The sequence below is a fragment of the Aplidium turbinatum genome, chromosome 3, assembly GCF_918807975.1.
Source record: "Aplidium turbinatum chromosome 3, kaAplTurb1.1, whole genome shotgun sequence".
Taxonomy (NCBI): domain Eukaryota; kingdom Metazoa; phylum Chordata; class Ascidiacea; order Aplousobranchia; family Polyclinidae; genus Aplidium; species Aplidium turbinatum.
This window is the reverse complement of record NC_137474.1, coordinates 6,568,403-6,682,071: the sequence shown is the minus strand read 5'-3', so window position 1 is coordinate 6,682,071 and position 113,669 is coordinate 6,568,403. Positions and strand designations below refer to the sequence as shown.

Here is a 113,669-nt window from a genome sequence, read left to right as displayed (position 1 = left end):
AGTTGTGATGGTCAGAAATAATAACAAACTGAACTAAACTGAGGTGCAAACCATAACGATCTGTACACACAGGCCTTGCCAACATGTGAACTGGGGGTCAATGTAATTTTGCATTCTAAGCTGAATTTACTTTATATTCCTTTGAAATGGTAATTCTGAGAATCCAAATTGATGATCAAAAATAAAAATAAACTGAATTGAAAATCACTGCAAAGAGCAAAACTCCTAATTTTAACTTCGAAGTTAAAAAATGACCAATCTTTCTCAGTGTTGCCAGATGCTTTTTTGGTTTACAGCACAAGTGCCAAAATAGATGGCAATAGCATAAAACTAGCTCAAAATTCTATTCAATTCAATTCAATTCAATTTATTTTTCTTTGTCGGAAAACAACAGCAATGATGAAGTTACAAATAATGAACGGGAACAAAACCAAGAAAAGGAAAATCATACAAAACATACACAAAGGACTATATTTATTAACCATTTGGCCTACTCAAACTATCAAATTATATTAGAAATTTCAGATGCTGACAGATCGGCCTCCAGCCTTTTGTTTTTCTTTTTTTGCTTATCTAAATTGTTAAATAAAAAAATCACTAGCCCTTTTTATTCACTCTCTTTTCTTCTAAACTTTTTTAAATTCTATTAAGGTGTTGCGGTCGTGCCATATTTTAAACTGATTGTTCTGCTTTAGTATCATGCAAGTTACAACGTCCGCGTTTTTTCGCTTCTACCTTTTTCTAGACCTCTGCTATGTTTGGCATATAGGCTATTGTTTTTTTTTCGTTGTGATGGTCAGAAATAAAAACAAAACTGAACTGAAGCTGACTCCAGTAAAATTTTAAGCTGCACATTGGCATAACCTGTGTATAAAGGCGCCATGGTTTGTTCATAATATTTATTTGTATCATATAAATGCTATTGAACAAAAAACTGCAATTTATTACAAAAAAAAAATCAGGACAAGGCTCATTCAAACTGAACAGTTAAATGCCAAAACAACAACGCAATAAATGTAAACAATCAGGATCTTCAAAATCTTTTCGATATTTCCAAAATATGAAATCCATTTTTTAACAAATTCCTACATATCTTGGCATGGTCCATGCCAATGGACGGAGTTGAACAATAAACACCGAGAAGTGAGTGGACCATTCAGCCAAATTAGTGTTGCAAAACGCTGTCGGATAAATTTGGGCCGTCAAGAAAATTACCTTGGTACAACTTTGCATCTACCTTACTTCTTCGTCTCCCAAACGTTTTTTTACCAATTTCTGGCTTTTTGAACTGAACGAGATTTTAGAAAAAACAAAAAAACAAAATAAAAAAGTGGTTCGGTTGTTTTAATTCCACGTGATCCCTTTAAAAATGATCCTTTAAAAATGATCCTGATCCCTTTCGAATTCAAAAAAATCCTCTGATTGCACATCCGCATTAATATTGGAGCTGACAAATTTAATCCACAACACTTTTCGTTAGGCTGTTTTTTATCACTAGGCTGCATATGCGCTTCTTTTTGGTTTAGTTTTACTTTTTGTTGTTTCTTTGTGTATTGTTTTTTTTTGTGGTCGTGCTAACTACAGACATAGCCTATAGGTAGAGCCGGATTTAGCTGATGGGGGCCCGGGCACTTTTAGATCGGTGCCCCACTGTTCCAGACAATTGTTCACCTAATCAAACGTTATATAAAAACCGTTCAGGTCTACTGAATCTTAGCGTATTACGTCATGGAATTTTTCCTAAAAATGAGCGAAAATTGCACCATCGTTCGTAAGACTTGTGTCAAACCTGTTTAAACCTGAAACATTGGATCACCACCTTTGAACACCTGTTAGAATTGTGTAACAATGTCTTTCATTATTGCGTCACAGTTACTGTTTACGTGAGTTTGAGATATCGCAAATTATTCTAGTCATTTTAAAATTGTTGCTTGAAGAGGTTGGTCGCATGTTTAACTGTTTTGCTTAGTGCTTGTCAGCTGGACGAAAATTTCCGTCTTTTATCCAAGTAATCTGTTCTGTAGTGACAAGTTTTTAGTGGTGTATCACGTTGCACCCCATTTTCGACAGCTTTGAGGCTATTTTTACAGAAATACAATTCTCGAATAGACGTTTCCTGAAGAGTGTTTCTTTTCGGTCATTAGCCTACATACAGACGAACAGATCTGGGAATCTTATGTTACAATTTTCCCACGAAGAGATTATGGTTTACCGCTGTGACCACCCCGTTAAAAAACAAATTACCGCGCGAAAAACCACCTCTACGTCTCATAAACCACCTCTACTAAATTGTCAATTTTACGTCTACAGTAGCATTAATCTAGCACTGCACTGCACAGTATTTTGCAGAAACTTCAAAGGCTGAAAGAAAAAAAAAACACAAAATCACATTTTGCCCACGTAGGGGGGCCCTTCAATAGTCGGGGGGCCCGGGGCACCTGCACCCTCTGCCCCCCCCCCCCCTAAATCCGGATTTGCCTATAGGCTATATACGTAGCGTAGGCTAGTACTATTCAGGCACGTTTCAAATCTTTCAAGGTTTTACCACCTTTTCTCAGGCCGTTCATTGACGTGCTGGTAGGCTATGTTTTTAGCTATATCTACTATTGTAGTTAGTAGCTTACCGGTATGTATCTTTTTCGTCCCAGACACTTTAATAACGAATAATAAAATGATATGATGTGCTTTTTTGTAAACCTTAAATTTCCTAATTTCAAATTTTCTAAATTTTCTTTTTATCTTGCCGAGTCTTCTTCTGTGACATCACAATTTATTTTTAAAAATGCTTTGAAGACTCCTAAAGAAAAAAGTTCAGGAAGCTTGTTATTTTTTTAACCTCTTTTCAATTTCATATTTCATTGCTGGCGCAAACATATAGTGGATGGCAAAGTAGCAAAAGTGAAACTGAAAAAACAACTAAAACGTAATTTGCCCTTGACATTTGTCGCATTAAGAAGAGGGAAGCAGCTGACTCGATTACCGTACTGATATAGTCTTTCGCTGCTTCCTGTCTATTGTGGTACGGTATCTAGATTGCTATGGTGCTATTTTATTCATACTATATATAATTGTACCGTGCTATTCTCGCAACAGACGAAATAAAAGTTTTCACTCTTCACTCACTCCTAAAATTTGATTTTGCGGTTGATTATAGGGATCTTTATCCTCGGACAGAGAAAGTTTCTTTGAAAAGATCAATTGCGGCAGAGTTTCGCATACTTGTAGAAGCTTTAAAACACTGATGACGCAGACCCGGTTACAGTAGCGTAGCCAGGAATTTTGAAAGGGGGGGGGGGGGTTTTGACCACCCAACGGCGGGGGGTCTGGGGAGCCTCCCCCAGAAAATTTTGAAAAATTACTTTGAATTTGGTGCATTCTGAGAACATTTTCAACAAAAATGTGGGTACGAATATTCCTGTAAAATGGTGCTGTCCGGTAGCATAGCAAAAGGATAAGATCATGTTTTCTTCGGCATTTTTCGGAAAAAAAAGCTAAGTCTCTGTGTTTTGTTGTTGCTAATTCCTGGCTGAGATGTTTGAATGTTTGGTATTGGCAAAACTCGCTGTTTTAATGCAATTTTGTTTAAAATTAGGCAATTTTTTTTTAGACTGAAAGCATCATTCTCAATATCGTGACGTCACACGCTTGCCTAAGGGGGGGTTGTAACCCCCAACCCCCCCCCCCCCCCCCCCTTGGCTACGCCACTGCCCGGTTATATAAATTGACAGAGTGAAGTTTCCGATAATTGTTGAAGTGTTGTTGCCTGGGATTTATTCCATCCACTAGGTGCCGCTCAGGGGTGTAGCTGAATAAAAAGCAGTCCTGAAATAAAACGCATCTTTATCGACGGATCCAAGCTTGCATCTAACTATCTACTGATTATTATTGGCTATTATGTTCGTTCAGAGAATCGCTTGACTTTTCGTAAGATTATTGTTTAGGTTGGTTTGGAAAAGATGCTTGAAACAACTCAGACACTACATCCTTCATCACTCAGCACTACCAAAGAGGTTCCACCTCTCATTAGCGATACCAAAACACTCTATCCCTCACTGACACTACCAATACCAAAGATGCTTCACCTCTCGTTGGCGATATGCTCCATGTTGCTTCATCTCTCGTAGGCTCCATTTTATCTTGATAAAGAGCTGCCATATTGTGTATTTATTCTCCAATCTATAGGCTACGGTACTTAATATTATTGCTGCGAATACCTTATTTCTGCATGAAATCTGTAAATAGTTCTTGTTTTGATAGTCGGTTTTGATAGTAGCCTAATATATGTGTGTGTGTTAGTTTGTTTTTGTGATGTTGTTAGATTCTGTCGTTTTCTTATTGCTTCAACAATTGGCGTTCTAGTTGTTTCAGGAACGAGGAGACGATTGATTCTTAACTAATTCACCTACTTGTTTAAAGTAGCCTATCAGGTTTGGTGGCCGTGCTTAACTATATTTATTGATGCATATACCGTAGAATTAAACAATAAATGCTATTAATACTACAAAAAGTGCTCATTGCCAATAAAAAAGCCAAGCAGAACGAATTAAATTAAATGTAGATACTATTCTTTACACATCTACAGACTGTTTCACCCTAAAAGGGTGGTCATCAGAGGTCCTTATTCAAATAGAATTAGACTCACCGTAGAATTAGATCTTTTCATGCACGTCTTAGACCATGTGCACGTCTTAAACCAATAAGGTTTTGCCACCTTTTCCTTTTGTAGTTTTGTGACTGTATTTCTTTTTCACAAAATCAGTTCTTTTGCATTCTGACAAAGAAAAATAAATTGAATCAAACCCCCTTCCGAATTTTTTCCATTAAATCATTGGTGTGGAACAATTATGATTTTTCTGTTAGTTACGCGAGTCGCCAAAATTGTTGCGACTTTGGTCACGTGATATAAACATTTGATGCTTGATTGCATGTTGATAAACATTGCTAAGGCTAACTTAGTTTTAAAACGCGAGTTTGGTTGGTGGACAAGCCAAGAAATGTTATTTTTTGTCACATTTGTTAAGTTCAGTGTGATATGATAGTGTCTTGAAAGGTTAATGGGTATCTGCATTTGTTAGGGTGACCTAGCCTGTGACTGGAAGCACAGGGTATGGATGTATTTGTAAAAGATGCAAATTGAAACCTATGCTTAGGTTTATTTGTGCATGCGGTTTTTTTTAATTATCAACCTCGTTGACTTTTCAAAATTCCATCGAATGATTGCTGATTTGTCAAAAAATTCAAGACAATGATATCTGACTGGTTCTCAATCTCTTTGTAAAACCTTGATTAATAATTTGTTTATACTACGGTACTTTAGATAAATTATGATTAGTGGGAAAAATTGTTCAAAATAAAATTTTAAGCAAAAACTTAAAGCTTGGACAAAATAAAGTTATCTTGTGATAAAAAAATATAGCTTATAAAGCTAAATTAATGTTAATTAAAATGTTTTGAAAACTGCACTGTTTTTATCATCAGTGCTATTGAATGAGGTACGTACCCAGTGCTGCTAAGCTTTAAATTCAATTGCAGCTGATATCACAAGCACTACTTAGTAGTGTCATATGTCACTTGTATATAAGTAGCTCGTTGTTTTTAAGCCTGTTTTTAAAAGTGTTTTCGTATCAATTGATGAACTTTTTATAAGTGGTAACCACCAGGTAGTGCAATAGATGGGCAGTCCAAAATCAAATGATTCAATTCAATTTTATTTTTCTTTGTCAGAATGCAAAAAAAATGATATTGCAAAAAGAAATACAGTAACAAAACCAACAAAAGGAAAAGGTGGCAAAACTATAATGGTTTAAGACGTGCAAGTCGTGCATGAAAGGATCTAATATTGCGGTATATGCATTGATAAATATAGTTAAGCACAGCCACCAAACCTGATACTTTAAAACAAGTACCGTAGATGAATTAGTTAAGAATCAGTCGCCTCCTCGTTCCTGAAACAACTGGAGCGCCAATTCTTAAAGCAATGAAAACACGACTGAACCCAACAACAGCACAAAAACAAACTAATACACACACACATATTGTAATTACGTAACGGACTATCAAAACCAGGACTATTTACAGATTTTATACAGAAATAAAGTGTTCGCAGCAACGATATTAAGTAGCCTATAGATTGAAGAATAAATACACTATATATATGGCAGCTCTTTATCAAGATAAAATATTTAAAAAAGCTTTGTGTTTTAAATTAATTTCCTGCACATGTAAGAGCATAAGAAACATGATGATATAGCAGCGTGTTTTTGGTATTGCCAATAAGAGTTGAATCATCTTTTATAGCATCAGTGAGGGATGGAGTGTTTTTGGTATCGCTAATGAGAGGTGGAGACTCTTTGGTAGTGCCAATGAAGGATGTAGTGTCTGAGTTGTTTCAAGCATCTTTTCCAAACCAATCTAAACAATAATCTTACGAAAAGTCAAGCGATCCTCTGAACAAACATAATAGCTTATAATAATCAGGCAGTGATTAGATGACAAGCTTGTAGTAACTTAGTGATGTACGGTATTCTTATCTGGCAAATATTAAATTATGCAATATAGTATAGTAGCTTATTTATGGAAGAGTAAAGATAGTAATCACCATCCTTATCCATTTGGGGTCCACGTCTTTTAGGCGCAGACAGGTAGGCGCCGGTCAGATATGCGCGCACACTGTGGCGTCTGGATATTTAGGTGCGGAGCACTGTGGCGCCCGTTCATTTAGGTGCTATTACTAGTAAAGTCTACAGATTGTATCAGCTTGGCAGGTAGGGCAATGCTTTTCACACAAAATCTTACATTGAACAGAAAGATAAAATGCTGTTTTGTAAATGCGCGTGTGGAAATGAGGTGCGAGACAACGCTCTACTACTCTTGATATTAGCACATCTTCACAGAACATTTGCTATGCATCCTGAACACCTGTTGCAGCCAGATGGAACTTTACTTAATCTGTTATCTTTCGCAATTACTTCTACTCGGGATGGATTGGTCGTGTGGCGAGTTCGTATGAGACAACGCTCTACTACATGAATACATTTCTATAGGGCATATGAACCCTGGCTACAAGCTGCAAGCATAATAGTTCCACTTTGCTCGTTATAAAACCTAGTCGGGGTTTTGACGGAAAACTAAGTTACTCTTCACTCAAGCCTACCACCTGCTTGAATATAGGCTATGGTATATTTTTTATTGATGTTTAGTGTAGTTATTATTTGACTCACTAAAAGTGAACTCAATCATGTTCGGAAACATGAATATTTATTGATAACGCTATCGTCGACGCAAACCTGGACTAACAACAAATCAATGCCAAACACGCGCATTAAAATACAATATATCTTTCTGTTCAATGTAACATTTTGTGTGAAAAGCATTGCCGGTTTAAGCAGCTGCACGCACGGAAGCCATGACATATTTTTCTGTTCAATATAACATTTTGTGTGAAAAGCATTGCCCTACCTGCCAAGCTGATACAATCTGCGGACTTAACTAGGAATAGCACCTAAATGAATGTGCGCCACAATGCTCCGCACCTAAATATCCAGGGTTGTCGGTATTTTACCCGTCCCAAAAAAACCCACTTAAAAAAACCCAAAGCATCATATTTGTCCAGTTTTCATTAGAAAATCGAAAAAATGAGCAAAAACTCTACAAGGCACTTAAAACAAACTTCAAATTAGAACTTGAGGATGTGATAGTGAAGTAAATTTCCAAGGATGAAGTGAAAACGCAGTGGATATTTCTGTATCATACAGTACACAAAAATCAAGTAATGCCACTTTACAGTACACTAAACTCATTTATGCAAGAAGGCCTCATAACTAAACAGCCCGAGTGCATTATTTTATTGAGTTATGCCAGCATACATACTGTGAGTGAGCACTTCATTGGTAAAAAGCAGTTTTGAGGTGAAATAAGCATGAATCTACCTTTTTGCATGTTTTTTTAAAAAAAAACAATAAAACCCAAAAAAACCGAGTTTTAAAAAACCCCGGGCGGGTTGGGCTTTTTTTAAAAAAACCCGTGTTTTTTCTCAACCCTGTAAATATCTAGACACCACAGTGTGCGTACCTATTTGACCAGCGCCTAACTGTCTGCGCCTAAAAGACTTGCTCCCTCCATTTGGGTGTAATATATGATAAACAGTTTGCCTGCTTATTTTACAATTTAGACAAGTTGGTGTATCTTATTTGACCCCATTGACAAAGAGTGGTAGTGGTTTAGATGATGAGATAAAATTGCATTGTAACTGATCCATTTTTTTCTGCTACATGTCAAAAAACATGAGAGAGGTGGCGTTGGATCATTGATAATGTCTCCACTCTCCACCATATGATTAATTCTTTGTCCAATATTCTTTCCATGCAGTTTTTCAACTTAGAATTTAGCATTGTTTATGAAAATTGCACTGAACAGAATGCAGTTTATTAAAAAGATTTCATTTAGGAAATTTTGTTCAGTTCAGTTTTTCATTTAGAAATTAAATTTTCAAGAAAACAAAATCAACCATCTGCAGACGATTTTCTTTTTATCACTCTTAGCCTGCCAGACGGGCTTAAATTCAGAGAAAATTAACATTTCTATTGTAATTTTGTTTCTATATTGTTCTTCTGTTCGGTGGTTGTCCGAGTGCACAACATAATTGCACTGGTGCCAATATTAAAATAAAGAACTGCTAAAAGTTGTCGGTATATAAACGGCTGCCACCTTTTGTTAATAGTCAAAATACATACAGAATACACAATACAATTGCTCCTACAGAATACACATATATATATACGTCATCCGTCCACAAGTGTTTAAGATCAACAAATTTTGCTCCAAAGCAAACTTTTGTTTCAGTAAATGTTTTGTTTCATATTCACTTTATTCAGTCCCTGGTCAATAGTATGGAGTTTTAAAAGAAACATGTAAATATCTTGTAATGCCCAAAATATTTTGGATTTTATCTTTTTACAATTTTCTAATTATGGAAATGTGGAGAAGTAATTAAGGTGTCGATAGAACAAAAATAAAAGACGTTGTTCTCGAGTTTCACCCTTATTTGGGATCATCGATGGTGCATAATGTTGTCTTGGCAGGAATCGAATTTCCAACTTATTTGAAATTGTGGACATCCTTGACTAGTGGGAATTGAACCTCTGTCGAGATTATACTACGGTTTCTAGCATGCTGTGTTTAACCACTCAGCCATGTGTTAAGACAATATAGCTAATTGTTTATTGTATGAACTTTATCTTTATTGCGTTCAATGCATGGCAGCATAGCAGGATTTCCTTTATATGTTCTCTTTTATCTGCTTGAATCAATTGGGTTTTAAATTATTAAAGCATACAGATTACAGTATATAAGTTCAATTTGTTTTTGTTTCTCATCACATTGAAAACAATACATTCCAAGCATAGCAAAAGTGTAGATGACAGCTGACAAATGACAACTGTATAATTACCTGTGTAATTATATGTTATATGGGATGTATTATATTTGCAGAGTTTGTATGTATCATTTACATAACTGCTGATGAGGAGAATGGCTAAAAGACCCTCTGTGGCTTTTGGTAGTGGGGTTACCTCTAAAACTGACATAAACATTTGGAGATTGAAAGATGATTGTGACAGTCACAAGAAATCTTGCATCAGTGACATTGGTATAAAAGATTCATCCTCCTCATTGAATCCCACATTGTCGGGTAGCAACTTGGGAGATTTTATTTCACCACGTGCTATTGCTGGGTTGAGTAGAGCAGCCAAAAAGACTGTTCTTGATCAACAGCGTGTGTTAATGCAGGACGACCCTCGTTATCAACGCCTCATCAAATCCCAAAATATGAACCGAAGGCTGCACAAAAGACAACACGCAGCAGCTCTTACCCTCAGACCCGAAGTAGTTTCTGCTCCTCCTGATCTTGGTTTTCGAAAAAATGATGCATTTGTCATGTACAAAGATCCTCCCAAGATCGTGGTGATCAGTGCAAGCCAACACAGTGAAACTGCCGAGCCTTTGGACATAAAATCCCCTCACAACCAACAAGCGTTGACAGTAGAAGAACTGCAGGCTGGCGATACACCAAGAAGTACCATGTCATATGGATCGTATGCAAACACTGACTCATTTACTTCTGACTATAAATCTCCGGATTCTTTTTACAAGCACCCAAGTGAAACTCCACGTATGATAAACAACTTGGTATTTCTACATATCTATTATATTACAGGCCTCCAAATTCGTTTTTGTTGATGACGGACTAACGTGTCCGGTCTGACCAGCTATCTCGGTGGACACACCAGTTTTAACGTCGAATCGTCGATCGTCATACTTACTCATTTTATCTTGATAATTCTTCACCATTTGAGAACTATAGCTATGGTTTAGAAGGCTTTTTAAAAATTCAGCGAAGTCACTCTGAAAGGCTTTCATCACAGCAACAACGTGCGCTTGAAGAGTTAAAGCGCCATGTAGCTGCTTGACACGCCGCATAACTGATTAACTTCCACCGAAACAGGTCATGTGGCTTCTTGCGTCACAATGCTCTGGGCATGAGTCGAAAAACCTCTACACTAACGCAAATGTACTATTTTCTGCTGTGCAATGTTTCACTAGGCTTTTTTCTTTTGTTTATTTTTGCGTGTCAAGTGAGCGAAAGTAATGAAGATCAGGTGTTCGCCCCGCTAACTCAGTGGTTACGCGCCCGGCCCAAGATCACATGGCGCTGCTTCTATTCTCGGGGTGTGCGCTTGAGCAACGCATTTTAGGACTGCTCTCCAATCTCCATTCAGCGGCATCAGCGAGTACAATAATTCCCCGGCAACAACACTTTTAACAATCGGCAAACTTCACTCTGCCAATCTCGGTAAGCGGCCCTGCGTCAAGAGCCTCTACAAGTATGCGAAACTACCAAGAATAACCAATCAAGGCTTTGTCAGTCCGAGGATAAAGATTCAATACCAACCAACCATATTCAAACTCGGAATGGCCCGATTCGGTGAGTCCGATTCGGTGAGAGTCCTATTCGGTGAGAGCCTTTTTCGGTGAGAGCCCTATTCGGTGAGTTTTTTTTTTAAATTATTGCGCGCCGTAGCCTAATTATCCTTGCCTATTATGGGGATAGGGGTTTGGGGGTTTTTGGGAGTTTTGGGGTTTTTTAGGGGTTTGGGTTTTTGGGTTTGGAGTTAGGGGTTAGGGGTTTTAATTAGGCTACGGTACCCGATAATTTTCAAAAAAAAATCACCGAATAGGGCTCTCACCGAAAAAGGCTCTCACCGAATCGGACTCATCGAATAGTAGCAGACCCATTCAAACTAGTATTTAATGTACATTAAATTTAACTTTTTCAACTTTAACTGTAACAAAAATGCCTCAATAATATCGTGATATATATGTAATGTATATATAAACAATAAAACAACTATTTTTACAGGATCGACTACGGCATTCACTGATTGGGCATGGGTGCGTGAGCGACTTGCAAGTCGTGAATCCACAATGGCAAGGCCAGAGTCTGCATTGACGTTTGATGACTTCTTGAATGGTTTAGACCCAGATTCTGATGAATATGACACAGATTTAGAAGATAATTTTGTAAAATTCAATCTAGAAGCTGAAGATCGAACTGGAGTTTGTCGATACAGAAAAATATGTGAAAGTAAAGGTGAAATATTGTTATATTGTAAATTTATATTTTTGGTGTGCAAAGATCGCAAAGAAGTCTTTCACCATTATGCTACCATTGAAAGCTTAAGTTGAAGAACTACAGTAGTTATATAAGTCTTAAAGGGAGTTGGGAAAAATTATGATGTGGTCGTTAAGTAAAAGGACATTAAAGTTTCTCAAAGCTAAAGCAAACTACCTATATATACGGTAGGCCTATTGAACTATATATACTGTATCCATTAGTGTAGCGGTTTTCAACTGGGGGTCTGTGAAAGTTCTTGAATTTTCAGCATTATTGATAAACTACCACATATTAAAACTGTTTACGTTTTATCTGTGCATTACATTTATTCTCAGTCTGTGCGACGCGACGCCCTCGTAGTCGTACGTTGTTTGAAGTTTCAAAGGGCGTCTCACAAAGGTTCAAAATTCATTTAAAAAACTTAATTTTTTTTTATAAGGCTATCTAATAATGTAAGTCCAACTTAATTTTTTTGAGACAGCAGATTGTTGATTAAAGCTTAATTTAGAAATTTTGCAAACGTTAGTCAGCATTCTATTAGCACTCACGTCTCACAGTTTTGCTACGACTGATTGCAATGAAACATTGAATGAAATATTGACTTGATTGCAATGAAATACAAATGAAAAAGAGGGAGAAATTCTTTGTAAAGATCGCAAAAATTCATTAACTTTCAATAGAATTTAAAGAAAAACCTCAAATCAGCAAATTCTATTATGTGCGTCACTTGGAAACTTATGAAACATTAGTTTTCTGTAGGAAACACGTTATTGGCTACTAAAATTTTAGATAATTTTTTTTGGGGGGGGGTCTGCAACCGCTTTGAGGGCACTAAAAGGGGTATGCCAAGACAAAAAGTTTGAGCACCACTGCATTAGTGTGACCATGAATCAATCCTTTTGCAAAAGAAACTTTTTCACAAGAAGATACTTTGACCATTAAAGCACAAAACTTAAGCATTATATAATTATATACCTCGAAATTTCAAAGGTGTAACTTAATGGTTCTGATGCTCAGGTCTTTTGTCGTTGATATTACGTTTTTTCCTGAATACTAGTGTAAATTTGGAGTATTTTCAAAGAGAAGAATTTCAAACCTCTTTGTCTTGTTACTTCAGAAGAATTCCAATTCAATTCATACACTTTTAAAAATTGTGCTAGTTGCTATTTAATGGTAAACGCCTCTGCATCAATATAAGTTATTTTGAACATTTTATGTAGAACTTTGACGCATTCTTTTTCGTTTACCACGAACATAAACTGAGTTTGCAATTTATTAAAATTCGTATTAATTTATCTGTATTATAATTCTGTATTTAATGAATCAGTTTTTGCTGTGCATTTCAGGTATTGCTCCAGCTAAACAAGTCATAAAGAAGTTGTCCAAGGAATGCCCCAACTTCACCCTCAAACACAGGTATGTCATCTTTTTTGACTCATTTTAATGATATTTATCCAATGCTGCAAACGTCAGATTGAAACTCAACATTCTTTCAAAAGCGCAAGATTTCCTGGCAAAACTTTAACTTTGTGTGTTTTTATTGTGTTTAAACGTTTCAATTGTAATAATTTAACTTAATGGAGTCTGAAAGATTCAAAATGTCTTTCAGAAACTTGAACAGCAAGGACACATTTGCATTGGCTGGTGCATTGGTTGAAAATACATTAGTCGAAAAGTTAAACTTGTCCGCAAATTCGATTGATGACCAAGGAGCAGAGAGCATACTGAGCATGCTGAAGTGAGTATACCGGTACTTAATTATATACTTAGGCTATTTGATCTCACATTATTTTCACAAAAAAAGTATTTCTCGCAATGTATTGTACACACTAACTAGTGATGTCACGTGCAGGAAAATTCTGTCCGCTGCCCTCACCGTACTGCGAATATCTGCTCGCACACGCTCCGCGAAAAAATCTGAAAACAATGCAGAGAACTTGCACAAGCGCATGGCAAGTTTGAATGAAATAATATTGAATACCGGTACCAACTGAAACCTTTCACACAACACTTGCAAACTTTGCATCATGACAGAAATAGCGGCGTTTCCAGGCAAAAAATAAAAATTGAAAAAATGATACTGCTAGAAATAATTTTGTTTTACTGTTTTTATCACATCCTTAGATTTTTTCTGCGCGGTTTCAACAATCAAAATTTCGCGCGGTATCGGCGCGGTTGACATCACTAGTACACACGTCCAAAAAGGTCTAACAAAACTACTCAGTGTGGCAAACAAATTGCTTTTACAAGGCTAAATGTGTATTTGGTGATTTAGGTGTTTTGGCACTGAATATAAAGCTGATTTTAGATTTGTCTACACCGTAAGATTTTAGAAATATTTTGCCGTGTCTTTTCATATAAGGTATCCTACAGTAGCAATAAAATTATTTCCATCCAACCGAGATTGCATTTATTTTTGCTGCTAAGCGACTTATGGTTGCACGAATGCACGTGCTTTTGCACTCTGTTGCAATGATATCGAATCCGCTTCTAATTTTTTTTCTCTAGCACATTACGTCACTAACATGTTCTAGAATTTAGAAATTGTCTTTTCTTATACATGCGTACACTAAATTTTTCTTGACCGCCATCACAAAACAAATATTCTTGTGGTGTAAAAGGCCCAAGGTTTACAACCAAAATATTCCCAATATCGTAAAAATCAAGTGTAGGTTATACCAGGAAAAGAAACAAATGCCGTCAATTTGCTGATGATAATGCAGATAACAGTGGTTCATTCATAAATAATATAATTTATTTGAACTAACAAGCACCATACACATTTACCATCAAGCGACTCAGGTTTTAAATCACCAGTTGTGGAATACTGGTGACCACTTTTTCTCCACCGTCGCTTTTCTACTGCGTTTCATCATTTTATTCTTTACCATATCGTAAAAAAAAATCAAGTCAAAACTGAAAGGGTCACAGGAGACTCAGTAAACTGTATATAGTTGTACTTTTTCGGTCTCCAGACGTTGTAACGATGTACAAAGAATCGTTTGTATTTGCTGGGAAGGGATTAATAACTGCGTGCATTTTAGTGATTGCTTAGTGCAAGCAACCTTTCATGTGGCAATCGTTGACCCACGCAGAGAGCTGATACCAAAACTTGTCATAGAAACGAATTATAGAAATCGCATTAATTACAATGATTTGCTTTGTTACACAAGAACATCTATAAATCAGTCCCGGTACACAAATACATAATGTAATGGATTTTTGTAATAAATCTGCCACCTCAAGGCATTGTTTGTTGAAATCACGCTTAATTGTCTATGGAAAACAGCATCCTTTGTCCAAACAATGACAACTATCCCACCTAATTTGTGGTTACCTATCCAGGATTTCACCTTTCCTTGATACCATGGCAAGCGCAGACAATGCCTTTTATTTACTTTGTTCACAATCATCAACACAATATGCTTATGAAAACAATTGCTCCGCTATTTGGTCTCATAAACGTCGAAGAACGTGTCACAGACGCTTCGGCTTTGTTTTCCATGGGCCGCTTTTCTTTTCGGTTTTCTTTCCATTTAAAAACTATTATTTCAAGCTCGATTAATTGAATCAGTGGCCAATGGTGCAAAATGGATACGTGAATTAATTTCTTCCTAATTAAGGTGGGATTATTGTAGTCAAGGTGTTTTAAAACAAGAGGCGAAATATTAATCCGATTAAAGGTGTGAACGCCTTTGTTTTGAATAGCCTTGGTAGGAAATATGTGCGATTGAATGATTGTGCACATTTAGGTCACTAGATTCAATTAAAATTACAGTATATTTTATACATCAAGCAAAAAAATCAGCCAAGTTCGATAACTTATCTAATGCAGCGGTTTTCAAACTTTTTTGATGTACGAACACCAAAGAATTTCGGGCTCTACCGAGACACATCGCCTTTCAACGTCTTTGTTTTTGGAAGAATATTGTTTTTCATCAACGTTTAGGTCGAAGCTGCTGCGTTGAACAAACTATACCTGATACAAGCTACTGCAGCTGTATTTTAATCAATGCATGCCAGTAAAATCACTTACTTTCACTGCAGTGGGAGCAGTGATGACAAGGTGGAAACTCCTGTCCACGTGAATTGACGTTTGTCGCCATACTGTCGACGCACTGGTTTAAACTTTTTTGAGGCACCTATTTTTTTACAAACATCCGCTGGTCCAGCGATTTACGCAGTTAATTGTCAGCAATTTGTAGTAGCCTACAGTAACATGAAGCCAAATGCTCTCTTCTAAACAAACTAATACGGCTGCAGCATTCAAATGCTTATCAAATGCCTTCTCAAATGCCAAATGCTTCTCGCGGCACACTTACAACTGTCTTGTGGCACACAGTTTGAGAAGCTCTAATCTAATGTAATTGACAAAGCTCTCTCCACCGTAAAGGTGGTTTCTTCAGCATTTATTCAAATACTTATTTTCTGGTTGATCAAGATACTTTAGATGCCACTTTTACGGTGGCAAAAGCCTCATCAATAAATTATTCAAGTTATCGAACCTTTTTGATTTCATTTGTCTACTTGGTATGTTAAATTGTCCGCTTTCATCCTACTTAGCGCATTCTTGTATGACTTATACTTCTTTGTAACGTCAAAAAAGAAACGGGAACAGAGGTTGAGAGACACCAGTGTCTACAGCGCTTTATTGCTCAAAATTATATGTTTGTCATTCCATGAAGTAAAGTTATTAAGAAAGTATCACTAAGTGGTTGTGTCCAGTATTTAAAGTCTTCGTCACACGCATTTGTTAATGCGTTATTCAATTAATGTTTCTGGCTTTAGATTTCTTTTGACTAAAATCGACTATCACTGATTTGCACATTTCACTTCCAGGAAAAACAACACAATACGAATGCTAGACTTAAGCAACAACTGCTTGAAAGGTGCTGCAGGAAGCAACGTAGCTGATATGCTGAGAGAAAATTCCTCCCTGACTCACATGTCTATCAGCCAGAACAGGCTTGGTGACCAGGTATGTACCTCCGGTCAGCATAAGTAGGCACAATTTGTTGGTTTTCCATTTTTTTAATTTTCTATTTCGTTTTTTTTTCTTATCTTCCATTTCTCACAGGAAGCTCTACTCTTGTCAGAAGTCCTTCGTTGCCACAAAACCTTGCGCACTTTAAATGTCAGCCAGAATAAATTCTCTGACATGGCGGGTGAGTAACTATTTAGTTAGGAAACAATTAAACGTTCCATCGATAGACATCCAGCATAAGCACTAAGCAGTCTTTTTACATTGTTACATCATCGACATTTAGACGACGGTAAAAAGGAACTTTTACTGGCTAGTAAGAGAGAAGTACAAAACCTTTTTTGAATTTTTCAATGTCGAAAGTGAAAACTTTTCAGTTTTCATGCGAAATAACATGAAAATCTTTTTTAAATGAAGAATTTAATTGAATGATAAATTTAATTAAAATTTTTTTAAAAGTGAAGTCCAGGCTTCTTTGAAACAAAATGGAAAGATAGCGCAACTCTACATAACGAAAGGCCCTGTCACGTGAACCCCTATTAAGATTTTCTGTTCTTTCACTATTTCCAGGCCAGTCATTTGGTGCGGCTTTGATGGACAACGACGCGCTGACTAGCTTGAATCTTTCTTGGAACTCTCTGGGAAAGTTATCCGCTAGCGCGCTCGGGAAAGCGATGAAGGTGATACACTTTAGTGATTGTGCTTGTCCCAATGACCAGTTTGATTTAGCTCTGCCACTCTATTCACTGTCTTTAACGCTAGAGGTTAGGCTTGGTTTTGAATCTTTATCCTCGGACAAAGCCTTGATAGGTTATTCCTGGTGGGCTAGTTTCGCATACTTGTGGAGGCTCTTGACGCAGGGCCGGTTACCCAGATTGGCAGAGTGAAGTTTGCCGATTGTTGAAGTGTTGTTGCCGGGTAATTATTCTATTCACTAGATGCCGCAGAATGGAGAGCAATCCTGAAATGCGTTGCTCAAGCGCACACCCCGAGAGTCGAACCAGCGCCGCGTGATCTTGAGCAGGCATTCACATTACATCAAATTCAAGCACTGTCACTTGTCGCTGAATGAAAGTATTTTGTTAATATTTTTATTGTTGCTGTTGATATGATTCTGTCTTATGTTTGTGGCAATATTTATCCTCTGACTGAGAAAGTTTCGTTTCAGAGCTTAATCTGAGCAGTTTCCCATACTTGTGGATGATTTGAACCACTGACGCAGGCCCGGTCACGGAGTTTGACAGAATGAGTTTCCGATTGTTGAAGTGTTGTTGTCTGTGAATTATTCCATCCATTAGGTGCCGCTGAATGGAGAGCATTCCCTGAAATGCGTTGCTCAAGCGCACATCCCGAGAGTCGAACCAGCGCCGAGTGATCTTGCGGTTTCTTCGTTCCTACATTCAGGCGTTTAACCAACTGAGCTATGAAGCAGCCAAAAGGTTGAAACGCATTGTTTATCACCATCCTTGCTACATTATTCGATCGACTGCCGAACACATCCGTAAAACTGGTGACACACACGAGCTTAAAACGGCTTCTTGCAGGTCAACACTACATTAAGCAGCCTGGACTTGTCGTACAATGGCGTGGGGGACGAAGGTGCTGCTTTGTTTGGCAAACCACTACGTCATAACACAACCCTGAAACAACTTTCTTTGGCTGTCAATCATATCGGACCGTTTGGAGTTGAGCGCTTGGCCTCAGGCATATGCGGAAGTCGTAGTAAGAAAGGGAAGAAATCGAATTGTTGTCTCAGGTCGCTTATTTTGGACAGAAATCCCTTGGGAAGAAAAGGGGTTATTGTAAGTTATTTGACCTTCACATACTTTTGTGGAGGTTTGTCGCTAACTGTTTTCTTATAATTTGCTCGAGCTGTGCTCGCAATATTCTGCTCTGCCACGCAACTTGGTCTTACGTGGTTTAAAGTTCCAAAAGTGTTAAAAAGAAAATCTGTAAACAGTTGACGTACGGGTCCAAATGAATTTCAAACAAGATTCTGTCTTTGTGTAACTAATGAGATCTCAAACCAAACCTTAGAGTTGAAAGTCTGTTGCATGTTAAAAGTTTTGCAAGTGCAAGGAAAGCAGCAGCCAACTGCACTTAACCTTTGTGGAAGCTTCTCACAAAATCTCTTTAAAAATAACCTTTCAAAACTGTCGTAATCTTTTCTTTATGGCCAAGTGATTGATGCTGCTTAGACCAAAAAGCATCACATCTTTATATTGTCTCAGGCGTTCATAAAGCACATGGAGGGGACGGATAAATTAATTGACTTGAGCATCAAGGAAGTGGTGCTTGCGGCTGATGTGGCGAGCATGATCCGGCAACTGACATCTTTCCGTTCTGTCTCCGTCTTCTTTGAAGGTCAAAGAGAAGATGAACTAAATGTGAGTCTGTTGAATTGCTCGGTTTTAATTTCCACAAAACCTACAAATTTCCAATAATGCAATTGCATTGTAAGCAGGTGTTGCAATCGTGCAGAATTCCCTTTAGGGAACGTTCAAATATTACGTAACGCCTTCGAGGGGGAGGGGGGGGGTTTATGCAAAGCGTTACGTTAGCGTCACATCGGGGGGGGAGGGGGTTCAAGCAAAACGTTACGTAACGCTTTCGAGTACGGAATGGTAGTTTTTTGTGCTGAATTTGTAGTGAAAAAGCGTTACATGGGGGAGGGGGGGGATTGAAAAAAGCGTTACGTTGGCGTTACATGGGGGAGGGGGGGGTCAAAAATTCGGGAAAAAAGCGTTACGTAATATTTGAACGTTCCCTAATCTTATTTCGATCTTGAGCATGCTTTTTGTCATGTCATTTTTTGTCAAATCTCCTTTTTCTTAGGCCGCTGTACGGCACACCATTATGGCAAGTGTTGGTTTGGAATAGTGGTTAGGAACAAAAATAAACTGAATCCATGTCAGAAAATCTTTTTTCAGTATATACGTTTTTTTTTAACTGAGCTTGCATTTTTTTCATTGATCCACGAGATAATAACGTTGAATGTTTGCAGTCAGATATGAAGGTTTCTTTGTCAGTGATTTTAATTTCAAAACTTGCAGGAAAGTGCAATACAATATGGTACCGTGTTTCTGCGTCAAATCTTGGAAAAAAATCGAATGAAATTAAGCGATTTCTTTCAATCTCTCGATCCGAAAAAGGAAGGCTTGAAGATAAACCAGCTTAAACGTGCCCTGCAGAGACTAAAACATCCGCCAAGTTGGGTAAGCTTGTTTTGTTACCAAACGAAAATTCTTTTTTTTAATGGAAAATCTGATCAACACAGCCACTTGCGTTGGTCAGTACACTTTGAGAGGTGTCGAAGTGGACTGTTTCATAATGCAGCCCATAACAGGACTTAGGTTCTTATTTACTTAAGCGGCAGCCACTTCGGACTGAAGGATGCACGTATTGAGTGAACGTGTGCAAAATATCATTCAAAAATTACTTTGGCAGGCTACTTATTTCCTCTTTGACAAGTAAGCAGTGCAACTGGCAGTAGCTTGTCAGATCAGCAGTTTCCAACTGCCGGCTCGCGAGACACTGGATAGCGGTCAAGACACACTGCAGCGCAAATTGTTTAAACTACCGTTGTATATACAATACATAATATACATTCAAGTGCTTTAAACTTATTTTTGTCCTGTCGCCTTGGGAAGAGACTGGTCTAGATTACAGACGTCAGCACGATGTCGTGCTGTGTTATCGCAAATTTGACTGCTATGAATAATACAACTTAAACAATTCCATGCTAGATCGGACGTGGCTATTAATAAAAACGCCTGCGGTCTGGCGAACAACAAAAGAGCCCACCAGGTTCGAAAAATAAACGAGACACCAACCAGCTCAATCAATTAGATAACATTATCCAAATCCTATCACTCAATGTTAAAGGTATATCTATCAATCTAATTATCTATGGCAAATGTGAATACCTATCAAAAATTCTGCGAAAACATGAAGTGGATATTGTCCTCTTGCAAGAAACTCACTTGACTGAAAACTCACCCCTATGAAGAAGTCGCCTAAGTTACCTGGATGCAGTACAATTTCCCAATCCAATCACGATGAACAGTAATTTACACGTATCCAGCCTCAAGTAATGAAGTCGGCAATCACCTCAAAAAACGTGCACGAAACATTACGTAACATAAAAGATTTTTTACGTTTATCTTAAATTACAAAAATCCGCCATTGTTTTTGCTTTCGACTGTGGAATAAAAACAATAAATTTGCATCTTGTTGATCAGTTTTAAATACAAATGCACTGTCTACTGTGCGTAATAATATATGAAATAGAACAACGTTACTCAACGTTGTTATAACATTTTAGCTGGAACTTGAAAGGCTGCTTCAAAATCTCAACATCAAACGAAACAATTCGATTCGATACAAAGATATTTGTCATTACAAGACGGATGAGGTCACACTCAAGGTGGCGAAAGAGAGCAAGCCAAAAAGACGGATCGCATTCCGTTTCTGAACAACTTTGTCCACACTTTTACAACTTGACTTGCTACTGCTGGTGTCACTAAAAAGCTTTGCTGATTTCCATTTCGTAATCCACCGACTTGAAAGTTTTAAAATTTATACCCACGCGTGTTCGTTTTCCACAGGTTTAAGATATTTATTTTCTTGGAGATTGTTACGTAATACTGAGACATTAACGGCAAAGTTCACTTTACAGCCCACACCTCATACATAAACAAAGATGAGGCATTATATGACGATAAACGTCGCTTTCTTGTTACAAGCTCAACCGTTATTGAAATTATTTTGGTAAGGGACAGCGTTTGTCTTTAATACTTAACAAATCTCAAGGTGTTTTATGTACGCTTTACGTCAGATTTTTTTTGCCAATTTTTTATGTTATGAAATGTATCTCCACTGTGCCAACGGAGCTTTTGCACTGGCATTATTATCTATGACCGCATTACACAATTCAATGTTTAAAATGTTCTTGCCAAACTATTTGTTGCATATCTTATAGTGCCAACAATTGTTTCCCTGTGTTTTCATCGATTGTCAGTATGATATTGAAACTAGTCGATTAATAAAAAATACTGTGCTACTTATTCTTTGCATTGAGGCTCGTGAATCTGGCCAGTGCTTCAACCATAGCTGGAGCTAAGTCATCGAATGCTAGCACAATCCACAGCTACAAAAATCCGTTCTTTTACGTTGAGTCAATGAAGACGGATTTTGCTAGATTGGAGGATGAACAATGAACATGAATGTCTGCCGACAGGCATTATTCTCAGACACAAATTATCGTCATTCTTGATAAACGTTTATGTACATATCATTGGAAAAATGTCATATTTGCAAGTACATGATCAAAATGCAACACAATATAATTTTAAAATTCCGTACTATCAATAAGAATTATCCGCATATAAACGTACATGAATGCTGGATGATTAAAACAGTTCAAAATACATTCATTCAAAAGCACAAAGTTGTCATTGGGAGATGATGTACAGTACATTGATGGCAGATCGCAAAATCGCGTTTAAAATTGAAGGAAAACAAATGCCAATACATTCATGATACAGCTTTCGCCGAGCTTGCACGAGAGAACTGGCGCACGTACATGGAAGGATTACGACATCACAATACGTGACGTAAGAACTCCGAAGAGAGTTTCAACATCGTTTCATAATTAAAGACAATACTGTAGGCGTACTGCTGTACAGTAGGAGATTTCATTAAAATGTATCTACAACTAAAAGTTTAGTAAATTTTAAGTAAGTTTCAAAGAAAATTTTCAAAATATAATAAATGGGGAAAACACAGAATTATTAGACGTTTCCGCAAATAAGTCTATTCTTACAGCCAACTCTCGGGTACAAGATACGCCTTACGTTAAATACAACTTCAGAATAAGTGATCTCGCCGCAGTACTTGCAGCACCTGGACAAAATACTACACTTTGTTGGGCAGTAAGATTTCTTGGGTTATGAAACGATTTATTTCGGCCGCAAATTAAAATTTGAATGGCGTTGCACTTCTTGTCTACTCGCTCCACTCGTCCTCATCAAAATCTTGATCAGAGTCAGTTTCAGAATCTAAAAAAAGAAAAAACGGAATGATTTGTACGTTGCTGCAATATCCAAAAGCTGCATTACCATAAGATAAACCGGTAGTTGCCGTGCAACATCGGCAACCTCCATCTTCAGTAACGATGCTTAGTCAGTTTTAGTGGCTTTGAAAGGTAACTTTCATCATTCGTTAGCGATTTAGAACAAGTTTAGACATTTAGGAAGCCTTTCTTTGTAAATTACATAAAAAAGTGCAATTTCTAGAATGTTAATGAACAGCTGTAATGGTTCTGAACATTCACTTTTCCAATTGTCCATCAACCGTTACTTGTCAGGTCTCCACGAAAACAGACCAAGTAACTACACTCTACTAACCATACCTGTGTGGATAGCATTCTCTCTCTTCTGCAGAGCCAAGGCAAGCGCATCGGCCAATGAGCCGCCACCTTCTGCAGTTGGTGTTGTAGCCGGTTTTTCTGCGCTTTCGTTTGCTGAAACCTGTGCAGAATCAATCAGTAACATGGAAAAACATTCTAGTGGAGTCGTTCATCATCAAGGTTAAACCAGGGGCTACCAGGCTTGTTTAACGCTCACCCATGAAAAAATGACAGACCCTCGCATGCTCGTTACTTCCAAAGGCATCCTAACCTTAATATTTGGCTTCACGCAACGATACTGGTGACAATCTTACGTCATGAACAAACTCACCGGTTTAAGACCTTTCCCTTTTCGAATGGCTTCCAATAGGGCGTCTCTCCCAGAGGGGGCTGCTGAGGCGGCTGCTGGCCGATCGGAAGCCGCTTTCAAGTCGTGCTGGAAGAAATAAACCTACGTTGAAACCATTGTTGGACAAAAAACAAGTACAGTCGTGCAGGTTTCTTAAAAGCACACTTTTGAAGAGTTGATTTGTGGCATAGAACTTGAATATAGCGAGAAGGTTTGTCATTGCTCGAAGCTGCAATCCTTTTCGTCTTGACTGTCTTCAGGAGCTTGACTTAAAGAGAGACACGAAAAGTACTTCAGCTTCGAGCACTCCTCGCTATACTTAAACACTTTTTATCTTTCTTGACTTCAATAATACATTAGGGTGTCCCACTTTTAGGCGACTTTTCAGGAAAATTAGGTTCGGGTCAAATTCGGAATGGATTTTCGTCACTGATTTCAAAAATGACGTTATTTTTTCATTATGACGTCATCTTGATGTGCCAGCTAGCGGATTTTTGCTATTTTGGCCTTATCACGAATATGGTAAGAGCTAGAGACTTGGAACTTGCACCAAAATGACCGAAAGGGACGATTTCCTATTTGTTGTCAATACAATATGAAACGCTAACTGCAACAGAAAAAGAGTTATTTTGAAAAAACATGTTTTTGCTCATTTTTGGACAAAAATATGAGAAACACGGCAATTTTGCTACAGTGACGCTTTTATTTCGCTTGTTAAGTTGCTGTGTTGCGCCACATTGTTTAACAATTAAGTACAGTGGTAGTAGTCTAGCATATTGTATTTACAATTGATTATATACCTCAGCATTAATTTTTACATGCATATTACAGTTACTAATACTAGCTAACTTTAAACCCTGATCATTTCGTTCAAAGATCTATCAAACAAAACCACCATTTAACAACACAACACAGTTCAATGGGATTATCACACCATACTGTGCAAAGAAGTACAAATGCGCAAGTCTGTTTTGGCCAAATCATCTTGGTCATCTCGAATCAAGCCGTTCACAACGCGTTTCAGTCTGCCAATGAAGCGCTCTGTTTCTCGATTGTTGTCGTTGATCATACGCAAAAACACTGATAGAGATGAAAAACATGCAATGCGTGACGCCATCTTACTTTCATCGGAGAAAAAATCACGCTTCAAAGCGTCTGCTCGATATCAACGTTTCTTGGAAAACTTTTCTGTCTTGCCGCATCAGCAGCAAAAGGCGGAGCTTCAGCGTGGAGAACTTAAAGCAACATTTTTAGTGCTCAACCATTGGGATGCATGCTTAACGAAATGTTTCAGAACAGCGTTGAATACTGGTTCATCCACAGATTTATATGCAAGTAATAAATCTCTTGTAAGCAGTACCAATTGAGGGACCTTCAGCAGCGGAAGATTTAAGATGGATGACTAAAAATGCTGGCAAATAAACACAAACAATAACAGAAACCATACGTTGAAGTTTAGGGATATCCTGAGGCCCAACACAATACCCAAAAATCAGCAATCTTAAGTAACCACTCGCTGTTATTCAACGCGCATGGGACACGCTTTCTTGACGATAAAAAAAGTAGGGGTTTCAAATTTCCTGGAACATCCATCACTAAATGAACTGCCATAGCAAGAAGACACATATGGTCGCTCCGAAAAGATGAATCTTAGCTTCTTTCTTGTACTCAGAAAACCATAAGATCTTGGCTTTTGAATAATTAGCGGCTATAGCTGTGATGAAACTTTACAATATTGTCGGATTTTCAGATGTTGGGGCTTAAGTTTTGGTATTTTCTTGATTATGTTCATCAAACTACCATCTTCGTATGCATTAGGGCAGGGGCGTCCAACCCGTGGCCCGCGGGCCACATGTGACCCGCGTGGTATTTTTCGAAATGACATATATTATATAATAATCAACTCAATCGCCAACGTAATTTATGGCGAACTTGCATTCCGATAAATTGGCATTTATTGTTTTCTTTCTTTCTCTATTACTCTATAATCCCTAGTGCATGGGGTGCGCAACTGCTCAAGTTAATTTTATAGTAACACAATGCACATTGTTACGCATCACATTTTCGACATTGTTACGTCCACCCTTTTCAACACAATAGTACTGGTGCTTCAAGAGTCAGTCAATCAGCAATGTTTCTTGCTTTTAGCGAGAGAAGTTCAAAACTTTCTATTGCTAGAATTTTACAAAAAAAATTGTTATTGTGCGAGCAAGTTTTTCGTAGATGAACCTAGGGACAACCGGAGTAGGCTACAATACATTACGGGACCCGCAACTCCGCTGTTCCGGCAACATCAGAAGGGTCAATTGCCAATTTGACATTTTTTACGCTTTGTTGCTGGCTTGCTTTCAACTAAAAACCTTAAACCACTTTAAAACCAACTTCACTCTTCTTGTATAACCCATAAAATGTACAAACACATTTCTAAGATTAGAATTTGGGTGTGAGGGTTTTAATTAGAGATTATCAGACAGTCAACTTTGTCATGAACATTGAATTTCCACCCAACATTTTCTATTTCTGATTGAACTACATGTACTTTAAAAGGTCGTCAATATTACTGCATTCAATTGTTTTCACTAAATTAGATGCTTTTGTATCTGCTTTACGCGGATCCTCTATTGACTTTACGTTAATCAGGGTTTAAAGTGTCAAAATTCTCTTTTTTTCAGTCATTTTTAAGATTACAAATTAGCAGTAAATACTCAAGTGGCCCGCGCAACCATTCGTAAACTACATGTGGCCCTTTGGCCAAAAAGGTTGGTCACCCCTGCATTAGGGCATTTCACTTTGCCTTCCAAAAAGCTTTTTGCGTGTGTAAAATAAATCTGATTTACATGGAAGAGACATTCAAGAGTGTGTACCACTACTACTACCACTGTACTTAATTGCTAAACAAGGTGGAGCAACTTAACAATCGAAATAAAAGCATCACTGTAGCAAAACTAAAGCAAAATTGCCGTGTTTCTTATTTTTTTGTCCAAAATTGAGCAAAAACATGTTTTTTTAAAATAACTCCTTTTCTGTTGCAGTTAGCGTTTCATTATTGTATTGACAACAAATAGGAAATCGTCCATTCCGGTCATTTTGGCGCAAGTTCCAACTCTCTAGCTCTTACCATATTCGTGATGAGGCCAAAATAGCAACAATCCGCTAGCTGGCACATCAAGATGACGTCATAATGAAAAAATAACGTCATTTTTGAAATCAGTGACGACTGACGAAAATCCATTCAGAATTTGACCCGAACCTAATTTTCCTGAAAAGTCGCCTAAAAGTAGGACACCCTATAATACATACTAAAACAAGAACCACTTACTCCTTGCTGTATCTGCGACATAAGAGACCCGCGTCCGGTTGGAGCTTGAGGGGGAGGAGGCGGTGCTCCTATATTTGATACAGGAGGAGGTGGTGGTGGTGGAGGCGGAGCACCACCAGAAGATGCGGAGTGCATTGGAGGAGGTGGAGGCACTCCTCCGCCTGGACTATGCCGGCTGCTTGGAGGTGGAGGAGGGGGTCCGCTTTTTCCTCCTCGAGATTGTTGTTGTCGTTGCGGAGGAGGAGGAGCTCTTGAGTTGGAAGCACGTTGAGGGGGTGGAGGCGGTCCACCACGGTTCGGAGGAGTTGGGGGAGGACCTCCTCTGTTGGGTGGAGGTGGAGGAGCTCTCTGTTGCTTTGTTGCTCTAAATGAAACACACATGGCGTCAGAAAAGTTATCTTACGACGTCACACCTTACTTAGATATGGATTATGTGTGGATCTTAAAGCGAATTTACATTTGTATCTACATTTACAGTATCAATGTAAACTTTTTGCATGGACTGTAAACTAAATTGCGTTTTTCCTTGTATTCGTCTTGTTGAGCTGTTATTTATATCCATTTATTTGTTGAATTATGTACCAGTATATTAATAATAATGTTTGTTTTTTGATAGCGCTGTATCCATCGCAGAACGCGTTGCTCCTCAACGCTTTACAAAGCAGACAGTGTCAATAACATATTGCTGGAAATCGTGGCAGAACACCAGTTTAAGATTTAGGCTTGCAGGTTTTGATTTTAATTTCATGTAACCATCTATATAAAATAGAATTTGTATGCGTGTTGATAACATCGGAGTTTGCTTTATTTGTTCGTTTTACGTATTTTTCAAGTTTTCTTTTTTTACATGTGCTAGCTGAAGATGCCATTACTATAACGAAATGGATTCTTAATAAATTACACTAAGAGGTTAGATTGTTGTGCAAATGCCAGCATTTGATGAATGCAAAATAGCAATACATTTACAGTATGAAGTCAGCAACGATCATGCTGCTAAAAGCGAAACTCAACCTATTAAATCAAATTAAAAATAGTAAAACACGAAAAGTACTTGAATCATTTTAAATCTTACTCTTTCACGGCCTCTATGCCCCCTTTCTTCTCTATAAAATCGTAAATGAACTGAGCCTTTTCTTTGTCTTGCATATCACTTTCTGTGATGCCAGCAGATTGAAAGAGCTCTTTCACATCTGGGTCCATGTTGTTCATCTGAAACACAGAATTTCAATTTTTATTCCATCAAAAAAGGCTAAAAGAAAGCGAAACGAACAGCTCAATAAACAAATATCTTACAGTGAGGAAATTCCACACGGGAGCTTCCACAAATGACGACACTGCGATCAAATACATTTCCAGACCTTCATCCATTTTCAAAACTACTCTTCAAACCTTTCAAGATTTCAATTTGCACTGAACCAGTGGCACTGTATTTTACAGTGGTTGCGAAAGACGAGCTTTGCAATGTGGCCATTGGGGATTAGCAAAGGCAATACGAAGACAAAAGAAGATTAAAAATATTAAATTGTTGAATAGCATTCGCGAAGGTATTTGACATTGATAAAATAAGCACAGCACTCGACCTCTGTTCCCATTTTACATTCAGTTGCACACCGATGCCGCGTTTAGTTAAACAAAAACCAACAAAATTCCCAGATTGCAGATCTGCCTTTTTTTTTAGATTGATTGAACTTCCACGACGTTGATCAATAAAAAATATGGATTTTAACAGATGGTTCACAGAGCCGCATTAGTAGTTATTATGTTTTCAAAAGCAACATAAAAAAATATACAAATTGCTCTGAATTTTGCTGCTATGTTTCCAGGATTGACAGAGTTTTGAAATTCAACTGGATTTTACAAATAGAGAAAAAAAATTGAAAAAATAGTTTAGAAATACGGTACTCACATCAAAACCTTTATTGGGGTCCCACCCGACATGTCCGACGTGCCTGTGAGAAAATAATAACAAGCTTTTAAGTTAAGCCAACAAATAAGACTGAATACGTGAAAAGGTGCGTGCAGATAGAAGTGCTGTAATAGAACACTTATTTGCGGCAATTAAAAACAAGCTCTTTCCAGATATCTCACTTGCCATGTAGTAGCAAAAGTAATATAATGATGCGAAAAACCAAGTCTTTGTCCATGACTAAAATCAATTGATGTTGCTATCACGGATAAATAGCAGACAAAATAGCTTAACAAAACGTGTTTTCGAAATAATTATTACAACATTTAAGTTTGGTGTTGCTACTTAACACTACATGCTCGCGTGCAATCTAAATAGACTTACGTCCAAAAAAGCTAAATGTATTTTGATTTTTGAGTACGATCCAGTTTTTCGAGAGGAAATAAGCTACGCAATGTTTTTAGCCAAGTCACAAAAGCAGTAGTTGTTACATTGATCTAACGTACGGACGTTGATTCAATGCAGAAGGACCGCTTGTGCCAGCTGGCCAGTAGCTTAAACGGGCATCAAAACTGTCAGACAACCGGAGGGGCGTGGCAATAGAACGACCATGATTTTAATTCATGATATCAATGAATACATTTACATGCACTTCGTGATGCAATTCATCATATCACAAATAAATATGGCAACGATCAAGGGTGGTGTGATCGAGAGCCTGTCCAGTTGCATTGCAGTAGCTTTTAGCTAGGAGATGCTCGCACAGGTATAAGATTTTACAAAATTAAGTGAGTGTTCGGCAGAATTGCACCGGGATTATATTATGAACATTTTGTTTTTGTGAAACCGTGAAATGTGAGTCGTTGAAATTAAGCAATTAAAGAAAATAGTTCACAACGTGAAAAGACACGGTTTGAAAGCGTGCCCACTGCATAGGTGATAAAGAAAACATTAAATGGCAAAACGTAAACATAAACCAAACATTTAATTCTTTCGTTTTTGTTTCCATCGTTTTCTCAGAGTATATATTTTTTTGATGATGTATGTTCATCCGACACCTATGTCAAAACCTTGGCAGCATGCTTCCACATGGCACGTCAGTTAAGTTCACAAAGACGTGATGAGGTCATGAAGGTATAACGATATTCCACACCGGTATCAAGAAAACTCTGGTGAACTTAAATTGACAGGAACCAGCGGCAATGATGTATGACCATCTCGTGCATGTGTAAGCGTTGACCCATCTTGTAAAAGTTCTTCATTTAGAACCCAAGCTAACAAAACCCGCCCTTTTGACGTTGATTCAACGTGTACATACGTTAGATCAAGCTACAAATGACGGATTTTTCTGATTAAAACGTTGATACTGTTGCAATCCTGTCTAACTACACTTTTTTTTGCATTGATTCAATGGTATGGGAATGTGCACAAAGACATTTTCTCCTAAAGACATTGATTTTGAGGGTGGGTGGAAAGAGAAAACGAGAACGTTAAAAAACATGGAAGGAACAGGTAAAGCACGACAAGGTAAAAGGAGGAAGATGTCCTGGACAGAATAAGATGAAGAAAAGTGTAGAATCATGGCAAGGAATGAATCGACCACCTCCTTGATGGGGAAAAATCGAATCTGGATGATGAAGAATCGACAAACAAAAGACGAATTTTGCTAGCTCAGGTTGGCAACAAACAGAGTAAACCAAATGCCTGCTGGCGTTAAATCCATGTAAAAAAGCGGATTTTGCTAACTGTGAATCTGAATAGAACCTACTTGAAGCCAGATGGCATACTGATGTCTTGCTTGGTCAGCTTTCCCTTCTTTCCTTTTTTCCCCTTTTTCGATTTCTTTGGATCAACCTAACCAACATAAAACAAAACGCTTGAATAATTATATCAATTTGCACAAATTTTAATCCGCTGAAAACAGGAAACATTTTTCTTTTTTCAAGTCTTTTTCATCGCCAAGGAACCATACAAGAGCACTTACACCCCGCTAAGACAAAGTAAAAACGATTGTTTTAAGAAATAATTAAATACGATGTTGCAAAAGCTTCCGATTGCTTGCATCGTTTCAACATTGCAAGACATAGATGCGATATAAAAACGGTAACTTTTGCAAGGTGGCATGAAAGTGTCAGTTCTATCCTTACTTGCGGTGTTGCAGTGATCGTAGGCTTGACGTCATACGTGGTTGACGAGTTTGACACATGTTGAGGCACGTTGGGGTGGGGCTGCTGTGGGAGATGAGAAGCTGCAGAACAAAAGAAAGTGTTCAGAAAAATAGAAGCAGCGTCACACAAATTTTAAATTTAACGTCTGACAAAGTCAGAACTAATCGTTTCGCAAATGAAATTAACCTCTTTCAGCATAACTCTGCACAGTCATGGCCTTAAATTCTGCATCTAGTAAATTGCATATGTAGCGACATGTTATGATCAATGCTCACAGCAGCAACACGTCAACAAAATAGAATCAATTGTGTTAAGATGTCAAGGCAAATTCTGTGAAAAAATTTCGTGTGACATTCCCAATGCATTTGCAGTAACGGAACGTTACACTTTATTGAAAAACTAGTTTTTCCGCAAATGAAGTGAAAACTTTTTTATGTACATGCATTTGTGTAAACAGTGTTGTTAGTCGATCTTGAACTTCGTAGCGACAACGTAAAAGCAGAATCAAGAGTCTCCGGTTAGCAAAGCAATATCATTTTACATTGATTCAACGTCTGTAGATTTGTTAAAAAAGAACCGCTTTGCTGACTGGAGCATGCCACACCTACTGATTCAAGTTTAAAAAAGAATTGAATGCAACTGGTTATGTCTTATTTACGTCACTACAACATCTTTTCGAAGTTGAACAAACATAATTTGATGCAAAACATGTTTCAGTTTGCAACGAAGCAGGCGCCCAGGTAACAAATCCATCCTTTTCACAAAAATTCAACGTCTGCAGACGTCAAATTAATGTAAAAAAGGTTGTAACTTATAGCTGCCTGGAGATCCTTGAAAACTCACGACGTGCCGGTAAGGGTGCCGGCGGGAGGGGCGAGGTAGGGCTTCGAATCGTGGGCGTTCGTGTTACCTTTGCTTCTACGAAGCAACATGAACGTTATTGAGTTAACTGTTGAGGTTTGGCAACACTTTTTTCGGAAGTTGTGTTGAACTTGGTAGGCACTTTAACATTACCCATTCGTCGAAAAGCGTACTCGCCATTCAGCTGATTTCAGTCATGTGACTCGACACGTGATATTCTGATCGAAAAATTTTGATACAAAGAAATTTAACTGAATGCTTCGCTACAACCAGCGTTGCCTAATGGTTAGGGCAGAGGAGTAGTAATTTCGATTTCGTGGGTTCGATTCCCACCCTCTGCTAATACTATTTTTTCTTCTGCAACTGAACTGAGTGCAAGAAGGATCTTAATGACTGCAATCAATGGAGTTTATAAGGAAAATTGTGACTAAAACACAAAGTAATTTCACATTGAAAAGCAGGCACTCTTCGACGAGTGGGTGATGTTAAAGTGCCTACCGTTGAACTTAAGCAAAAACAAAAAATGAAAACAGACTATCGCGAAAGTTACAGGAGAATTAGTCAACGTTTAAAAATAATGTTTTTGTTCAATTTTCGATCATCGACTACTTTATTCTATAGAACACACTATCGCGGATCAATGTAATCTCACAGAAAAATCGACTTAAAAACAGCCATCAAAGGTGAGAACGTTTTGTGGAAGGATGTGCCATTCAAACAAGGCAATTTGTCAGCCACAAAACAGTTTCAATGATCCGCAAACGCCGTGTGACGTTATTTTGTGGTGTTAAACCGGTGAAGAGCGAACCGATACGTCATGAGAAGATGATCGTCAATTTTGAAATTACCTGCTTTGGTTAATGTTTTGTTTAGCTTGAGCACTTTGGTAACGCTTGAAAACAGTCGTCCGTGAAGCGCACGCTTATCTGGAAGGGTGCTGGCCTTCTTTTCAAACATTTCGCAAATTTTCCCGACACTCTGGATTGAGTCGGCATTGATGAATGAAGACATCTGATTTAAACTTTGCTCTTGTTGGATGAACCTGTTACTTAGGGTGAGGTTGTAAGCGGCATTTGGATCAACCATGTAGTCCGTGAGAGGGACGGAGATGTGTTTCTTTTTGCTCTTTCGATCTCGCTTGGAGTTATCAAAGGTGAAGTCGCTGTAGCTAAATCCAGAAATGTGGTTCACGTGAGCGGAAGACGAGGTCAGGTCACGTGATCGATTTGACTTTAAACTGCCGAGAGTGTTTGAGGATAACTTGGATAAACTTAACGACGAAGAGAACGCGCTATTGTTGGTATTCACATTGCCAGGAATGTGACTCGTTTTTTCTGACAAGATTAGGTTGCTATGAAAAGCACTTTCATCCAAAGCATTATTTGACTTCAATGATTTTCTCTTGTGAAATGGTGATTTTCCTTTTGCGAGGTGAGTAAAAAAGCCATCTTTGTCCGAGGTAAGCGGTGATGTGCTATTTGGTGAACCCTCGTTCTCCTTGCAGTCAGACGATGCTAATACATGACCAACGACTTCGGGTGCAGAATTAAGTGCTCGCGGCTTCAGAAGCGGTTTTCCTTTATAATAAGTGTCGTAGCTCACATAATCGTCGTCCGAATCGTCTTCATCCATTGGTGAGGGGCTAGGTGAGGAATCGGTGGTCCAATGACCATTTGCAATGGCCATTGCGCATGCTAAAGACGATCGCGCATCTGACGCGGGAGTTTCTTGTCTGTTACCAGGTGCTGGCGTAATAACGATCCGCGGGGTCCCAGATTTGCAGCATTTGGCTTGACTGATAAATGTTTGTTCATTTGAAAAGATTGACTTTCGTATCCCGACTTCTCGATTCATGTTAGGCGTGGACAAAGGGCTGTATGAGTTGTTGTATAGCCAGGAGCCGACTCCAGCGTCATTTGACATCATATCTTCTGAAGTGGAGGACTGAGTTGAAAACTGTTTTCCATCAAGGTCGTTCCTAATGCAACCACGATGATTCGCTTTTATTCCAAACAATTCTTCACCATTCTCAGTACATACTTGGAGATGTTTCGCTTTGTCATCTGACGGTATCGGTGCCGATCCGATTGAGAATGAAAGCGGGTTGTTGTCAACATTTTGCGAACAACGATGGGAAAGACTTGTTAAAGCACAATCACCCTCAGAATCTGTTTGTAAGACTCTTGTATTGGAAGCATCTTCTGATCTCGACGTAACAGTGGCCAAAACTTCTTTGCTACTGGCACTGGAATTGCACCTTGAGGTACGCCCTGGTGTGATAGGTGTAAGAGGAGACGCTTGGTAATTCTTCGCTTGTCGTCGTAAAAACTTCGACAAACGTCCGGGACTACCAATCGTGTGATATTGTCCGTAAGGAGATACACGGGGCGTTTGAACAGCATCGATTGCTTTGTGTTGATTATACCAGGTCAGAATCGAGTTAGATAACGACATGTTTCGCTTACGTATGATTTGATTATGGTCTCTTAAATTGGTGTCGGTCACATCAGGATTGGAACTAGTTGATTTACAAAGAGGAGAAGTGGCCGGAGGTTCGTACTGAGTCATACCTTGGTAAGGAGTTTTGTTGATGCCCTTCTTTTCTAACGCAGCAAGGCGCATTTTGAAGCTCGATTTTGGCGACTGCTTTGTTTCAGTCTTTGCCTTAAGATATTTTTCATATCCGGACCAAACTATTTTTTCAGGAATTTTACCAGTTTCGGCATTTGCTTGATCTTGCGCAGGTTCTTCTGAAGAAGCCTTCTGTTCAAAGGTAGATGTATTAATATCTGTTACACAAGCGTTCAATTCAGAATCCTCCTTCGCTTTAAAGGATTCATTTGCATCAGGAAATCCAACCATAGCGTCGATGTCCGTTATTGCATCAGGGTCGATACTTTTGCGGTACATACTGTGCCGCTTCACTGATTGACGGACAGATGCCCAGCCATCGTTACGCTGAGAGCTTTCGCGTAATAACGAACGGTAATCGAGGGTCAATTTGTCTTCCTCACAGCAAATTTTCCCTTTTTTAGTGGGAGATGACATGAAAGGGCGACGGCACCACGAAGGAGAATCAATGCAATTTTGGGTTGAAACATCTTGTTGGTTTTCAGCTTGTTGGTTTGTTTCTAAAGCTTCTTTCTCTTCCATCTCTGGAGTAGCCATATTCAATTTAACATCCCAAAAATCAAAAATACTTTCTCGTTCAAAAAAACTGTGCTGGCCTCGCAAGGGTAAAGAGTTTGTGCAACATCCGCGTTCTGTCTTACCAGATGCGTTCGCAGCGCGTCTTTCAGCCGACATTCTGTAAGCCTCCATAGCTCGTTTGTAGTGCTTCCATTTCTTCACTGCAGAGACCGAACTTCTTGTAGAATCATTATCTTCTTCTTCTATGGTACTCCTTAAGCTACGAGCACTGAGGAGTGATGAAGTTCGTGAGCGGCCATGAGAGAAAGGAGATCCTGTAACGCCACTGTACGTTTTGCTACGAAGCCTTGAGGTTTCCATAGTTTCAGACTTGGCAGTGGGACTTTCGTCATCACGTTTTTTCGCATGCGTGGAATTCGGTTCAGCAAGATCGCTGAGAGGCGTCTCATACTTGGAAGTGGGACTTTGATCAACGCCCTCTTTCACATGCAAGGAGTTTGATTCAGCTTTATCACTAAGAGACGTCTCTTTGACGACTAGGCTTTCGGAGCTAAGTGGCTTTGTAGAATCACCATCGAGGTCCACAGAGCAAAAATTTTCATCCGCTAAAGATGTTTCTGTCATCACTAGACTATCATCAATCTCAGATTTGTTTTCTTGGTTTTCAAACAAATGGGCTATTTGCAGGACCCCATGCTTTGCGGTTTCTTTCTTTACAGTCAATCGTGTCGGCCGTCGTCGTACCCATAGACCGGAACTTGGTCTTCTGCTCCGACGGGACAATGCACTAGTGCTTGATGATGGGACTTGATCCTGGTATTGTCTATCTTTATTTCCTTCAAGAGTGATACAATCCTGTTCAAATTGGCTGCATTCTCGCTGTACCAAATCACACAAAGAAAAGGAACTATGCTTACTGACTTTAACTGGCAATTCCAGAGCGGGTGGCCAATCTGAGAGTTTAGCCGCAACGTTTGGTCTCGGAGTGGGAGCTCTACTCTCAAGCGCATCTTCAATGTCAGATAAACTGTAATCCGATTCTATTCTATCTTCATCTGTACCGACAGAGTCTACGTCATCTTCATGAGGCTGGGTGACAATTTGCAGAGATCTTGAATTGAAGGAGTTGAAATTCGACATAAATGAAGTCGCCATAGTATTAAAAATTAACTAAATACTTTAAAAGCTGTTCATCTAAAAAGTTATGAAAATTTAAATTAGAAAAATGTTAAAAGATCGCAACGTAAATTGGAAGAAATAACATTTGAATCCGCTCGTCTTTGGATCCCAAAGCGATTGTCTATGTCAATATGTTCTCTTTTACAATCACCATTGAAAAATAGAAAAGGCACAGACCAGTTTTGAATGTTCACAGCTTTGACGATCTAATAAGAATGGTGCCAAAGCTCGATGAAGCAGCCATTTATATTCTCGCAATTGTCGCTTCCCACGGCTTAACATTTACTGAAGTGTTTACTTGGTGCATCGGAAATGTAACTTTTAAATCACGTACTGCGAAGGGTCAGCAGAAGGTTTGAGAAACCAGTAGTGGTTCTTATTGAAGCTACTGGTCAGCTTGACTATTTGCAAATGTTAGTATTTCATCTTGTGCAATTAGAAACGGAACTTTGAAAGCGTGACCTGCTACATTTACGTAAGAGCAAGATAGCGCGCCAAGGTTTTCAGTAAAACACGACCGGAAATAGTTGATTATTTACTTCAGCGAAGTCATCAATCTCAGGTGTCCACACTGTCATATATGTCGTCAAAGAAACTAACTATAACAGTTAAATCAAGACTTAAAACGAGGGTCACAAGGATAAAATCGTTCTTACGGAAACGAAACGACATTTAAATCTTAATCTTACGTAAAGAAAAATTTTAACCATCAGTTTACCCACGAATCGAAACCTAGATTGCTTGTCATTTGGCGCGTGCGCAGATAACCATAATTACGTGAGCGATTCTTGTCCAAGATTACCCATCCAGAGCATCAAAAATGCATTCTCTGGCTGTGGGTTAGTACGAAAACGCTCCAATGTGACTCTGTACAGTTTTTTGAGGACCGACTACGAGAAAATTAAAAATCGTTCCATTTTTCACATGACTATTGAAGTCGCGCTTAAAACAACGTAAGTCTAGATTCCGACAAGGCACATGTTCAAATCCTTTTCACTCCACGATCCTCGTTCTAAGCTGAGTATGAACTGATCATACGTAATCCAAAAAGTTACACAAGAATTTCAATCGTGCTATAGTTCTTTAATTTCTGCTTTCAATTACCAATAAGGCCATTCAAGGCAAAGCTTTGGACAAAATAATATGAAATTCTTTATGAACTAACTCGGAAATGAAACAAAGCCAAGACAAAAAAAGATCGTTCTATCTGGATTGTGAAATGAGACAAACTAATTTGTGTAGAGTCGAGAAGAAACATACGGTATCGAAAATTCAAATTATTCTTACACTTACAATCTTACATAATCCGTAAGTCCAACCAATTGCCAACTTGCGTTGTTTCGAACGCACCAAGAAACGACATTGCTTTTTTTTTGAAATGAAACGAAAGCCCAAGATAAAGAATTTTGCGTCAAAGCGCAATATTTTTACTCCGAGCAGCCCTATTTCATTGGGTATTTTTAGAAACCTAGTAATACTCAAATTTAGATTTTCTAAATCAATATTTATAGAACTTGCAAAAAAACTCGACGCCTAACATTCGCCACACCCATTCAACGCGCCCAAAATTGGTCAGTTCTTCAAACAGCAGCAAACAAATTTCAAAAATGCAATTGACTTTTATTATTTATCGCAAATTAAGGAATATTGACAACAAGCCTTTTAATAAGTGGTCTTCAAATCACTTAAACAAGGGACTACAACTAACCCATTAAAAACAAAGAAAAGCATATCGTTTTAATTTGGTAATAATTGACTCTTTCAAATGTCTTAAATTTTAACGGACACGTTTTTCACGCAACAAGCGCAAGTTGGCTGATGCATATTATCTTGGCTACAAAGTTTGGCAAGATTTCAACTGGAGCACTGTTCTAATCTAAAAAAAGCCATCAGATATATTCAACGAATCCTGTGGAAGTGTTCACGATAAATATCGCAAGCGTTGAGTTCCAAGGCGGTAATTCGGTTGCGATAACTCACCAATCAAAATCGATCTTGTAACACGGATTCACAATGTTGCATCAATGTGAAAAAGGGCATTTTGCTGACCAGGAAGTCATTAACAACGAAGAACGTCACAGCATTTTCATCATCTTAGAAAATGGAAGTCGGAGATTTTTATCTCGAAATCGCAAGAAAAATGCCTTTTCCAGACAATTTTTTTCGGGATATACGATCTTGCAGTACATTGATCTTAGAAACTGGCTTCAGTCACATTGCCTAAAACATTGTTCTCATCAACGCCAAGAAAATATAATATTCTAGATCAGTGGTTCCCACCCTTTTTGTCTTGGTGACCCCCTTTAAAAAATTTTGTAGATACCGCGACCCCCACTTATATTCTTTCCTAAAGTATACACTTGCATCCCCGAGAACAATGACGTAGGAAAGCGGTAGGCTACGGCTTCTGATTCGTCAGTTTTCGAGATAGGCACAAAATAGAGAACCTTTTGTAAATATGCGACCGGTACCTCATCCTACTTACATTCACTTTTGTTTTTGCATGAGCAACGGCTTCGCGACCCCCTATAAAATGCTCTGCGACCCCCAGGTAGGGAACCACTGTTCTAGATAAATACAATCGCAAACATGTTTAATATGCCATTGTCAACCTCCATTTCTAAACCCTCTTGCTCTTGCCAATACTAGAAAACAAATTAGAGATGTAAAGAAACCTTGAGACATATTCATATAAGTATCACTATCTACAGTTCCGACTTTAAAAACAACAAAGAAAGGATTCATCATCTTCATCATCTATTCGGGTAAACTCGGGCACCATCAACAATTCAACATAGTTTCTCCAAACATCCCTGTTCCTAATCAAATTTAAAAGTTTGTTTTAAACAAGTTAAATTAACTTGGAATCTATTTCCACCTTTTAGTGCACAAGATCTCTTGAAATATCATTAGCTATCAGCTATGACGAAGCCTCAAGGCTGTCAATGCAGTCACTCGAAACCACCTCACGATACGATACTAAAATTGTTGCCCAACGATGACCATAAAAATAAATTAAACAAGTTTCCGGAAAAGAATGGCGTCAAGTGAAGAACAGATGAACTAACAGATGAAGATATCACTGAAAAGTGGGAAAAAAATATATTGATAACTACGACCTATGATGCATGAACCAACAACAAAATAGATATACGTGTTTGAAAAATATTTTTCAAACGTTTACAAATTCAACCGTTTTTAAGAGCTGTTTAGCAATGTTGAACATGAACTGTATTCACTGACTTGTCCAAGTGTAGTTCAAAAGCTAGAATACGTTTTCTGTCATAGTTTGATATAGTCAAAAGTGCGCTAACAGTATGTAGAAATAAATTAGCATCGTTAAGAATGGCTGTCTGTGCCAAGGTAAATCACATCTAGGTCAGTTTGTAAAAAACATATCAAAAAAGTTTTACGTTTTATGACATGTCCTTTCTGCTCTCAGTCGCTTTAATCCTAATTCCTCAACAAACTATTGACCGCACAAGCGCTCATCGTGTAAAGCAGCCATCAAAAAACTTTTGCGCTGACATGCAGTATTTAGATACAGACTTTCTACCTTAGGTTCGGGAGTACCACCTTGAAGCTGAACATAAAGCGATTAAACAAATGCCTCGTTCACAACACGTTTCCTATCTCAACTGTCAGGTCAAAAGCAAGTTCCAGCATAATGCAATATAACATTCCTATTTATAATCTTGCACTGCGTTCGGAAGGCCGCAACATAATGCAGTGCTGCTGCCAAACGCATATTTGATATTAATTTTATATTTAGTGAAGTTGAATGAGTGGAAATATCATAAACAAATCAATCATCTTAAAAACCTTCAAGACGTCACATTAATATCAGCGCTTCTCTCGGATGACAAGCATTAATTGAGACAAACTATAATAAAATGGCTTCATATCATTATAAAAGGGGAAAATGATCAAGTTCAAAAATAAATGCCATTACAACCGCACAATTAAAGATTTTTGCGATTTTCGGAAGTGGAGTTAATAACAACGACTTAATTTGTTAAAAATTCCCTACAGATACAGAATGAAACTACAGAATATACTTTAAAACGTCATCGTTGGCAAAAAGTTAATGACAAAAAATCCATCATGGTACCACTGTACTGTAAGTGCAGAAAATTGTAAGTACTAAGCAATTTTTACTGCAGCATATCCACATGGTAAGTTTAAATTTGATGACATCTTGAACGATTGAACTACCTTCGCTAGATATCATTCTGCATTCTAATCTAAGACATGCGACTGAACTACAAACTGCAGAAATACCGTGACATGCTACCGAGTGGAACGTCGCAAATGCACATTTCAATCACCAATGCAAAATAGTGGGAGTCCTTTCGCAGAAAGTATTTTTATTTGAATCCTAGCAACCTAATGCATTGAACTCGACGTAAATTTGAGCTATCAGGTGAAACGGCAATTCGACTTGACACAAGACCTCACCGAAGCTGCTATGTCTGAAACCTCTCTTGCCAGCATATTGGTATTTATTTACACTAACTCAGCATCTGCAAACGTTGGATCCATGCAAGAAAAAATGATTTGATGACTGGGTTGGAGTTTCTGGTTGAGGCCGGACAACTTTTCAAACAAACAATATTTTTAAAGGCAGTGCACTGCTCTGGTAGGTTCCATAAATAGAAAAAACAACCAATTGATTACGAATACGACTCAGAAAAACAATTCCAACCTGACTCTCAAGCTCCACTGTCCGGTGGCCACGTTGTTTCGATGTACAGCAACATTCAATCAATGCAACGGTAAAGAAAAAGGAAACAAATTGGAACAATTTTGAGACCGGAAATATTTTGCTCGTGAGGCTGGTGCAAACAACAGAAGCGATGATTCAAAGGCAAAAAAGCAAAACTAGAGTGGAAAATGTACCACTCCCAGCGTTAGAACAACGGTAGGAACAGGGAACACATAAACCACGGTTCGTTGACCGCTTCACAATTGATGCAATAGCTCTAGTGTTGTGACATTGGTCAATAAGTGAGTATGCAATAACATAGAAAATTGATTGACACCTGACAAGTGACAACAAATGAAAAGTATGTAGAATCCAAGACGTCTGCAGACGTTGAATCTATGTAAATAGCGATTTAGTTACTGTCTGGGAAGTGATCAACAGAACAAGGAATTAATTTCCTTGTGGAAGTTAATTTCAACAAGGAGTTAATTTCATTGGGAAGAATACACTGGGAAGTTAATTTCATTGGGAAGAACAAGGAGTTAATTTCCTTGGGAAGAATACACTCGGTTGACATCACCAGTTCACCACTATCCTGTTGTATAAAATCCAACGCATTACATCAACGTAAAACAGCACGACTTCATATTTGGATTTTTTGAGAATTTGCTAGAGACAACTCAGATCTAGATATTTTCATTGTTGCTCGAAACGCAGCAGACATCACGGCAAAAATCTGGCAACGTTTAGTTGATGCAAAAATAGCAACTTTTGCTGGATGAGAACTTGTTTCTTTGTTTACTGCAAGAGCCCCAGACAGCATGAATCGATGTAAAAGCGATTGATTTGGTGTCTGGGGCAGAACTGTGGCAAAAAAAGAAATACAAAGCAAAAAAAACAAATTGACAAACGTTTCCACAATGTCACGAACATTGGGTGGACATTAATTTTAAAACGGCACGATGAAGCAATGTAAGCCGTTTGTACATCATGGTGCTAGCAGCCATGAAATCCTCCTCGATTTGTTGGAAAGTTCTGCATGCATTACGTGATCCACTAAACGGGATTCTCATTACAAACTGACTTTAAGTAGTGTCCGAAACTTTAATTACGACATTTTCCATTAAGACATCAGTGTAATTAGTACACCACTACTAAATCGTGCACAACTCAATGGGTCAGTAAACAATACATTGTTATTGCGTGAAAATCAAATGATTGGAACAAGAATATTAAAAAACGCAAGCGAGTGATAAAGGACATTGAAGGTTATCAACAGTTTAATATTTCTGGTTTGAAAAAAGATGTTAAAGGTTGCAAAACGGATGTAAAACAAAGTTTCAAGCTCACGTAGCAAGGAGTGCGTAGTGTATTTCTACATTACGTAATGTATTACTGTAAAACGTTTTTGAATTGCTTCGCTGACATCAGAAACAACGTAGCAACAAAAAGCTTAACTCTTGACTGTCATCTAGCGATGAAAAACATGAACTTATTCTAGTCGCAAGAAGTATTTTTAAAACATAGATATAAAAAAGTTTGTGAGCACGTTTACAGTATCATTCGCTTCTACTTCTCGGTTTTAGATGTGAATCAAAAATTTTTATACTAGAGGTCATTTAAATTACTTATTTATTTATACCTTCTTCCGTTCATTGCAGTGGTGAAACCTCGCTGGCATGTGACAATAGTTTCTACTGCAAAGGTGTGTGACTTAAGTTTAATCAGTTAGATGAAGCAGTGTTTCTACGTCATTTGCGTGAAATAAGTTCTATGCGTTGACATCATTTTTGCCAACAGATCGATACTAGCGATCATCCTGCCAATATTTTCAAGTATTAAAACAGACAATTTTTATATTGCCAGTCTCATTTCCGGTATAGCAAATTTTGTGATCGCAAACCAATCGCAACTTGCGCGGTATCAGCTGGTGCTATGGTGACTAATACGCATTCTCAAGCAAACTGAACAATGAATTACAGTTTTGTTACAGAATTATAACAGTTTTGAACACTCCTGTTCATTTTTGTCAGTTTGTTGATCGTCAAGCTACCCAGCAAGCAAGAAGTTGCTATTTTTAGATTTTTTTTAATGTTGTTAAATAGTCACAGCTGGGACCTTGAGGTAATTTTAAGTAGAATGTTCCAAGCATGAATAGACAAACATGAAGCGGGACAAATGAACATTTCTATTGCCAAAACATAGTTGAGTGAAGAACCCAATAAACCCTACTAAATTATGTATACATATATATTATAGCTACAAATTCTCTTACCGAGCAGGAAAAAAGGCAAACAAAAACATTTGCAATGTAGCCTACACACTTGTTGTAAGCCAACAAAACAAGTCTTCAGTGAAAATACATTACACCACTCTGCGAAATAATCCTTTTTTACATAGCTTCAGAATCTACGGGTCTGTTACTATTCGGTGAGTCCGATTCGGTGAGTTCCTAACCTCTAACCCCTAACCCTAAAACGGCAATGATAATTAGGCTACGGTACCCAATAATTTAAAAAAAAAATGAAAAAAATCACCGAATAGGGATCGGACTCACCGAATCAGACTCACCGAAACGGGCCATTCCAAGAATCTACAATGCAAGAAAAGGTTAACTTGCTTGATTGGATTGCAAGATGTTTAACAGTGTCTTGACGGCCAATTTTATTTCCAACTGACAAGTGAAACCACATGCTAGTCGCCGTAATCGGACTGGCCAAACTTTACTTACGCACAAAACAATCTGATAGTAGTATGTACTTTTTGAAAGCATTACAGAAAAACATAATTAATGAAGTAAAACCGGAGAATCACTCAACGCTCAATCAAACATTAGAAACTTTCTTGTTCATCTTTTTCACATTAACGTCTGTAGACGGCAAATCAATGGAAAAGAGATTTTGTTAGCAGACTGGTGATAACAGGCATTCAACATAAACAAGTAGTATATATACTGTTTTTCTTTTAGAGAAGGATTTGGATGCTAAATCCAATAAAGTTAGAGTTGGAACTTGCAAAAGAAAAAAAAAGGAAATTGTTCCAGTGTTCAAGCGTTGACTGGTTGTAGCCAGCATACCGGTCGAGTTTCATTTGACAAGTCAAAAAAGATCAGTTTACATAAATACACATAGTGGAGATCGTGTTTCGATGAAAGACATAGTTTAAAGGACAATCAAAGAGAGTTTAACTTGTCAAGCTCCTGTACTCGCTTTACAGAATCAGTATAAACATGTCACGTGACAACAAGTAAACAAGCCACGATGCAAAAGTAAAGAATGTTATCTAATATACAAGTCTAAAAACATGAACTCATGTTAAAGCAGGCTCCATCACCGTTGCGATGTCATAGGGCGCTTTTCAAACGAAGTACAGAAATAACTGGTTTTGCTTTTACAAAGCGGTTGACCCTTATGTAAGTATTCTAAGCAACCCGTCTATGACGTAGCCACATCCGCAAGACTGTCCATCTGAAAAGGAGAATGGCACGAACTGGATGCAGTCGCTAAGATGTGACGCGCAACACGAAATCTTGGGAGTTGTATGAGGAAACAAAACGCTGCGTCAATGTAAAAACGACGGATATTGCTAGCTGGAACTGTGCAGTGAAACCACAGAGTAGAAATTAAAAAAAACAAATGCACCATTGTTCCGGCTTTTGTTGGAGCAATGCGTGATATGAATAAATTCATACACGTAAGCAGGCAACTTGGGGTCTGCTACTATTCGGTGAGTCCGATTCGGTGAGTTCCTAACCTCTAACCCCTAACCCTAAAACGGCAATGATAATTAGGCTACGGTACCCGATAATTTAAAAAAAAAATTGAAAAAATCCCCCGTTAAGGGATCGGACTCACCGAATCGAACTCACCGAAACGGGCCATTCCGGGCAACTTGTGCCACAGCCTCCATTCCAAACTACCAAACTATATGCCGCACTTTGTACTGGGCATGCACTTGCGTAGTAGTATGGAAAACGTAGCACAAACCACACATAAGCTTGCACAGCAAACATGATTCACAATTCATGTGCTTGTGGTATCTTAGCCAGTAAGGGTTGCCCTTTTTTACAGAAATGTTGCCGGACATGAAACCAATGTAAAAACGGCAACTTTGGCTGGTAGGAATGGAATTTTAAAACGTTCTTTTTTTGGGTTTTACAAAGCACTGCAACAAACTTGTAGCTGGTATATGATGTGTGGTAGTTTGATTGATTTGGAAAATTCACTGCAAAGTTAAAAAGTGTCTTCAACGTGAACGATTCATCTTGCATCACTCCGATCAGAGCCTTGTGAAAAGTTAGAGCTGTCCAAGCATTACATTTTTCTACAATTCTCCTTGCTTTATTAACTACTTAGTTGATCAAGAAAACTACACATTTATCAAATATGAACAGTTTCAGAACGTTGCAAAAACAGAAAATAAAAAATGAAACAAACTTTGCACACACTCTTCACTGTTTTATGCAAATTCAACGTCAAGAAACGTTAAATTACGCAGAACGGTGCCCGACTACCTTTAAGTTGACAAACTAGTGACACAAAGTGGTGAGGAAAAAAGCAAACAAAGTTTTTTAATCAACAGCAGTTTCTACAACCTTGTTTCCAGTAGATCGTGGGATCCAAGCTGTCATCTGAAATTCACTCCTCTTCTTACTTAGCAATGACTCTCACAAAATAGACTGCTGCCAAGAAAACCTTGAGTGCGTAACTGCACATTCCGCATTTCAACTCGTCCCTGATATTTTGAAGCCGGTGTGCATTTCATTACTCGCAAGTAGTTCTATGATTTATCGTCTGGATAGTCTTATAGGTCGAATCACATGAGTTTTTGATAATAACATTGTGTTTTTGTCTGGAGCATTTTTGAGCAGAGCATACTACTACTAGAGCACACCATGTAAAGTAATTGCAACAAAAAAATAGCTTAAAGCTAAGCAAGGCCACAGAAACAACACAAAACGTCAGAAAGGATATATAATATAAGTTTAATATTAATATAAAACTATATAAAATTATTAATATAAAACTATATAAAAATATATTAATATAAAACTGTTTTAATATATCATTTAATAAGCAAAAGAAAAGGAAAGCAAAAGAGATTTTATATCCATTCACAAGTCTTGCAAGCTAAGTGCAAGCTAGTGAGAGACGATAACAAAGCTTCAAATCAAAAGGAAGAAGATGTAAAATCTAACCTTGTCTTTTGTCCTGCTTGTGCCGGATCTTGTCTTCAATGACGTTTTTGAAGTTATTTGCTTCTTTTTCATTCGCAAAGTTAAGTCCAGCCCGGCATTGCTTAAAGTGTACGATATATTAAAGAGTGTATATTAGGGTGATGACTAAAAAAAATTTTTTTTGCCTGCTATGGGAATCGATGAACTTTTTTATGTGTACCAAGAATGTGAATTTTTTTTTTTGAAAATTTTTCAAAAACCTCCCCCACCAATTGATATTTCTGACGTCACCTAAGTACATTTTTCTCCTTTTTTACTCCTCATACATTGTTTAAACTTGTTACAGACTCCTTACCATACTAAAAAGGCGGCCCACAGTATGGTGCAGATTTTCAAAAAAAATTTGTCGAAAAAAGTCAAGGGGGTTCTGAGATTTTACCCTTTTTGTCATTATTTTTCGCAACAGCGCCTCTAGCGGAAAATTTTTAATTAGTGCAACTTCAAGAATTCTAAAGCGATTTCGGTAAATTTTTTTGTCAATAAGCTCATTTTGAATGTTGAGGAGGTTTATTGTTACTTTATTTTGATATATTTTTGTCACTAGAGGGCACTAGTGCTTTATATCTGAACTGATAGCTTATAAAGCTAGACCAGACAAGAGTTTTTAATAGCATTGGAAGTTGCTAATAATTTAAAAGAATAATTGAAATCATTTGATCTATTAATTATTAGCAGCTTGTTGTACTGTACATAAAATCTTGAAAGTGTAGCCTAGTCTATTTAATGGGCCTATATCATGCAATTGAATTCAAGTTAGCCTAGTTATCGGGTTAGTTTTTTAGTTACCGCTATTGGGTTTTGGAGTTAGGGGTGCTTAACTTGTTGTTTTGGATTGCATATCATGAGTCCAGCAAAGATGGCGATTCTGAAAGTGACAGGGCCTCCAGTTATTCTGAGAGCACAATATCAGAAGAAGAAGATGGGTTTGAAAAGAAGATGAGATCGTCAACATTGTCAGCAACAAAAATGGTGGTTCGCCATTCTTTGTCCACGTACAAAGCATCGGGTGTGTGCTCCACTCTGAATGAAGAAGGGGTTACTCTCCCTACTCCATCACAGTCTGGCATGTGGCGTAGTGTTATAAGAGCTGGAAACAACGAAAAGGATACAATAAAGTTGCTGTTGAAAGAAGGAAAATATTACTGTCTCCATTTTGATGGAAAAAGGTTGTCTGGGGAGGAGTTTCAGGTGGTTTGCCTCCAAAGAGAAACAAATGAGGTTAAACTTGGAATACTAAAGTGCAAAAGTGGATCTGCTCAAGATATTCATAATGAATTGGAACGAATTTTGAATGAATATGAAGCCTGGTCCAGTATCAAAATGATTATTTGTGACACAACCGCTGTGAATACTGGTCGACTAAATGGTATAGTGGTGAAATTACAAACAAAAATGGTTGAGATGGGACTGGATCGACCAAAATATATTGGTTGTCAACACCATATACTGGACAGAATTCTGAAGCATGTCTTGGATTTCTTTGTCAGCAAACATTCCACCAAACCAACTCTGAGTTACAAGTTTATTGATGATATCTCCGAAAGATATGAAGAATTGCAGAGATATTACAGTGGAGAAGTTTGTGTCAACATCAGTGAAAATCCTGGTTGGAGAGATGACTTCAAATTCTTATATGAGCTGTGTCGTTCTTTTCAATTTTATAAGGTGAGCTAAAATTTGAACATGCTGTGCTGTAAGGTTACTAAAGGTACATCTTTTAATAAATCAATTTAAAATTCATAATTTTACAGTTGCATCATGTTTTTCTTCAAATAAAATGGAGAAAACTACCTTCTTTGCACAATGCTAGATGGAATTCACGAGCAATTTATACTTTAATCGCATACTTTTTAATCCCGCAATGGAAAGGAAAATTAGAAATCCCATGTCACTTTATTGCTAATGGATGGCAAGAGCAATGGTTTTCTGACCAAAGATACTCAGAGGAAGCATACCCAAAATTGTTATTGGCTGTTGAAGGAATCAAAGTAAGTAAAACTAGTGTTTAACCATAGTGAACCGTGATATTTTGAAGTAACTTTATGGTACCGGTGCTATTTATATCATAAAAGCATCATCCTCATCAAATTTGTACTCTTGAATAGCCAAAACAATGTTTATGAAATAGTTCAAGGTTATATCGGACTACCAATACCAACAGTAAATTAGGCTTTAACAAATATGTTTTATGTTAAGTGTGACGGTGCACTGAAATGCTTGAAACACATTGGAACCAGGATTGCTCTGTTCTCGACATTCCTCGCTCGAATATGATTGCTGAAAGAGCTGTTAAGCTGATGGAAGAACTCCATAAGAAGTGCACCAAAGAAAAATATTTGAGTGTGAAATTTGTTGCATGCAACAAATTGTGAAGCTGTCAAGGACAAAGTATTGTGTGTATTAATACTTTGTGCACCTGTACTGCATCTAAATGATTTTGTCACAATAATACAATTTGCCATTCATATTACTAAGTAACTGATTGTGAGTCATGTGTAGTGCATTAGGAAAATAACTAGAGTAATTTTTACTGATTATATTGAAACATTGCAAAAAAACATGGAAATATACGATAAATTTGGGAATCATGCAGTCGATTTGAGGATTTTGCAAGTTTTACACTAAAAAAAACAAATTACTGCCATCTAGTGGTAAAAATGTAACAACTAACAAACTACCAAGTCACCCAGTATCAAAAATAAACCATCTGACAAAAAAATTGGTCGAAATCGCTTAAGAATTCTTGAAGTTACACTAATTAAAAATTTTCCGCTAGAGGCGCTGTTGCAAAAAATAATGACAAAAAGGGTAAAATCTCAGAACCCTCTTGACTTCTTTCGACAAATTTTTTTTGAAAATCTGCACCATACTGTGGGCCACCTTTTTAGTATGGTAAGGAGTCTGTAACAAGTTTAAACAATGTATGAGGAGTAAAAAAGGAGAAAAATGTACTTAGGTGACGTCAGAAATATCAATTGGTGGGGGAGGTTTTTGAAAAATTTTCAAAAAAAAATTTCACATTCTTGGTGCACATAAAAAAGTTCATCGTTTCCCATAGCAGGCGTTTTCGATTTCCTCAAAAAAAAATTTAGTCATCACCCTAGTGTATATACTGATTTGGAACAAACATGGTTGGATTGAAAAGAAAACCAGCGGTGTTGGAGTGGTAGTCCAAAGATAAGTAGTATACTGCGAGTAAATAAATGACAACACAGTGCAACGGCTTTAAGGCCAAAACTAAAATTTCTTTGTTCAATTCCACTTTGGACTAATTGTTTGAATGAAATCATTTCATTATGATGTCAAGTCGTCTTCCATAAAAATGAATAAATAATTTACTTTCAACCCCAAGAAAATTCCTTTCGAACACACCTAAGACACACACCGTGTTTTAGGTATGTGTCTTATGTTATTTTTACACAGTTACACACACCGTGTCTTTGTTATTTTCAACTGGCAGATCAAAATGAAATTAAAGAATCGAAGTAACTGAAAGAGCTTCTAGTTTTAACATAGTAACATGGTAAGCAGGATAAGATTCAATTCCAAGTAAAAGTGAGCAGTGAGCACTATGTCATGAGAATTACTGGTCACTACAACAGTTACCAATACTTACATCTGCATCAAACGTATGAAAATAAGGACGAGGCGTGTTATACTTGAATTGATTGTAAAATTCTTGCTCCCAGATTTGTTCCCCAGTCTGCAAAAAAAACATATTGTCTTATCTGGGACCACTTGTACAATGTATTGTATTGTACCCTCTTTTCATATATACTCATATTGTAGATTTAAGAAAATTGTGATGATAATGTAGTGTACCATTATTAGGCAAAAAAAAACAATTACGAAGCTTTGACAACCAACAAAAATACTGCATCAGTCTTTCAGAAGTTTAAGATCTGACTAAATAATTTTTTTAGAACAATGGATTTCTTAAAATGTCCTATTTTGATGCATTTTTCAATTCATTTTAAATCATATGATACACAAAAGTTGTGTGGCAATTGATATGATCGACATGACAAAAATCAACTTGTTTGTCTTTTGCTTTCACCAGATGAACGTTGCAACTGGTGCTCGAAACGATATAATTAATCCGACGAACACCCAAAATTATCAGTATTTAACTATTTTATTATTGAATATTTTTTAAAATCAACAGCATGTCACATCTCTTTGTCCAGAGTAATGAATAATCTGCCCGAATTATCTATTACGATGACAAGTTGATAAAAAATCCGGTACATTTCAAACATTAGTACAAGAAAAAATAAGATCATTAATCTTCTTTGTCAAACTTTAAAACAAAAAGTGGTTTCTTACTTTTAAGTTATAAACTCTTATAAAATAGGAACGCTTTGGATTATCCTTCACGAAGCAGCATACCCCACAGCATCGCTTCTGCCAAGATGTAGAATTTTGTGCCAGATATACTTGAACGACGCCTGTCGCAAGAGTCTGAAAATAACAGTGAGATCAGTAGGCTAATAACCTTACCCTCTGTAATCTTGATTATTTTGTAATCACTGTCTTTTGTAGCAAACAAATTACCTTATGACAGCAAAAAAATATCAGTTTTTATTGATACAAATATATATAAAGAAAAATAATTATTTCATCAGTAAAATCATCTAATATAATATTTGATGTTATTAAAAAAGGATAGGCCTAGTAATGACAGTGACAATGTAATCACAGCACCACATATATTTCATTAGACAATTAGACATGTTAATCGACAATCGTGTCATCCTCATTTTCGTATTTATTCATCACTAGACATTGAAACTTGATATTACGTTCGAACATGTTTAATCTCATTTTGCTTATGTGATATGTTTTAATGATTCAAATAATAACATGCAGTTTTATTGAAACCTTTTGCCACAGTAACTTCACAGTAAATATGAGGTGAACAAAATGAAAGATAATGAATTAGTTAACTTTCATTCAAGACAGATCATCTCAGTCAAGGTTGCAATTCTGTGAAAAATATTGCTCACTGGTAGTAATATAAAGGTAAAGGTGAGTCCCATACTTGATCGAAGCATCGGGGGATGAGAAGATAAGGTTCTCATTATACTAAGCCTTCGGCACTAATGAGAGTAGGGTGGCCAGTTCCTTTCCCTCGGCCGCCTTTACTTCAGCAACTACACCCAACCAATTTATTACACCCTGGGTAAAAGTGAGCTGTGTTTTTCAACAACCAGCTTAAGCCGGGAGTCGAACTAGGATTGCATGATTGGAAAGCGAGCGCCTTATCCGCTGCGCCATCTGTAGTAGTAGTAGTAGTAATATAAGGTATCGTAGTACTAATATACTGTGATATGAGTAATAGTCAATGGGAATGAATAAGGTGTTGATAACAAACATTCAATCGTAAATTGCATCAAGTAAATGCCCAATTTTTCAAAATTTTAGCATTACTACTCATGATTTAAAAGATTACTAATCATGATTTAAAAATTAAATTCCAATGATTTAAAAAAGCAACCACATAACTGAAAACACACTGCGTCAGCGCTTGGAGCTCACAGCAGAAATACGAGAGGCACACAAGCCAGTCAAAGAATCGATGCACATATGGGAAGGTGACATAACATAATGCAAGAAAGACTACAAGCACAAAAAGCAACGAGTGTTGCTTGATTACATTGTGTTGTGTAATATAAAGCAGAGAAGCTTGCCAACGTTTCAAATTTTCCAATAACAAAGAGTGTTGCTTGATTACAAAGAAGGAAGGCAAAGTGAAGAATGTACTGTATATAACTCAAAGAAGCATCAACCATCAATGGCCAAGCATGAATCAGTAATGCAAATCCAGGGGTGCAATTCCTTTTAAATATTTTTACAAGTATGATATATATATAATATATATAAAAAGTTGCAAGATTGAATCCAGGAAGCTTGGCTTTCTACATTTATGGACAAATTCTTGTACAATCAAGATTAAAACTGTCTTGTCTAGTGTGCAACTAATTATGTCTCACTGACCACTAAGTACAACAGCCTCATTTTTACGCTAATAACTCACCACACATTTTCTTCCTAATAAACCAAACAACGCATTATTCTCATGATCTGCTAGAAGCAATGAGGACACATTTTGTTGAGGAGGCCTTCTTCTTGGTGGAGGTGGACCATTCATTATAGCCCAGTAATATAGAAATTTACTTTATGAAATAAATAACCTAAATCTGCAAACAACAAAAAATAGGATATTTTTGAAAGCAAAAGTTTTTTATTGGAACTGATTTCATGAGAGCAAGAATTTTCCCAATCATTGTGGAAAAGATTTATTGAAAAAGCCAATTTTTAGACTACATGATCATAATACAATACGTTTTGACACATGTGCCAGTCTGCCACAGTTGTCATGCAACATTTTGCACTCCATTGATTTACTGCAGCTACCAACTGTAGGTAATGTTGAACTAATGCTCTGGAAAATGCATAACTCGATTGAGGGAATCCTTATCCTTGGGCTGAGAAAGCTTTATTTTCGCCACGTTAGCTCAGTGCGATCTGCTATTATTCAGAGAATCCATTTCGAGAACTTGATTCCGAGGAATTTAAGTTTGGAGAAAGTATTTTTTCGAAAAATTTTACACTTCCACAGCAGCATCTGTTTAATCAAAGAAATTAGCTTATAATAAAGGTTAACCAACCAACCAAGAATTTGGCCGCCGGGAAGCAGCTCAAATAAGCCATGCTTGGTCTCTGGAAAAATAAACAAGCTTCTAAGAGGAATGTTAGAGTAACCTAGATAAGCCTATATCGAATCCGATTTGATATATTTCCGCCATAGAAAGTAAAGCAAACGAGAAATAAAGTCATCGTTTTGTTTGCAACAACAGATTACAGCCTACCCATTAAAGCATACATTTTTTTTGCAGTTTTACAGAGTACATATTACACTGTTTAATATTTATTTTGCTTTGTCAGAAGCAATATTGTAGAAATAAAATACCATGACATAACCAACAAAAGAAAATGAAGGCAAAGCTGTACATATATAATGGTTTAAGACATGCACATAGGCGCCAACTTTTATTTTTGCACGGGGTGGCGGATAGCACAATATGGCAACCTAAAAACTTTCAAACTGCATGTTTTTGTTTGATTTTTACTAAGCGTGTTTCGTAGATGCAATTGTCTTTTCACACCTGATTTGTAGCTCGATAATTTACAACGCAACTTTAAAACAAAGCACAGGAAGTATGTCGTGAATTTTATTGCTACGTTGCTGCTCTGACACTTATTATTTGGCAAAAGTATTTTTGCGAACAGCAGCTCTGTCAATCCAACTGTTAATCACCTGGTCAAGTTGTAACAGTGAAGCTTCAGCTTGATAAACATATAAAATTAGGACGTGGTTCAATCGCTGTTGCGTCATGGTAGATCGCAAGTAGGTTTTTATGAGCATGAGTGCACTAAACGATTGCTCCGCCTCGCAGGTGGTGGAAGGCAACGATAAGTATATTTTCACAATGCAGACCACGTTTGGAAGCATTAATGAAATTGTTTGATTGCTTGCAAATAGATCAAGCAGTTGCGACATAGCTGCAAATGGGACAGAATGCTCTATCTTTGCATCTAACGTATTCTAGCCACGGGAATTCGCTCTCCCCCGATTTTTGATAGCTTCTCCCTTCAACAGCGATATCCTGCTTGTGCTAACGCCTTTTGGCAGTGGCACACTTTCGTTTCGTTCAGGCGTTTGGTCACTTTCATGCTGGCTGAAATCCTGACTAGACACAACAAAAAATGACTCAATGGAGGGCTGCAATTTTGAACGCTTTTTCAGTGGCATCTTTAAGCTGAATAAAACTGGAATGCCGGCGAAAACTTTTACTGGACGACTTTTCGTATTTTTTTCTATGATGTATCAAGCAACTCCTATGTCAAACCAATAGATTCCTGCCTCACAGTTTGTCACGCAATATTACTCCATGAAGTAGATAACAAAGTAGAAATTAAAGCATGAAGTAGATAACACTGACAGTACACTCCAATTGAAACAGGAAAATAATTCAAAATGCAAAATTTTAAGTAATTGAATAAGGTTGCTTTTATTATTGGGAATTGGCAGGGGGTGTAGCTTTCCTCTAATAGAATCATGTAAACAAGTAAATTTGCAGAACGTTAAAACTGCTACTTTACTAAGTGCACTTTTTAAATAAAACTCAAAAAGTTTCGAAAATTGCATTTTTTTAATGACATTTGAAAATAGATATTCATTTAAGGGGTGGAGCTTTCAATCATCGAGGTAATTTTATTTCCAAGTATTTTATAGCTGGCATAATTTATAGCGATACTATGAGCAGTTAAAAAATTTTCAAAAAAGATTTTTGAGGGAGGCAATGGAAAGATCGTATTTTATTGATTAATAAATCCCATTGTAAACCTAACAAAAGTAACAATGACTTATGACAAGTAACAAATAAAACGATCATAACAACAAGGAAAAACTTGTAGCCACGGCTGCCACGTGTTGCGTAATCTTCACGTAGGTTGCTTGATGTTACGCGAGTATCATGCTTGTGACAAAAACAATCATTTTCTTCACAATACTGTATTGGTTCACCTCTTGCTTTACGTTGACTTGAAGCGAAAACCAATGATCAAAAAAAGATTTAAACGTCCGTTCAAATTACATTGGCGTGGCCACCCCGTAAGTCGGCACCAGTGGACATGCATGCAAGCATCCAATTCTAAATTGCCCAGCCATACTTGTTACGTACATGAATCATTACCAAGGTTGACATATCAGTGGCAAATCAGGCAATGGCTTTCTTAAAACATAATGAATTAACTTTATTAGCCCAAGCAAGCTTGTGGACAGCTTTACAGAATCAGAAGGTAAATGTGTATATACTCTCCACATAAAACGCAAAATTTGTTTCGATGTTCAATCAACCTCATCTTGAGCTATCTTGATCTAGCACTCATACTTGTTACAGTCGTTCTTGCCAGCTATGCTAATAATAAAAATACAGCAACTAGAAAGCTACCTTGGCTTAATTACCTTATACAGTTTAAGGTTATATATACAGTTTCGAAAAAGGCTGTCGCTAAAATGGGATTTCTCCGAATCGGCTTTTCTGAACCGGATTCTTCGAATTGGATTCGCCCAAACGAGTAATTCCGAGCTTAGTGGTTATGGGCTCGACTCAAGATCAAATGGAGCTGGTTTGGCTCTTGGGGTGTGAGCTTAAGCAATGCATTCAAGAATTGCTCTCTGTTCAATGGCACCTGGTGGATGAAGAAATTTTCCAGCAACAACAATCAAAAACTCCATTCTGTGAATCTTGGTGACTGAGCTTGTGCTGGAAGTTCAAAGCCTCTACAACTTACAAACTTTGTATGCAAATCGGCCAGGATTATGCTTTCAAAGAATTTTTTTCAGTCTCAGGATAAAGATTCAATCAATCCTGGTAGTTTTGTACAATTGTAGAGGCTTTGAACCACTAATACAGGCCGGTGGTGAAAATGTGAGTGAAATTTGAGAGTGAAAAGTGAAATGACATTTGAGAGTGAAACTTTTGATTGCTGAAGGGTTGTTATCTGTGAATTATTCCATTCATTAGCGGCTGCTGAATGAAAAGCAGTCCTTCAAAGGTGTTGCTCAAGCACACGGGAGAGGTAAAAAAGCAACGCTTGTCTTGCAGTTTCTTTGTTTATAAAGTTAGGCACCCGACCAACCAAGCTATCTCGGAGAACAGTAGCAAAAACTCTTGCATACTTACTACTGTTGTTCATAATTAAATTTGTCAGTCTGAGTCAATAAAACAAGAACATTACTACAAATCAAACAAGTAGATTGAAAAAAGTGCACTGTGGCTTTTGCTACTTGTGTCACTATTGTTGGCAGGTTTCGTTTCACGCGCTCCTAATAAATAGCTTACAATATCACAATTTGTCTTTGAATGTCATCAACTTTTTTACAGGAAAACTTCATCTAAGGTTGAGGTGAGATGAAAAATTTTGGGTGCAACCTATTTTGTCCCCTAAACACTTCGTCCCACGATTTCGTCCCCTGAAAAGTTCGAGAATAAAATACAACAGAGCTGAAGTCGCTGATCGGAGTTGCCGCAAACATTTCAAAACTTTTCCTTTGAAAAGATTGAGAGAAAAAACACAGAAGCACCAAAGTCGCTGATTGAAATTATCGAAACAGATTACCACGCTAAGTATCCTGAAATAATAGTTGATAAATGAATTTCGGGTTAGGGTTACTTTGATAAACCGAACCTCACTTTCGGGTTAGGGAACTATCATACTAAGATTGTAGCCCCTCCATTACAAATGATCACGAGCTGTCATATTCACTGAAATGATGTATTCACTTTTAAGTAACATTTCTAGACAAAATTACAAAGAAAAAGTCACACTTATTTGTGGTGGCCCATAAAAATTCAATAATTATTTTTAAGATGAAACTTTTAAACTGTTTGCGGGAACTCTGATCAGCGACTTTGGCTTTGTTCTATTTTCTCTCTCGAACTTTTCAGGGGCCGAAATCGGGAGACGAAGTGTTCAGAGTACAAAATAGGTTGTATCCAAAAATGTTCATGTGATCTCGTTGTCTATTTGAAATGGTAAAGTCATTGAAATGGTTGTGTATGAGTAGATTGCAAATACGTTTTCAACCTACACACCATAGAAAAAGATCTCTCTGCATGTTAACGAGCACAAAGAAAGATTTTTATTTAGGAAGTGGCTACACTTACGGCGCCGTAAATACAGCCGTTCCATGCCTTTTTTTAATCTTTACGTCGCTATTACTGCGCACGCGCGCTATGTCTGCGCGCTTGCTGCGTATTTTTTTTTTCACCTTCTCTTTCTAAGCGAAACGCAAAACAACAAATAAAAAAGGGCATATATAACTTCTAAATCAGTGGTTCTCAAAGTGGGTGCCAGTGCCCCCCTGGGGGCATTTGCGACAATGAAGGGGGCGCTGGCTAAAAAATGAGCGATTGTGGGGCTCTGAGAGTAAATCGAAGCAGTTACAAGAAGAGGATTGCAAAGCATTTTTTTCTCATGTTTTGCTTCAAGGAAATACAAAAGAAGACGGTGACTATAAGAACTCTGTGGCAGATATTGTCGCAACTATGTTGGCAACGGGTCTGCTACTATTCGGTGAGTCCGATACGGTGAGTCCGATTCGGTGAGTCTGATTCGGTGAGTTTCTAACCTCTAACCCTAACCCCAAACCCCTAACCCTAAAACGGCAATGATAATTAGGCTACGGTACCCGATAATTTAAAAAAAAAATTGAAAAAATCCCCCGTTAAGGGATCGAACTCACCGAATCGGACTCACCGAAACGGGCCATTCCGGTTGGCAACGCTACTTCGCAGTGCCTTACAAGTTAGTTGAGGTCGTAACGTAACGCATGACAATTTGAAGCACTGCGATTACGCAAATCCGATCTTATAATCTGAGAACATTTTGAAGTAGCGTTCGTCTTAATTTATCTTTGAAGATTGTCATCAAAGCAGTGAATAAAATTAAAGCGCACGCTCTGAATACACGCTTATTCAAACGATTGTGCAATAAGAATGATGAAGCTTTTGAGCGCTTACTACTCCACACCGAGGTACGATCGCCTTCCAAGAGAAATTGCCTTGCACGATTTTATTCCCTGTTTGAAACTATTGTGGAATTCCTACAAAGTTGTGACCCTGGCCTTGCGAATGACGTCCTGGTTGTGAGAAATGATATCGCCTATACTTGTAAGACATATTTTCCAAATATAATAAATTGAAATTATCCCATCAGGGTAACGAAATAAGCTCGTGTTGTATCAGTGAAATTTATCTATTTGATAAATTTTCCAATTCTCAAGCTTACCATTAACTTGATAGGCTACCAGTGACAGAGGCATATCTGATGTTGATGTAGATACGTACAGCAATCATCTTGAAGAAGTGCACAAAGGCGTGGGAGTTTGATTCCAGGATTAACTCCAGTTAGAAATCCATGACTGGATAATCGACCCATTCTGTGATATTACCGAACATGGAATTCTTGGGGAGAAACTGATAACATTGCAAAGCGATTTTGCACTCAAACCGAAGTTCAATATCTCGTATCAATCGTTCTGGCTACAGAACCAAATCAAAGAGAAATAAAAATCGGGTCAAAGTTTTTATCATTGCCTTTCCCAGCTCATACTTGGTGGAGCGTGCTTTCAGTGCCGTGACAACGCTTCTGGATAACAAAAGAAACCGTCTTGACATAGTTAGACGGAGAGACTTAAGATTATTCCTATCCAAACTGAAACCCGATATCAAAAGGCTAATGGCATTGCACCAACCTCATCCGTCTCATTAGAGTTGGACTTTAATTTGTGATGAATGGAAAATAACTTTGGTTTTACTTTTTTTGTCGAAGGGGGCGTTGGATACTACGTTCGTTGTCCAGGGGGGCACTATTAAAAAAAGTTTGGGAAACACTGTTCTAAATTCAACTGTATTTGCCAAGTGAATCTGTGGCGCATGTGATCTTTGTCTGGCTCGCACTCACAAGGATGTGAGTTCGATACCACCAGTGGTGATTTCTTTTATAAACTAAATTCTAACCCGAAGTGACTCAATCGTTAGGCTACGCATTTTTGTGGCCGTATTTAGTTCTGACCATCACAACGAAAAACAGTATATATATGACAAACATAGCAGAAGTCTAGAAAAAGGTAGAAGCGACAAAATGCGGAGGTTATAACGTGCATGATACCAAAGCAGGACAATCAGTTTGAAATATGGCACGGTCGTAACCGTGGCGTCGTCGTAACACCTTAAACAATTTTTTTTATCAATTTAAAACAAAGACAAAAAAATGCTAGTGAGTTTTTTTTTCTTTAACAATTAAAACGAGTAAAAAAATTTTAAATTTATAAAATTTTGAGGTGTTACGATTGTGCCATATTTTAAACTTGATTGTCCTGCTTTGCTATCACACACGCTATAACCTCCACGTTTTGTCGCTTCTACCTTTTTTCTATACCTCTACTATGTTTGTCATATACTACTGTTTTTCGTTGTGACGGTTAGAACTAAAAACAGACTAAACTGAACAGCCACAAAAATGCATAGCCTAACGATTCAGTCACTTCGGGTTAGAGAATTGAGTTTTTAAAAAAATCACCTTTTGGTGGAATCGAACTCATATCCCTGAAAGTACGAGCCAGACAAAGATCGCACGCGCTACTGATTCACTTGGCAAAAACAGTTCAATTTACAAGTTATACACGCACTTTTTTTCCAGCAACAGCACGCATGCGCAGTAAAAGCGACGTAAAGATTAAAAAAAAAGGCATGGAACGGCTGTATTTACGGCGACGTAAATGAAGCCACTTCCTTTTATTTAGGAATAGGATACAAATTACAGTAGCCCAAGCCAAGACAACTTATTTGTCTGAATTATCTGATATATATATATAACATTTGATTGATTAAATCTTTATCCTCGGACTGGGAAAGCTTCTTGCAGGCCTTAAGCCTGGAAGTTTCACATACTTGTAGACTAGGCTTTGAATCACTGACGCAAGCCCGGTCACCAAGATTCACAGAGTGAAGTTTCCGATTGTTTTAGTCTTGTTGACAGGGAATAATTCCATCCATTAGATGCCGCTGAATGGAGAGCAGTCCTTAATGTGTGTTGCTCAAGCGCACACCCTGAGAGTAGAACCAGCACCTCTTGATCTTGAAACATCATCACTAGCTTAATGCTCCTTAAAATGCTTAACAGAAAGTTTTCAGATTTGGATAATAGTTGTGCTGAGTGGGCTGCTAAAAGTTTAATTTCTATCAATCTTTCTGGACAGCGATAGCCGATAGCCTGTCTAGTGTCTATTACAAAAGCCAATTAGCCAAAGCCAAGACAACAAATTCTGATATGATGGTCAGAATCAGAAATGAAAAAACAACTGAACTGATCTGGGATACAACAATGTTGCCAGACAATATAAACTGAATACGAATATTCGCGAAATATACGAATATACGAATATTCTCCACGAATATTCGCGTTTCTTTGAAAAGATACGGTATAGTGTTTGAGGGTTTAGTTGCGATAATATCTGCAACCTTTTGAACGGATTTGGGGTTTTTCCACGTACAACATCGCTGAGCAAAGTAAGTTCCGTTTGTAGGCGATCTTTTCTGATGGCATCGGGTAAGCTGATCTCAGTATCAGATTTTTCCTTATCGTTTGCACAGCTCAGAAGGGCCTTCTTTCTGTTGGCTGCTGTAAGCAGATCCGTCTGGTCGAATCTTCGATCAAGCTCACCTTGAACCAAATCAAGGGCTTTGATGCAGGCTTTATTGCCGTTTCCACGCTCCTTCTCCCGCAGACAACAAAGCATCCGATTCTTCTGTGTTTCGAAATCGAGTTTTGCTCACTCGGGGATCCTTTGGCGCCTTTAGGATGATTGATTGATTGAATCTTTATCCTCAGACTGGGAGCTTCTTGCAGAGCTTAATCCAGGCAGTTTCGCATACTTGTAGAGGGTTTGGATCACTGATGCAGGCCCGGTCACCGAGATTGAAAGAGTGAAGTTTCTGATAGTTGAAGTGTTGCTGCCGCGGATTTATTCCATCCATTAGATATGCCGCTGAATAGAGAGCAATCCTTAACGTGCGTTGCTCAAGCGCACACCCCGAGAGTCGAACCAGCGCCGCTTGATCTTGAAGTTTCCTCGTTCCAGAAGTCACGCGCTAACCAACTGAGATTGACAGGCGCAAAGATGTTCGCTACTTTCATAAGCTTAGAAACGGATTCATCTTTTCTGAGATTTTTGATCCGTTTGCGGAGAATGGTGATTGATTCCAAAGCTGAAGTAACAGAGATCTTCTTGTTTTGGAACTGCCTTGCGACGGCTTCTGCACTCTGCAGGCTAAAAAACTTCGCCGCTGCAGGTAATCGCAGAATAAAGCCGCATCGTGCGTGCTTGTTTTACCAAGCCAAATATGTTTGCAAGTGCGTCTTCTTCCATTGCACTATCTTCTGTCATGTCGGTCAGATATGACAAAGCAATATCATGTGTTATTGTAATGTTCAGCAGTAGGCTACGCGTGAAATGAAAATATTGCAGAATGATGTCCAATAAACGATGGACCGTCGTGTTAGTAGGGGAGGGTCGCTACGCTACTACCGCAACCGCGAGGTGCTCCCTGTGATTTTCCAGGTTTTGTGGCTGTGCAAATTAAAGATAGTGACATCCCAACACTGTTTTTGCATATTTTAAACCTTTTGGTTTTGCCATCTTTCCCTTTTGTTGGTGCTAAATTTGTGAGTTTACTTTGCCGTTTTCTTCATGTTCGCGCCAGCAATGAAAAATAAATTGAATTGAATTGAAATTGAATTGATTGACCACTCTTTCTCGCGAATGATAAGCGCGACTGCACGTAACAGGAACTCGATTCCTCGTAGCAATTATTGTTCGAAATTTTTTCTAAAACTATGTTATGTACCTTAAATCGTAAGAATTTTCTAAGGGGGTTGAAGCAAATATTGAAAATTCCAAGGGGGGCTGAATTTGCTCTAGGGGGGGGCTGAAGCCCCTTGAGCACCCCTACTTTCCGCGCCCCTGCATTCATACACACTGGTGTGCACTGTGCAGTGTACACGCTAGTGTGCATATTTTAGAAGAGGTTTTGTATTGCAGATATTTTATTGATGTTTTTTGCCAATTTTATGATTATCTCCAAAAATTAAAAAAAGTTTTATTTTTTAAACTCTGGATATAGGAAGTTTTCGAGCTCGGCTTGCTTCTTCGTTGCTTTTTGCGATGTTATTGTCTTAATTTAATAAGTTCCCAAAATCATACATTTTTTTGGCAACACTAATTAAAAATAGAAATGGGAACTCTGATCCCAAAAAACGGAAAAAAAAAAGCCCGAAGTAGCAGACGATTATGGACAATGGACTTGATTTAGATTTAAATCCTGCCAGATTTGAAGTCATCGATCGGATGTGGATCGGATTTCGTGTTGAGCTATTCTAACAACTGGATTTAGATTAGAACTTCTTTGAATTTAGATATTACTTTGATGTCTTCCTTTAGATATTAAGAAGAAGAAGTAGGCTAATTATTTTATTTTGCATCATCAGCACATGTGAAAAAAACAAAAAACAATACAAGATTACAATGTGAGTGAGGTTGTTTGCTAATGATGATGGGAGTGGCAGAAGGACCGAACTGGTCATCAAGTCTGCCACACCCGTGTGGACTCAGTGGTGCATTCCTAATTTTTTTTGGGGGGGGGGGGCTCTATCACTTAGCTGTGTCGTTATAGACAAAGTATGTAGCCTATAAGTAATCGGTGTAGGTTAGCCAACAATGTTTACCTTTTTTAAAAGAAAACACTGTTCAGTATGTTTTTACTTCTGAACATCATGTTGAAAAACAACCCACGCTAAAACATAGCTTGAAGTACAGAAAAAGGTAGAAGCAACAAAACGTGAAAACGTGGTTGAATCCGATATAAAATTATAAGTTTGAAATTTGGCTTGGTTGCTACACTGCAATCTCCTTTGCTTTTTTTTACTGCGTAGGCCTACACTTGAAACTCGCAGCTACTGTAATTCCAACCTCTTAACTCAATTGTAAACTTATTTGTATGAGCCAATCCTAAGCACACTTGCAAAAACATTGACTGCAATAGGAAAGTAAGGAAATGCAATTCTTGAAATGAGCGCCTGTGGTTGCAGATTTGTTATATGAGAACCAATAAGCTGCCAGTGTGACAGTTACACTAAAATCTCATTTAGTTATTAACGAACAGTTTAAAAAAAACTCCAACTACAGCAAAAGCATATTCCAAGTTGGTGCAAACGAGATTACACAAAACAAATAGCCTGTCTGCCAGGTCTTTGGTTTTATGGGCTAAGTTATAAGCACCACGACAGTCTTTGATTTTAGCCAGCAAACAGTTTTTGCAGAGATCTGAGTTCAATCAATGTGGGCAGCTTAGAATGCTTAACTTGAATATCCACAGCCGATCGATGAGTCTGCAACCACTTCTGAGTTGCCGCAGTGCCATTCCATAAATGAGGAGGTGGTCCATTGATGCTGATGAACAACAATGCTGAAACAAGTGATATGGTCAGCCGTGATCGTAGCGGTGTGACTGATGAGATGACCAAGTTCATTTGTGAAAATCCACGTTCGGCTTCAGCAGAACTTATAGCAATCATGTTTAGTACTACGTTCTTGAGCAACTTTTTCGTATCTGGTAGCCTATATGACAAGGATTGTCAACATACAATCGAAAATCGGAAATATGAGTGATGACATGAAATCTCTCCTCTATTTTTCGTAATCTGTGCTCCCCTTCTCGCCATGGAACTTCGACTGCAGCAGGCCATAATTCTGGTACAATAATTTCCAAGCTCTTCACAGAATTTTCATTGTTGGTGTCCACCATCCTGCTTCCAATGTTGTCAACCAAAGCTTGAATAAACCGATTACGATCAAAAGAAGGGTATAGTCTCTTATACGTCGAGCTTTGAACTGGTCCAATGTTGTGCCTTTAAAGGAGTAGTTTTTTCTGAGTTTTTTGTACTTCCGGGACTCAAGTTAACAACTTCATCAAACGAATACTTTCCTCCTTGAATAGCTTTTTTTGTTTGAAGTAGAGAATTAACAGTCCATTTGACATGACGATTAGCTACTACGAAGTTGATATTCCCTGTCTGGAGAGTTTCTGACAAAAGTGATAATTAGCGATTGCTATCAACTTATGTTCGTGTTTTTTTGCAGTTCTGTTGTGAGAAAGCTGTTAAAGTGTTACTTGTTCAGTCGAGAAGTTGTTGTTTAGCCAGAAAAACTGAAATATGGAAGCTTAAACGAGCCCCCCCTGAGCCCCCCCTACATCAAGCCTTTTCGTATTTCGAGGGGTTGAGTCCCCCGAGCTCCCCCCCCCCCCCCCCCCAGGAATGCAACCCTGCGGTGTGGTGTCATAGCTTATTTGACATGGAACGGTGTCGGAGTTGAACGCAAATATATATTATACACAACATAAAAAACAATAGCTTTTACATACGAAATTAACAGTACGGTAGGCTACAGTATGAAAAATTACTTGTATTACTTTAATGTCTTTCGTCTCGAGATGTCTTCTTGAAAACTATCAAAACATGATTGTTCTTGATTATATTTGCAATGATTGTTTTCAGTACTGTTTATTTGTTGTTTTTTTGGCGAAGACAGTAACACAAATATTTTACACAACAAGGAGGCAACGAAAGATGACCTATATGACCGACAAACTGCATCTGGCTACTGTTAGTTTCTTATAAACTTGTCCGCCCCGTTAGCTCAGTAGTTACGCGCCCGGCTCAGGATCACGCGGCGCAAGTTCGACTCTCGAGGGTGTGTGCTTGTGCAACGCATTTCAGGACAGCTCTCCCTTCAGCAGCACCGAGTGGATGGAAAATTTCCCCGGCAACAACACTTCAACAATCGGAAACCTTCACTCTGCCAATCTCGGTAACTGGCCCTGCGTTAAGAGCTTATTCTACAAGAATGCGAAAGTAGGCTACCAGGAATAACCAATCAAGGCTTGGTCAGTCCGTGGATAGGCTAAAGATTCAAAACCAACCAACCTTGTAGGCTAATAGTTCATTACCGGATTTCGATTTTACGACGCTTATACCCAGAAGGTCAAAACAGAAGTTATTGTTTTTTTATGAATTGAACAAGTTTGAGACGTAGTCTAGGTCTACTTATAATTTCAGACAAGTCAAGTTAGCTCATGGCACAGTCAAGATGATATGAAAATAACCTAACGATCATCTAGTCACTCATTACCGTTTAACAATAAATCTCATCAACATTCATACACACAGATGTAGGCCTACAGAGACAGGCACAATAGGCTACTCCAATAAAACAAAAAGGAATAGCCAATGATAAACCGTCATATGGTTTTGGAAGAACCATAGAATTCTCCGACGAAAACTTTAAAATGTTAAAATCAATTTCTTTCACTCCTGTAGTTTTGCTTCATGTATCCTTCCATCGTCTGTAGCCTACTGAAGGTCGCTCAAGTTACCCCAATCTTCAAAAGTGGTTCCAGAAAAATTTGTTCCAACTACAGGCCCATATCACTATTGTCCCCTTTCACCAAAATATTCGAAAAATGCCTGTACGAACAAATGTACAATTATTATCTAACAAGAAAAGACCTGATCACACCACATCAGTATGGATTTAGACCACAATATTCCACTTCGTTAGCTGTGTCAAACGTTTGTGATAACATTTTAACTAACCTAGATAATAAAAATACAACTTGCTCTGTATATCTTGATTTAGCCAAAGCCTTCGACACAGTTGATCACACTATTCTCATACAGAAACTGCAAACATATGGTTTTCGGGTCTTTCCATTACAATTGTTAAAAAGCTATATCAGCAATCGTCTACAGCACACGGTCGTCAATGGAATCTCTTCAAACTCAAGACAGGTTACCTGCGGTGTGCCCCAAGGATCGACATTGGGACCCCTTCTTTTCTTACTTTATATAAATGACTTACTAAATTCAACAAAGATGAATGTTAAACTATTTGCAGACGACACCAATCTTACGATGAGCGACAAATGTGAAATAAATTTGCAGAACAATGTGAATGCCGAAATCCAAAAAGTTTACAACTGGTTGAAGGTCAGCTATGTCCTCCTTCAACGTCGCTGTCAACTCAAGTGCATTGCCTCCGAAGTACCACATGTCAAGCGTCTAAAACTGCACTGCTGTGCCTCTTCCAACTGGGTTGTTCCACAATTTAACCTTTGCGATAAATGCAGCTACTGCTACTTTGGTGTCGATCACAGTTACATTCTTGCTTTGAATTAAAAGATTGTCTTTGTTCAATTCACCAAAGATATCAGCCAGGTCGCACAGCTGGGAAATCCACTGTTGGTTAGGGACGTATTCAGCCAAATCGGACTTCTTTTCTATCAGAAAAACATGGACAGCCTCACGAAGTTCGACCAGGCGGGTAATCACCTTGCCACGAGACAGCCATCGTACTTGTGTGCAGTGATGTACGCGCATACAAAAAATATTGACGCCGTCAGCGTAAACGCAAACGTTCGAAAAACCATACACCGTATGCGTCAACGTAACTTGTAAAAAAAGTTGGCGGCGTCAACGTCAGCGCATACACTAGCGTAAACTGATTTTGTTTGCTAGGTGCTAAACATTCACACTGTATAAACCACTCGAAACAAACAAGTTTTATTTTGAATTTCCACGAAGAAACACAAGCATCTGAAAGTGTTCATCTTACATTTTGCTGTGTTTTGGTTCCAATATGTTTTTGCCCCTTGAAAACATTCTTTCAACTGCAGCGCTGGAAGGTATTGGCGTGTTGTAGCAAAAAAAAAAAAAAGACATTAAAAAGTATGCGTTGACGCCATGCGCTAAAAAAACGCGAAAACTTTACGGCGTAGCCTCAAGCGACAACTATCCAAAAAAATGTGGCGTAAGCGTTAGCGCAAACAAAAAGTCTACCGCAAGTCTGCAGCGTAGAATTTGTGGCGTATGCGTACATCTCTGCTTGTGTGTGGTACAATAATGCTTCGTATCTTTCTCCTATCTTCCTGCACAGTTCCTTGAAAAGACGGCTGTTCAATTCCTTCGCTTTTATAAAGTTCACAACCTTCACTAAATCGGGTCTCGTTACCCCCCCAAAATAGGCAAATTACCCCCCGGGGGTATTTTACCCTCAGGTTGGGAACCTCTGAGCTAAATGGAAAGCTTTAGCATACATTTAGAACTTATGAGCCTACCTTTGACCTTACTTATAATATCCTTAATCTTCCATTCAAGTAGATTAATATTATCAATTTGTGTTGTGATCGAGTAGCCTACCTCAAATTTTGTGTGAGATTCTAAATGTCTGAATTACCGAGGTTTGTTTCCTGATTTTCAGCAAAATAAAATACCAGCTCTTTAGAATCATCTAATTCTGCAAAGATTCAACTCATTATAGTAGGCTATCTTAGCAGTTGTGTTTCAAATAGGCTATTAGCCTATTACCATAGTTGTTTCTTTTTACTTTAGTACAAGAGACCTCTGTAGTCTGCAACTAAACGTTGCTAGATTAAATTTTATTACATTATTATTTACAAAATATTGTGGGCGGGGATGAATATAAGAATCAATTATGGGTCTCAAAAGCTTAGTCTAGTTATAATATGCCTTTTCACCTACAATTTGCCTGAGAAATCTACATTTTTAAGCTTACATGTTTTACGCTAGGGAAATAAATGCCCTTTTTCCCATCATTTACGCGCGAAAAGTGCCCTTTTTAACATAACTCTCGCGCTAAAAGTGCCCTTTTTTGAAAATTTTCCCACCTAGTCCCAATTTGTGAAAAGATGCTATGCTTTTTGCCAAATTCTGTGTTTGATCTATTTATAAAATAGTTGTTGCTTGTTTAATATCTTGTGTTATGCTGATGAATGGATGAAGCATTTGTAAATAAATCACAATACGTAGACGGATACTGATTCATATGAACTTTGTACATATGTTTTTTTATTTCAATGTTATGTATATACCTTTTAGTTTCAAGATGTTCATTTTGAAAAATAAAGAATTTGTGTGAGCATAGTAATTTTGTTTCGTAATTATTCTTATAACCTTTTTTTGTAATTTTCTTAATGGATCCAGTACATTGTCACAGCTCACAGGCCTTTCCCCAACTTGATATACAATATTGCAAATGACAGTAAATCAAAGCGTGATACACATCTTTTAAAGTGTCTGTGTTGACATAATTTCTGAGTTTTAGCAACGCCCATGAACCTTTTGCTACTTTTGCGCAAATTTTTGTCTATGTGATATTTCCATGTTAATTTGTTATCTATGTAAACGCCAAGGTAATTTATTGGATCTTTTTGTTGAATGGTAGTGTTACCAATGTTAATGCTAAAAATTTTTATTTGCTTTTTATTAGTTATTAGCATGTATTCAGTTTTTGAGAAATTTAACGATAATTAATCTATTAAGCTTCAACCAGTTGTAAACTTTTTGCATTTCGGCATTCACATTGTTCTGCAAATTTATTTCACATTTGTCGCTCATCGTAAGATTGGTGTCGTCTGCAAATAGTTTAACATTCATCTTTGTTGAATTTGGTAAGTCATTTATATAAAGTAAGAAAAGAAGGGGTCCCAATGTCGATCCTTGGGGCACACCGCAGGTAACCTGTCTTGAGTTTGAAGAGATTCCATTGACGACCGTGTGCTGTAGACGATTGCTGATATAGCTTTTTAACAATTGTAATGGAAGGACCCGAAAACCATATGTTTGCAGTTTCTGTATGAGAATAGTGTGATCAACTGTGTCGAAGGCTTTGGCTAAATCAAGATATACAGAGCAAGTTGTATTTTTATTATCTAGGTTAGTTAAAATGTTATCACAAACGTTTGACACAGCTAACGAAGTGGAATATTGTGGTCTAAATCCATACTGATGTGGTGTGATCAGGTCTTTTCTTGTTAGATAATAATTGTACATTTGTTCGTACAGGCATTTTTCGAATATTTTGGTGAAAGGGGACAATAGTGATATGGGCCTGTAGTTGGAACAAATTTTCCTGGAACCACTTTTGAAGATTGGGGTAACTTGAGCGACCTTTAGTAGGCTACAGACGATGGAAGGATAGATGGAGCAAAACTACAGGAGTGAAAGAAATTGATTTTAACATTTTAAAGTTTTCGTCAGCAAATTCTATGGTTCTACTTTTATAATAAATATTTGTTAAAGTTGCAGAGGCCTAAATCGCCTAAGTGTGCATTTTATTGTAATTGTTCGAAATGTTAAAAGCGAGACATTTGAGTACTTTTGAACGTCCTTGCAAGACGAAACACTTACTTAAAAGAAGCATATGTCCTCCAAAATGAAGAGGAATGGTGCCTGCAATCTACGTTGTCAAAATATTCAAAGCAAAAGGCAGGGTCCACTCCATCTATCTATAAAAGTCTTATTAAAAAAGTTATGCAGATTGTAGTTGTTTTAGAATTGTTTTGTAATTTTGCCTCTGAGTGATTTCACTTTAATTTTAAAACGACGTGTTGAAAACGTTGTTTCAATTTTCACGATCTAAAACAAAAAAAAACGATAGACTATGCAGCGGAAACGTTTTCAAACACAGGCCTGTGACATAACTAGAATAAAATTACAGGGGGGAAAAGCAACTGTTCCGGAGGCAAATATTTTAATCTTTGAAATAAAGAGTTTGTTTAAAAATATAGCTACTGAATGCAGCAAAACATTTATCAAACGTCATTCAGCATTGTCATTTAAAACGTTGTAATTGTATTAAAAACGTATTTTTGGAGGGACAAGATAAAATTTTGAGGGCCGCTCTCTTCTCGTAGCCACGATTCTGGCTGAAACTTCAAGAAAAGGTGGGAAAAACGTCATGAAGAAAAATCATAGAAAAAACGCTATCATGAGTCGTTTTTGAACCGATTATTATAGAATCATTTTTCAAACGTTTCCTGAAACCACAAATAGGGTCTAACCATCGTTGTGCGTTAGACTGGTAGCCTACTTAATAGGCAACTTTATATACACGCTGCAACTTAACTTAAAAAGATAAAACTCATATCATGCTATGTATTAGGGCTTAGGCCTGTTATGCACAATAATTGTTTGTCAATATGTCAGCGCAGCAACTAAACCAATATATTGATTGAGTATTTAGATTTTTTTCTAAATTGAGCAGCTTTAGTCCATGAAATTTCTTGTTTTTGTTTGAGTAGAGCCTAATAGCTTTTCATTTTTTTCTCTTGATTGCTCATTTCTCAACCCATTCACGCCTATGCCATATACGGCGCATCAAGTTGCCTTATTTGGTCACAATTAATTCCGGACTAAAGGCATACACCCGATTTCTTTTTGCTGAGCGCTAGCAGTGCACCACGCTTTTTCCGAGTGAGTTTAGATCAGTGTTATAGTTTCTTATATTGCGGTAACGTCAAGGATATGATGACAGAGACTAGTCGCCACTGTCATGAATCACAATCTTTCTAAGCAAGGGTAGTTGCTGTTCGCGTTGTTTTGTATATAAACTGTTTGAGTTTGGCAGGTCGCGGTGAGACTCACTGTTGTTCGTTCAATTGATCAAATATGGCCATAACTTTGTTTTTTCTTGACTAAGAATTTGAGCAAGTAAGTTTGACAATTTTTTTCTTTTCTCTGTGTTTTTTAGACCTCCAGATCAGGTTAAGATGGATCGCTGAGGTTAGATAGATGGCTGATTTTGACAGTGCCCATAAAAGGTCAGACGACAGACAGCAATGCGGTTCGATCACTGTTGCAGAAGTTGGGTTATTTTGTTAATCTAAATTAATTAATTTTCATGATAGCAAAATATTGCTCACGCCTGCAAAAGTTTTGAACGGTGAGGCAAGTGGCAATGATTGCGTTGCGTATATGATGAGGCAATTTATACGCCCGATTCTCTAAATGCATTTGTTGTCAGCCAATGAATAGCGTAGCTTAGGTTGTAGTCTCACAGCCATTATCGAAGGGTGTGCAGCTGATTCGATGAAAGACATGACGATACCGTTAGAAGTGTTTAATAATTCAAGGTATTATACTTCCAGCCTTCTCGAAATGTGTTTTATCTGATTTTTTTTCCGTTTGGCGACGAGTGTACAGTTGTATTGACCAGTGTGGCAAGTAGCCAAGACCTGTAGGAAGTTTTCAAATTTAATTAGTTGAAAGCATAACCGTCCATCAATCGTCTGTCCCCAGATGGCAAAATCGATCATTTTACGTTGATTCAGCGTCTGTAGACGCAAAATGAAATGCAAAAAATGACAGAATTTGCTGTCTGGGTCTGTGCGTTCCACCAAGAAAATGCTACACGCACCTTCATGCTGCTTACCTCGAGGATAGTATCAAAACAGAAGCAAAAAAAGCTAATTGTTAGCCCACATTCGAGCGGACTATAGAGACATCCCCTGCAATCAGGATGTAAAATCTTCTCTTTGCTTTCTGCGTCAAAATAAAAATGCGACTAAATGGCTTCTTAGTTACAATTGTTCCCTTCCCCTAATTTCTACCTACAAGACTGCTAATTAGAGCTATTAATTATCACATTGTGTTTTGAGTGGTTATAATTACGATCATCACAAGTGTCGTGTCTGATTTTCTCCTGAAAACGGACCATGTTTGAATGACATGTTTCAAATGTGTCTTGTGTTTTTAAAATTGTGCCGGCATAATTTTGTCTCGTCTTAGTTATTTTCACGTTTTTTTGTCAGTTTTTTTTCGAGGCAGATTCTTTATGTGAGTTTTTAAATTACCCATCAATTTCGGTGCAGAGAAGCGAAACGCAATGAAACAAATAATGAACTTTCGTTTATTTCTTTTAAACAAATGCACTACCCCAGAGATGTGTTTGATCAGCGGTAAGCGCACCATGGCAAGAAAAAGATTACTTCTGTGCCCCGTCAAAACACGACATTTGCATTGAAAATGTGGCAGTGAGCCGATTTTGGTAATCCCATGGAGTCACAAGGGGTCCTTGCGCTACGGTCCTTGCGCTACTGTCAGCGCTTTTTCAACGAAATTATCTTTGCTAAAAATTTTTTATTCTAATACATTTGCTGGCTAGGATAAAATGAGTAGCGCTTTTACAACTGTGCTTTGTCAAAACGTTTGCAAAGATTTTAACATCGTCACCTATTTCAATACAAAAAAGGGGAATGTTTTTAAAATTCACACAGTGCATAACAAGTTGTATTCTAATGCTGCTCAGCTAACTCTTTGTACAGTATTTATTATTCAATCGCTTAAACCAGTATTCAATACACAGCAGGCTACCCAGTCAGCAGGCCTTTCCGACTAGTCTTCCTTTATGTGACGTCATTCTTTGCAAGAACAAAGTTTACGGAAGTGATGTGTTCTGCCTTGTTCCTTCACCGTTCCAACGCTGCTGCCTTGGCATGGAAGTAAATAGTTGAAATATACCGAGGCATGGCAGACTTGCTTCAGTGCTAGGCTTGCTATTTCGTAATTCTGACTCTTTTGTATTTGAAATGAACGGCTTAAAGTCACTCTTCGCCAGCTGTCAACGTAATATTTTGTCTTTTCAAAGCTTAATCTTCCTAGCGAGCGAAACCTGTCCCTTTTGTATTGATTAAACGTCTGTGGGCGTTGATTCAATGTTAAAAAACGTCTGACTTAGCCTGAGTTGTGACCAGGTCTTAAATCTGTTTTAATTTGGTGACACACGATTTGACCAGGAGGATTTCTGTTAAGAAGACTTAACAAAAAAGTCCAATGCTTAAAAATATGATCATAATAGGATAGTTTGCGCCCATGAAGACGCCTTCTTTTAGTGTGATTTTGATTGGAAATAAGTGGAATTTGCGTTGGTAAGATACAGTTTGCGCTGACGTGCTAAAGAGCGTCAATAAAAGTTGTTGACCAGTGTTATTTACATGTGTTGCAGACTGGTTTACATGCCGCAATGATTACCGCTTAGGCCAAAACTCGTAAATCACAAAATCATTCACTTCAGTCTGCTTGTACCATACAGTTGATAAATTTTGACGTTTATTTGATGATTTTACAAAAAAAGAAAACGTGCTAGTCGGTTAAGCTTTCATTAATTTCATTTTGTGTCCGTTCTGTTGACTGGTTTAGGATCACTATTTCTATATACCATATATGGTAGCTGTCCAAATAAGACATAATGATGTCATGACTGTTTTGGGATGCAATCGATTTCTTTTAAAGTGCTTTGCCATATTTGCTTTGAAAATGACGTAAACGAACGACTATCGTTCTCATGTGCTTACCCAAATTCGCTTTCCACTTTCGTTAGTCTGTGCTTCATTCTATGAACCTAGAAAATGATAGGTAGAGTTAGTCTAAAATTAGAGTCTAACAGTTATAGAGTCTAAAATTATAGGCCTACTTTCGAGTTACTGTAGTTATTTTTAAGACTTTGCCACAATAATGTGGTGTGAGTTTGACTTTGATTTTCGAAGCCCTCCAAAGGAATAATGGTGCTACTTTTTACATGGTTTGCGGTGTTCAATGTCTTTTAAGTTTATAGAAAATCCCTTCATATCAGGCAGTAAATCATAAATTTGACGTCTGCAGACGATGCAATTATTGAAAGAAGGAATACAAAGTTGTTAGAAGCTATGATACATTTCAAACTAAACAAATAAAAATGTTCATCTCATAGACACTCATCAAATAGGCTAGTCGATGCTGAAAAGCGTTTTTTTTTACAGTTGATAATAAAACACAAGAGCAACTGCCGCATCGTTTGTCTTCTCCAAAAGACAAAACAACAAGCACTTTTGTATCCCTTTAGCGTTTGTAGACGTTTGCGGAAACTATGTAAAGTGGTTTCGTTTTAAAAACACTTTTATGGATTGAGGATACCCTTATGGTTAAACACTAAACAGTGACCTCATAAACATGTGTCCCATAGTGAAAGCAATTTCCGTTGTTATCTACACATACAAAGGTTGTGTAAACTGTCACTATAGGCTTTGTCATGCCGTGTTACTGCTAGATACAAAATGAGGATACTGTTCAGCTAAAAAGCTAAACCTTTCTGCAGCAGCTGCAGCACATTACAGAAATGTTTGCTGATTGAGTCTACCTACCACCACCAGATTGTAAGTGAGTTTATTGTAGTTGATCTTTGTTATTGTAGCCTAACTATGAAACAAAACCGTACAGCATCTTATCAAAGCTAAGGAAACAAAACCATCCCGACGAAGAAACTTTTTCAGTACCGAAAGATAGCTTCAATCTTTGTAGTAAAACCTGAGACCTTGGGTAATACATAGAATCATAGATTGATTTGAGGTGACCACAGTAGCTCAATTGATAGACAGACCGATTGGCAGAATAACAAAGAGAAAGGCTAAGGAACGATGGTTCGAACCTTAACATAAGCAACGTCCATCAGTATATTTTGAACGCAGCATTTTATTTAGTGGTAGTTAGTGGGTGGAATACGTTAGTCCACCGGAAATAACGTAAGTTTCAAGTGGAATTTCGACGACCGGACCTACGTCAGTAATTTAAAACTTTTACAAGCTTGCACCACTGTCAAATTACACTTTACAGAGGACTTGATTACGAGAATTTATATGCACTTGATCAGTTGGAAAGTTGTCCAAACTGTTAAACTCTTGCTTTAACGCATCTCCCCTCGGGCAATATTTTCACAGAGTCTTTTAATTTGCATAATTTGTAAATTTTATGCTACGACAGAGCATGAGCATGCAAATGAAGAAGAAAAAATAGCGGAAAGGGACTAAACAAACTTTTGTTGCAAAATATTTTTGAAAGTCTCTTGGCACAAACTTTTATACTTCTTACACAAACCAGTCCGCAAATCTAACCTTTTTCTGCATTGATTTAACTCCTGTCGACGTTGAATCAATGTAAAAAGAGATGGTTTCTAGCTGGGTACTGTTACACTGTCCCACATTGATAAGCAGTAGATTCAATGAATAACTGGATTACGATTGCGATGACGTCGTAGCACTTTTTGTAAGATCCATCCAGAAAATCAGTCATGTTTTACATGAATTCAAAGTCTGCAGGCGTTGAATCAATGTACAATTTATTATGTCTTATTTGCTGGCTGGGGCGATACCAGAAGTGGGCAGTTCATTCTCAAAGTTTTTTTCGCTATTCCGTTGAGGTTCCAATGTCATGCGGTTCTTTTTATTTGATATTCTTCCCACCACTCGTGTTGTGTGATTGCCGCCGCATGTGTTCATGTTTTCCCACGTTAAATTTACCGAGTTCCATTTCACCAGTAAAATCCTTTTCCGCTGTAACAACATCAGAAACGAGTTCTGTCACCATTGAGAATGCTGTGCTGTAGTTAATTCTAAATATTTTGAAACAAATGTATGGCGATCGCTTTTTTATATAGCACAATGTACTGGAAAGTAGGTTACTAGGATGGCTTTTAACTGCATCTTTATAATAACTATAATTCAAAATGAAAATGTTTATTGAGTGACTTATTGACATTGTCCGCAGTTTGGATAATTAGATAAGAAAGTGAACTGCGTGAGAAAACCAAACGTTGTTGCCTCCTTCAAGTGTGTTAAATTGAAATGGTGGTGATTTTCTGATTTGATTAAGGCCAGTTTACGTGCAGGTGCAGCACGCTACAATCTACTCCTGCAAACCTCACATAATATGACGAAAATGAGAAAATGGTTGTGCCAGCCAAACAGGTTTTTAGGTTTTGCAAAACTTTAAAGTCACAATTTTGCATACTGACGTTAAAGCTGGAAATCTAGTTCTTTTCAAATTTGCATTGAAGCCGCCATGTTGATTGCATATCTTGAAACTCCATGTTTGGCATGTGTAATGAAGTGTTTTTTTAAAGTATATATACATTATTTTGACTATAAAATAAATGTGAGTTTTGCTTACAAGTGTAGTCTGAATTACTATCGCCACTTGACATACGTGTTTACTGTTTTGTGAAACGTTATGTTGTAGTCTGAAATGTAACCAAATTTTTATAATTTTTATAAGTTAGCGAAGCGTTACTGCTGCTCGCTGTGCTAGTGAGTAATCAGCCTTGTGCTGATAGCCGGGAAGAACGCCTTTCTTCACATAACCCACCCCAGGCACCTGCTGGTTTTGTTGGCTCTTTCTTTCCACAAAGATAAGAGTTAAACTGACTGGTAAAGCGGCGGTCGATTACTCAAGTGGCAAGAATACGGTGCGATACTGATGAGCCCAGCCTCATGGGCGAAACACGTGTCTATCGCTGTCTATTCGATGCTACAATCGGCTGCCAAAATAACTTAAACGTTTAATTGGAGGTCTTTATGGCTAGCGTGGAAGCTACACCGTTCTGGTTAGCGAAGCGTTACTGCTGCTCGCTGTGCTAGTGAGTAATCAGCCTTGTGCTGATAGCCGGGAAGAACGCCTTTCTTCACATGTAACCAAATTGTTAAAGTACGGTACCTTGGAAAACGTAGTCGGAACCTAAACTTGTGATGAACTTAAGCTGTTTTCACTGGTTACGCCCTTTGCTTTGACCCCAAAATATGTAAAAATAAAATTTTGGCATGTTTTTGGACAGCAGTAGTAGCTACTTCACAAAGCCAACAAAAGTGTCAAACGCTGAAATACATCGCGACATCAAAGTTGTGTATTGGCTGATGTCCGTTGCTCAGTCAGTCATGGATGTGGACCGAACAACGCTCGATGAATACACAATCCATTGGCTTCTGCGCCTGGATGTAACAACGTGATCTGTGGCGGCCTCAAACGCAAGAAGAAGAAGTCATGGATTAGTGTTTTCTTGTTTAGCATGCGGCAGTTTAGCCAAAAAAAAGAGGTGTTTTATTTTGGCATTATATTGCAATATTTGACTTGGATTCTCACACTGCCATGTTGTGTTTTGTATATGCCACTGGATTGTTGTTGTACATAATGTCACCCGTTTTAGTGATTGTAGCTTTCATTAATAGATTGCTAGGCTTCAATACACAGCAAGGAACCAACTGGCATTGCCGGCTGAAAACCGGCGGTGCATGTGTTGGAAAAACCAAACGTGTATCCGCATTGCAACCTACACACGCACACACATGATTGGAGCTTCCGAACAAGCGCAGTGAAAAATGATATTACGTCACCGCACGCCACAAGGAAGTGACTTGTTTATGTGCATCTCTGACTGCACATTTCAACATTTTTGCCGGGTGCAGTCTTTAGGGATGTCAATGAGTTAAAATAGAAAAAAAATTAATCCTAACCATGAGGCTATAAACAGTTGAACACAATTTTTTTTCCAGTCTGGAGAAGTTACAAAAGTAATGTGGTTGATACGTGAGCATTTCATCAGAGCCACACAATATCAATCCAGCTTAGCTATTTTGTGCAAGTTGTGCTTTTTGCACCCAATTGTTTTCATACGAGTATCTTCAAAACACTTGGTTAGGATATCCTGAAGGCCACCAAAACGTAGTATAGTATAGCCTATGTTAACGAAATCAAGTAACTTCATTGAATTGAAATGTTGCAATGGACGGTTAAAGTCTCACAGTTGGATATATCATTATTAGGAATTGACCAGAATCCGTGGAATTGTAAGACTCAATAGCAGGCTTGTGCATTGGTTCAGAGACGCAGCAGATTTCGAGGATTGGAAGTGTTTTGTAAAAAAAAAAAAAAAAAAAGCAGACACAGTAAAGCGAAAGTATTTATAACACAAATCAGGAATGTCTGGTTGTAGGTGGCAAAAACGGTTCAACAAGGTGTCATGCAGACTACTGTACTTCGAAAGCGACATAGCGATGCTTCGCATTAATAAGTGATTCCCAAACTTTTTGTTATTGCATACCATTTAGAACTTTTGTGCAGTGTTCGGGTCCCATCTGTATCCAGAAAAACCTAGAAATGTTTTGCAAAAGGCAAGAAAGTTCAACAAATATTAATCGAATATCAGCCAGCACAGGTTCGCAGACAATTAAGAACTAAATAAAAATTTATGTCATCAGCAACCTCCGACCCCTGTAGTGTAGCTTATTCAACCATGCCCATTCACACTTTATTCTTTTTGGCGTTATATCAATGTAAACTTATGGCAGTGGACTGTAAACTAAATTGCGTTTTTCTTTGTATTCGTCTGGTTGAACGATTGTAATTTACTTGATGGACGATAATGTTCATGTATTTCTTGAATTTTGTACCAGTATATTGTTGAAAATCGTGGCAGAACACCATTTTCAGATTTAGGCTTGCAGGTTTTGATTTTAATTTCATGTAACCATTTATTTAAAATAGAATTTGTGTGCGTGTTGATAATATCGGAGTTTGCTTTATTTGTTCGTTTTACGTATTTTTCAAATTTTCTTTTTTACATGTGTAGCTGAAGATGCTATTACTATAGCGAAATCGATTCTTACTTAATAAATAACACTATGAGGTTAGATTGTTGTGCAAATGCCAGCATTTGATGAATGCAAAATAGCCTACCATCTTAGGAAGACGGTTAAGCTTCTTAGCTTTTTTGTTAGTGTCTTAGGCTCTTAGTCTAAGCCCTTATGACTGAGTGCAATACCTTTGGATATTTATCCGGTTTCTCTATTTCCTGCTGTCAAATGACTTAACCGTTCAATTTGCTTTTAGAATATCGTCAGTTTTACTAGCTTTATAGGTCATATATAAAACTGGTGCAAAATGTCTTACGAGGAAGACGTTGCAGCTCAGTTGGCGGAGTCAAGTCTAACCGATGAAGAAAAAGAAAAAGTGGTTACTGCATTTGTTTCTGTTGGTGAGTACACCAAGTAGCTGATGCAAGTCGTTGTGTTTGTTTTATTGTTGTTGCATACCGGTTGACATGTTTATAAGTAATTTTATCTTGTTTAGCTCAGTTTGGTTTGTTTTTATTTCTGACCATCACAGGAAGGTAATACATGTGAAACATGACCGAAGTATAGAAAAGGGTAGAAGCGACAAAACGCCAACGTTCACATGGGTCTGAGACCAAAATATGACACAGTAGATTAAGTTACATTTAGGCAAGACGAAACGTCGTTTCAAAATATATTTGCTTTGAATAGTTTTACTGTCCCCAACATTTAGGTTCAAATTTTTTTGCTTCACCTTCGACAGATAGCAACAAGAATGGATTTGTCGAGTTTGATGAAATTGGCGATTTGTTCAAACAAGTCCAATACCCAATTGCTGGGTATAAAATTCGAATGCTCATGCAGGAAATGGATTTAAATAAAGACAATAAATTGAGTCCCATGGAATTTGCCCAGGTAAATCTCTTTGTTAGATTATATGTATTATTCTTCATGTTTTTTTTGTTAAAAAAAAAACAATTCTTCATCATGGCTTTTCTTCGCGTTGAGGTTTGGACACAACTCGCTGTTATTCACGATCATGAGCACTTCGTATACAGCGCTTGACAGATTATTACCAAGCGTATAATTTATGGAGGCTATAATTTCGTACAGATAATAGTTATGTACTATATAGTGTACAACTGCACTTGAAAAAGCAGAAGCTCAATCTAGAAGTTAAAGTGGTTTTGATTCCGCGGTTATTGAACGTGTTGTGTTTGTTTTTGAAACTTTTAACTGTGACTGCCATTTAAACTGAATTATCTTTTGGAATTGAAAATTTGAATCGACAAATTTTCAAGTCGATTCAAATTTGGCTGAAACACTCCAGATGGTCGAATGGCCACCACTCCAAACGTTTTGCATTGAATTATAAACATGTTTTTTGTTTGCCTTTTAAATACAAGTCGAGGAAGAATGAAACAAAGCGCTGACAGCACCGAACAACCTTGCAGTGTTCCAATCTAGACGCTGCTTAATTTAAGCAATAAATAGTTTATCCTGTAACGGAATTTACTTTTGTTAATCTCTTTGCAATTTGTCGGAAATCGACCGTTGCGTCAAACAGTGGCGGATCCATGGGAGGGGTGATCGCCGTCTTTAAAACACAGAAAAGTAACAATTATTCACGGTATATTTGCAAGGTCGGATTAATGTAGACCTACCCATCGACCATCATCGTATTTTTTTATTAAAATCGCCCTTCCTAAGGCCACTTGCTGGATCCGCCCCCAAGGGTCAACGTAAATAGCGAGGTGGGAAATACTTCGGTGATTTGGCATGTTTGAATGTTTTCAATGGAGTGGAGTGTCAATTTCAAAGGAGTGTCATTTAAACTTTTCAAAAGTAATTTTTTGTTTGTTTGTTTATCTTTATCCTGCATTGCGGGAAAGCGGACTTGAGCGCTATGCATCGGTGTACGCCTTCCGACATACACCTGACCCACGCTGCAGCCGACGGCAATGTCTGTTTCCGTTTGTCTACTTTACTTATGACTTAAATTTGGTACTACCCATTACTCGAAATCGATCACTAGGTAGAGGCAATTATCGTTAAGTTTCTTGCCCAGAGAAACAACAGCAAGTGCGGGTGGCTGGAGTCGAACATGCAGGCTCTCGAACATGCACTAATGAGCATGCAATATGCATAATATGCTCTTGCAAAGTAACAACTTTAATATTTTCAGATCTATGCAAGACACACAGAAAACGAAGCCAGCAAAAGTTTCAAAAAGGCGGTCAAGACACAGCAGGGAATTGTGACGGGCGGTGGCTCGTCTCAGCTGTCAGCTGAAGGCACACAGCATTCCTATTCTGAGGAAGAGAATGTTGCTTTCACTAATTGGGTCACAAAAGTATGTATTGCTTAGTAACATATGAAAACATATAATCCATTGAACACTGCAAACAGTACTTCTGAAACAAAACTACAAGACATAACTTGATATCAGGCAGCCGGCATGAAGACATGCTACTTCACTAGGCAATGGAATACGCAAGGTGTAAAAAACATTTTAACAGCACAAAACCAAAAATCAAAAAAGTCGAAAGAAAACTTAACCGAAGGCATACACTGTAGGCTACTGTACACCAACTTGTAAATTGTAGGTTATTGTAGACCATACGATAAGACATCAATTTGATAAACCAAAAGCAAAATTCTCTCGAAAGGAAATTTTACTCCAGGAATCTGCAAGTTTTTTTTATACATTTGATAAAATGAGCTTTTGCCTATTATGTGTTCAACCCCATGCGATATTTTTGCCAAATGCCCTAGTTTGCAAGCTCCCTGCCCTTCTGCAGGTAAACAATGTGATTAAATGTAGCTACATACGGTTTTTTTTGGCAATTGTCACACTCTTATGAATTAAACTTCTTTATCAACAGCATTTAGGCAAAGATCCCGACTGCAAAAACCAGATTGAAGGCATGAAGCCCGATGACTTGTTTGCAGCAATGGAGGATGGAATCGTATTGTGGTCAGTTACATTCAAAGTCTGAAGATATTTACTTGATACCCAGTAGTTACATTACATTGTTGCGTAGTCAGTGTACGTTGTGTAACAATCATATTTCCGGACAGCAAAACCGACATTTTTACATTGATTCAATGTCTGCAGACGTTGAATCAATGTAAAAATGACATTTTCCTGCCTGGTTTATGTTCTATTATTGACTATACGGCGAAACTGCGCTCCTTGACGTGACTGAGCACTATGGTTCTTTCTGGCCAGGTACCAAGGGAGATGAAAAAACAAACCTGGTCCTTGCCATTTCCGGGCCAAAAGGAATAAGCTCCTCCTTGGCAAATTGACTGTAGTCTACTTGTATTTAAAAAAGCTCTGGGTGCGGTTCAACTGAGTCAGCTCCACTGTTTGTGCTTATTTGTTTTCAAATACAGATTACGCTTGAAGTTCGCTGAAAAAATGAACACCCAAAAATGGTCACGCTACGCCAATGGCCATTCCACAAGGTGATAATTTTTGTAAACTCTCTCGTTAAGCTTAACGTTTATCATATTATGTTGACAGCAAAATGATCAATTACGCACAGCCGGATACCATTGACGAACGAACTATCAACAAAAAAAATCTTAATGTTTATCGGATTCAGGTGAGAGATTTAGCTGGTTTTGGTTAGAGTTTCAATATGTGGTTGCCTATTTTAAAAGAAAGAGATGGCAAAATAACACAATGGCTGCTCGTTACCTACCCAGATAACCTACTTAACCAGAGTTGTTAAAGCGTAGATTGGACGCGGACAATAGCCATTTAATCACGCAGCAATTAACCATTTGTATTTAGTCACGGGATGGTTAACCACGCAGGATCACACTCTATCTAACAAGACTATATTAGACCACCAGATATGAAAATAAACGCATATCGAAACTATTAAGACTCACTGAAATTTTTGGGTGATGTAACAATCTAGTAGCCTACAACCTTTCTAAACCGAATTTGATTCTAGCATCCCTATAAATTGGTCCAGACAGTTTAGTAACCCCTATCGTTAACATACGACCACTCTGAGGGACGTTGCTTTAAATAAGTTAATTTGTCGCGCATTTGGGAGTAGTGTTATGTAATTAGCACTTCTCAGCATACTCTGGAATTGATTCCAGCACCCCCAGTAGTGAAAATCTGATTTGATAAACAGGGATAACATTTCGGTGAACGCATGATTAATTGTCATATAACCTCAGGAGTTGTTGTTCCTCCACTGTCCTAAAGTAAAACCCCCAATTATTGAACTGGCAAGCAAGAGATTTGATTTGAACAACGCTTTTTTAGTTATCTATTGGTTGAATTTTGAAGCTAAGCTATTACCTATTAGAAATTGCATGTTGCATATAACAGGTATTCCTTTCTTTAGCTTCAGCCTATTTTTTAATATTTTGTTGTCATGGAGATACAAAAGAAAAAAATGAAACTAAATCGTGGCTTTTATGAAGATACAACAATCTTTTTGGGAAACGTATTATCATTCAAACAGTTGAAAGAACATTTGCCTCTTGAAATTAAGACAAAATTCCTCTGCCATATGGGCTAAACTCTTTGATTCACCAGTTTTCATTAGCGCCACATGTTTATATTTTAATGGCATTGTAAAAAGCTATCCAGGTTACACCTGCAAGCCTTTTTTCTTTTTCTTGTAAATGTTAATCTTTGGACAAACTTCCCTCTGACAACAAAATCTGTCATTTTTACACTGATTCAACGTCTGCAAGCAACTGGGTTGTCTTATGTTTTCAATAAAACATCTTTTGTAGGAAAATTTAAATTTAGCGCTGAACTCTGCATCGGCGATCGGTTGTAATATCGTCAATATTGGTGCGCAAGATATTCGTGAAGGAAAGCCCCATCTTATTCTTGGCCTCATCTGGCAAGTGATTCGAATTGGTCTATTTGCTAAAATCGATCTCATGAAAACGTCAGGTAAGATATCGATTGTCATTATAATGAATTGTGTGTTTTGTGTGGTGCTGTGTTTATCGATATACAATTACAGCCTACTTGCATTGCTCTTACAGGCATCACAATAAAGACAGTTTCATTATAGGTTAGCCATATTTCACAGATACTCCGCTAAGTAGCCCGGCATATTACTGTAAAAGTTCTGTAAAATAAAAAAAATAATTTCCTCAATGCTGAATGCTAACAAACAAACAAATAAATAATATTTGTTCTAAAACTGACACATAATTCATTTACCAAACGTCGCTTTGTTGAAGGCCAAATTGTCGAAGGTCCACATATGTGGTTGTTTTATAGTGGAGCACAGTGAGTTGTTACTCCATAAGAAATGGTCACGAAAGATATAATTAAATATAAAGAATATAAAAATATAACATTGTTGTCACAATGTGGTTAACTACATTAATTTAAACATGGCACGACTTTAACATAAGTCGTAATTTCGCAACTGGGTTGAATCTGGTCATGCTTTTAATATGAAAACTGGATCACTGTTTATCTATAGTATAGACCAGTGGTTCCCAACCTTTTTGACCTTGCGGCACCCTATCAAAGAGATAAATAATTTACGGCACCCTGGCAAAACTGGATCAATTTTATGAGGTTTCTGTATTAAAAATAACTGTATGAAATAACACAGAATGAGTTGTACAGTATAGTGCGCGTAATTAAATGTAGCCTATTCATTCAATAGTCAGTGTGAAATTTGGGCTTGACTTCTTGCACAAAGTCCCATAATATCTGGGGGCACATTTGATAAAGCCACCCGCATTCTTCCTCGACTATAAGCAGTCGTTCTCGTTTTTTAGTTTTTATGTTTGTTAATATAGAAAATCTCTCACATAGGTATGACGTGGAAAACTGCAGCAAAAGCACAATAGCCTTCTTTCCAACGCAAGGATATTCATTTTGAATTTTCATCCAGAACTCGTCGAGAAGCATCTGCTTGTGCATAAGATTAAAATTTCCATCGTTACGAATGTCAATTAATTTGTCTTCCTTAAGATTCAAAACAATATGAGAGTCCAGTAAAAATGGATTTCTTACCCATGCGTTAATCCCCCCAGTGCTGGCGTGTGAATAGATTGGTTTACAACGGTTCGCAAACAATCGTGCAATTTTATAATCGTTCTGGGTCACACAATCCGATAATCCATCACTGCAATTTGACTTTGTGCGCCGTGAAACGCAAAATAAAATCAGGAAACCTGGCAATAATGATGCGTTTCAAACGTTGTTATGGAAAGAACAGCAACGAGTCAAAATCTCCTTCACGCTGTTTTTCCTGGGCGAGAAAACAAAGGCTTACCGTCAGCGACTTCCCCACTACGCGACTCTCCAGAAAGGAGCCGGGAATAACTGCGAGACGCGAAACTTAATACGCTCTGAAACTCGGTTTGAAATAAATAAATTCCGCACTTAACGGGCTAAAGTTAAAATAAAGAATGGTCCGCAGTATTGCAATATCTCGCGACACCCTTGAGCATTGCAACTGGCACCCCAGGGTGCCGCGGCACCCCGGTTGGGAACCACTGGTATAGACTAAGGACGACTGTAGGCTACTATTGATTATTCGGTGACTTCATCTCGTTGAAAACTGATAATGCCACCAAAGCTTTTTTTAGACTTGGCAGCCCTACTGCACGAAGGGGAAACGTTGGAAGAATTAATGAGCCTTTCGCCTGAAGAACTTCTGTTGAGGTTGGTTATCAGCAGTGATTGCTTATTGTATTTGCAATATAATATTGACTTTATTGGGTTTGTTTTAGACGTGAAAAATTTAACACCGTAAATAAATCCACAGCCTAGCTAGACGGTCTTTAACAGACAATGTCACAGTCAATGGAGAAACGAAGCCAGACCAACCAAGAATGATTTAGACATCAAAAGGCACCAAATATATAAAATTAAATGTATCATCAAATATAGTTATTACTCTCTAAAACCTCTACAGCCTGTTTCATCCTAAAAGGGGGACCATCAAAAGGTCCTGAAAAATATGCAAAAGCAATAAATGTGTAATATCTAAAAAGATCTTGGCTTTTTGCTTGGCATTGAGCACTTTTTGTTGTATTTATAGCTATTATTGTTTAAAATTAAATGTTAAAATGCTTCAAGAAATTCTCATGACCATAAGTAATGACGCAATGTAGGCTAGCCTATCTATCACGAGAAAGGAGCATAATAATGTTATGACACTCAGTTTCGAACAATTACGTTTTTAGATGGATGAACTACCACCTTGCAAATTCTCCTACCTACCAGAGTGTTGCCGGTGGCAAGCCAATCACCAACTTCAGCGGTGACATCAAAGATTCCATCGCCTATGTCTGCCTGTTGGAGCAAATCCAACCAGTGGATGAAGAGACTAAACAATACGAACTGATGCCACCACTTACAGCTGACACAACGGTTAGTAAACCAATACCTTGTCAGAGAAACATTCTTCTACAGTGCTTGTTCACTAAAATTAGTAAAACGTTTTAACATTTTTAAGGTTTTAAATAATTTACAAGTGAAACTACGTCGTCCATACTCTATTGACTGCTCTATGTAACAACAATAACTCAAGTTACTCGTTTCAAATAGTACACTGTCAAAGGTTAATTTCATAACAAACCACTTTTCCTCTTTGCTTTGTATTACCGTCAGTGTCTTCTACTTTCATGCAATTTGGCAATTGCGTACACCCAGTGGTATCATCCCCAAGTTTCTTTAACCTGTTCCAACGTGTTCTATACCAGCAGGAAACTTATCTGCGTGTTGCAATGGCAATGTGATCAGTAAAAACTGTATATAGAATCAGACTGTTTACCACGCTTTTAATTATGAAATAACTTCTTACGTTCTTTCGGTGACTGTAAACTTTGCCACTACAAGATGCTGAAAATGATAACCGGCTTTAAGTCCGACGTTTTTTGCCAAACACGATAGTTTTTACCTGTTTTAACCTCCTTGATGAAGTCAATCGTGCTGACCGACGAAACGTCGAAAATAAAACCGGTCATCACACTGAGAGTCTAGTCTGCAGTCACCAAAACAACGCAAGAAACTAGCTTAAATAAACTGTTCTAACTTAAAAACCGGTTCGCTCATCTTTCATCATTTTATGTCCCAGTTTGTACCAACCAGTCACCTGATTACCACTACAAGGGTGTTGGACCATATTCACTTAGTCTGTATCTGCATTTTTTTTTTTTGCTCTTTTTAAACACGAGAACTTGCTCCTAAGTCTACAACATTTGTCGCTTTAGCTCTTGATGAAACACAACCTTTAATAAATTCCTTTTAACTTACTTAGGCTCCGAGTAACCTTGCAAGAGCAGAAAAGATGCTAAAGTCAGCTGACAGACTTGGCTGTGACGAATTTGTTACTCCCAAAGATATTGTCAAAGGCAACTCTAAACTAAACATGGCCTTTGTTGCTAATCTTTTTAACACTCATCCAGCATTGAAGAAAGTGGAAATTGACGAAGATCTCATTGGTGAGCTTCTAGATTTCGATTGCTATGTACAAGTCAATTGCGATAATGTCCCCACTAATTGTTGTCAAATCATGAGTATCCTTAGGTTGGTTTGTTAAACTGTATCATCTGACAATGTAGAGTATAGACATTTCTGGACAGGTTCGTTCCTAATATTGCGCTGCTAACAGACCTAAATGTTGTTTGTGCAGGTGCTCTCCTGCAGTTAAAAATATAAAGGTTTAGTTGAGAGTTGGCTTGCTTGCACCATGTTATTCGTAGCTTGATAAGTTAAAAATATATCTTATATTTATCATTCTGTACTTCCGTGTATACTTGCCAGTTAAGAAAACGAACTTTTTCATCTGTGCCTCGATATTTTTAATCTGAGAATAGTTTTCTGCAGTGTCTGATGTCATATGACTCAGTATATTATTTCCGCATTGAACCTGCTTGTATTTTCCAACTTAAGTTACTTCGACAAGCCTGGAATTTTTTGTCTAAAACTATTGCATTTATTTCTATGCATTTTTGATGCAGAGGAAACCCGTGAGGTCAAGACGTTCCGTAATTGGATGAACAGTTTGGGAGTCTCACCTCGTGTCTATAACTTCCCCAAGTAAGTTGCCTCAGCGGAACTTTCATATCTAAAAGCGTACATAGAGAGAGGTTGCTTTGATGAATTATAGACAGTAGACACGAGTCCAACCATCAACTCGGCCTTCATCATGATGCAAAAAACAACTTAGCGGGCCTACGTGACCAAGCCCACTCACCATATCACGACAGGCTTCTATAGCTTCCTTGTTGGTCAGTGAACTCATCAGCAGATTTTTGTTCAAACAGAAGGGTATTGTTGGCTTCAAATTTTAATTAATCTACCATGTGTTTCAGTGACTTGAAAGATGGCATCGTTCTCCTGCAACTGTACGGCCATCTTGACAAAGAGATTGTCAACCAAAAGAAGGTCAACCCGCCACCATACACAGTGATGGGTACGAACAAGGCGATGCTATTGATGTTTAATTGTGTGATTGTGAATATCTTTATCTTCCGAGTGAGAAAGCCTCTTGGCAAGTTTATTTCTGGCAGTTTCGCATACTTAGAGATTTTAATGCATTAACATAATATCCGGGCTTCGATATTGACAGAATGAAGTTTTTGCTTGCTGAAGTGCTGTCTGTAACTTCACCAATTGTCACTGAGTAAAGAGCTGTCTTTGAAATACGTTGCTCAAGAGCATTTCTCAAAGAAAGTGAGAGTTGAACTAGAGTTTCTTAGTCTTGTCATTTCTTTGTTCGCAGTTGGGCGCTTATCTAAGCTATACGTAACTTTATTGCTCTGCAACGTTTCTTATTCCAGGTGGTAACATGAAAAAATTGGAAAACTGTAATTACACTATTGAACTTGGAAAGAAATTGAATTTCAGCCTCATTGGCATCGATGGCTCAAACATCAACCAGGGTGACACCACACTAACCCTTGCCCTGATATGGCAACTTATGAGATTGTAAGTTCTTGCATTCTCATTTCATTAGAAAGGTGTTGCCACGTCCATATGATGGATGAGAAAGTAGTAGCAGTAACATTAAAGCTGTTTTTATTGCTTCACTGATCTTTTGCGCAATTTGTTTAAACCGATACTGCACCGCACGGATTTGCGAAAGTTTATTCTGCACGTTACTCATTCTGAAAATGTGCATTTTACGGAAGTTTTACGTTTACGAAGTGTTAGGGAAGCCGTATAAAACAACTTGCGTGTTTCTGCTTTTACTTTCTCATTCATCAGATGGACGTTGCAGCTTCTAGTAGAGAAGTAAATATACCCTGTGAACATCCAATATTTTCATTGTTTTCAATGTCACTTGTGATTGATTTTCATTAACAAATGTATCGTTATATTTTCATATTGTCAACACGAAACAGTATTGTGCAAAATCATTCAATATTCAAATGACAAAAAGATTTAATTCTGGCCCAACCAGCTTCATTCATTCATAGCTTGTCACGCCAGCGTCGGAGCCAGATTAGAGCATTGTTTGTAATCTTTGTTAGGTCGTTGTCGTCACAGGAAAGCCTAAGGTTATTGCTTATTGTGTAGAAAATCTTTTTTCGATACTTTGTAGGTGGAACCAATTTGAGCCTGGACTCTCTAACTAAAGTCTTCCCATTGTCATCTTTGCTATCCGTAAAATCTTCTTGCCTTATCAACAATTTGCTTGTTTCAGTTACACCTTGAAAATTCTTCAAGACATCAGTGCTGATGGCACGGTCACGAAAGACAAGGACATCATAGCTTGGACTAATAAGAAGTTGGCTAACGGTGGAAAATCAACAAGCATTAGCTCCTTCAAAGTACGTTCAACAGATTGGTTATTCAGCATTGCTTGAAAACTGCAGGGTCCACCGTGTTTAAAACAATATGCTTCCTCTTTCTGTCGTAGTCAGCTTGAGAATTTAGTGGAATTGTACCGTTATCTTCATGTTTATTTTTTTATGTGATCCATCATCTATGATATTAGACTTTTAATTAGTTGTGCCTTATCTAATTACCCTACATTTTCCTTATTCTATTCTTTAATGGAAGCTATTGTTTATGGCATTTAATGATAGGCTACTTTTAGCTGATATTTGTGCAGTTTTATTTGAATAAACACAGACCTAATACCCACAACAGTTAAGACTCTTAAAGCAGCGCTTAATCTTTTTAAATTTGATTATATATTATGGTAGCTTCGTTGTAAAGCATTGAGCTCTTGTGTGCAATTGCTGTAATCCGTTTCTGCAATCTAACCATACCCCTGTTACTTTCTATAATATGGTAAACACTTATCCAATATTCTTTTCATTGTCACACAGTTTGTAGTCGTTAAGAAGTTTCCCACTCCAACACTAAAACTTAATTTTGCATGTTCATATTCTGCAAGGACTCGTCAATCAGCACATCCCACGTAGTACTGGATTTGATTGACTGCGTCAAGCCAGGCTCCGTCAACTACGATATTATTAATCCCGGAGACTCCGAGGAAGAGAGAATGAGTAATGCCAAGTGAGTGTGGACGCAATTAATCGCAGAGTGCGAGTGATGATTTGGCGCCATTTCTGGCCACGTGACCAAACTTCAAGGCTCTCAATAGTTGGCCATAATGTTATCTAAAAAGTTGTCTATACATGATTTCTCACCCACCTTCCCGGAGTGCTTTAATTGCAGAAGCTTTATACACAATGTAACAGAATGTTGTCTATGTATTTAAACATAAATTTTTTTCTTTTTCGTGATAGTGTAATTCAAGTAATATCCTTCTAATTGAGTTTTGAAGATTCAATTTAAGACTTGTATTTTAGATACGCGGTTTCGATGGCTCGTAAGATTGGCTCGAAAATCTATGCCTTGCCAGACGACTTGGTAGAAGTGAATCCCAAGATGGTGATGACTGTATTTGCTTGTCTCATGGCAACTTCCATGGATAACGTTGAAGATGAGCAACCACCGCAGCAAGAAGCAGAGCAACAGGACGAGTAAACCATTAGAAAAAGGTTCAATATGCATCCTTTTTACGTTAAAATTGCATCAATTTTCGCAAGATTCTTCAAGTCAGATTGTCTTTTATTGGTTGGTCTTGAATGTGCAGTTAGATTTTCTATATCTTTGAATCAAAGTGTGCACTGGTTCAGGATATTGGTCTTAAATTTGCGAAACATTATTTTGGTTCAAATTTTGCTCAATCGCAGCAGTTTGTTCGTGTGAAACAGAATTTCAAAAAATGTCAGGTTGGTCATGTCTCTGTCGCTTTAAAGTGAAACAATAGGTCTACGCATCTAATTTTTTGTGTTTTCTCGATGTAGCCTATGATGCTCGATTTTAATCACTAGGCTATTATGCCAATCAAGATTTCTGACCACTACTTTTCCATTCCAGTTGCATTTTGATCGGAAATTTTTGCATTTTTTTAAAGTCTAAACATTCCTAAGTAATGCATAATTATGTCCAACTTGAGGAGATGGCACTTGTTAATTACCAAGACCAATGTTTTCAGAACAATTTAATATCCTTCGGTTTTAGGACTACATCGGGACTAAAAACCTACCATTGCAAAGTTCAGAATGCGGGTAGCCTAGACTTGAATTATGACATCGGTTGAAAATTATTTGAACTGATTGCTGCTTTGACAAATTCCCTGATCCGTATTGTACGTATTTCTATCGTAGATTGGAAATAATATAATTCAACATTAAGATCCTTGTACTCGTGAACTCGGAGTCAGTGGCAGCAAGATCTGTATGGGTAAGCTTACAGTTCTCCTGAACGATATAACTCTGCTAGAATTGTCTTTTGCTTTTTTGAAATCGTCAGCTCGATTGATACAAATAACAAAACCACATTTAGATTGATATAATGTTTTGCAACGTCGATCTGATTGCAGTGACAAGGTTTAAATAACCATATCAATTTAGAAATCGTTGATATGCAGCTGAGATTGTGTTCTTTTTCTCTATGCCATTTCTGATGCATGCCATATTCAAATGACCATGTAACTCTTAAGGAGTTTTTTTTGTCTGTTTGTGATTCTATCTGATTCTATATAATCGTGATAAAAATGATCTCAACAACTAGTTTTCGTGAAGTCTTTGTTTCGACAGTCGATTCCTGCTGATCGTATTTGATAACTTCAAGCAGTAACTTGCTCGAATCAGTGCAATATGGAAGCTTTAAATCTTACCCTGCAATTTGTCTCGTATTTTTTATGTAATCACAAACTCTGTTCCGTATTATTGAAATCATTAAACTGTAAACAGAACAACGTGACAATTGGTGCTTGTTTCAAAAAATTAGCCGCAGAACGACCAACATGGCGCAGTCTTATTTATAAAGACGCAGAATTAGCGGAGAAACATCGTACGCTATCTGCTGTCAAAAACGAGAACATCGCAAGGCCCGAGCCTCAAACATCCCTAGTCCTAGCCAACCATCCCTCCAATGTCCATCCTGCAGTAAAAATTTCACCACACAGATAGGCCTCATCAGCCATCTCTGCATTCATGCAGCCTACACTGACCAAAGCCCACACTAAAAAAGCTTGATCTCAGTCTCATTGGCCATCTTCGGAAACGAAGGGCGAACATCATTTCAGAAAATGTAGTGCCTTGTGGAAATATTTTAGTTGTCCCACACTTTTAATTGCGTGTAGGATCTTTGTCCTCGGAATGAGAAGCCTACTTGGAAGCTTAAGTCCAGCAGATTTGCAAGTCTATTGCTGAACTACCGGGGCGAGGAGTTTCAAAACTCGTAAAACTGGAGACTTAAAACGACAAACTCATCGAAAATATTTTACTCGAAAAATATGAACTTATTCGAAAGGTCGCTGCGACAGTTCTCCTTCCACAAAAGCCTAGCCTAGCCTACAGTACAAAATTGTTGGTTATGAAGTATGAAAATTAGAGAGATGATGTCTTAATGTCGACAGAATGAAGAAATACTTTCAAACACTAGATTAACTTAGGTGGCGTAACTTGTAGACTTAGGTGACGTAATCTTAGGAGCCGATTCGCAATTTTCGATACATCAAAAAACCTAAAACTCCTATTTATTCTATTACGACTGCATCCCGCGCAAGATCTTGTTTCCCTATCATTTTAAAGATTCATTTTTTTTTAACGTCGATAAATTTTGAAATATGTAGCCTAAAGATAACTTTTTTTGTTTGGGTCCACTGGTAAAAGTTAATATAATAATAAGTTAGACACAAGGTTTGGTTTGACTTTTGGAGTTTTTTAGGCATAAAATGAGAAATTTAGAATGATAGATTTATTTTTAAATGGCCTTGTCAGTCCATACCAATTTTGATTTATATCCTATACAATATCTGATTCGGAGTGGCAAGTGGTCACGTGCCTCCCAAAGTCAAGCGAAAATGCAGTTTATCGTTGTTCATTGCGGTTTGTTTTTATTTTTGACCATCACAACAACAGACAACACTTAGTAAACATGACGAAAGTCCGAAACACAGTAGAAGCGAAAACCTTGTAACCAGGCCCGGTGCTAGGAACCGCGGGGCCCAATTAGAAATGTGATGACGGGGCCCCTACTCTTCATAGCAAAATTTATGGGTGTTTATATATCATAAAATACATACCAGTACATACAAACTACAAAGATAGACATTTATTACTTGCTATAAAACAAATTAAAGGTAATGTGGATGTTTATTTACGATATGTTGTTTTACTTTTAATAGCAAAAAAGGAAAATTAGGCAATTAACCTTTAGTTTTTCAGAAAAAAACTTTTCTTGCCTTTTTATTAGCAAAGTCATTCAAAATAACTTCAAAGTCAATGGCTTTAGAATCTCGCATTCTATAGAAAGCATTGACAAACTGTTAAGTCTTTCTTGCGCGATTGTAGATCTCAAGTACGTTTTAATTAGTTTCAGCTTTGAAAAGCTTCTTTCCCCTGATGCAACAGTTATTGGCATCGTCAAATAAATCCTCAATGCAATGAAAACATTAGGAAATGTTGTAAATCTATTGTTTTCTATCAAGTGTTCAAAGAGGGCATACGGCTTAATTCTGGGTTGAAGGAAAGTTTTTAGAGCTTCAAGTTCTTCAGCTAGCATATACCCATCAATATCTTTGTTTTTTTCTCATAACAAATTGATGTTATGAGAAAGAATATTATTTCAATTTTTATTTTACGTTTCAGTAGTATTTTAAACCTCGTAATAAAGAAAGACCCCGGCTAGCGCGGGGCCCCTTCAAGGTGCGGGGCCCAATTTGATCTAATCGGTCAAATCGGCCTAAAACCGGCCCTGCTTGTAACCAGCTTGACACCGAAATAAGATAAGTTTAAAATTTGGTTCGGTCGCAACACTTTGGTTGTTACAAAATTTTCTCTTTTGCTTCGCTTGATCAATAACATTAACCTGCTGCACGTTGACCGAGCCAACGTCATACAGTCGTGAGTGATCCAAGCCAGCAGCGGATACATGAGGAAACACAGAAGTTTGGCCACAATCATTTTAATACTGATTAGTAATGCTATTTTGGTGAGTATAAAAAAATCTCTGTTTAATTGCACCAAGTTAGCAAAAGAGAAACAATCGTCTGACGAAGGTCATTTGAAACCCTATCAAAAACACAAATCATTGAAGCGCCGGTAGCCCACTTTAGTTGATATTTAAGAAATAAATTTGCAAATTTCTTCAATTTCGATTTATACCGAAGTTTTTAAATCTAACATCAGTAGTAATCTAGCCACTGAAGTAGCTAGAAAAAAATTTTAGGGAGGGAAAATTATCTGTTGGAGGGAAAATGTATTTCAATGCTTGAAATAAAAAGTTTGTTTAAAAACATAGCTGCTACATGCAGCAAAACATTCATAAAACGTCATTCAACATGTAATACAAGGTCATTAAAACGTTTTAATAGTATTAAATAAAAACATATGTCTGTACACAAATCAACGGCAAACTGTTTGAAGACTGGTCCACATAATAACTACATCAGTGACGTAATTAACACAAAATTATAATTTGCTGATTTGTGAGCTTGTGTTAAAAAGTTCTCAAAATCATATTCTTGATGCAAAACTGTCAAACAAAAGTTTCAACTTTGTAATGTTTTTGCTTAATGACTTAACACTGAAAATCATTTCCTTAGGTTATATGCTCCAGTCACGAAATACTAGAACTGAAAATACACACCTGGCTAAGCTTGAAATATACTACTTTGATGGACTTAACATGTTTGTAAATTTTTTTATGCGTTTCAGAAATTTTGGCTTTTACTGTAATAATGCAACAAAGCTGTTACATCCGGTGAGAAGTCTGATGTACAGTATAAGCACTGCAGTATATAGCTTAATTAGGGCTAGGCCTAATTCCCTTCAGGAAACACGTTAATTGTTGAATATGGCAAAGAGTAACAACAAAAAACAAGCATATTTGCACAACAAAAATCAGCCTGCTTTTGTTTGCAAGGTTTAAAAATAATTTTTTTTACAAGTGATGAAAACATATTTATCAACAAACATTTTCACTAATTTGCCAACCAGCGCACAGCAAAATAAACTGAAAGCTTTTGAAGCAGCAAACTGCAATGGTCTTTGAACGATTTGAAAATAGATCAAGTATATTTCTTGGATGCGTGTTCAATTAGAACATTATTCACAAAGTCAACTCCTTTTCTTCTTTGCAAATACTCGCACCTAGATACATTAAATAGGTTAGGTTGTGCTTTTGATAATTAATTTTATTTTTGCAACGTCAGAAATGTTTACGATATGTTTGATTTGATTCCCTACTATCCTTACTCATTCTCACTGTTTACACAAGAAATAATATTGTTGTAAATAGGCCAACTATTTAATGACTTCGCTATTACCAGAACTGAACCCCAAGTTTATCAGAAACATAGGCAAAGACACGATTCAGGTGCCAATGAGTTGGTGTAAAAATAAACTCTAGAACATGACCATAAAATTGACAAGAAAGAAAGAAAAACATGACCTGTAAGGAAAAAAATGTGAGTTTCGAAAAGTGTTTTTTTAAACTAGGTAAATTCAAAAACATGACCATAGAATTAACAAGAAAGAACATTTTATTTTTGTTTTTGAAACCCGCAGTTTTATCTCTTACAGCCAAGGTATGGAATGGAGGGCATTTTTTTTTCATCTTCCATCCTGAGGTTTTCTTCCATTCCATTTCCACTCCATCATAGAAATCTCACATTCCATCACTAAAATTTCTTTCATCTTCCATTCCATCTATCAGCAAATTTTGTGGCTAAATTTTAAATAGGAGTTTAGCAGCAGTATTTTTCCAAGGATTTTGTACAGTCTGATGTTAGAACAACTGTACAAAACCTACTGTATATCTGTGGTCTTGTTTTGGTGCAACTTCAAACCTTTGTGAGCAGCAGAGTTAAATCAAATACACTGTTTCAGTTCAATTACATTCTTCTGAAATTTTTAAATCACAGTTATTTCTGAATGTAATAATTAGCCTACACGTTTCAGTTGTAAAAATTGAATGTTTTAAAATTCATTTTTATTTTTCAACAATGATGTTTTATATTTGATTTATCAAAGAAAGTAGAATTACATTATTTTGATGAAAATTGTCTGTACCCAGTAAGTGATATGTGCAACAGTATAATTACAATGCGTTGGAGTGACTATTTTCCGTGTTCTGTCAATTCATGAGAAACATCAAGGGTATTTCGCTTAGATAACTGTTTCGTTTTTTGATGTCTCAGGTTTGTCGACAAGAAGTTTCTGCGGGTTGGTGAAACGTATGAGCGGCTGCTTTTGTTTGTTTTGTTTTCGCAGGGGTCGCTGTCTGCTGTCTGCTGTCTGCTGTCTGCTGTCTGCTGTCTGCTGTCTGCTGTCTGCTGTCTGCTGTCTGCTGTCTGCTGTCTGCTGTCTGCTGTGTGTTTGGAGTTTGTAGCGGGGGCAAGCCGTTACCATCGAGATTACATTCTGTCAATTCGGTGGTGCCAGCTCAGTGGCCGAGTAGTTTGGCCTTCGGCTTTGGTGCTAGTAGATCTAAGGTGATGACATCGTAAGCCTTATACAAAATTTAAAAAATAAGCTCTGCCGCTAAAAGACCTTAGCTGTTGTAGTAGAGCGACAATAAATGAAACCATAACATTATTATTATCTCGGTGGTAAAGGGCAAGTTTACTTACAAGCTTTTATCGCTTAAATTTTATTTAAAATTGCAGAGGTACCTTGAATTAGATAAACACATGATTTTTTCGGGTCCTGCACATCAATAAAGTCGTGAATATAATACATGAATTTTGTAGCCTACAATGTAGTCTACCGCACCGGTATATGAAGCTATAGGCTACTGAAATGAACTTGATTGATTAATTATTATATTACCACACTCAGGGCTTTGGTTTTAAAAGCGCTCTGTATGTTGCCAAATAATGTTATTGTTTCCCAATTTTTTGATTTATTGCGTAAGTGTTCGCACAAATAGAGTCATTCAAGACTCAAGAGCAATGTAGTGCATTTAAATGTTTGAACTGAAAGGAAACGATGATGTGTGAACGTTGAAGTATGAAGTATTGAGTATAACAATGTTGAAGTACGAAGTAGAACTCATGAAGTGTGAATGTTGTCGACTTCTCGCTTTCGAATAACCGTCAGAACAACAGTCGCGCTGGGTGAATGTGAACAAAAATCGAAGCATGTATTTTGAGAAACGTTAATCACATGAAATGTCTCTCAATTTATTTTATTAGTTTTGTTGGCTATATCGTGATACGGTGTTGAAAAGTTTGAGATGGAATTAGGATGGAATGATGGAAGACTGTCTTCCATCCCATCATCCAAATCTTTCATCCTTTCCATCCTTGAGATTTTCCATCTTCCATCCCAAAATTTGTCTTTTATTCCATTCCATCCTATCCCATTCTCTGCTTACAGCTCATGTTTTTCTTTCTAGTAAATTCTATAGTCATATTCTAGAGTTTACCTGGTGAAAAAGACAGCAGTGATGCCAACATAGAAACTTACGTAGAAAACCATTTTGCGTGTTCTTCCCAGGGATCGTCGTTTTCTTCCCACTCTCGCAAGTTACCTCCGCAAAACCAACACGATACTTTGTCCCCTTCACCTGAAAAATAAATTTAGTTAAAGCAGCATGTACTTTATGCAAAATGAACTTTGATTTGATTAATTTATAATTAGATCAATGGCTTGAAGAAAAGAAGTGTAGGGCCTAGAGATAAAATTTCAACAAAATTGTTGCCTTTCGCCATGTAATGAAATCCCTATACGAGCAAAGTCGATTCAAGACAATAGCTATTTTTGTTTCGTTTTAGTTCAGTGTTGAGTATGTTGTGTGATCAGCTGGTGCTGAGCCAGAATAGACTTAGCACTAGCAAGCTATGTCTGAGAAATCTCAGTTTACCTACCTGTAGATCTTGCTTTTTGGTGGCATATTTTTTGAGACTGCTTTTTAAGTATATATATCAAATCATGGCGACCTATCAAATGTACATGGTTACTAGTCACTTAAAAGCCTTGACAGCCTGTTTCATCTTTATTTGGATCTTATTTGAATAGTTACCTAAGCTGTACCAGCCAGCATCTGCAATCTCCTGCGTGGTTGCTTTTATTCTGTAAGCGTTCCACTGGGGATAGTTTTGAAAGGTGCTCAAGCGTGCGGCAATGCTCGACATTTCCGGATCCTTTGGATTGCTGTAGAGCACCAACTGTTGAGCATCATTTTGGTGTTCAACAATTGGGGTGGTAGGCCTACTTATTCGATTTGTGGATGCAACATCTGAAACAAAAAACTCAGGAAACTCAGAAGATAACAGTAGGAGAGAAAATCAATTAATATACATGGTAATAGTCGAAAGCTTGCATTTTTGTCAATTTTCGATTTGCCAAAGTAAGGTACCGTACCGGTTTTAAATTTGTTAAAAAGACTTCAAACTAGGCTTGTGACTTATCTTCTTTTTATGTTTTATGAGTTTGTAAGGCCCTTCACATGACAACAAGAACAAATTTTTGTCAGAAATAGATTTCAAACTTTGAGTTTGTAACCCAAATTCTTGATTTTGTAGCCGAAACTTTTGATTTTTAATCTGAAAGTTGAATTATTGGATTTAGCAATTGTCTTGGTCAAAGGAGGCCATAGAAGCTAAATCAATGGAGTTATAGATCAAGCACTACCGTATCTGCTGTAAGATAACTTGTTCAAAAATGAAACTTTATGCAACTTTTTGAAAATATCAATGTTTACCTCTGTTGATTTTCGGAGCAGTGACATCCAACTCAATATAGTTTTCATCTCTGTTAGGGCAGGGCAGAGGCATCAAGTATTCATTTTGACTTGAAGCACCAATTTCTTTTTTCACTAAAAATATTAGCAATATTGATATCAAGCGTGGAGTACGCCAAGGATGTGTACTCTCTCCATGTCTTTTTAATTTGTATACAGAAATGATTTTTCGACGCTTTGATGATACAAAAGGGGTAAATGTTGGCGGATTGAACATAACAAATTTACGCTATGCTGATGATACTGTTCTTTTGGCTGAATCACAAGAAGGTTTTCAAGAAATATTGGACAATGTTAACTCAATTGGAAAAGAATTTAATATGAAAAATAATGCTAAAAAGACTAAATCAATGATAATCTCAAAATCACCAGACACTCCAGTAGGCTACTCCAAATTATAATTGACAATCAAAATATATAAAAAGTTAAATATTTTTCTTATCTTGGACATTTAATAACTGAAGATGGGAGGTGTGAACATGAAATTCTAAGATGGATAGAAATTGCAAGAACTATATTTGGAAAAATGAAAAATGTTTTAATCAATCAAAGTTTAAATTTATCAATTCGTCAACGAATATTAAAATGCTATGTCTGGTCAACCCTTTTATACAACTCTGAAACTTGGACAGTGTCACAAAAAATGGAAAAACGGATCGATGCCTTCGAGCTCTGGTCATACAGGCAAATGTTAAAAATTTCATGGAAACAAAAAATCACTAACGATGAAGTATTATCCAAATTTAATTCAAGCAAAATTCCATTACAAATAGTCAAAATAAGAAAATTAAAGTATTTTGGACACACAATAAGGCAAAACTCGTTACAAAGATCATTAATAGAAGGGAAGATAAACGGTAAAAGAAACAAAGGTAGACCAAGAATGATTTGGACATCAAACATCACTAAGTGGACAAAATTAAGTTATGAAAATGCAGTACGAACAGCTCATGGTCGAGAACAATGACGCGTTGTATCCAACCCTCAATACGAGGAAGGAACATAATGATGATGATGATTAGCAATACAACCTTTACCTACCTTTAATTTTGTCTTAGGCTATAACTAAGAGTTGGCTTGTCACATTTTGTAAAAATGATGCAGTTTTGATGCATAGTAAAAGCCCCTGTCAGATGCACCATTGATACTTATCCTCCAATAGTATTCGCAGCATACAAAGCTTTGCAAAAACTTAAAACATCGTCGTGGAAAAACTGCGTTTAAATTCTTTATAATTCTACCTTGTTTCGGTGTCGTAGCTGGGTTGATGTATGGTGATTCTGCAACAACAAATATGTGAAATTTAATCAGCTTGTGTGATTGATTCTGTACTATGGTTTAATCAAACTTTTGAGAAAAATAAGTTAAGTGACCGTAAGAGTCCGTACGATTAGATAATATTCAATCTGTAGGTCACTGGATCAGATGGAGTGTTTCATGCACGTGATATTGTGGGCGTTCTTTTCGAAATATTTCTGATAGAAACTGAATTAAGTGAACGTTTCGCCGTCGGTAGCGTGGCCTAGCGGTTTGGGGTTAGGGACTAGTACTTATTTTTCTTCTTGAATTATCAAACAAAGTTTAAAGCAAGAATCAACTCCTTTGGCTGAGTGCTGCAAGGGTCACAATCACTGCAGTCAGCTGTTCATAGGAAGAATTGTCCTATGTTTAAAAGAGCTGCCGTCTACCTATGAAAACGCTCCTTCTGCTGCAGCGACCTACAAATTACAGTAGGACAAATAAACGTAAGGATAGCCCTTACAAGACAGCCTACCTTCAAAAGAAGCAACCACAGAGCTGTTTAGAGGGAGTGGTGCATTTGGTGGTTGCGATGTATCTGAAAAACAGATCTCAGTAAAAACGCCGATTTTCATTATTTCAATGTCATAATATGTCTGTTGAAACCATTTAGCCTGCAAAAAGCCTGCTAAAAACTTTGCTAGCTTTAACAACCGATGCAGGTAATTATCAAAAAAGGTTTGAAATATCGTGAATTTCACTACTCGGTTGCCAATCAAAACGTTTCCATAAAACTGCGAGCTCAGGAAAATTAAAAGCTTTCTCGAAAAAAGTTTTCAGTTTTTGTTTTCATTATTAGTTTCCTGTTATGGAACGGACTAAAAAATACATCAGCGGATGTGCTTACTAATCGTTGTTTTGCTTCGAATGTTTGACTTCTCCATTTCTGGTGGTCTAGGCGGCAGTTTAGGCCCAATTGTTTCGTAGTATCCGGAAGCATTTCTTTTTAAATTTTTGTCTTCAGTTCTGGCAAGTAAAGTTATAAAACTTATTTAAATTTGTAATAAAAGCTACAATGGTTTGTCAGCGTCAAGTAATGTCATCACCACAAAGTAGGCTACATTGCAAAAATATACTTTGTCTCCACTCATAAATGAAAAAAAAAATTTGAGAAAACTTTGTCGCCAGTGGGCTAACTGATGTAGAAAAAAGTACAAGAGGCATCACAGTTTCCATAAAGAAAAAAGATGGAATGAGCAATAGTAAGCTATATTCACTCAGATCAGAGGAATACAAAATTGCATAGAAAGTCTTGGAAGCTTTTCCCCAGAAAGTTTTAAGCACCTTTCTTTGCGTTGGTCACGTTTTGGGTAATTTTTGTTTCAAAAATGTTTTTTCTTTGAGGTACTGTACACGCTTTGTATTTGATTACCATTATCAAAGTTAGATTTCTGCAAGAGATAATTGATTAATGATTGATGCAAAAATCAAATACTTTGATTTAAATTTGAAGTTCAGTTTTAAGCTGTTTTTATGATGTTGACAAAATGGTTTCAATAATTTATCTTTTCAGTAAAGTTTTAATTTATCTTTATGTTAGTTAAAAACAGCTAGTGGGTATGATGACCGTTCGAACGGACGGAGATTTCAAAAACATGACATGCGGTACCTGTTCAGTTCCGAATTTAATTTTTTTGGTAAAGCTACAGTTGCTTCTTTTTTCTATATTTCATAATGAGCACACTTTTTTGTCTATGCTTTATGATTTTACAAAGCAGTAGAGTTTCCAAAATTAAGTTGAAGTGTCCGCGTCTTTTCTTATACAGTATTATAAACTACAAAGTTGATAGAGAAATATTTTTGTTTTGGAATATGGATTTTTCAGTTTTCAAGGGCATATGACCAGGGGCGTAGCGAGCACAAAACTTTTGGGGAGAGGGAAAATAAGTATTATTGCACATGCCAGTGAGCCCATCAACAAATTGGTGAAAGCGAAGCACCCAAAAAGGGGTCTGGGGGACCTCTCTCAGAAAATTTTGAGAAAAATACTTCACAGTTGTGCATTTTGAGAGCACTTTCAGCCTAAATCCATAGTAAAACTCTGTTAAATGATACTATAACAGATGGTGAAACGTTTATTTAAAATATTTCGGAGAGGTGTGGCAATTTCGCCTTTGCCCTTCCTTTTGACTACGTCCCTCTATATGACTAAATGCTTGCCCTCACGCTTCTGAAGACACGATTGCTCTATCCTGCTCATTCGTAGCGCCAAAGAAAAGAAATCTAATTTTTAAAAGTGTGGTACAACCAACACAGAGTACTTAGCTGAGAAACTTGCTGCAATTTGCAATACTGGGCTATAAAGCAGGCATAGATGAATCATTTCAAAAGTAGGTGGGCCCAATGGCGCAGCAGTCAAAGTTAATCCAACTTTTAGGGGGCGAAGCCTCCATAACATTGTTGCATTCTTAATACTTGAATTCCTTTATACTGTACATTGTGTTTTCATGTTTGCCTTTCGTGCCAACAAGCAAAAAATTTTTGGGCCCGCTTTGGCCAAAAAATTTAAAAAATTGTTAAATTGCTCTAATAAGCGCCTTACAAAACATGGCGATGTACACACAAATAAAAAGGCAACAATACACACACAATTATACCTTTTAAAATGAGGTTTTTCTGAGTTTTCTTCGAAACTGGACTTGTCTAAAGACCGTTTGGTGAAAAACGATGTAAGTTTCTTCATTTCAGTTGGCAGATAGATATACAAACAATACAGTACGGTACCATACAGTAGGCCTACTGCCCTACTGTATTAATTTCAGAGAGACCTAAAAATTACTTTACCTACTGAGTATTGATCTAAACAATGATAACATTGTTTCAACCATAGAGAATAATTGTATTGATTGATAGATTGCTCCACCAATTACATGCAACCACACCCTTCAATAGTGGGTCCAACAGAAAAGTTTGAAGATTGGATTTCATCATTGAGCTATGGTGGTAATGGTGGTTTTGAATCTTTATTCTCGGATTGACAAAGCCTTATGAACTGCCTCCATTTTGTTCTGTTTTTTGTTTTTATTAGTGTTTCCGGCATGCTTTTTATTCCTGTAATTTGCTTGATATTGTCAAAATATTTCATTTTTTGTCGTCCTTTTGTTCGTTTGCCTTGCACCATCCCAGTCAACATTGAATTTTCCAACGAGTTGCTTCTTGCTATGTGTCCGAAATATCTCAATTTTTTGAGGTTAATGTTATTAATCAGACTCCATTTAGAAACAAATTAATTTGTTTTTCTTTCCATCCAGCTGATGCGTCTTCTGCTGTGACACCACATTTCAAAACTTTTTAACTCTTTAATGTCACGCTTTTTTGCATGTCCAAATTTCACATCCATACGTGGCAATTGGAAAAACGAGAGTTTGCAGCAATCTTAATTTTGTGTTTTTACCAATTGACCTCTGTTTCCACACCGTTGTAAGTGATGTCACAGCTGTTTTTGCCATAGCAATTCGCCTTCTATCGAGATTGGCAGAGTGAAACTTCCGATTGTTAAAGTGTTGTTGCCGGGGAATTATACCATTCACTAGGTGCCGCTGAATGAAGAGCAGTCATGAAATGCGTTGCTCAAGCGCACACCCTGAGAGTCGAACCAGCGCCGCGTGATATTGAGCCGGGGGCGTCACCACTGAGCTAACGGGGCAGATCAAAGTTAATAATCAAACCAGTGTGTATCACATAAGTGAAGACCTGTTTTTGGAACTCCGTCTGATTTGCCGCTTTCGCTACCTTTTAAAAGTAATTTGGCTTTATAAAATCGATATTGTTCTCGGGTTTTGGGTAGCTCTTGATCAAATTATGCCTGTGTCCTCTAGTCTAGGAGTATCTGTCTAAGATGAGTTTGCCTAAGTCTTACTTGGAAGTAGCCTATCTTCTCTGCACATGCACAACATTATCGCAGATATAAAAACTACTCCAAATGCAGCTCCAATTGCAGGAATATTCAAAACACGATCTCCAATCATTTTTTGCTAACAGGTTCAATGCCGTACAAACCTACAGTATATTTCAATCTACTCAAAACCTCTAAAGTAAGAATTTATTATAATTTGACTTACACGATGTTTTAGGCTATGCCAGGCTGCTAACAGCGCAAATCTATAGATTGAACTAGATAAGGAAAACTTTTATCCAGGCTTTGGTAGCACACACGTCGAAAACATCACAAATTACTGTTATCATGAGATCCGCATAGCCTACATTTTCACATAAAAATTCTGGTGTTAAAAATGAAGGTATTGAATGCTACTGTGAATGAGACAGTTGCGTGTAATCTAAAATGCATCTAGAATTGTATTATGTGCTTTGAATTAACCTTTTCTTTTTCTATCAGTAGTGGCTAGCCGCAGTAGGCTATATATTTTCGTAATTTTGGTTTTACGCGATTCGCTCTGAGGATGGCATTGTCATAACGTGAGAAACGTCAGTGAAGCAATAAAATAATCTGCAGGTTTCTGCTTCATCAGATAAACAGTGCAGCCATAGCTATAAAAGTTACGTTCCCAATCATATTGATATGAATTGGTTAACAGCTTCAAGCAGATAGTTTTGCCTGAGCTTGCCTAAAAAAACTCTGTCTTGTTATTCTGTTAGGGCCTACTAAATTAACCAACTTCAACATTGCCTTAACAAAACGACCTACACAGTTAACATCTCTTGCGGGAAAATGATGAAAAAAAATCCACTGATCTACTGTATTTGTATCATTTTTAAAAGCTGTAAAAAGTGTGCAGCGCAAGAATAAGTGTTATCGTAACCTCAATTTTTAGCCTAACTTTTCTTTCTTTGATACAAATATCAATATATATTTAAGTCGTGAAGGACAATGCAGAGGTTTTGTTTGTTTTTTGTTTGTTTTTCATATCTTTACCCTGCATTGCGGGAAAGCGGACTTGAGCGCTATGCATCGGTGTACGCCTTCCGACATACACCTGACCCACGCTGCAGCCGACGGCAATGTCTGTTTCCGGTTGTTTACTCTACTTATGACTTAAATTTTGTACTACGATGACCTCACGATGTAGTAAAAAGTATAACTTGCTCTTGAAAACGTTAAGTTTTTTTAATTATAATAAACAAAAGTTATAAATTGCGCCCATAAATTTCCTGTTGGGCTACAAGTTTCTGAAGATATTATCAAGCAGCATTAAACCTGTTAAAACTGGACTTGAACTCTTTTCAGTAACCTATATTTCTTCTCAGAAATAATCGTAAAACTAATTTCAATCAAAATCTGACTTTTGCAGTGTGTTAAATCATACAACACAGCAAATAGTGTGTGTTAAAACGAAGAATGTGTCACAGTGCGTCCTAGAATCAGAAGTTGTTGTGATGTTCAGGAAATTAGGTAACTCCAAACGCATCAATGCGGTTCAAACGTATTTTCCATACTACAAGCAGCCAGAGCAAAATCAACTTTTGGCACAACCAGCTGCTCAGACTTCCTTAAAATTGCATTGTTTGAACGCAAGGTGTAACACATACGTAACACAAATTTCTTTTTGATTATTGTAGGCCTAAGTAACGGAAGTGGTAGACTTAGCGTTATTCCATAGCTGAATGGAGCAATTGTAGCCTTATCTAATTACACGTAAAACTTTCTATCTATAAAAAATCTTAACTTATTGTAGCATGCATGAAGCATAGCAGGTAATAGTGCAAGCTTTTCTATTGTGTAGGCAGCTGTTGCACTAATGACTAAACACTTTGTACTTTATTATTAAACACTTCAGGTATTTTTCAAAAATGACATTGAATCACAAAGATGAAACTAACCCCTCAAGACTACCAGGGATATTACTTGTCCTAAAGCTGTTAATTGGACAATTTTTTTTTGTATACTGTCGCTTATCTGTGCCGTCTACTGCTTCTGTTATGTTCTTCTTGCTGCGGCATATTAAATTTTTTTTATAGTATTTACCAAGTCTGGGTTAATGAATTAATTCACAATGTAGATATTAACGACCTGTTTTAGACTGATAGGCTACTGCGAGTTCGCTGTGATAATAGTGATTTGCACTAGCTTTCGGAACACAGTCGTTATTTTATGCGGTTCTTTTGTTTGGCTTGAGGCTGCTGTCTGGAATGCTGTCTGTTGAGTTTATGTGTTGTTAGGCGTTATTTCTTTAAAATTTTGTCGAATTGATAGATGGATGGTCATTTATTTTTGTTTGGGTCCGAAACAAAACGTCCATAAAAAAAAAAACGTACAGTGTGCATCCAATGAGAGAGTGAGAAAGACCGTAGCTCTAAAATGGCGTAGGAGGTCGTCGAGTCTGCACTCTCTCATTCATACAGTTATATGAAAGCAAGTAATCTATCAGTTGATTAATGGATTTGGTGACGTAGTTCGTTCCTTTCGGCACGGTTATTGATCTTTAAACTCTTTGGATGACGCTATCTTCTTCATGGACACCCTTGAAAGGCAGACACTGCAAAACCAGACAAACCTCACCCTCTACAGACGATACGTTGACGACACGTTCTTGCTGACAGTCAACAACAGAGAAGGTCTAGCCATCCAAAACCCCCTCAATCAGGCGTACCCAACTATTGACTTTGAAATGGAACTACCAATAGCAGACAACGCCATTTCACTACTGGACTTCACCATAAAGATCGACAAAGACGGCGCAATCCACCACGAGTTCTACCAGAAAAAAGCAACACATACCCTAAGCCCAAGAACTTTCTTAATCAACCACCCAGGCGACGACGATGACGACGACACCAGCAAAATAGACAAACAAACCCAAACATCATAACCCAATGCACTTTGAATTTTCTTTTATGAGCGACGAAGTGGAACGTAAAGTACAAAAAGTCTTCAAAGACCTGGATTTGCCAGTCCGCCTCTTTCTACGTTCACGAACCCTCGGAAAGACCCTTCAAAAACGACAAAAATCCGAACCTTGCCGGTTACAAGACTGCCCACTACGGGACGACATGTGTACCACCAAGAACTGTGTCTACAAGATCATACGCAAGTAATGCAGGGAAAGCTACATAGGCAGCAAGATCAGCCCAATCCACTCCCGACTGAAAGAACACCTTAACTCAGATAAAAGTTCTGTCTTTAATCATCAACAACAGTGCCTCGCCGAATTGGATTTTACAATCATTACCAGAGAGAACGACGCGGTGCAATTGGACTCTGTCTACTTATGAAAATGGATTCTTTGAAGCGCAAAGATCGCCAACCATGCCGAAAGGGAAGAACTACGTCACCTAATCTATTGATCAGCTGATTTGGCAAAATTTTACAGTAGTAAGTAATAACGTCATACAACACATAAACTTAACAGACAGCATTCAAGACAGCAACTTCAAGCCAAACAAAAGAACCGCATAAAATAACGACATACAAACTTCAACACCATTCGTCAAAGCACATGACTAAGGAGCTGTGTTCCGAAAGCTAGTGCAAATTGTTATTACCACAGCGAACTCTCAGGCTAACACTAACAGGTGGTTAATATGTACATGTGAAGTAAGCAACGATCATGCTGCTAAAAGCAAAACTCAATCTATTGCCTAATGAAATGAATACCTCACTATGCTCAACAATTTCCTTTGACCTGATGCACATCTCTTCTACTCTCACACCTTTCCCTAGTTCTCAATTTTAAAAAAGTACCAGACTAAGTGACATTGCGCTGCTGAAGTATTAAAGTGCATCACCAATATAATGCCACTCTTGACAAATAAGGTTCTATTTATAGGCCTATCTCCAGCAGAAAAATGTGCCTTTAAAATTCAAACGAAAAATCTTCACAAGAAATTGGTAGCCTACCAGAATTAAGACTTGTAAATTAACCCAGTCAACAAATTAGTTCTTTTTTACATTAATTCAACATCTACACACACACACACACACACACACACACACACACACACACACACACACACACACACACACACAAACACAATCACAGGCGTTGAATCAATGCAAAAAGAGCTGATTTGTTGGCTGGAAAATACTTCGTTCTAGCCTGAATTCTTTGCTATGTTTCTACATTAACACTGATGCAAATACGCACATGCCAAGCATGGAACTGGTTTTCTAAAGATATTTAAAGTTTCCTCTCATTTCTGCTCGTTTCCGTTTACTTTTGATAGATAGTTGCACTATGAGCAACATTTTTTTTACTACTTCGTCATTGCATTCGAATCAACTCATCCACTCTTTCATGTTGTATATCAACTGCAGGGAAGAAAATCGAATTCACAACACAAAAGAGTGTGCCATAGAGTGAGACTCATTGTCTTCGATTGAGTCATTAGGAGTTTCCTGCCTGCATGTAGCAACTTATCTGATGTCATCAAACGTACTTTTCCAAGTTTTTTAAATTTATGTTTACTCACATTTCCGGTATCGATTGATTGATCGGTGGGAGGAATTTTTGTCCACGTGCTAAGAAAGCTGTTTGCTAGCTTCAAGCTGGCAGTGACGCATACTTGCAGAACAGGGCTTCTTTTAACAGATTTCCGCTAGAGGGGCAATGTTATCAGTGATTGTCGCAGCTCCCCCTCCTAATTATAGCCTGCTATGACGAAAAATCTGTTTGGTGACTAATTCCAGTATTTTTTTTTGATTGATTGCTTGACTATTCACTGACGTAGCGCGTTAGCTTAGCATTCATAACTTAAGCGGATGAATAATAATGCACACGATGTCCGGCTTGCTTCCGTTGCATTCCGAAAGAATTAGTTTAAAACTTTGTTTGAGCTCTTATTAAACCTACGTCTGCAAATTTATGACTGAAGTAAGTGATCCTTCAAGTTGCTTTGTCAAGCCACAAGAACGTGCTGAATAAAAACCGCGTAGGCTATAATAGCCTATGGATCATTACTAAGTGCTTACAACGTCATTGCTACACGTAAGCTAATAGTTGATAAAATTAAACTTTCAAATTACGTCTAAAAACTTAGCACTTATGGACTTTTTTTTAACGCAGAATAATTCAAGTAGCTAGGGGACAAAGGTGATAAAGATTCCCCACAGTAGTGCAAAATTTGGATATTTTTTTACCAGCAGCTTATGAATTGCAGCCTAAGTCAACTACGTTTTGAGAAAAAATGGCAAAAAATCCGATAAATTGCCATGCATACTAGTCTCTTCCCTCAATAGCTCCAACGATAAACACTAAACTCTTTGGCAAAACACTTTAGCTTCAAAATACGTGACAATACTCAATTTGTTGGTTTATGTAGGCTAATAGAACATTTTGACGACAGCTCTTCATTTGGCAAAATCTTATTTTGACGTTAACTGCAAGCAAAAATCTTACAGGCATTCTGACAACAGGTCCCGCTTCAGCAGATCGAAGTATTCAGGAGGTTGAAAAAGTGTTAGAATTGAACTACAAGATAGATTTTCTCAAAATTAAATAGTCTTATAGGTTTATATTAGCAAAAATGTAGCTTAGTCAGTAGCAAAAATGCTAGTTACAATTATTGTAGATTGATTGTAGGCTTGAGATATTCAAATATGTTTAATTAAATTTGTAAAACGTAATTTGCAAAGTGCTTAATATTTTAACCAGCATCATGTTAAACAAAGATATCCATTTCTGAAGAAACAAGGACATTTTAAAATTGTTTAACATAAGAATGCGTTTACATCATTTGGTGTATCTGACCTTGTCTGGCTAATCGAATTTGAAATTGGTTAAAGATTCTTCGGGCATCAGCTACCTTAAAAAAGTTATTTTAACATAAAAGAGAAACCATGTTGTCATTTGTAGTGGTCTTGTGGCAGTTATCCATGAAAAAAATCAGAAAGCTTTAAAGCTGACTTTAAAATCATAAACTACAAAAAAGAAGTTAAACAATTTAGCAATTGAAAGTTTTTATGACTTTGCTTTGAGCTGAGTCTACACATACAATACAAATGTATTATTATTATTGTTTCCTTAGCCTAATTGAAATGAGTATGTGGGATATTTCCATTATGCAAAATAAACTTGCTTCATCGGGAATTTTTGAATCCAGGCTGTAAGGTCATGACTCATGAGACATTCTTCTATAGCTGAACTTCATTACATCGTAACGCCACTGGCTTTTTACTTAACCTACCAAGCTGGGTTGGTAGGTTAATTAATTTTAATATCAGTAAAGGAAAAAAAACTTTTCATGGAGAAAAATTAGTCAGTTAATAAAAAAACTAAAGTAGCAAAGAAGGTAGAAAAGTCACTTAAGCTGAAAGCCTTTAGCTTTTGTTTATAAAAATCTAATCATTCAGGAACAGAAGTAGTTATTTCTTGTATAGGCCTACTGTAGTTGCTTGTTTAGGTGCTGCTTAATCCTTCCATTACAATTTACAACACTAGAAAATCATACTGCAGACCTCTCAATACTGATTCGCGATTGTGATTCTCATTTTGTTGTTTGTCTGTGCTTAAAATTCAAGTAATTTTATTGGTTTTAATTTTTTTTTTATACGATCTAGCAGTACCAGGAGACAATATTTACTTGTGGCTGCCTTAAAAATACATTTTGCATCTTATATAAATAAGACAATAGAAGTGATTTTCGACTGACCATGACCGACTTCGACGACTTGGATAGCGCTCTAGAAGGTTCATCAATGTCTACAACTATTCCATTTAGGCCTCGCCCCCTCCCTGGTAGACCCGTAAGACCTCCTCCTCCTAGACGAGTAAACGTAACGGTAATTGGAGCAGTCATCGGATCAGTTGCATTCGTGTGCATAGCTCTTGTCATCGTGGCAATGTTGTTGATAAGGCGGAAGCACGACACGTAAGCAAGACTTAGCTGGTTTAACAACAATGGAAAAAGTTTTCAATCTTTTTTTTAAAGTCACCTTTTTTCTTACTATCGTTAAACAGGATCCTATAGATTACAAATAAATTGAAGTTTTAAAAGTTTTGTGAAATTTTTTTTCGAACGATTGAAATTGCACGGCATCATTATCCAACAAGAGCTGAATCATCGATAATGGTTTGTTAGTTTTTGCTAGGTGACAAGTGCCATCATCTGATAGGCTAACATTTTGAAAATGTCCCGTCTTGCAGAAAAAAGAAGCAAAGAGTAAGCACTTCTTCGAACCAATGTTCTGGAGTTTACGAAACAGTTGGACCAGCACTCCCTCCCTCGAGGTCACCCTCTAAAAAGATGTCAACTCTAAACAAATTCCACCTAAGTAAAAATAACCTTCATGTCTCTAATTGCTAAGTTGTGACCGTTGGAGTGGTGGCTGTGTTGGGAAGTCATGATCGTTGTTGTGGTGTAATTATAAATGCAACTCACTTTTAGACAATATTTTCCATGAACCTCAAAATTGGTTGCAGTTGTCGTCAAGTAGGTCTAACGTAGTTATTTATAGTCAGAGATCTTTCAGCGACAGGGCTAATTTTTAATATTTGCATCATCAGATTATTATCCGACAACCTCACTGCGTTATGTAAGAAAGAACACAATCGTTACCGTCTTTTTAATGTCTTTGGTATGACCCGGCCAGTTGTAGGGTGACAACAAATAAAAACCCAACAAGACTAATAAAGATTTTGTCTTTTATCATGGTGTTTCAACAGTAAAAACAAAAAGCGTTTTAATAATGAAACAACACAACTATTTGCTTTAAAAAAATCTCTCTTAAAGACGACTTCTCGTTTCTATTTGTTTATTGAAACTTTTTGTATGGGCATTGAATCACAGTTCGGGAAACAGGAACGGACCAAGATTACATCGCACCAGAAACAATTCCGACAATTCCACAACTTTCACACAAAACTTCGAAACAAAATGGTAAATATAACATTTTTGAAAAATCAGTTTTATTGACAAGTTATCGCGTGATTTCTTTTGTCAATTCATGAAGTGATTTAATTTAAACATAACATGTGATGTTTTTGTATTGTTCTATGAAAATCGTGGAGAACTCAGCTTTTCTATTTCAAACTTATTGGTTATAGATAAAAAATAAATATTGTACAAATCCTACAAAAACAAATCCTGGTTATTGAGCTTATAGTTGAAGCAGATTTGGTCTGCTAATTTGAGCTAACTTTGTGAAAACGATTAAGCTTTAAATAAAATAATTAGCTTATTACATGCAGTGGCTATACCCAGTACTGAATTAAAAAAAGAATGTTTATTTAAACATCAAAATAGTTTTTAACCTCATGACAATATTGCTTTGACTTTTTATGCGGTGTACAACGTTGAAATAATAAAAGTACAACATAGGCTGCGCATTTTTTGAAGGTTCGAAAGCCACTTTAACGATGGAAGCTCAAGCCACAAACTTGCCTCCAGAAAAAGCACAGCAGGGTACGGTCATAAACGAAATGTTGACGAAATCAGCAGATGACACAGGTAAAATTTTGAAGAAAACAATTTATATTAGAAAGTGAGATAATAGCCTTTGGAATTGGATTGTTTTTTGTAAAACAGACTAAATGGTACAGAGAGCAATTAATATGTGCAACAGACATTCAGATCCATTCAAAATGATCGTAGTGTTACATTTTCGTCTTGTTTAACACAAATTTCTCAATTCTAAAGCCAGCGACTTTTTCTTTTTAATCTGTGTTCTCAAAGTATACTGTTGTTTTCAGAAAGTAGTACTCAGAAAAGTGCAGACAAAAAAGAAGAAAACGCTTATCTAGATCCACTCCCAAGAGAGCCTGGAGTGTTGCCGACTGATGAGAACAACTACTTGGTTCTGGATGGCGGATTTTAAAAATCTTACCTGAGACACTCTGCATTTATTGATATGTTTTTATATAAAAACTGATATAGCAAGAAAAGCAGAAAGAAACAATCGGAGAGTACAAACTACGGTGGGTTACTTCTTTAGGTGCAATGTTTAGACGATTAATGCTTAAAAAATTGTATGAAAAACTGTGTCCAATATTAGCTCATTAGTCATTACAGTACTTTGTTCAATCATCTTCGTTTAATTATATCAGCGACGTAGTTACAGAGATACATTTTAGCGTAAAATAGCCACTTGATATTTCAATACTTCCTGTTACGTAACAATCTCAGTGCTAGACAGAACTAAAAGAAAGAGCACAAAATGACCACATACGGCCTGCAAGTCAGCTGCCGTCATTTGGAATTATGGTAACTTTAGATTAATGTGTTAAAAGAAGTCCCATGACAGAAGTTAAACCAACACAAATTTATTTCTGTCAAAAGTGCTGACTGCTGATACATCGATTTTACTTGCCAAGCAAAATATTTGCGTGGATATTTCAATTCTACACACAATAAAAATAAATAAATCTATCAGGTAGAAGGATTGCAAAATTTTAAATTACCTCTTCTGCCAAGAAATGTTGACCACACCACCAAATCTCCCAAATTTGAGAGGAAGCCTCCAAAGCTGTCAACCTTAGTAAGTAAAGCTTTGGTAGAGAGTTTGCTTTGTTGAACCATAGAGAAATAAAACAGAGTAACCTTAGCGGGTTTAACATAGCCTACTTTTTACCGCATAATTTACTCGTAATCATTCCTGTATCATTTGTTTCAGTTTGTGCTTTTCAGTCCAGAGTGTCGTTACAGTTGTAGTGCAAAGTCAAATTTATCTTTCGATTTTTCAGGTTATGTATATTGCAGATTTAGTTCCTGATGAGGACACACGTACGTGTCGAAAACGTTTGAGTTTATTTTAATTATTATGTTATGCTTTTTGTGTGTAAAAAAGTATGTTAAACCCGCTAAGGTTACTCTGTTTTATTTCTCTTAGTAAGTAAGTAGAGGATATTCGTCTGCCAGCCCATTTCCAGTTTAATCCAGTTGAAGGGGGATGCTATTGCGTCACATTGAGAAACTTAAAAAACCGGCGTGATCTGACTTCTTCGAATTGACTTTGCCAGCTTTTCCAAGGCGCAAATCTGTCACCTCACGATAATCGTTGTTTATCACATTTAGTGCAGCGATGTGTACAGTATCGTTGACAGGGGAGTCCAGGAGGTTCTTTTAGAAACGGGCCCGGGGTGACTTTAGGGGCCCGTGACCTTTCTAAGGAGCCCTGGAACTTGAAGATGCCAACACGTATTCATAGGATGTAGTGCGTTTTTATTACAGTGTCTTAATTTGGGGTCCAAGAATCACATTGGTACCGGGCCCACAATATCCTCTCAACGGCTCTGGATGTGTAACATATAGGTAAAACCGATTGCAAAACTTACAACAGATTTTATTTCAGTACGCAAAGACAGGGGGTCTTTTGAAAGCGAAAGACTTCAGAGTGCTTATACAACATTATGTGTTTCGCACATTTATCTTGTTTTTTGTTTTGATGTTTTTCATTTGAGTGATTTCT

General features: G+C 37.4%; 5 protein-coding genes across 7 annotated transcripts; 3 read left to right on the top strand and 2 right to left on the bottom strand.

Annotated features, from left to right (window-relative positions):
• Positions 1-9,497: 9,497 nt before the first annotated feature.
• Positions 9,498-21,134, top strand: LOC145766323 (uncharacterized). Its single transcript, XM_082578009.1, has 11 exons — positions 9,498-10,168; positions 11,417-11,647; positions 13,018-13,087; positions 13,281-13,409; positions 16,511-16,649; positions 16,749-16,836; positions 17,223-17,332; positions 18,197-18,454; positions 18,884-19,039; positions 19,706-19,867; positions 20,977-21,134. The coding sequence occupies exons 1-11, from the start codon at positions 9,520-9,522 to the stop codon at positions 21,124-21,126; spliced, it is 2,142 nt and encodes a 713-aa protein (XP_082434135.1). The 5' UTR covers positions 9,498-9,519; the 3' UTR covers positions 21,127-21,134.
• A 580-nt stretch (positions 21,135-21,714) lies between these two features.
• On the bottom strand, positions 21,715-52,128 carry LOC145766324 (actin nucleation-promoting factor WASL-like). 2 transcript variants are annotated; one of them, XM_082578010.1, is made up of 13 exons: positions 51,972-52,128; positions 50,261-50,395; positions 49,551-49,637; positions 45,896-45,995; positions 31,647-31,721; positions 30,783-30,883; positions 30,404-30,489; positions 28,636-28,678; positions 27,802-27,938; positions 26,730-27,093; positions 23,393-23,497; positions 23,065-23,182; positions 21,715-22,711 (listed from the first exon to the last, which is right to left on the bottom strand). In XM_082578010.1, the coding sequence occupies exons 1-13, from the start codon at positions 52,083-52,085 to the stop codon at positions 22,659-22,661; spliced, it is 1,518 nt and encodes a 505-aa protein (XP_082434136.1). In that variant the 5' UTR covers positions 52,086-52,128; the 3' UTR covers positions 21,715-22,658. The 2 variants fall into 2 exon arrangements, with proteins under 2 accessions (XP_082434136.1, XP_082434137.1); XM_082578011.1 differs by lacking the exon at positions 31,647-31,721.
• Positions 52,129-78,116: 25,988 nt separating this feature from the next.
• LOC145765921 (plastin-3-like) lies at positions 78,117-91,078 on the top strand. 2 transcript variants are annotated; one of them, XM_082577584.1, is made up of 16 exons: positions 78,117-78,257; positions 78,599-78,750; positions 80,021-80,188; positions 80,721-80,812; positions 81,365-81,446; positions 82,606-82,771; positions 84,436-84,511; positions 85,036-85,222; positions 86,112-86,295; positions 86,815-86,893; positions 87,169-87,269; positions 87,637-87,784; positions 88,503-88,629; positions 89,202-89,323; positions 89,620-89,811; positions 90,484-91,078. In XM_082577584.1, the coding sequence occupies exons 1-15, from the start codon at positions 78,164-78,166 to the stop codon at positions 89,795-89,797; spliced, it is 1,956 nt and encodes a 651-aa protein (XP_082433710.1). In that variant the 5' UTR covers positions 78,117-78,163; the 3' UTR covers positions 89,798-89,811; positions 90,484-91,078. The 2 variants fall into 2 exon arrangements, with proteins under 2 accessions (XP_082433710.1, XP_082433709.1); XM_082577583.1 differs by having other exon boundaries at positions 89,620-91,078.
• Positions 91,079-92,417: 1,339 nt separating this feature from the next.
• Positions 92,418-102,053, bottom strand: LOC145766149 (uncharacterized). The gene is made up of 8 exons (XM_082577806.1): positions 101,968-102,053; positions 100,218-100,336; positions 99,846-99,908; positions 99,313-99,351; positions 98,033-98,146; positions 97,352-97,567; positions 96,796-96,895; positions 92,418-94,476 (listed from the first exon to the last, which is right to left on the bottom strand). Exons 1-8 carry the CDS (start codon positions 102,051-102,053, stop codon positions 94,395-94,397), a joined length of 819 nt encoding a protein of 272 aa, XP_082433932.1. The 3' UTR covers positions 92,418-94,394.
• Positions 102,054-110,428: 8,375 nt separating this feature from the next.
• Positions 110,429-112,796, top strand: LOC145765925 (uncharacterized). Its single transcript, XM_082577586.1, has 4 exons — positions 110,429-110,537; positions 111,053-111,142; positions 111,602-111,712; positions 111,955-112,796. Exons 1-4 carry the CDS (start codon positions 110,510-110,512, stop codon positions 112,077-112,079), a joined length of 354 nt encoding a protein of 117 aa, XP_082433712.1. The 5' UTR covers positions 110,429-110,509; the 3' UTR covers positions 112,080-112,796.
• The last annotated feature ends 873 nt before the right edge of the window (positions 112,797-113,669 follow it).

Bases quoted from the DNA above. Each gene is read 5' to 3' on its own strand.
- LOC145766323 (XM_082578009.1), top strand. From the start codon at position 9,520: ATGAGGAGAATGGCTAAAAGACCCTCTGTGGCTTTTGGTAGTGGGGTT. The intron at 10,169-11,416 runs GTATGATAAACA...CTATTTTTACAG, and splicing joins GCACCCAAGTGAAACTCCAC to GATCGACTACGGCATTCACT. The intron at 11,648-13,017 runs GTGAAATATTGT...TGTGCATTTCAG, and splicing joins AAAAATATGTGAAAGTAAAG to GTATTGCTCCAGCTAAACAA.
- LOC145765921 (XM_082577584.1), top strand. From the start codon at position 78,164: ATGTCTTACGAGGAAGACGTTGCAGCTCAGTTGGCGGAGTCAAGTCTA. The intron at 78,258-78,598 runs GTGAGTACACCA...CACCTTCGACAG, and splicing joins TACTGCATTTGTTTCTGTTG to ATAGCAACAAGAATGGATTT. The intron at 82,772-84,435 runs GTAAGATATCGA...AGCTTTTTTTAG, and splicing joins CGATCTCATGAAAACGTCAG to ACTTGGCAGCCCTACTGCAC.
- LOC145765925 (XM_082577586.1), top strand. From the start codon at position 110,510: ATGTCAACTCTAAACAAATTCCACCTAA. The intron at 110,538-111,052 runs GTAAAAATAACC...ATTGAATCACAG, and splicing joins TCTAAACAAATTCCACCTAA to TTCGGGAAACAGGAACGGAC. The intron at 111,713-111,954 runs GTAAAATTTTGA...TGTTGTTTTCAG, and splicing joins GAAATCAGCAGATGACACAG to AAAGTAGTACTCAGAAAAGT.
- LOC145766149 (XM_082577806.1), bottom strand. From the start codon at position 102,053: ATGAAGAAACTTACATCGTTTTTCACCAAACGGTCTTTAGACAAGTCC. The intron at 99,909-100,217 runs GTAAGCACATCC...TCTGTTTTTCAG, and splicing joins TCGAAGCAAAACAACGATTA to ATACATCGCAACCACCAAAT. The intron at 94,477-96,795 runs GTAAGTTTCTAT...TAATGTATCTAG, and splicing joins CACGCAAAATGGTTTTCTAC to GTGCGAGTATTTGCAAAGAA.
- LOC145766324 (XM_082578010.1), bottom strand. From the start codon at position 52,085: ATGAATGGTCCACCTCCACCAAGAAGAAGGCCTCCTCAACAAAATGTG. The intron at 23,183-23,392 runs GTGAGTTTGTTC...GATTCTGCACAG, and splicing joins AAGGGAAAGGTCTTAAACCG to GTTTCAGCAAACGAAAGCGC. The intron at 22,712-23,064 runs GTATGGTTAGTA...TTCTTTTTTTAG, and splicing joins AGAGAATGCTATCCACACAG to ATTCTGAAACTGACTCTGAT.